The 138,721-nt window shown below is 41.9% G+C and overlaps 2 protein-coding genes and 1 non-coding gene across 5 annotated transcripts in view; 1 reads left to right on the forward strand and 2 right to left on the reverse strand.

Moving 5' to 3' along the window:
• Positions 1-51,334, forward strand: part of LRRC63 (leucine rich repeat containing 63) — a 63,264-nt gene extending 11,930 nt beyond the window's left edge. The window contains exons 5-10 of the mRNA XM_029209953.1: positions 5,629-5,727; positions 10,479-10,615; positions 16,915-16,998; positions 18,548-18,787; positions 29,234-29,428; positions 50,998-51,334. Of these exons, the coding sequence (XP_029065786.1) occupies positions 5,629-5,727; positions 10,479-10,615; positions 16,915-16,998; positions 18,548-18,787; positions 29,234-29,428; positions 50,998-51,334 (1,092 nt within the window). The remainder of the gene's footprint in view (positions 1-5,628; positions 5,728-10,478; positions 10,616-16,914; positions 16,999-18,547; positions 18,788-29,233; positions 29,429-50,997) is intronic.
• On the reverse strand, positions 19,434-19,505 carry TRNAE-CUC. The gene has a single exon. It is a non-coding gene; the product is annotated as a tRNA-Glu (tRNA).
• Positions 51,335-58,933: 7,599 nt separating the features above from the next.
• RUBCNL (rubicon like autophagy enhancer) lies at positions 58,934-97,741 on the reverse strand. 3 transcript variants are annotated; one of them, XM_029210348.1, is made up of 14 exons: positions 97,560-97,741; positions 83,517-84,147; positions 80,021-80,103; positions 79,351-79,561; positions 75,364-75,465; positions 74,847-74,907; positions 73,913-74,042; positions 71,793-71,938; positions 70,260-70,324; positions 64,872-65,110; positions 63,748-63,797; positions 61,976-62,129; positions 60,922-61,012; positions 58,934-59,741 (listed from the first exon to the last, which is right to left on the reverse strand). In XM_029210348.1, the coding sequence occupies exons 2-14, from the start codon at positions 84,052-84,054 to the stop codon at positions 59,620-59,622; spliced, it is 1,992 nt and encodes a 663-aa protein (XP_029066181.1). In that variant the 5' UTR covers positions 84,055-84,147; positions 97,560-97,741; the 3' UTR covers positions 58,934-59,619. The 3 variants fall into 3 exon arrangements, with proteins under 3 accessions (XP_029066181.1, XP_029066178.1, XP_029066179.1); XM_029210345.1 differs by having other exon boundaries at positions 63,736-63,797; XM_029210346.1 differs by lacking the exon at positions 97,560-97,741 and adding an exon at positions 96,873-96,886 and having other exon boundaries at positions 63,736-63,797.
• Positions 97,742-138,721: the final 40,980 nt, after the last annotated feature.

Raw genomic sequence — 138,721 nt, forward strand, 5'->3', positions numbered from 1 at the left:
ACAGAGGATAGAAAAGCAATAGAGAGAATCAATGAAACCAAAAGTTAGTTCTTTGAAAAGACTGACAAAGTTGACCTTTGGCTAGACTAAGAAAAAATAGAGAGAAGGTCCAAATAAATAAAATCAGAAATGAAAATGGAAACATTTCTACTGGCTTCACAGAAGCAGAAAGGATTATAAGAGAATAGTATGAACAACTGCATGCCTGCAAATTAAATATCCTAGATGAAATGAAACATTTTCTAGAAAAACATAAATTACCAAAACTGACTCAACAACAAACAGAAATTTGAGCAGACCTATAAAAAGTAAAGAGATTGAAAAAATAATCAAAACCTCCCAACAAAGAACAGTGCAGGTCCAGATAGCTTTATGGGTGAATTCTGCTAATCGTTTAAAGAAAAAGGAACATATATACTTCTCTAAATCTTCCAGAAAATAAAAGAGGAAGGAACACCACCCAATTCCACTGTTGTGCTGGTGGAGGGGGCGGGAATCCCACATCACCCAACAGTTCTTGGACACCAGCTGGGTGTCCTACAATTCAACTCAATTCTGACACTATCTACCCAGAGATAACATCAGATTCCACAGGTAAAGTGCTCAGTCCCATAAGACTGCTCTACACTTCAGACGCCAATCACAAGCCCAGGTGGTTACCTGTGATTCTGACCAACCACCTACAGACTGGAGGTTCCAAGGACCCCCTCCAACTCAGGATGCCAATCACAAGTTGTTACCTATAGTTCTGATCGACTGGCTATAAATCAGAAATTCCCACGACCCCTCCTGATTAATTCGCTAGAGTGGCTCACAGAACTCAGGAAAGCTACTTACTTACTTGATTACTGGTTTATTACAAAGGATATTAAGGGATGTGAATCAACAGTTATATGAAGAAAAACATAGGACATGGTATGAGGAAAGGGTGTGGAGACCCTACACCCTCTCCAGGTGCTACTCTCCCCAAATCTCCACGTGTTCACAGACATGGAAGCTCTCCAAATCCTGTCCTTCTGGTTTTTATGGAGGTTTCATTAATAGTATAATTGATTAAATCATTGGCCACTGCTGATTGAGCTCAGTCTTCAATCCCTTTCCCTCTTCAGAGGTGAGGGGATTGAAAGTTCCAACCTTCTAATCACATGGTTGGTTCTTCTGACACCCAGCCCCTTTCAAAAGTCACCTCACCAACATAAATCCAGTTGTGGTGGAAAGGGGTTTGTTATGAATAACAAGACACCCATTTCGCCTTTATGGTTCTGAAGCAATTTCAGGAGCTGAAGATAAGAGAATAAGTATTATGACAAAAGATGCTCCCATTGCTCTTATTGTTCAGGAAATTCCAAGGGTTTTGGGAGCTGGTAGCGAGGAACCATGGATAAAGTCCAGCTATATATGAAAAATATATTTTGGTCATTCAGATGACCAAATATATTTTTTAACAAGTAAAAATATCAACAACATATAACACATTTTATGCTATCAGTATAACCCAGATATCAAGGGAAGATAAAGACACCACAAGAAAACTACAGATCAATATCCTTTGTTAATTAATTAATAAAATTGCTAAATCCATGATAGGATTAAGAAAAAAAGAAACACTAAATACCAAATTCAAAATTTAAAAAGGGGAAATCACCACATTTCCTACAGACATTAAAATAGAAAATAATGAAATAATAAGAACAACATTTTCCCAATAAATGCAACAACTGTGATGAAATGGAAAAATTTTTTGAAAAACACAACTTGCTGAAACAGGCACAACAAGGACTAGAACATCAGAATAGTCTTGCACCTGTAAAAACCTAATTGAAATTTTAATTAAGAGCCTTCACACAGAGAAAGCTCCAGGCACAAACAGCCTCACTGGTGATTCTATCAGACAATGAAGAAGGAAATAATATCAGTTTAGGCTAACTCCTTCAGAAATCAGACGAGGAAGAACACTTGCTAACTCATTGTTTGATGCCTGTGTAACTCTCCTACTATCTCTTCAGATATTGCTCCTGTCTCATTCCTTTTGTCCTCTTCTTATCAGACTCCAGCTACATGTATCTTAGGCCTTTTCATCTTGTCCCATATATCCCTTACTCTCTTCCTGTATCCCTTTTACTCTCTGTGCTTTATTCTGAGCATTTTCTTCTTACCTAAATTCTGGTTCATTCATTCTCTTTTCAGCTTTGCGAAATCTGCTGTTAAACCTTTTATCAAGTTCTTAATTTTGGTTGGTTTCCTTTATAATCTAATTTCTTTGAACTTTAAATTCTTTATCTTATAATTTGATTTTTCAAGGTTATTAATCACAGTTAACTTTTTTTTTGTTTAACACACCTGATGTATCCAAAACATGGACCTTCCATGGGCCTATTTCTATCATTTCTCTTGATTTTTGTCCAAGTATTATCTTTTTGCATGTCTTTTTATTTTTGATTGCATGATAGACGTTGTGTAGAAATAATTTGAGGCCCTAGATAATGTTACATTCTTCCAAAATTTTTTTATTGTTGCTTCTGACAGGCAAAGAGGCTAGGGGATGTTCATCTTAATCTAATCAAAATCAGCTGGTTTAATGCTGGACTTTAATTTTTGTAGAGATTTCCTGTTAAACTTCTTTCCTAAGGCTGTAGCCTTTTAGCCACCTCATATCAAGTCTGAAGTCCCTTCTCCTTGGGAAGCCCTGAATTCCAATTTTTGTCTCCCTAGCCCTGTGAGACTGGCTGTAGTTCGCCACCACAGCTTTGGATTAGGCAAATGACTTTTGGAGAAAAATAGTGTTGAGTGCTGTGTTTAACACCCTGAGATTCCCTTCTTTCTGGAATTTTGGCTTCTTAAGACCTAGCTACTTTAGTCATTCTCCAAGTCTTTGTTGTGTTGTGTTTGTTTCCCTTTTTGGTTTTAGTTGAAGGGCTGGTTTGAAACAAGGCTGTTGCCCATTAGTATAAGTGAAAAAATCAGATTATCTGGTTTTGAAGTGAATTACTTTATTTCTTTTTAAATAAATTTATTTATTTTTGGCTGCGTTGGGTCTTCACTGCTGCACACAGGCTTTCTCTAGTTGTGGCGAGCGGGGCCTACTCTTCATTGCAGTGCATGGGCTTCCCATTATGGTGGCTTCTCTTGTTTCGGAACACGGGCTCTAGGCTCACGGGCTTCAGTAGTTGTGGTGCATGGGCTTAGTTGCTCTGCGGCATGTGGGATCTTCCCGGTCCAGGGCTTGTACCTGTGTCCCCTGCACTGGCAGGTGGATTCTTAGCCACTGTGCCACCAGGGAAGTCCCAAAGTGAATTACTTTAAATCAGAGGTTGGCAAGGTTTTTCTGTAATGGGACAGAGAAGACTTTGAAGTCTACATGGTCTCTGTCACAACTAATCAACTCTGTTGTGTAGTATAAGAACAGCCATATTGCAACACCCAAACTTAGAGTGTGGCTGTGTTCCAATAAAACTTTATTTATAGAAACAGGTGGCAGACTGTAGCTCACTGATTCCTGCTTTAAATCGAGGAAGAGTATATCTTCTAAAGAGTTAAATGGAGCTAGTCAAGAGAAACATCTACTTACACAGTCATCAATATTATTTTAAAAGAATATTTGACTCCAGAGTAGAATCCTGAGCTCTGTGGGGGTGATATAAAAGAATTAAAAGTAATAATTTCTAATCTATCTCATGGACTTATTAAGGAAACAGATTTTACATGAATAGAATTTACACAAAACAAATGTACTGATTAATTTAATACAGACTCAGTGCATCAATGCTTAAATGTTGCTAGAGCAATTCAAGAGATTGAGAAAGCCTCCACTTTCTTGGTGTTGTTTAATTCTTCACATCCTTATCATGGTAACTGCAGCAAACAGGTTTTATGATGGGATGGTAAAAGAGAGATCCAGCATACCTATGCTGGGCAGACCTCATAGTATATCCACAGTGAAGGTTCCTGGGATTCCATGAGGCAATGAGAAGGTCCTGGATAGTCACTCATTCAGCCAATATTTATTAATAACCCACTATGTACCCAGTGGTAAACTATGTGTCTCATTATGTATCAGTGTGCAAAACAGAAAAAAAAATACCTATTTCATGGAGCTTATACTTTAGTGGGATGAGATCATACATACATACATACATACATACATTTATATATAGTCTGTCCTCTGGTGATAAGAGTTATGAAGAAAAATAAAGCAAGTGGAGGGGACAGAGAGCCATCAATGGGGCACTGGTTTGAGAGGTTGCTATTTGTGATAGGATGTGATGACTTATGAGCAGACAGCTGCCTATGAGCAACCTGTGAATGAAGTGAGAAGATACTTCATGAGAATAGATGGGGGAAGAGCTTTCCAGGCAGAAGAAAATGTAAAGGCACTAGTTATCTGAGCACACTTAGTGGAATGATTACAGACTCTGACAGACAATTTCCTGCTACATAATTTAGTGTACTACTAGTTATGTCGAGAAGAGATGAATGTTTGGTGACAGGAAGAAAGAACACGTACTCTTCTATAGGTGTATATGTCTACCAACATCTAGACATTTACAAATATTGATACTTTAATAAGAGGTCAGTCTTGAAACCAGTACTGTCAATTCGAAGATTCTTTAGCCATGAACCTCATCTCTCTCATACAGTGCATGCCATAACCCAATGCATTGGTAGCAATGCCTCCCTTCACTATAAGCTGAGGTTTGATCCTTCAGCATTAGAGTTCCTTGGTTCATTCAGTTGAACACTACTGATTCTATGATACTTAAGAAACAAACGTACCAACTTTACTGGAATATTAAAGATACTGGGGGCACTAAGCATGTCTTGGTCAATTTGGGCTGCTACGACAAAATGCCATAGAGTGGCTTAAACAAGGGACATTTACTTCTCACAGTTCTGGTGGCTGGGAAGTCTGACACTGAGGTGTCAGCCAATTTGGTTCCTGGTGAGCGCTCTCTTTTTCACAGCTGACTTTTTGCTGTATCCTCACATGCAGAGAGAAAGAGATCTCTGGTCCACTGTTCTTCTTATAAGGACACCGATTCCATCGTGAGGGCTCCATCCTTAAGACCTCATCTAACCCAAATTACTTCCCAAAGACTTCACTTCTAAATGCCATCATGTTGGGGATTAGAGATTCAACAAATGAATTTTGGGGGAACACGAACATTTAGTCCATAACAAAGGCATATGTTTTCCTCAATCAGAAATTGGCATATTTAAGCAAGAAACTTTAAGAAGATGTTAGATTAATAGAAAGATAACAGAGAACTAGAAGTATAAACATGAAAAAAAGAGGGGGTAAAGAGAATTAAATATAAAATATATTTAATGACTTATTTCAGCATGTAGTGGACAGTTAATAAATGTTTGCTTGTTATTAACTGAAATAATGCCTTTCACACATGTAACACTATATTTATTACATATGTAAATACTTAGTTTTTCTATTTTGTTTCTTTACATATTTAAGAAATTATTACCATGAAAGACTAAAATAAATGAATGGAAGATTATTATAGACTTGTTATTAGGTCACACATTTAGATTATGTGCTCATTTTTTTAAACACTTGTATAAAATATTTTGTGCATGGTAAATAATTAATTCTTATCTTTTGTCACTTTCTTTTAGGGCTTTTTTCTCCTGAATTGTCCAGACCTAACACCTTTGGCTTTCCAATTGATATATCTTAATTTATCATATAATAACATCTGTTACTTTCCCACAGAAGTGAGTCCATTTTTATTATTGTATATATTGTCATAATTTCTTATTATTAATAATAATTTAAAAATAGACACTTATGATACCCTGAAGTTACTATAAATAAATATATTTTGGATTGTATCCTAAAAGGCTTATTTTTAGAAGTACCAAAAGTATAGTACATTTTTCTTAGCAAGTCCCATGACACAATCCTCAAAGACTGTGTTATGGTCAGGCTCTCAAATATGTTCTCATAATTGTACAACGTGTATAAAATTATTTATTTTTCTGATTCTGAATAAAACCTAAGATATACTTTATCCATGTTAATTGGAAGCTTTAAAGGCAATGTTTAGTGACAAGGTAATATGATGTTGTAACAAGTTTTAATTACAATAGGCTGAAATAGGATATTCTGCTTAATAAAACATACCAAGGATAATCAGATATGGGATGAGATGATTCAATGTCATTATATAAACAAGTCATTATAAGTAATTAGGACAGATTATGTTTTCAGTGTCTTTAGTCATTGTTTCATTGGTCATGGGGTGTTTTGTTGCTTTGTGAATTGATTTCCAGAGTATTAACTTTTAGTGAATTGATTTCTAGCAAATTGACTTGCTTTCTATTTCAAACATGTAGTATTGGAAACATATATTTTCCATAATTTCTATGATATTGTGTTTTTATTTTCACTAGAAGAGTTATTTGTTCTTTTCTAGTATATCACACTAGTTTTATTAATTTGACTAAGACAAGTTGACAAGAATTCCCAAGGAATATAGGGATCTTAGTTCTTCACATTAATTTTAACCTTTCTTCTAAACAGTCATATATGAGACTTGTGCATCTGCCAAAGAATACTCTAACCACTCAAGCAGAATGTATAACCATATGGGAGATTTTCAGGTGTAAAATATAAAACGCTCATTTTTAAAGTGATAGAAATAAGTAGAACTTGCCATTAAAATGCAGATCAGTGTTGTACAGCTATAGACAAAATGTTCCAATGAAAATGGCAATATCCAGGCTTGGAAGGGCCGTACTAGGGGTAGGCAAATGATGCCAAGCTATTAGCATAGTGTAAGTGAAATGAATAGAAGACTAGAGGCTGGCATACATGTGGTGATTGGACAAGTTTCATGGAAAATTCAAGATGGTAGGCTCTGGCAGAGACAGAGCCTACTGAAATAGTTTAGGATAGGAAAAGGTAGAAGCAGAAATGGTAAATATAACAAACCATATAAATATAGACTTGGTCTCCTTTCTTCTCTTAGCTTCTTTAAAAGACACAAAATCACATACAATAGTAATTAATTATAATAATGTATTGTTACGTTTGTAACATATATAGATATAATATGTATAACAATTATAGTACAAAAAAGGAAGAGGGAATAGAGCTATCTAGGAACAACATCTCCATATCTCACTGGAATTAAGTTAGTGTAAATCTGAAGTAGATTCTGGTAAGTCAAGGTGTATATTACAACCCCTAAAGCAATCACTAAGAAAATAACTGAAGAGAATACAGTGGGGAAAAAAATCATTAAAGTAATTAAAATGTTATACTAGAAAATATCCAGTTGATGCAAAAGAAGCCAGTAAAGGAGGAACAAAAATGACATGACATTTAGAAAACTATAAGTGACATTGTGATATAAATCCAACCATGTCAATAACATTAAATGTTAATACATGAAACAATCCAATAAAAAAATACAGTTTGTCAGCCCCAGTGGTGGTCTGTCTAAAGGAGATACACTTAAGAGTGAAAGATCCAAAGAGGTTAAAAGTAAAAGTATAGGAAAAGATATATCATGCAAATAGCAATCATAAGAAAGCTGGAGTGACTATACTAATATCAGACAAAATAAATTTTAAAACAAAAAATGTCACTAGAGATAAAGAGGGACATTTTGTCAATCTTTCAGGATGCTGTAACAACTATAAACATTTAGGTACTTAACAACAGAGCCCCAGAATACATGAAGCAAAAACTGAAAGAACTGAGGGAAGAAATAGAGAATTCAAAAATAATAGTTGGACACTTCAATACCCCACTTTCAATAACACACAGATCAACTAGACAGAAGATGAAAGTGAAATGGAAGACATGAACAACATTACAAACCAATAAGACCTAACAGACATTTATGGGACACTCCAACCAAAAGTAGCAGAATACATAACACTCAAATTCACATGGAACATTTTCCAGAAGAGACCATAGGTTAGTCTACAAAAAATTTTAAAAAAAATTGAAAGTCACAGAAAGTATATTTTGGGGCCACAATGAAATGTAATTAGAAATCAGTAGTTGAAAGAAATTTGGAAATAAATGGAAATTAAGCAACACACTCTTAAATAACCAATGAGTCAATGAAGAAATCAAAAGGGAAATTAAAAATTACTTTGAAATAAATAAAAATCAAAACACAACAATCCAAAATTTATGGGATGCATCTACATCAGTGCTCAGAGGGAAATTTACAGCTATCAGTTACTATATTAAAAAGGAAAAAATCGAAACCTAACATTCCATCTTAAGCCACAAGAGAAAAAGAGCTAAATAAATCTAAAGAAAGAATAAGGAAGGACATAATAAAAATTAGTGAAACAGGGAACAGAAAAACAATGTCAGCAAAATCTAATACCGTTACTTTGAAAAGATCAACAAAATTGACTAACCTGACATAAAGTGACCAAGAAAAAATGAAGATTCAAGTTACTAATATTAGGAGTGAAGGATGGGATATCATACCAACCTTACAGAAAATTTTTAAAAAGATTTTAAGAGAATACTACAAATAACTGTATACCAGCCAACTAGATAATGTAGATGAAGTGGACACATATTTAGGAAGACACAAGAATGGACTCAAGAATAAATAGAAAACCTGAATGGTTCTATAAAAAAAGAAAGAGTTTCAGTAGTAATTTTTAAACTTTCCTCAAAGGAAAGTCCAGGATCAGATAGCTCCATTGGCGAATTCTGCCAGATGTCTTAAAAAGAATTAACACCAATCCTTTACAAACTCTTATGAAAAATCGGAGAAAATGTTCTCATTCAAACTATGAAACCAGTAATACCCTGATACCAAAACTAGACAAAGATATAGAAAGAAAAGCAAACTACAGAACAATAGCTCATGAATATAGATGCAATAATCCTCAACAAAATGCTAGTAAACCAAATTCAGCAACATATAAAGAGGATTTTCCACCATAACCAAGTGAGATCTATTCCAGGAATGCAAGGGTGGTTAAACATACAAAAATCAATCAATGTGATTCCACATTAATATAGTGAAGGGTTAAAAATAACTATACAATTATATCAACAGAGACAGAAAAATCATTTTACAAAATCCAACATACTTTCATGACAAAAGCATTCAACATGTATGCATAGAAGGGGGGCATCCTCAACTTGATAAAGGGTGTCTACAAAAAACCCATAGCCAATACCATACTTAATGGTGCAAAACTGAAAATTTTCTTCCTAAGATCAGGAACAAGATGAAGATGTCTACTCGTGTCACTGTGTATTGTACTGGAGTTTCTAGCCAAGACAATTAGACAAGAAAAAGAAGTAAAAGGCATTCACGCTAAAAAGGAAGGAGTTTAAACTATCTTTTGTTGTAGCTGATACAGTCTTATATATAGAAATCCTAAGGCATTCACCAAAAACTATTAGAACTAATGAGTGAGTTAATCAAGGGTGCAGTGTACAAGATCAATATACAAAAATCAATTGTATTTCTACATACTGGCAACAAACAATTCTGACAATAAAATTAATAAAGCAAATCTAATTACACGAAAAAGAAGAAAATACTTAGAAGTTTAACAAAAGCACAAAACTTATACTGTGAAAACTACAGATCATTGTTAAAAGAAATTAAAGAAGACATAATTATATGACAAGACATCCCATGTTCATGGATCTGAAAACATTGTTAAGATGGCAATACTTGCAAATTGATCTACAGATTCATTGCACTCTCTATGAAAATTACAACTTGCCTTTTTTTCAGAAGTTGACAGGCTGATCCTAAAGTTCATATGGAATTGCAAGGGATTCCAAATAGCCAAAACAATCTTGAAAAGAAAAAACAAACTTGGAGGACTTAAACTTTCTGATGGCAAGAATAAGCATGCTCTACTCCACCAATTTTAAATCTTCATGATATAAAAAGTTTTAATTTAATGTTAAAGAGAGCTAATGTAAAAGCTTGTTAAGATTCACTAGAAAAGAAGAAATATATAAATCAAGCAAAGATTGTGGATTTAAATGGCATACTCTATTTTTAAATTTCATATGAAAAATCAGTTATTTACAAATTACTGTGATATCAGAGTGAATCGAGCTGGGTATGATATCAGACACCCCATGATTGCTACGGTTAATTCCACTTATTTTCTTGATTCTGCAGGTATCTCCTACATTCCTCATTTTTGACATGGTTGCCTCTTATGAAACCGTGAGCTTGATCAAACAGCATGATTTTCCCATTTAGAAAAGGAACATTCTTGAGTCAAGGGTATATGAGTACAGTAGCTGCACTATCTTACCATATCATACATATGAATGCTGGTTAGTTATTTTCAGGGCTTACCAAAGGTATTTATTGAGATATATGACACAGCCAATTAGTGTTACCATACTGATTTGACTGCATTAGTTCAAAGGGTTTATAAAATGTAAAAAATAAGGATTCGCACACTTTAGTATTCTACTCATGCTATTTCTCTTTTCCATTTTTCAGATATTCTGTCTTAAAAATTTACAAATACTGAATCTGAGAAATAATCCTATCAAAGAAATCCCTTCTACAATTCAACAACTTAAGTTCCTTAGAACTTTCAACATCGCCTTTAATTTGATTACTACGCTTCCACCTGGGTAAGGTTGATAGTCTGAGATTCTAAACACAGAAAATAAAGAGCATGTAATTTAGAAAAGGATCAATTTCCCTTCTGAAAGCAGCTAGCTACTTTTTAGCCATTTGATAATTTTTATTCAGTTCCAGTTAGCTGATTTGCTTCTAATTACTGTGTTAAAAAAAAAAAAAAAACCTACCAGCTACATAGATGGCAATTAATCTGGGGCTAGTAAATACATATCTAGACATCCATTATCTGAGTATGGATTAAGTCATATAAAGAAGCTCAGGTGAGAAACTTACACCTATCCCTTGGTAGCCTTTTTGGATATCGAAAGAACTCTGAACTTGGAATTAAGAATTCTAGCCTTGGGACTTGCCTGGTGGCGCAGTGGTTAAGAATCCGCCTGCCAATGCAGGGGACATGGGTTTGGGCCCTGTTCTGGGAAGATCCCACATGCAGTGGAGCAACTAAGCCTGTGCACCACAACTACTGAGCCTGTGCTCTAGAGCCCGCGAGCCACAACTACTGAAGCACATGTGCCTAGAGCCCATGCTCGACAACAAGACAAGCCACTGCAACGAGAAGCCCACACACCACAACAAAGAGTAGCCCCTGCTTAACACAACTAGTGAAAGCCTGCACGCAGCAGTGAAGACCCAATGCAGCCAAAAATAAATAAATAAATAATAAATAAATTTATTAAAAAAAAAAAAGATCGAGAATAAAAAAAGAATTCTAGACTTTTAACTTCAAAGTTGAGAATTATCTATTTGATCTGGAGAAAGACACAAGTCCATTCTAGGCCTCAATCTCCTAATCTATGAACTAAGAAATTACCTGTATGATGTCTAAGATCCTTTAAACTCTAATAGGAATGTTGATATCCAGGTATAAAAGAGATGGATTTTTTCCCCACATATGGACTGGTAATTATTTAAGTCTTAATGAAAGTTTTGAACCAAAACCTTAACCAAATGCCAAAACAAGATATCTCTTCCAGTTAGATTTTAACAAATTGAATGTAGGTTAAGGGCAAAAAGTTAAGAGCACAGGGACTCTTAAATAGTTGAATAACATTTTGCAAAAGAAGGTTCTTATAGTAATTAAGAAAGTGCATCAAAATTCATTTATAAAACTGTTCATCCAGCATTGTTTGTAATTAACAATCCAAGATCTACATTAAAACACTGTAAAACTATTCATTTTGAAAAATTAAAAAGTATATAAAAATTATATCATTTCTGTGTAAAAACGCTTATATACACATCACACATTACACATAAAGTGTATTTAAAAAGAAAGAATAAATACTAAGTAAAGATATTGCATTATGAGTTTTATTTTTGTTTGACTCATCTATCTTTCCACAGTAACATAAACTGTACTGCCTTGATTCCCTGCCTTGATACTAGAATCAGCCATTTCTCTTAGGAAACCCTATTTCCTTTTTATTGGAGGATGGTATTTAAAAAACAAGACCTGGGTGCTGGATATTCCCACTGCTATTGGGATGATATTGCTTCTAGACACTCTCAGTGGACAGAGATAGATAACTTATGTATGTATACTAATCTGTGTACACACATTTGTTTCTGTGTATACACACACACACGTACATCTATGTACACACACCTCACTCCCTGAAGTTATGAAGCCATAACTGTAACAAAAGTTTTTTAAAAAATGCTCTTATCTTTTTCTCAGTGGATACCAGGAGGAAAATGACATAGAAAATTACTACTTTTAACTAATAGAATCAAAGTTTTGCCTTGTTTTGGTTCAGTTTAATTAGCCAGCATGTTCTCTGGGAAAGAGAAGCTGTTTGGAATAAAGAATTTAAGAACATACTTGTGAACCCTGAAGTAAGAGCTGATTCTAAAAATGCACAAATTTATTTTCCCATATTGGTATTGATTAAAGATAGGGATTGAATTACTTTGTATCCATATACCTGAAGAATAGGGAGTACTAATTTGATTTCATACTGACTTGGATAAACTACTTAACTTCTTATAGCCTCCTTTTTGTTTTTTTACAGTTCTTTTTTTAAAAAATATCTTCATTGGAGTATAATTGCTTTACAATGTTGTGTTAGTTTCTGTTGTACAACAAAGTGAATCAGCTATAAGTATACATATATCCCCACAGCCCTTCCCTCTTGAGCCTCCCTCCCATCCTCCCTATCCCACTCCTCTAGGTCATCACAAAGCATGGAGCTGATCTCCCTGTGCTATGCAGCAGCTTCCCACTAGCCATCCATTCTACATTTGGTAGTGTATATATGTCAATGCTACTCTCTCACTTTGTCCCAGCTTCCCCTTCCCCCCACCACCCCCCCATTTTCTAAGACTGTGTCTTTACCCCTGCCCTGCCACTAGGTTCATCAGTACCATTTTTTTTAGATTCCATACACCTGTGTTAGCATACGGTATTTGTTTTTCTCTTTCTGACTTACTTCACTCTGTATGACAGACTCTAGGTCCATCCACCTCACTACAAATAACTCAATTTCGTTCCTTTTTATGGCTGCGTAATATTCCATTAATATGTGTGCCACATCTTCTTTATCCATTCATCTGTCGATGGACACTTAGGTTGCTTCCATGTCCTGGTTACTGTAAATAGAGCTGCAATGAACATTGTGGTACATGTCTCTTTTTGAATTATGGTTTTCTCAGGGTATATGCCCAGTAGTGGGATTGCTGGGTCATATGGTAGTTCTATTTTTAGTTTTTTAAGGAACCTCCATACTGTTCTCCATAGTGGCTGTATCAATTTACATTCCCACCAACAGTGCAAGAGGGTTCCCTTTTCTCCACATCCTCTCCAGCATTTATTGTTTGTAGATTTTTTTGATGATGGCCATTCTGACTGGTGTGAGGTGATACTTCATTGTGGTTTTGATTTGCATTTCTCTAATAATTAGTGATGTTGAGCATCTTTTCATGTGTTTGTTGGTAATCTGTATGTCTTTGGAGAAATGTCTATTTAGGTCTTCCACCCGTTTTTGGATTGGGTTGTTTGTTTTTTTGATATTGAGCTGCATGTGCTATTTGTATATTTTGGAGATTAATCCTTTGTCAGTTGCTTCATTTGCAAATATTTTCTCCCATTCTGAGGGTGTATTTTCATCTTGTTTATGGTTTCCTTTGCTGTGCAAAAGCTTTTAAGTTTCATTAGGTCCCATTTGTTTATTTTAAATTTTATTTCCATTACTCTAGGAGGTGGGTCAAAAAAGATCTTGCTGTGGGCTTCCCTGGTGGCGCAGTAGTTGAGGGTCTGCCTGCTGATGCAGGGGACACGGGTTCGTGCCCCGGACCGGGAGGATCCCACGTGCCGTGGAGCGGCTGGGCCCGTGAGCCATGGCTGCTGGGCCTGCATGTCCGGAGCCTGTGCTCCACAGCGGGAGAGGCCACAGCGGTGAGAGGCCCGCGTACCGCAAAAAAAAAAAAAAAAAAAATCTTGCTGTGATTTATGTCAGAGTGTTCTGCCTATGTTTTCCTCTAAGAGTTTTAGAGTGTCTGGCCTTATATTTAGGTCTTTAATCCATTTTGAGTTTATTTTTGTGTATGGTGTTAAGAAGTGTTCTAATTTCATTCTTTTACATGTAGCTGTCCAGTTTTCCCAACTCCTGTTATTGAAGAGGCTATCTTTCCCCCATTGTATATTCTTGCCTCCTTTGTCAAAGATAAGGTGACCGTATGTGTGTGGGTTTATCTCTGGGCTTTCTATCCTGTTCCATTGATCTATATTTCTGTTTTTGTGCCAGTACCATACTGTCTTGATTACTGTAGCTTTGTAGTATAGTCTGAAGTCAGGGAGCCTGATTCCTCCAGCTGTTTTTCTTTCTCAAGTTTGCTTTGGCTAGTTGTGGTCTCTTGTGTTTCCATACAAACTGTAAAATTTTTTGTTCTAGTTCTGTGAAAAATTCCATTGGCAATTTGACAGGGATTGCACTGAATCTGTAAATTGCTTTGGGTAGTAGTCATTTTCACAGTGTTGATTCTTCCAGTCCAAGGACATGGTATATCTTTCCATCTGTTTGTATCATCTTTGATTTCTTTCATCAGTGTCTTATAGTTTTCTGCATACAGGTCTTTTCCCTCCTTAGGTAGGTTTATTCCTAGGTATTTTATTCTTTTTGAACACTCTCATTTACCACTGCAAGGAATCAAGGTAGCTTCCATTTTTTAAATCTGTAAATAATATTAACAATATTGCTGTGGTCCAATGAAAGACCATTCTAAACTGCCACAAACACATAGTAGGCTCTCAATAAATAATATTTATGTTGCTGTGGTGGTGATTAATGTTATGACATGCAAATATTAATGCTAGCACAATCTTCCAAGCCAACAGCAAGCGTCTAGTTTAAGCATCTCATTGCTCAATGATATGCTGATAAATAAAACAATGAAATAAATGTAAAACCTTCTATACACCCTGAAAATTGTGATAGATTTGTTGCTAGTGCGGTATAGAGTATCAAACGAAACTAAGGCTGTCTAAACAAATGTGCTCTCTAAAATCATATATAGATGAGATAAATTTCAACTCTAGAGCCTATGAAATTTCTTAATTAGCTTTCTCAGTGCTGTCTACAAGCCCAATTAAACATCACAATCAACAGGAATTTATCATCAACAGTGAAAGCCTAGAACCAGACTAGTTTGCTTGTACTGAAGTAATAAGGGAATACAAAATGACTCTAGAAACTGCCTAAGGCAAGAAAATGAAATAACATAATTTTGAATTAAAAAATGGAACAGATGGTACTAATATTTTCTTTACAGAGGTGGAAAAAAAGTCTGAGATGAACACTGAACTGAAAAGTTTTTTTTTTTTTTTTTTTGCTTTTCTATTCAATCTCATTACTTTCCCAGAGCAAATGATTTTATATTAACTGGGGTCACCATATCTTTTATTCAATTGTGATTTCGTAAGCACTTTTGATGTGCTAGGCACTGGCCAAAGCACTGGATATACAGAAACGTAAAATAGAATCCTTGGCCTCCAGAATGTCATAGTTTAGGAGACATTTATTACACAGTGTGATAAATTCTATGATAGTGGTAAGCACAGAAGTACAGAAGAGGCAGCTCACCTATTCTGAAAGATGCAGGAAGAGTTCCTTGGAAGAGGTAACATCTAAGCCAAGACTTAAAAAATGAAAGACACTGATCAAATTTGGGGGAACTGGAGATATGTGAGAACTGGGCTAATTCAGGGAAATTCAGCAAATAAATTCTGGGCCTGAGGTGAATGTCGGGTAGTGTGAGAGGTGAGTTGAAAGAGTAGTCTGGGGACAGATCATGAGGACCATTATAATCCACACTAAAGTAGTACGAAGTTAATGAAATATTGTGCTCATGATGCCTTAGTTAATAATCATGCAAGTAATTTTTCATCCTTTAAGGAAAACAGGAAGGTATTTGAGAAGAGCATTCACAAAGAGGGGAATATTTACTAGGGATTTTGGTAAATGTCATACTTCAATTCCAGTCTCCAAGAAGCAACTCCCACTCCCACCCCCCAGGAGACAGGACTCTCTGCGTTAGCCTTTGTGTTCTTTGGTTCTTACTTTTAAGTACTTTGCTTAATAGAAAGAAAGACCAAAGATATTTCACCAGGAAAATCTTAATGCAACTGCACTGGGTTGAATGGTGCCCTTCAAAAATTCATGTCCATGCAGAACCTTAGAATGTGATCTTATTTGGAAATAGGATCTTTGCAGATGTAACTAGTTAACATGAGGTCATACTGGATTAGGGTGGGATTAGGGTGGGTTCTAAATCCAATAAATGGTGTCCTTATAAGAAGGCCATGTGAAGACAAAGGTGGAGATTGGAGTTATGCTGCCACAAACCAAGGAACACCAAGGATGGCTGGCAACCACCAGAAGCTAGGAGAGGGGCAAGGGACAGTTTCTCCCTCAGAGCCTCCAGAGGAACCAACTCTGCCGACCCCTTTATTTCAGACTTCTGGCCTCCTGTATTGTGAGAAAATAAATTTCTGTTGCTTTAAGCCACCCAGATTGTGATATTTGTTATGTCAGCCCTAGGGAACTAATAGAGGTGGTTTTTTCTAGATGGGGATTTACCAACTCTAAACATTTCAAACCAGTCTTAAGGGATAGATGAATCATTTTTAGGAAATTTCATTGTAATTATACCATCTATAATTTAAAAAGAAGTCTATAAGTTGAAAAATCTTAGAAAAATACAGTTTCCCTATGCTTCTATTTACTGAAGAATTAAATTCTTTATTAATGCCCAGTAACTGTAAACATATAATCATTTTCTCTTTCTATTTAAGGTTATTTTGCTTGTTTAATCTTGAGGAACTTGATATTTCCTACAATAGTATTGCTTTTATTCCAAATGAAATCCAGAAACTCAGGTATTTTGGAAGTAGTAAGTACCCATAAGACATATGTCCCTTAAGGATATATTAGGTGATGACTGTGATGGATAAAATTGAGTCCTTTCATTTATTCAACAGCCATAAAACATAATATGTGAAGCATAAGGTTTACCAAAATGTAAATTGAATGACTGGTGTTTAGTATTTTTAAGACATAACATTTTCAGTAATTATTTAAAAGCTAGTATTGATGACCACCTTAACAGAATGACAAGCTGCTTTTGTCCATTCATCCATGTGTGCACGTGGAATTCTTATCAGTTGATTTCTTTGTAAGGAAATACATATACACAAAATGCTAGTAATACACAGTGCTTTAATACTAAGATCTGATTCTTTCTTGTGCTAATTTCTAAAAAGTCTCTGAAGTTGATCTCTGACCTTCTAGGTCAGTACCATACTATTTTGATTATGACTTTAGAATAATTTTAATAAGTAGTATGGAGATTGTTTTTCAATAATAGTCTCAACTAGTCTCTTTAGATTATGATCTTTAAAATCATTTAATATCATTCTAAGCCCCTCCTCCCCCCAAAAACATACAATTGTGTTGCTACTATGAATGTAATATTTTCTGTAATTTCCATTTCTAGTTGACTATCGCCAGTGAGAATAGAGAAATAAAGAATACAACAGAATAGAGAAAAGCTATTTACTTCTTTACATTTTAAAATCAAACTATGTAAAAAATTATCTTAGTTCTGATTGAGTTTTACTAGATTTTATTTGGTTTCTAGGAGCATTATCTTATCTTCAGTAAAATGAGTTCATTTTGTTTCTGCTTTCTAATATTTATACCAATTATTTAATTTCCTGTGTAACAATCTTTGTACTTTAATAGAATGCAGCCTGTTCATATTTGTTATAATTTTTTACCTTCTGTTTTACTTTGTATTTACTATTTATTCACTTTCTCCTTTTCATATTTCTTTTTTTTGGGGGGGGGAGATTTTTTTCAGGATTCTATCTGTTCTCTTTTTTTCTCCCTTGTTAATTTTGGAACTCCACTGAACTTTCTGAGTCTATTGCAGACTATCTTTCCTTCCCCAAAATTCACAAACACATTTTTCTTTAATATTTTATAAAAGCAAGATAAAAGCTTCCCCCAGTATGATGGTCTGTTTCCCCACTGCTGCCTTCCACCAATAGTTGAGACCTTTACCTGAATGAAAAAAAGTACGTGTTAATGTTTAATTTGTCTATGAAAATAAATTCTTTCTTTGTATCACTGTACTACACTATATTATATTTTATGTAGTGTAACATTCATTCTTCTGTTTGTGATTATTTCTTTTTCCATAGCAATGACTTGTTGCAAAGACCCAAAATATGTGCTTTAACTCTACTATTTACACAAATGCACTTATTTCCATGATAATATATTGGTTTGGTTGCTTTTTAGTTAATTCTCTTGATTTTAAGGAAATACTTAACACATATTACTACTAAGTTTTATACCAATTTTTGGGAACACTGGGACAGATTTCTTCTTCTACTTTTAAAATATGGTTTCCTTTATTTGCAGATCACTTGAAACACTGATCGCTGATGGAAATGAACTGAGTAGTTTTCCACATGCAATTTTGAAGCTTAACCTGAAAAAAATCCTATTTGAGAATAATTTCACTCATCCTAGTTTTTGGAAAGAGAATTCTATGAATAGTCCACAACGTCTTACTCAACTCACTTCTTTGTTCTTTTTAAAGAATAATCTACATAAATATTATAATGTGATCCCAGTGGAAATTCAAAAGTTACTAAAATGGTGAGCAAATTCTGAAGCTCTTTTTACCAAGACACACTTTTAGGGTTTAAAATATTCTTTATTACAGGGCCAGATGATAGTTTTACTGTACACACACACACACACACACACCACCACACACCAAAACATCCATGCAATCTTTCAGACTGCTCCTTCTGGCTCTTCAGGCATAATGCTGTAGTCTGAATTCAGCCCACCTTCTCAAGTTATTACTTAAATCCAATGTGAGGTACAGATTGCTGGGGTATAGTGGCAATATCTATACAGTTGTAGTATAAGTCTTTTCTATGAACCCCTAAGGACAAAGAAGGGGATTCTTCCAGAAAAAGATTCTTTAGTGCCAGGCACACTATGAAGGGAAATGCTTTATTCTACTCTAACTTCACAGAGACGAGGAATAGAGCAGACACACACAGGGCAACTTCTCTTCCTCAGGGGTCGAAAGCCAGTGTGGGAATTATTGCCTCTCTCAGGACTAGGATTCTCAAAGCCCACACACTATGAGTCCACTCAGGCTCACCTCTTATTTCCTTTCAGACGGTGTAAAACTATTTTTTACTGCACTACCGATGATCAGTGCTTGTATTACTGATGTAACTTTTTTTTTTTTTTTTTTGGCTGTGCTGCATGGCTTGCGGGATCTTAGTTCTCTGACCAGGAATTGAACCCAGGCCACAGCAGTGAGAGTGCTGAGTCCTAACCACTGGACCACCAGGGAATTCCCTGATATAACAAATATTTGTTGTATGTCTAAGTAAAATGGTTTTCCAGGAGTATATTAGTCAACAATATTGATTGAATAAAAGAAAACCTGAACAGACTAGTAACCATTGGAGAAACTGAAAAAGTAATTAAAAATCTATCAATAAAAAAAAGGAACCAGGTGCCAAAGTTTTCAATTTTAATGCACTATGTCAACGTTTATGAGTTTGAATGCACATGAGAAAGTAACAAAATCACCAAGGACAAAAACATTTAAAAAGAATTAAAACCTAACTAGTGACTGTAAACATATATGGGACCAAGAGATTTGAATTCACCACAAAGTAGGGAAGCTGAAAATGGTATTCCTGAGTGAAATCTGTACCGCCAAAGGGGCTGGTGGCCCCAGAGCAGTGAATACTTCTCTTTCAGCAGAACAAATGTTTTTGAGAGAAACATCCTCAATTTAGACATTAAAGATTCCAGAAAAGTAATTTCAAATGAATATTATCTCAAAATTAAAACTTTCAAATACATGAGGAAATAAACCACCAAGAGTAAAAATTAGCACAATCAACAGATATGAATCTCCAAGGATCCAAGATACTAGAATTGTTGACAGAATATGAATTACCTTCTTTAAGAGTTTAAAGAAGTAAGATATAATTTTTTAAATGGTTAAGGAATAAAAGACCATCAAATATGACCAGGCAAATAAGAGAAAGAAATTTTAAACACAATTAAATTCTAGAGGCTAAAAGTGTAATAGTTGAAATTGGTGCATGGGTTTAACAGACAATTATCCACATATGAAGAGAAATCTGGAGAAATTATTGTGTGTATGTGGACAGGAGGCAAAGAGACACGGACAGTAAAAGGAGAAAATTTAACATATCCTTAGAGTCCCAGAGAATGTTGGGAGTCATTGTTCAATGAGGTAGTGACTGTAAATTCTCAGAAGTGATGAAAGGAGTGAATTCACAGAGATTGAACACTCTACACAAGCCAAGTAAAACACCTTGTGGTGAAAGTGAAGAACACCAAAGACAAAGACTTAGAAATCAGCTGGAAAAAAAGTCACTTACAAAGAACAACAAATAAACTGCTAGCAACAATGGAACAATAACTGAAGAAATGTTATTTAGCCCAGCAAAACTAATTTTCAAGAACAAGGGAGAAAAATGGATTTTCATATAATAAAACAGAGAATTTATTCCCCACAGATTTTCACTTTAGTGAAATGAAACTTGCAACGAATGTGCATCAGAAAGAAGGAAGATAACTCCAGAAGTATGTTCTGAGATGTAAGAAGGGATGGAGGGAAAAGAAATTAAACAAATATGATCTCTACGACCTATAAAGTAATAGTAACAACAAAGTCTATGGTGTGGTGTTAAAAAGAAGATGTAACTAAAATCAGACATCAAACAGTTAGAAATGTGATTTTTAAAAAGATACCTTTTATGATAGCAATAAAAAACATAATGTACCTAGGAATACATCAAGTGAAGTATGTCCAAGATATTTATGGAGAAAAAGATTACAACTTTACAAAAAGGTAAAGAAGGCTGAATTAAATGGGAGAGATACACACACTCAGGTATAATAAGATTTAATACCAAAAATATATCAGTTCTGGGCTTCCCTGGTGGCGCAGTGGTTGAGAGCCCGCCTGCCGATGCAGGGGACACGGGTTCATGCCCCGGTCCGGGAAGATCCCACATGCCGCGGAGCGGCTGGGCCCGTGAGCCATGGCCAATGAGTCTGCGCATCCGGACCCTGTGCTCCGCAACGGGAGAGGCCACAACAGCCAGAGGCCCGCGTACAGCAAAAAAAAAAAAAAAAAAAAATATATATATATATATATATATATACACACATATAGATATATAGAGATATAGAGATATATAGAGAGAGATATATAGAGAGAGATATAGATATATATATCAGTTCTCCCCAAATAGAGCTATAGATTCAATACAATTCTGGTCAAAATCTGAACAGAATTTTCTGAGAAACTTGATAAGCTGATTATAAAATGTGTATGGAAAAGCAGAGACTCCAAAATAGCCAAAGCAAGCCTGAAAAAGGAGCCTAACATTAGGCACTTGCCTATCAGATATAAAGACTTATAGAATTAGAGAAATACAGTTGATATTACATGCAAGGAAAGACAATCTAACCAATGAAGAATACATAGCTCAGTTATGTTCTCATGTACATGTGAAACTTGACGTTGGACAAAAATACCACTGTGGATCAGTAGGGAAAGGAGAGACTTTTCAATAAATGACACTGAAACATCTGATAATCTATAAGTAAGAAGTATATAATTATGTTTCTGCTATGTATATGTTACCATCATTTACAAAATCATTTCCAGTTGGATTAATGACTTAAATATGAAAAGCAAAATTTTAAAGCCTTAACAAGCAAGTATAGGAGACTATCTGTATGACTTCAAGGTACAGAAAGATACCTTAAACAAACCTCAAAAATATAAACAGTAAAGCAAAGTTTCATAAATTTGACAAAAGATGTTTCTACATAATATTATAACCATCAATAATATTAAGAGGCAAGCTATTAACTGAAAGAAGATATTGCAATGCTTATAACTGTTTAAACATATATCTCCCACAAATCAATAAGATATAACCCATACGAAAGTGGTTAAATGATAGGAATATGCAATTCATGGAAGACAATACATAGATAGATGATAAACATAAAGAATGTTACATCTCTCTAGTAACCAAGGAACTGCAATGTAAAATAGCAACAATAGGGCTTTTTACCTGTTTTATCAAAATTAAAAAGACTGATATTAAGTGTTGCCCTTGCATGCCCAGAAACAAGATTATCACACACCATTGGTGGCACTGTCAGGTTGGTGGAAGTTTTGTGGAAGGTTAATTTGACAGTATCTTACATATTCCTTAAAACAGAAATTTAAATTTTAGTAATATGTCTTATAGAAACAGGTATATGTGAACACACAGTTAGGCAGAGGGATGATAACTGCAGACTAAGTGTGCATCAATAAAAAAGTGGTAAGATAAAATGGTGTATTCGTATTTTGGAACATTATGGTGCTGTTAATAAGAATGAAGTAAAACAAAATGTATTGACACAGAAAGCTGTCCAGAGCATCTTGTTAAATCAGAAAAGCAAGCTGTATGTACAGACACATACAGAGAGAACACATACACAAGAGAGATTCCATTTATGTAGAGAAGAGTCATGTGTCTGGGAGCTAGAGGGAACACCACCAATATGAGCTTTAGTTATTCTGCAAAGGGGAGTTAGAATGATTTAAAGGAGGAATAAAGGGGAAATTCTGTGCTTTTTTTCCTGTATGTGTCTATATTTTTTTGGAAATTTTACAAGGATGGGTTTTCATGTAAATAAAAAGTGACAAATGAATTACAAATAAAAGGGGCTAGGGAAGGAAAGATTACAACTACAGCTGGGAAAATAGGGAAAAGATTTAGGAATGAAACGGTGTTTGGAAAGAGTCTTAGAAGAACAGGTAAAATTTATATATTTGGAAATATGTGTTGTATTGAAGAGACATTCCAGGGAGAGGGAACCAAGTGGGGAAATGAACCGAAGTTGAGTAAAAATAGGAACGTGGGCAAAGAGAAAAGTGAATGTCCAGCCAGAACAAAACATCTATGAAGAGTAGCAAAAAGTAAGTTTAAAAAGGAAGGTTAGAGCTAGCTTATGGAGACCACTGATGGGGTCTCTTCTTTAGGCCATGGGAGCCATTGCAGGTGATAGCAAGACCTGGCAGTAGTGTCGAAGATGGGCTAGAGTAGCGGAAGGCTGGGTGGAGCTCACTTAAAGCGCTCTTGTAACTGGTAAGGGGAGATTAAACCAAAGTAATAGGCATAGGAGTAAATGGGTAGGAAATGACACAAGACAAATTATGAAGGTAAAATGAACTCAATGGCTGCCTGAGTATGTGAGGCAAGTAAAAGAAGGAGGAGTAAAAACGATGAGGGGTTCAATCTCATCAAGGACAACTGTCATATTAATAAAGAAACAACGAAGGAGGCATTTGTCACCCAACCCCACCCTCATCCTCTAACGTCTACTCTTGGCTTTGATCCTTAATTTCCAACCTCCGTCCCAAGTACTATGTTTGCTGAGTCTGGATGGTGGCTCAGCTCTGGGCTCTGTACAACGTCTGCTCCTAGGCTGCTCCAAGCCCAGCTTCTGCCGCTACCCCAGTGATTTGGGCCCTACCCATTAGCAGCTGTGAGCTTCTTTTTTGACCCCTACAACTTCTCTTTGCATTTTGCCTCCCTGTGTCTCTACCTGCATTCTATCACCTCAATCAGACAGAGAATCTGCCTTTGTTGAGAGCTGGGTCAGAAGACTCACATTCCATGGGATTTTACCTTAACTCCCTTGCGCACGAGAATGATAGAAATGTTTACTTAGAGATATAGACTAAAGTTTCAAAAGTATTTTTCAGTTTCACTAAACTATAAAGCCTTGATCATACTTAATACTTGGAAGTCATCTTTACTAGAGATAGCTCAGTATGTTTTTTTTTAACATCTTTATAGCCTTCCATTTTTCATTATTGTGCAAAAGTCTTTGAATTTTTTGATAAAATTATATTAAATATTGCAATTTAATTTTCCATGTGATTTTATTAGTACCAGCGTATTTTCTCAAGTATATATCACTTACCTGGGGACAGTAATAGAACTATTTAGTTAGAGGAAATAAGGAAATAACAACTCAGGCCACTAAACTCCCTTATTCTGAAGATGACATTCCTCAAGAGTTTAGGTGACCTGCTCAACCAAATTTTCTTCTCTTTAAAATAATTTTATCTTTTATCAACACAAGTATTTAGTTTAAAAGATCAAATGTTTACTCCAGGTCTTTCCATGAAAATCACCCCTGCCTGCATCTCTATCCCCCTTCACTCTTTACCTCCAGAGTCACCTATTGCCAAACTCTTTTTGCAATTCTCCTCTGGGTGTTCGCTCTCATATTTTTTTTAATTTTATTTTCAATTGTGGTAAAATACACATAACACAGAATTTAGCATCTTGGTCATTTTAAAGAGTACTGTTTAGCAATCAGCACATTTTTATTTCTGTGCATCCAATCTCCAGAAGTCTTTTCAACTTGCAAAACTGGAATTGGTCTTTATACCCATAAAAGAACAACTCCCCACTTCTCCCTCCCCCTAGCCCATGGAAAACAGCCTTCTACTTTCTGTCTCTCTGAGTTTGACGACTCCAGAAACACCCCATATAAGTGGAATCATGCGATATTAGTGTGTTTTTGTGATGAGCTTATTTCACTTAACATGATGTCCTCAAGGTTCATCCATGCTGTAGCATGTGTCAGAATTTCCTTCCTTTTAAAAGTTGAATAATATTCCATTGTATGGATACACCACGTTTTGTTTATCCATTCATCTGTTGAAGGACATTTGCATTGCTGCCACCTTTTGGCTATTGTGAATACTGCTATGAACATGGTTGTACAAACACGTGCTTTCCATTTTTCTATTTCCAGAAGTGAAATTACTGTAATTGAATTTTTAATTTTCTGAGGAACAGCAACACTGCTTTTTATAGAGGCTGCACCATTCTACATTCCCACCAGCAGTGCACAGTGTTCCAATTTCTTCACATCCTCTCCAACACTTATGTTCTGTTTTGCTTCTGTTTTTGTTTTTTATATTGGCCATCCTAATGGGTGTGAGGTGGGATCTCACCGTGGTTCTCACTGCATTTCTCTAATTATCAGTGATGCTGAGTATCCTTTCATGTGCTTTTTGGCCATCTGTGTATCTTCTTTGAAGAAATGTCTATTCAGGTCCTTTGCCTATTTTTAAATTGGATTGTTTGTGTTTTCTCTTGTCAAGTTGTAGTTGCTTATATATTTTGGATATTAACCCCCTTTAAAATACAATTTACAAATATTTTCCCCCATTCAGTCAGTTGTCTTTTCCCACTGTTGATGATGTCCTTTAATGAACAAAAGTTTTTAATTTTGCTGAAGTACAACTTAATCTATTTTTTCTTTTGTTTCCTGTGCTTTTGGTGTCATTTACAAGAAGTTATTACCAAATCTAATGTCATGAAGCTTTTCCCCATATATATATATATTTTTTAATTAATTAATTTATTTTTGGCTGCTTTGGTTCTTTGTTGCTGTGCGCAGGCTTTCTCTAGTTGCGGCGAGCGGGGGCTACTCTTTGTTGCGGTGCATGGGTTTCTCATTGCAGTGGCTTCTCTTGTTGCAGAGCACGGGCTCTAGGCACGCAGGCTTCAGTAGTTGTGGCTGGCGGGCTCTAGAGCGCAGGCTCAGTAGTTGTGGCGCACAGGCTTAGCTGCTCCGTGGCATGTGGGAGCCTCCCGGACCAGGGCTCAAACCCGTGTCCCCTGCATTGGCAGTTAGATTCTTAACCACTGCCCCACCTGGAAGTCCCTCCCCTATATTTTTTTCTAAGAGTTTCATAGTTTTAGCTCTTACAGTTAGGTTTTTGATCCAGTTTGAGTAAATTTTTGGATATGGTGTAAGGGTCCAACTTCATTTTTTTTATGTGTGGATATTCAGTTTTCCCAAGACCATTTGTTGAAAAGACTGTCCTTTCCCCACTGAATTGTCTTGGCACCCTTACTGAAAGTCATTTGACCATATATATGAGGATTTATTTTGGAGCTGCCTCTATGTTTTTAAATAGCATCCTTGAGTCATTCTTCTTGTGTTTTCAATTTTAGCTATTATCTCTAAATTTCCTACTAAGCAAGATAGGTATTAGGACTTTTATCAGCCCTCATATATACCTGTCTTCTTCCTCCAACCTCACAATATAGTTATTTACAGAATGTTTAAAAGTTCAAGCATCCTATGCCTCACATTACTGGCACTCCTTATTCCTCCCCCTTCATTGCTTTAATTTTTCTCTGTAGCACTTACCATCACCTCATTTTATATCTTACCTAATTATTTTATTTAATATCAGGCTGGTCCTCTAGTATGTAAACTCCATGAAGAGAAGAATACATGACAGTTTTGTTCATTAATGTTATCTCCAGTACCTAGGATAGTTCTGGTGACATAATAAATGATTAATACTTCTCAAGTAAAATAATGATTTTAAGTTAAATCAATAATTATTATTTAAATTATTATAAAATCTAAGTAATGCATAGTTAGGCTACACAGTGTACTATGAATATACTTCTTTTACTGTACAACTTTTTGTTTTTCCTAGAAAGAGTAATTGACTTTTATTCATTTACTTTGCTTTATGTGTTTATCATTAATTCTGCCATGAAAATTCTAATAGAATTATTTAAATCTTTATCAGTATGAATGTATCAGATATGGCTATCAGTCCTATTAATTTTTTTTAATACATCCTGGAGCCCTGTGTCTTTCTGCCCTAATCTAGAAATGTTGCTGTCTAGATCTGGTGCACAACTGTTATTCCAAGACTTCCCTTCACTATTATCTTGGAATTTCCTTTACTATAGTCACATCAGATACCTTGTTCTTTGTTTACCTCCACATTTTGGTGAAGCCAGCCCTCCAGTGTCTCCCTGCAAAAGAATGCATGGAAATAAAAATTTAACACCATGCATATTTGAATATGTCTTTATTCTGCACTCAGACTTGATTGATAATTTGGCTGGGTATAAAACTCTGGGTTCAATCATTTTCTTCAGGATTTTGGAGACATTGCTTCATCATGAACTTTTCTATTTTTTATTTGATATCTACAGCTTTCTTATTCCTTATCCTTTATATATAACCTATACCTTTTTTTTTTGGAAGGGGAAGCTTTTTGAATCTTCTCTTTTTTTTGCTAGTTGTTTAAAATTTTCAAGATGATGTGCCGTTGTGAGTGTTTTTTTTTTTAACTCAATGTGTTCAGTACTTGATGTATCCTTTCAATCTGGAAACTCATGTATTTTAATTCTGAGAAATTTTCTTACACTATTACTTCGAAAATTCTATCTTCTATTTTTCTGTGCTCTTTCTGGGACTATAGCAAATATTGGACCTTCTGAATTTTTCCACTTTCTTAAGGCTACCAGAATTATGCCACCCCAAAATATGCTTCTTTGACATAGGTATTATTTTGAGCTTAAGGCAACTGAGATCTAGCAGATGCAGGAAAAGCTCTTTACCTCCCAGTAACTACCTTAAAATAGAACATAAATTTCCCCTTTTGGAAATTTCCACTTGTAAAATGTTTTCACACCAGGAAGAGAACTACTTCAGGAGACAACTCTTATCACCTGAAAGACTCTTAGCTGTATAACAAGACAACCCTGATTTACCATATATTTCCACCCTTTGCCTTCCCATAACTGGGCTTCTCAGCCCAGAAGCCCAAATCCCCTTTTCCTTTGTTTAGCCTAAGATGGTATATAAGCCTCAATCATTTGGCTGCTTCTTTGAGTCTCATTTCTTTGAGAAAGTCCCATGTATGTGTACATAATTAAACCGTTTTTTTCTCTTGGTAATCTGTTTGACAAGTTTAAACTGACAAATTTAATTTCCAGGGCCCCAGCCAATGAACCTAAGATGTATAGAGGAAAAGATATTTTTCCTCTCTAACAATTCCTGGCCAGAGGAGGCTTGTTTTTTGTCTTTTTTTTTTTTTTTTTTACAATATTGTATATATTTAAATTGTACAATAGGATTATTTGATATACATACACATCATGAAATGATTACAAAGATAATGTTAATTAACACATCCATTGCCTCATATAGTTAACTCTTGCTTTATGAGGTGAGAACATTCAAGGTTTACTTTTAGCAAATTTCAAGTATATAATACCACATTAACTATAGTCACCATGTTGTACATTAGATCCTTAGAATGTATTCATCTTATAACTGAAAGTCTGTACCCTTTGACCTACATGTCTCCATTTCCCTCTTCCCCCAGCCCCTGGCAACCATCACTCTACTCTTTCTATGAGTATGTACATCTTCAACCTAAGTAGAAATTGCCAAGTTGCTCCAAAGTGATTACACCAATTCATACTCCACCAATTTATATGTATCCTCACCAAACTTTGCACTATCAGACTTTTACATTTTGCCCATCTGATGATTTATGAAATGGTATTCTTTTGTTATTTTGTTTTGTATTCCCTGATTACTAATGAAATTGAGAAGCTTTACTTTTCAATGTTCTCTGGATGTTCAAGTTTCATCTTCTGTGAATAGTCCATTCATGTGCTACTCTTAATATACTAATGGGCTGATGTCTTTTTTTAACTGATTTGTGAGCATTTAAAAATATACATGGACACTAATCCTACACTAGGTTACAGCAGTCCCTTTATTTTTAAAATGATATATTTATTTTGAGTTATAAAAATAATATGTATTTATTATAGAAAATTTGGGAAATACAGAAAAACATTATGAAGAAATTTAAAATTCCCTGTGATCACATAGGAGAATAGGTCCAAGGATAATTACTGTCTTCCATTTGGGGTTTATCCTTAGGGTGTTTTCTTACTATGAATCTATACTTTTTTTGTTTTAGAGAACTAGGATTATTTTATACACATATATTTATTTTTTAGCATTTAGTTTTTCACTTGCATATGTCTTAGCTCCTCAAGGAGATGGTAAGATCGATAATGAGAAAGGCCCTATTTTATACTACTTTGAGTCTTACATAGCATCAAGCAAAATGTCTTTCCTTTAGTAGATCTGATGTTTCCTTCATTGCAGCACATCCCGATGTGAATGGTGTCATGGTCCAATGTTCGGTGAAGGTTTTCGCATCATCCGATCCTGCAATATTTTTGGAGTAACACAGTTTCCTGTTATATTTTATGTCTGTTCCTCTTCCTGCTACAGAAAAGTAAAGGAAAGCAATTTTGTTTTCGATAATGTTCCTGGTAAAAGAATATCTCTAAATCCCGAGTTGATGAATCATACAGTGATTTATGAGTCCCACTTTAAAAGCCATTAAAGTTTACGTATATAATCATTCATGTCTTTGAGAGCACAGGTTCTGTGTGGAAGATAAGTGTCTTCTCATGTGAATCCTCTTTGTAATCCTAGCTCCTAATGAAAGTCTGTGATTGTTAGGGAATCTTTGCAGAATATTTCCTTAAGAATGATTAGTAAAAAGGTCTTCAGGGATTTCAAAGAAGATCTAGAAAATTTCTTTCAGAGCATGTTTACTATAAAAAGAAAAATGTTAGAATCCTTTGCAAAAAGTGTTTATCTTACAGTTGGCCTTTTTATGCAACCATTCTCAGGGATAAGATAGTAATCAAAGTCATCAGTGAGGTTTGGGCCTCATATGGATTCAAAGTCATGTACCCAAGTTCTCAATATTTGTGCATTTCTGTGGAAATTTGTCCAGTGCCAACCATCTCAACTGTGGACTGCTTTGGGGAATAAAAGATTAATTCCAGGACTATATTTAGTTGTTTGAATTCATTACCCAGGCTTTAAGAAAACTGGTACAATTTTTCAGTTATCCTGACTGCCATCTCATAAAGCCTGATTCCACAGGCTAGTGCCAGCATTCAGCAGGCTTTCAGTGACAGCCTGGAAAGAAAATAAAGTAAAACGTACAAAATTACATTGCAAAGCAACATATGGATACAGTAGAACTTGAGGCTTTAAGAATTAGTATTTAGTAAGAAGAAGGTAAAAGAGCATTTTGAGATAACAAACAATTTTAGAAAGGCATAGAATTGTTTCATATACGGCGTATCTTTTATGTGCAGGTAACTTAAATCTAAAATGTCACTGCTAATGAAACCTGATGAAATGAAACGACTTAAATTTATACAACTATTGTATCATTAGAGAATGTCAGAAAATACATTTTATGTCAGTTTGTGCATATCATGTAGTAATATCATTTAAATAAAAAAAATAGGCCAGGCAAAATAATTTTTCTGACTAATGAATTCAATAAATTGGGATGCCTGTATTCTTCTCCTTGAGAATTAATTCAATTTTAAGCAGAAATAGGAAAACCTTGCCTGAGAAGTATACAAGGTATTGTCCAGCAAAAGAATAAAATTATTAATGTAGGAGAAGTAACTACCATATCACACATGTAATACAGAAGGGGATATTTACAGCATGATAATAAATTCATTAAAAATGTAATATACCCATAATTGTGAAACAAGATTTAAAAAAATAAATCCTAATTCGCTAAATCCTAGTGGCATATAGCCTATTAATGCTTACACTTGTCCATGAAATATTTCTTGGAGGAAAAGTATATTTATTTTTTATTTAAAATAATGTTGTTTCTTGGTTTGAGTAACTGGGTGGTGTCATACTGAAATAAGAATAAACAGGAAAGAATAGGGTTCATGGGAAATTACAATATCTTAGAGACATTGCAGAGAAACAAATATACCTAGACATTTGGACAAACATGAAACATACCTAGAGCTCAATCTCGCTATTTCTTCATGTTCAGTACAAACCCAGAATCTAAGTGATCTCTTATAGATCTTTAAAAAAATAACTTACAGTGTGTTTCTTAAATATGAAAGTAAGACGTACATTATAGAGGGGTTTCCCTGGTGGCGCAGTGGCTAAGAATCCACCTGCCAATGCAGGGGGCATGGGTTCGAGCCCTGGTCCGGGAAGATCCCACATGCCTCGGAGCAACTAAGCCCGTGTGCCACAACTACTGAGCCTGCCCTCTAGAGCCCGCGAGCCACAACTACTGAGCCTGTGCACCCAACTACTGAAGCCCGCGCGCCCTAGAGCCCATGCTCTGCAACAAGAGAAGCCACTGCTCACTGTAACTAGAGAAAGCTCGCATGCAGCAACAAAGACCCAATGTAGCCTAAAATAAATAATTTTTTTTAAAAAGGCATACATTACAGAAATATTTGAAAATAGAACTAAACCTAGGGAAAACAAAATCTCTGGTGTAATGCCACCACACAATGAACAAGAGATAATCATTCTAACAGGTATATGTGTATATGTGCACACTGAAATAATGTATTACTCTACTTAAAAAAATGGGATCTGTATCTGCCTCACACCACACATAACAATTAATTTCCAGATTCCTAAAGGTCAAAATTGAAAATATAAAGAGATAAATAGGGTATTAATAAAAATTCAGAATGAGAAGGATCTTTTTAAGTAGGAAATGAAACCCAAGAGAAAAGATGAACAGATTCACTGTGTAAAATTTTTTAAAATTCCTGTACAGCCAAAACCACCACAAATAAAGTCAAAAGACAAAGCAGCATACTGGAGAAAACATCTGTAATACATACGACTGACAGAGAACTAGACTATTCACCCAGGAATCTTGATTGTAAATGACAGAAACCCACTAGAACCAGTGGAAGCAACAAAAGGAAATGTATTAGTAGTCATTTGTGCATGAGTCTTCAGGCAAGCAAATTCAGTTCAAACCGTGTCATCAAGGCATTATCTATTTTCCTATCTATCTATCTATCTATCTATCTATCATCTACCTCTTAGTAACACCTTTCTGTCAGTCTGTCTCATTTCTAGGTAGCAAGGATGACCACTGATGATTCCAGGTTCGTGTATTGGAATGTCAGGAACCTCAGAGAAAAGGGCACTATCTATCTCCACTGTTACTGTAAAACACATTAGGGATGATTTTCACTGGTTCAACATGGTTCTCACATGTCCATATATGAACAAATCATTCTAGATGCATGAATGGAATACTCTGATTGGCTGAGTCACATGCCCATTTCTGTAACTGGGAAAAGGGAAATTAGCCCCTCCCCAAACACATGAAATAGATTCTTTACAAGGAAGAAGAGTTCTGGGACTGAAAACTGGGGAAAGGAAAAATGTTTTGGGCAGCTAAAATCTAGAGCTATCAGAGACTTTTTACAAATAACAACAAAAAGATGAACTAAATATTTAAATAGCTATAACAATCAAAATTTAATATGTGTATTTTTTATCCTAATAACTGTAAGAATTTATTGCTCAAAAATACTTGCACAGAACTTCCCTAGTGACGCAGTGGTTAAGAATCCACCTGCCAATCCAGGAGACACGGGTTCGAGCTCTGGTCTGGGAAGATCCCACATGCCACGGAGCAACTAAGCCTGTGCGTGTGCCACAACTATTGAGCCTGCACTCTAGAGCCCATGCTCCGCAACAGGAGAAGCCACCGCAATGAGAAGCCCGTGCACCACAACGAAGAGTAGGCCCTGCTCACTGCGACTAGAGAAAGCCCGTGCCCAGCAACGAAGACCCAACACAGCCAAAAATTAAAAAATAATTTAAAAAAGAAAACTTGTACATGTATGCAAAAATATATCCAAAGACATTCACTGCAATGATATTTACAATAGTGAAAAATTAGAAACATTCTAAGTTTTCATCAGTGGAGAGTTGGTTAAATATGGTAAATCCAACAAGGTAGTATCATTCAGCCACTTAAAAAATTAGACAGCTTTGTTTTGCCTGACATGAAAAGATATCTACCAAGTATTGTTAGAGAAATATTTACCAGGTATTAAAATCACGTAACTCAAAATTTAAAAGATACAAAAGAGTATATCTTAAAAATTCTTTAACCCCAGTGCCCTGTCATCCATTTCCCTTCTCAGAGACAACCAATGATATCAAGCCTTTTATATTCTTCCAGGATACTTTATGTACATGTAAGCTAATAAATATATACATTTCCTACTATTTATAAAATATTAAAATAATACATGCTCCTTTCTGTACCCTTCCATTTAATATTATGTCACAGAGATAGTTTCACATCAGCATATTATTAGCTTATATTATTTTTTATGATTGCATATTATTCCGCTGAGCACTGTATATAGTTTATTTTACCAGTTCACTTTAGTAGTGAACTTTCAAATTTTTGTAAACTCTTGCTATGAAAAGAAAATGTTGCAGTGAATAACCTTGTCATTTGCACATGCTTAGATATAGCTGTGGGATATATCCCTAGAAGTGGAAGTGCTGGTTCAAAAGGTATGTGTGTTTATATTTAATAGGGAATATATATTTGTTTTATTTACTTTTGAATGAATAACAGTAGCACATAATACCCAGTTCAAAAAAGATTTAGGTGAGAGTGAAAAGTAAGTCTGCCTCATATGAATTTTTTTCAGAAACCAGTTTTCAGAGGCAAACAATGCTACCAGCTCCAGAGAAATTACAAGCACATATAAGCATGCATTTGTATACAGAAGAACCTCCCCTATTCCAGTAGGCTTAAAAAACAGTTTTTTGCATTATATTCTATATTAGCATCATTTGTAAGCTTCTTGGAAATGCAGATTCTCAGATCCACCCCAAACCTACTAGATCAGAATCTCTGGGGATGGTATCCAGGAATCTTCATAACTACTATCTCTCCAGGTTGTTCGAAGGCTCACTGAAGCTGGAATCATTGGTCTCCAGAGGCCAGAAGGCTCACAGACAGATGCTGATTAAATAAGAGATGCAGATTTTGGTGTAAAATACTTTATTGTCTTCTCATTCCATCTCAGCCATACACTGTCATCCTTGAGATTCCATCTATAAAGATCATCCCAGGAATGCAGGACTGGTTTAACCTTCAAAAACCAATCAGTATAGGGGCTTCCCTACTGGCGTAGTGGTTAAGAATCTGCCTGCCAGGCTCCCTGACTTCAGACTACACTACAAAGCTACAGTAATCAAGACAGTATGGTACTGGCACAAAAACAGAAATATAGATCAATGGAAAAGGATAGAAAGCCCAGAGATAAACCCACGCACATATGGACACCTTATCTTTGATAAAGGAGGCAGGAATGTACAGTGGAGAAAGGACAGCCTCTTCAATAAGTGGTGCTGGGAAAACTGGACAGGTACATGTAAAAGTATGAGATTAGAACACTCCCTAACACCATACACAAAAATAAGCTCAAAATGGATTAAAGACCTAAATGTAAGGCCAGACACTATCAAACTCTTAGAGGAAAACATAGGCAGAACACTCTATGACATAAATCACAGCAAGATCCTTTTTGACCCACCTCCTAGAGAAATGGAAATAAAAATAAACAAATGGGACCTAATGAAACTTAAAAGCTTTTTCACAGCAAAGGAAACCATGAACAAGACCAAAAGACAACCCTCAGAATGGGAGAAAATATTTGCAAATGAAGCAACTGACAAAGGATTAATCTCCAAAATTTACAAGCAGCTCATGCAGCTCAACATCAAAAAAACAAACCACCCAATCCAAAAATGGGCAGAAGACCTAAACAGACATTTCTTTAAAGAAGATGTACAGATTGCCAACAAACACATGAAAGAATGCTCAACATCATTAATCATTAGAGAAATGCAAATCAAAACTACAATGAGATATCATCTCACACCGGTCAGAATGGCCATGATCAAAAAATCTAGAAACAATAAATGCTAGAGAGGGTGTGGAGAAAAGGGAACACTCTTGCACTGCTGGTGGGAATGTGAATTGGTACAGCCACTATGGAGAACAGTATGGAGGTTCCTTAAAAAACTACAAATAGAACTACCATATGACCCAGTAATCCCACTACTGGGCACATACCCTGAGAAAAACCATAATTCAAAAAGAGTCGTGTACCAAAATGTTCACTGCAGCTCTATTTACAATAGCCCGGAGATGGAAACAACCTAAGTGTCCATCATCGGATGAATGGATAAAGAAGATGTGGCACATATATACAATGGAATATTACTCAGCCATAAAAAGAAGCTTAACTGAGCAATTTGTAATGAGGTGAATAGACCTAGAGTCTGTCATACAGAGTGAAGTAAGTCAGATAGAGAAAGACAAATACCGTATGCTAACACATATATATGGAATTAAAGAAAAAAAATGTCATGAAGAACCTAGGGGTAAGACAGGAATAAAAACACAGACCTACTAGAGAACAGACTTGAGGATATGGGGAGGGGGAAGGGTAAGCTGTGACAAAGCGAGAGAGAGGCATGGACATATACACACTACCATACGTAAGGTAGATAGCTAGTGGGAAGCAGCCGCATAGCACAGGGAGATCAGCTGGGTGCTTTGTGACTGCCTGGAGGGGTGGGATAGGGAGGGTGGGAGGGAGGGAGATGCAAGAGGGAAGAGATATGGGAACATATGTATACGTATGGCTGATTCACTTTGTTATAAAGCAGAAACTAACACACCATTGTAAAGCAATTATACTCCAATAAAGATGTAAAAAAAAAGAAATACTTAGAATACAAAATATAAAAAATATAAGTATAAATAAAATATAAATAAATATTAATATGAATAAATATATAAATATAAAATAAAAAATATTTTAAAAATATAAAATTAGTAGATGTTGAACATGATGGAGGGAGGGAAGTCTCTAGAATGATTCCCTTGTTTTATACTTCATAGGAGGACAAAGTATGAAAAAAATCTTTATTTCATTCATTAATTCACCAAGACTATAACTTTGTCATAGGAAAAAATTAGTTTTATAGAGCTGATATGATATTTAAAAACTATGTTAGTTTTAAGTCATATTCTGTTCTCTTCTGGGCACTGAAGTGGAGTTGAGGCCACTTTATGCAAGTGTCACATATTAAAAAAATCTAGGTTTGTCAAACAAACAAAGTAAGGGTGATTATTCTCTTAATAAAAGCATTCTTTGAAAATCTTTATATGGCATCTTTAAATTATTAGCTCTAAGTATGATTTAATATACCACTCCTCAGAAACATATTTATAAAACCATACATATATAAGGACTTCCCTGGCAGTCCAGTGGTTAAGACTCCATGCTCCCAATGCAGAGGGCATGGGTTCGATCCCTGGTTGGGGAACTAGGGTCCCGCATGACGTGGCCTAAAAAAAATAAAGAAAAACATACATATATATATACTTTCAAGTTGATTTATGTTTTGTTATTTTAGAGTAGGAGGCAGGTCAATATTTTCTAGGATGCATTCAGTCATTCACTCAATTAACAAATATTTATTGGGTTCCTACTGTATGCCAGACACTGTCCTAGACCGTTCAGTTATAGCAGTGAATGAAAGTGACAAAAGTTCCTCTCCTCATGAAATTCACATTCTAACGGATTGGCCATTTTTTTTTTCCTTTTTAAAAATAGGGTATGCCATTTTCCCTTTTGCTAGTTTTTCAGGTATTTTCTACTACAATGCCTTACACATAGCAGGCACCTTCTATGTTTTTATTCAATTCAATAAATTTTCAACAGAACAGAAAGTGAGTCTAATAACATATTGTAAAATGACTTCACAATATTCTGATCTATTGCCTGACTCAGATGAGATGCCAGACTATACATTCTCATTTAAAAAAAAAAATTCAGATATATGGTCACAATGTTTAAGTTATTTATCAGGAGAAAAAGACACTACGATTTGAATACTCCTAATTTGCTCATTTAACCTCTCACCAAATAGTGCCCTGTCTTTGCATCACTTCAAACTCTTACAACCCATTAGAAACCAGATTACATTGCCTAAATATTTTATAATTTGCAAAGCATTTTCATATACCAAAAGAATGGAGGGATTTTAAAGCCATTGCTTTTCTAGTATTACCTGTGTGGCACAGAAGACTGATAACCCACAGCATTTCCTTTCTCCTTTTCCTCGTTAGGACCAGAATCTTGATTTTTAGCTAGGCACATTGCCTCCCAGTATAAGATACTGAATTTCCCAGACTCCCTTGAGGCTAGATTTGATGACGAAATTATGGCCAATGAGACATGAAAGTTTCCACAGGGCTCCAGGAAGTCTGTTTAAAGGGATCAGATTGATCCAAGAGAAGATCCTTTCTGCCCTTTCCTCCTTCCTCCAGCCTAGGATGAAAACCAGACAACTGGAGCCATTTTGGGCCATGAGGTGACCTCGAGAATAGAAAGAAGGATCCCAGGTACCTCATGACACCATAAACCACAATGTCAGACCTGGTACTGCATATCTTGTATATGAGAGAGGAATTAATTTCTAGCTTGGTTTAGCCACTGATATTTTGCATTTGCTGTTATCTCCAGCCAGACCTAACCCTAACAAATATAGCTTGTCGTGTGACTCCAATCAACCATACCAGCAAAGAGTAATATGCCCCCTGCTAAAGTCATCTGTCTTGAGCTCACTTATTTTTCCCTTGAAGCTGCTCTTTTAAACCTGATTTCACTTAGGTTTATAATGTTAGGCTGGGAACAAGGTTAAGCAAACTGATTTGCTGTGATCCCACTTGTGGGGTGGGGCAGGGGGCCCGTGTCTTTCACCTCACCAGACACTGGTCTATCTAGCCTACTGGCAAGGAAGAAAGCAACCACTCCTGGTCCAATTACTTTCCTTTTTGTACCTCTGTACACCTCTTCAAAGAAAAAAAAATCTTCTAAAGAGCAAACCAAGATAGCCTGGGAACAGCATGTAAGATCTGCTTTGTTATTGAGCCCCCAACATCTTCTGGGACCGGCAGACACCTAGCCCCGCATCATCATATTCCCCAGCTCCCTGCAGGCATTACTAATCAATCCTAACACTCACACCTGCTAGGTCCTGACCTACCTCTGAATCCTTGTCAGTATAACTTGTCAGACTAAGCTTTTCTTTGTTTACATGTTAGCACCTTATAAATGCATTTGATATCACTTCTTGGGTTCTAAGCTATTGTTTGATACTGGTTAGCAACTGTAACAGGATGCTAAAGTGGGACTCTTGGTGTTTGTTTTGCGGGGGCCTGAATGCTTAAAATAAGTTTCCAAATTGAGGTGTTACACATAACATTTCAAGTCAAAACGTTATATAGAGCTTGGAAATAAGGTGGACAAAACTAGATTTGTGACCGTCACAGACAAGCAGACAGACAGGTATCCTCCAGCTACCCAAAAGAAATCGTGGAGGTAGCTTCCCCCTTGCCTTAAGGCACCTGGGAGAGGTTTCTAGGGCCTGCTTGATGAGTTGTATGTTCACTGGAACTTCACGAACACAAGGCACTGGTGAAGGACACGCACAAAGAATTCTAAAGGAAAGAGGCTGTGGCTACAGGCCTGAGGTGGCCAAGCAAAGATAAAAGAGGACAGCTTGGGCACGAGCGGCAGGACCACACTCAGGCGCAAGGATGCAGGAGTTTCCCTTTGAGTCAGGTGACCAGAGGGAACATCAGGCCTGGAGTCATTGTGAAAGGGTTCTCTCTGGGAGCTCTACTGGGGTGTGGAGTCAAATGATTCTGCAGGGGGATCTACTGCTGTAGGTACAGGGCTTGAGGGAGACGGAAGCGGCAACTGAAGGAAGCATTGCCTGACTAGTGGGAGCTGCAACGGGGGATTCCTGGGCATGGCGGACTCTCCAAGAACCCCCCAAAACTGCCAGAAAGAGAGGGCTTCGAGCATCCACCAAGCCCACATGGCACAGTGCCAGATCATGAGAGCGACACGAGACTGTGTCCTTTTCTCCTCATCCCCTCCCCCACGGGGCACCTCTCTGAAAGGTCAGAAACTGTAGCTAAGCAATCAGAGAGCAAGGTGGGGGAGGGTAGTGAGGGGTGACAGATGCAGTGGATCACAGCCCCTCCCCTCCATGGGTTCCAGGCCTGACTCAATATGTTCTTACTTGCTGAAGAGCTCAGAGTGTGATTATCCCACTGGACTGGTTGCTCTGGTACTGAAAGGATACTGCCTAGGACACAGAGGGCAGGAGGACTTTGGGATCTAGCAGAAATTCCATGCAGGGGCAGGGAAAGAACCAGCCCTTGGACGTGGATAAACGGCTGTGCTGAGAAAGGGTCAAGTTACTCGGTGCCGCCCCCTTCCCGACAACGGCCTCCGCCCTCACTGGGTCCCACTCGCTCAAAAAGGGCAGCTGCAGCCCCCTCGCCATCGGGCCCTCGTGGCCCAAGGACAATGCACGAGTGCAGGACGCTGGGACCACCTGTCCCTTTTGAGAGAATTTCTACCCCGGCTGCTTCTGAAAATTGGAAAGGATGTTTCCTGGCGCCTGGAGCGTGAGAAGAATAAGGCTCAGCCTCCTCACAGTGTCAGTTTTGAAATGCTGTCTGACCCGCCTTAACAGCATTTCCACAGCAATTTGCTGAGTATGTTTGATCCCTGGGAAAACCTGAACCAACTAAATTTTCACTGGGTTTCAAATACAGGAATTTCATGTTAGAAAATTCTGCAGAAGCCAGAGTTGAAACTTTATGGGGACAAGTGGCATATTCCTTGGCAACTCAGCTAAGCCACTTACCAATAATTTTAAAAAATTCAGTGAGAACCATGGGCTTACTTGAAACTGTACAAATGACAGTCATCTTGATTTTCTTCCTTTACTTTTTCTTAGCTCAATTTCACACAGCTTTTAAACGGTAGGTGTTTTCTGTACTAAAAAGAGATGCACACCAATTGCATTTTTTGATCCCTGAGTCACTCTTGCTTTGGTCATACACTTTTCACTTAAGGAGCGAGGCACTAAAAAGTAAGAATTACCCCAGTAATTTATAGTAATGCAAAACTTGGCTCAGCTCACAGATCAATAGTCTCCATAAGGCCTAGGACAGATACAGAGACAATTACAAAAAGTCATTATCTATTTGGGAAATATCTGCTCAGCCACCAGATTTCCAATTGACCTTAACTGAAGACGCTCTTGGCCCAGAAAGCACGATAATAGACAGTCCTTGAAACAGCGTCCAGGAAAAGGGCGCTGTTTTGTAACATCATGTGTCATAGAAAGAACTGCCTTAACTGGAACTTTCCAATTTCATTTTCCCTGTCCACTTGGCAATACACCAAGAAAGAGACCCAAAATGATGTACAGTATTCCTTTTGGTGATTTCTCAAAGAACCCCCAAACGTCCCTGAATTTAGATTGCAGCTGTCTTCATTCCATTATGATAACAGAGGGTGTTTGTTATCATGACTACTGGATCTATCTCCTTGACCTCCTTTTTACAGAGCAAATGGAATTACCACTATTTATAGTTCACAATGGACACAAGCAGATAGCATGTCCTGTGTAAAAGACAAACAGGTTTTTAAAAAATAGGAAAACAATATTACCTTATAATGGTAATGGGGATGCCATTAAGCACTGTCCCAGCCTGAGGGTCTCTCTTTCAGCTGACAAAACACAGGACAGGTGGAGCCCAGGTTTACCCTATATGCAGCTCAGCGGTGGAGGGGACGGAGGTCTCTACATGTGTGAACGCTTGTGGGTCAGTGATGGAGACACCATTCAAGGCGGCTCCAAATGCATGAGAAGGACCTAGAACAGGTCTATCAGTCTACTCCCCTCCCCAATTCCCCCTCTCCCTCCCTGGGCAGCCCCTCCGCATTCTGAGCATCCCCTCTAAAGTCCCAGGTAACTAGCTCTCCATCCCATAGACACTACTTGCAGCGTTCTCTTCTCTGTTTTCTGTGAGTTCCTGTTGCACACTCCCTTTATTGTCTTCCCAAACAGCCGAATTCTCCTCTTTCCTTTCACAACAGACTTTGATTTGCTCATCCAAACTACAGCCCAATCATTACCAGCCAAAGCAATCTGAATTCCTGTTCCTTAGGGGCCAGGAAGGCTCGTCATCAAAGACCTTTGAAAACATTCAAATAGACCCAGACCCTAATCCTACACACCTGCTGCTTATAAAGTTCAATCAGCCCACATGAAACGCACAATTCCAGGCACTGAGTGCTCACTAGAATGTTCCCTCAGAAAACGAAGTTTAGGGACTTCCCTGGCAGTCCAGTGGTTAGGACTTCACCTTCCAATGCAGGGGATGTTGCTTCGATCCCTGGTTGGGAAGCTAAGATCCCACATGCCTCATGGCGAAAAAAACCAAAACATAAAACAGAAGCAATATTGTAACAAATGCAATAAAGACTTTAAAAATGGTTCACATCAAAAAAATCTTAAAAAAAACAAAGTTTACCCTAAAAGCAATCCATAAAAATTATATGTGTAGTTTTCTTACGTCAAAGAAGTCCTGGGCTTCCCTGGTGGCGCAGTGGTTGAGGGTCCGCCTGCCGATGCAGGGGACACGGGTTCGTGCCCCGGTCTGGGAGGATCCCACATGCCGCGGAGCGGCCGGGCCCGTGAGCCATGGCCGCTGAGCCTGCGCGTCCGGAGCCTGTGCTCCGCAACGGGAGAGGCCACAACAGTGAGAGGTCGCGTACCGCAAAAAAAAAAAAAAAAGAAGTCCTTAACCCTTTTTATGACAATATGTCTGAATTAAATCAAAAGCTCCAGTTTACGTAACTTTGAGACATCTTAAGAGATCTATTTCCAGAGCTGAATGAGCAGTGGGTGGACCAAAGCTCTCTTCCTAAAATATTTTTTTAGGTTTGTTCAAGCACACAGGGTACCAATATCTGAAAGTTCTATGCCACCATGTTGTAATAATTTTTATCTGGAAAGATTCTTATTTTTTTCATCAATAATTATGCCTAACATTTGTCTAGCACACATTGTGTGCCAGTTTTCCATTATTTAATTCTCAAATCACCCTATGAAATAGTCTCTATTAATATCTCTATTTTAGAGATAAGGAAACTGAAAGGGTGAGTTTAAAAAGGATGAATTCTGAACAGTATCATTTCAGGGTTACATATATAAACACGCTGAAGGCTCTTGACACAGAAAGCCAGTTTGCTTTCTGGAAAATGTGTGTGCTCACTCATGTAAGCAATCACACACAGCAATCTACATCACCTTTTCCACCACACACTCACCAAAACACTGAGGACTGTCATTTAAAATTTTTAATCATTTGATAGGGGAAACTGGTATCTTATTGTGGTTATTTGAATTGTCTTTTTAAAATTTCCTATTTTCTACTAGTTTAATTTTGTAATAAAATTAAATAAATTTGATTGCCATAAATCTTAAGGAAATAGATTAAATGCTTCACTATTTTACCTGGAGCCAGATTTAGCTATTTTATTCTAAAAAAATTAGAAAAGGGGGAAGCTAAAAGTATCCCACACTTCTACAGCTTGTTTCAGAAACAGAAACAGCTTCTTTACTCTGAGGAACCACTAAAAAGTTTGTTCCTCTTCTCAACAGCCAGCGGGTCCCCACCAGCATCAGTATCACCAGAGAAGCTGAGGGCGACACACCCATGTGATTGGAAGCAAGCGGACAAGAATGTGTCCAAACTAGGTTGAGCCTCACGCTGCATTTTCTCCTTTTTTTATATAAACTCATCACTGGCAACGGTCATATTATGGTGTCTCCACACGCTGAGAATTTTATGCAACGTAATGAATACCCAGTTACGAAACATGCAAATCCCAATACCTGTGCTCGAGTATAAGGAAGTGGGTCAAACAGAGCAGGTCGCTGCCCTTTCACACTGCATCAAAGGGTTGCATCAAACAGGATGATGGGTGTTGCAAGGGGCAGAGACCACAAACCGTCTGCGGCCACCACTGCCAGGCACCACGGAACCTCATTGCTGCTGCTCCCTTAACCCTTTCCTGGCAAACAGCGCCTGACACATTGCAAGAAGGCAGCTCTAACTAAAATGTACAATCAGGCAAGAGAAAAACAAAATCAGATTATTAGCTATTTTAGAATACATTTGAATTCCCAAGTGTGATGACTCCCAAATGAAATCACTGTTTCTAACCCACATAGCTAAAGGCAACTGAGCAACAGCAGGAGAGAAGCTACACCCTCAAAAGAAGCTGGCTTTCTGCCCTGGCTGGCTTTGTTAGAGCATATTCTGCCCCAAAATACCACTATGAGATATGTCCTCCAAAGAGCTATGTCTTCCAGGAGATAAGTAAAGGCTGCTCTAGGAAAGCAGGAATCACGCTCAGATGAAAGGTATATTCGTTTCCTAGAGCTACTGTAACAAATTACCACAAATCAGTGGCTTAAAACAACACAATTTCGTTATCGTATAGTTCTGGAGGATTTATGTCTGAAATGGGTCTCACTGGGTTTAGGGTTTAAGTCACAGTGTCGGCAAGGCTGCGTTTCTTCCGGAGGCTCTAGGGGAGAATCCATTTTCTTGCCTTTTCCAGATTCTAGAGGCTGCCTTCATTCCTTTGCTCATGACACCCTTCTATCTTCAAAGCCAGCGATGATTCTGTCTCTCGCTGTCATCTCTAATATTTCCTCTTCTTTCTCCGTCTTTTGAGGATTCTTAGCCTCTTGACAATGGTCCCACCCAGATGATCCAGGATAATCTCTCCATCTCAAGATCATCTGATTAACATACCTTAACTCCACCTGCCAACCTAAATTCTCCCATTGCCATGTGACATGACACAGTCACAGGTTCCAAGGATTAGGACTGAGACATCTTCGGGGGACCATTATTCTGCCTACCACAAGAGGGAACACCAGAGACGTTAGTTTTGTATCTCTAATCCACACAGCAAACGTCAAGGTGGGACGTTTACGATATAAGAAACTGAGGTTTTGAGAATTTAAGTAATTTTCCCAAAGATATTCTTCTAGTAAGAGACAGCTGGAACATGACCCCTTTCATCCTCCACATCATGCCCCCATCCAGGAGGGCAACCCTGGCCCTTCTACTAAATCCCATGTCAGATGGAGCCTGAAGACTATTCAACAGGAATCTCAGAGGAAATTCATCTTCCTTTGGGAATTTCAGGGGGTGCTGGTGAGGAGATTTAGGACACTTGGCCTTGACTTCATATGGAATTGCACCCACTGTGTGACTCTGGGCAATTTACTAAAACTTCAGGTTCTCAGTATCCTACACTGTAAAACCAAGGATTTGGACTGGATGGGGTCTAGCATTCCTTCCAGCTCTAAAATTCTAAAATCGAATAATCCTCTGGGTGAAGCCACTGTGTTGCAGGACAGTGCTACATGATGCATGTTTTGTGGATCCCTGTCAGTCCACAGACTATTTGTTACCTACCTGGTAGTCCGTTCAGGCTGCTACGACAACACAACACCGACTGGGTAGCTTGTAAACAACAGAAGTTTATTATTCACAGTTCTGGAGCTGGAAGTCCAAGATCAATGATTTTTGTCTTCAACTTGTTTGGTAAACTTGGCGTTTTTTCCTCTGCTTTTTTGTTCCGCCCAGGGAATTGAATCAACAGTAGTAACATTTATAAAGTGTATTATGAGAAACACTAATTTTTAGAAACAAATATATATTTTAAATACAGGAAGAATTTCTACAGGAAGACTTTCTGTTACATGGTAGGCATGGATGTACAAAACGCCTTTATTTCACTTCACTCTCATATAATAATTTAGGCGAGTACAGAGTTCCAGGCTGATGACTATTTCACTTCAGCACTGTGACATTTATCTTTTGTACCTATTGTTGATAAGTCTGTTCTCTGCATGACTACTATTCTTTTGTAGGTAACCTATGGATCCTCTCATTGTGTTTAGTATTTCCTTGTTGTCTTTGATATTCTGAAGTTTGACCCTAATATATTTAGTGTGGACTTGGTTTTATTTTTTATGCTTGGGAATTCAGAATGCTTCTTCAAACTGAGACTGCATACTGCTCCTCTCTAGAAAATTCTTAGCCATTGGCTTTTCACTGGCCTCTCCCTCCTTCCCTCCATGCTTTCCTTCTAGATGTAATTTTTTAAAATCTCTTATTTAGTTCCCCATGTCTTTGAACTTTTCTCATTTATATTTCCATCTCTTTATTTTGGTGTACTGCATTCAAGACGATTTCTTCAAATTTATCTTCCAGTGTTTCAGCTGTTCCTAACATGCTGTTTAATTCATACAAGTTTTTTTCAATGACTTATTTCTAGAAATTCGATTTGATTCTTTCTTAACTCTCTTTTTCATAGAACGTAGGCTGTTATTATGATTTCTAAGCTTATTAAAAATTTGGTCACTATAAATATGTTTATTTCATTTGTTTTGGCCGTGACTCTAGACCTTTCGATGCCTCTGGATCAGTTTGTACGTTCATTTCTTGGCTTGAGTTTCACAATCCATACAAGCAGGATACATTGATAAGTCATGCCTGTTTGTGGTTCATGCCCAGAGTTTTCATTTTTTATGGGTGACTTTTTCCCCCACGTGCCCATAGATATGATTAATTTTCCCACAACTTCCTCAAGCAAGTGGCCAACATTTTTCTAATATTGTATTTATTTCCAGAACTGCTCCAGGGCTTTGCCCACAGCCCTTCAAATTCCATTTTTAGCAGGAGTGTCCTTGCTCCAAACCTGCCAACTCCCCCACCTTTAGCAGTAGTTACCATAAATCTTTTTCTTTTTTAAAATTTTATTATTTTTTATTATTAATAATGTATCATTGATGTGGGAGTTACACTCTTTTTTTCTTCTGGTTTTTTTTTCTTTTCTTTCTTTCTTTATTTTTTAACATCTTTATTAGAGTATACCATAAATCTTTAAGTTAAAGGGTCCAGCGATAGGAAGCTACAAACAGACAAAACCAGACGGGACCAGCTGGGACCAAGATGCTGAGGAATCTGACCTCCAACAGACCCTGAGTCTCATTATACGCTGATTTTACTACATTAGCACATAAAATAACACACCCTCCTGCAGCCAAAACCTAAGAATAAGGACCCAAAAAGGATAAAAAGGGGGTAGCACCCCTCTCCCTCTGAAAAAGCCCTGCCCCTTTTCCAGCGGACTAATGCATATGCCTCCCCTCGCTCCTCCTCCCTTTGCCTTTAGTGTTTAAAATTAAACCACTCTCCCCAGGTAGGTGAGAAGCTGATCTGTGAACCTAGTTCCCGCTTCTCCATTCTTTGGCCACTGAATAAAGCTTGTGCTGTGTTGCTATCTCAGCTTCGGTTTCCTTATTCACCTACTGAACCCAAGTGGAAAAAGAACCCTCCCCTGCAGAGACAGTGGGCCTCTGTGGGGCTAGGACCCGGAAGAGGGTCCCTACGACTCAGTTAGGTAACATATTGGATCACCCCCGACTCCGTTGGCCAACTCTGCCCCCCCCCCCAACCCCGCCCTTTTCCTGTCCAGGGCAAAGTCCAGCTTCAACTCTTCTTGGGGTTTGGAAAGTTCTCATCCCCTGAGCTTCATCATTGGAATTGGCATCCTCCAGCCACTCCCTTCACAGTTCTGAGATTTTGTTAAAACCAAACATTTTCCAAACTCAAAATTCGCCATCTTAGTTTGCTACTTTAGAAAATCCCTGGGGAAACTTAGAATACTAGTGGCATACCTCTGGTGGTTCCAGGTGTCAACTTGGCTAAGCTAAACGGCATTTTCCAGCATCTCCTTCCCGGTAGGTGTCCAGGTAGAGAGAAACCACAGGAGATACATTTGCACGCGGCACCAGCCCTCTCTTCCCGCTGGAGACTGAGGGCGAGCGGAGCCTGACGCAGCGCATGCGCATTGTCATGGCTCTGCCGGCTTCTCTTGCTCCAACTCCCGCGAGATCAGCAATACAGAAGGAGAACACCAACGGTGCACCGTTTACTTGTCCGGGAAGATCAATACTTTTAGTACTTTTAGTGCCTTGTTTGTACCAGCATAATTATTGCATATGCATTTGTATTTACTCTCCTCTTGCATTTGCATGAAACTCATGCCAAAACTTTCTTTTGTGAACATCGAAACAACGAAGTCTCAGCGGCGTATTTCATGTTTCTTCTGGTGAGACTCATTTGGTTGCAAGCAACACAAGACTTAAAGCTAACTCAAATAAAGGGACTTCATATAGGACACGAATAAAGTAATAGGGAAGGTGGGCTGTCTTTCAAACTTGAAAGCACGTCCTCTTACCGGGACTGGATCTGGAGAGGGTTTCTGGATCCACAGACACCCTAGGGGTCTGAGTAGCAGCTGTGGCATTCTTTCACTCTTGGGCTGTGGTTTTAATACGACTTATCTATACTCTGTGGGTCCCTTTATTCTTGTCCTACGGACAAGAGTTTTTTTTTTTTTTCTCTTTAACTTTTCTCATTGCTTTACCTTCACTTCTGTTGTTTTTTTTTTTTTTTTTTTTTTGCGGGCCTCTCACTGTTGTGGCCTCTCTCGCTGCGGAGCACAGGTTCCAGACGCGCAGGCTCGGCGGCCGTGGCTCACGGGCCCAGCCGCTCCGCGTCATGTGGGATCTTCCCGGACCAGGGCACGAACCCGTGTCCCCTGCATCGGCAGGCCGACTCTCAACCACTGCGCCACCAGGGAAGCCCCACTTCTGTTTTATGTGAGACTTTTTCAGTATTATTTTTCAGCCCTTTACTTTTTTGGAACTATCATTTTTAACCTCAAAGAAATTTGTCTTCTTTTGATTATTTTTATAGTATCTTATTCTTGTTTGGGATGCAATACCTTCTCTTAACACACTGAGGATATTCGTTTTTTAACTTTTTATTTTGAAATAATTATAGATGGTTGGGAAGTTGCAAAGATGTATAAAGATGTAACACCAGGAGGTCCCAAGTACCCTTTACCTAGTTTCCCCAAATGGTTATATCTTACGTTTACTTACTTGTAACACAATATCAAAACCAGGAAACTGACATTGGTACAATGTGTGTGTATAATTCTATGTTATTTTATCACATAAGATACGTCACCACCAAGATCAGCCTGTGCTATCCCTTTAAAATCTTACCTTCCCTCCTCCACCATAGAATGTTAATTTAATTTTTTCTGTTTTCAGCATGATCTGTTTCCTCTGTATTTGTTCTTTCCTTCCTCCCTCCCTCCCTCCCTCCCTCCCTTTCTTCCTTCCTTTTTCTTTCTCTTTCTCTCTCTCTCTCTCTTCCATTTTGTAGCTACCCACAAAATGTCTGGTGATCTTGCCTACTCTTTCATATTTAAGCACGAAGCTAATTGCAAGTTCAGTTGTGAGTATTTGTGGGGCGTCACCCCAGGGAGATCAATTGGCAAGTTCCCGTTTTCATTTGAGGGGAGGGAGGTCCTCCAGTGTTGGTGCCTGGGATCTTTTTTCTTGGTTTATTCACAGGCTTCAGAGAAGAATCCTCGGAGTGTGGGGTGGGGGATGAGAGCCTACTGTTCAATGGGCAGATTTTCACTTAAGTCCCTTGTTTTAAACTTGTATCCCATCTCTCCCCACCCCACTTCACTATGATTCTCCCAAGTTTCTTAAGGTCAGTTTCTCTAGAGAATAAGCCTCCAGACTCTGAGGGGTGGGGAGGGCAGTTACCAGACTTCACGAGGATGGGAAGGACAGCAAACTGCTCCATAGACAGACTTCCAGAAAATCCCCATTCTCAGCGTGTTGCCTTGTGGGACTGCATACCTTGGGAAGCCTTTCTGTGGGTCCGAAGAGGAACCCTCGGCTTCCCATCCTGCCGCCTTCTTTGCAAATCCTCCATCACCCAGAACTGTGTTGAAATCTCTCTCATCTGATGCTGTTTCGTATCCAATTCACTTTGTCCTCTTGGATTTTTTAATTTATTTATATTTTACTACCTTTGCAGTCATTTTAATAAGATTCTAGGAGGGAGGGTGGGAAGGAGCATGTAGTTAATCTGCCATGCTTATACAGCACACAACAATCATTTTTTTAAAAAACAATATTTGAAATATACGATGAAAACCAAATTTTTCTCTGAGTGCATTTTCAATATAGATGTAACATGGGAGTTTAGTTCAGACAAGGCATTACAAAAAAAGATTGATTCCTTCCACAGCTTCAGGACAGAAGTAATATTTTTACCTCACTTGCCTTTAAAACTTTGTTGCGTGATATACGGCTCTATCTTCCACATATATTTACCCCCCTTTGCTGCTATTGCATTATCAGTGTTGTGAAATTTGCCAGGATATGTGAGGAGGGCTAAGTTTAAATGAGCTCCAGACAGTAGGAACCTTTTGTCTCTGGAGTTAATTACCTCTAACGAAAGACATGGACCCACAGGGCTCTTTCTTTGTGTTCTTGGCAGATGACCTGAATGAATGATGATTTTGTCTGCTCTTCTTTGTCTTATAGAATCCACACTGCTTCTGACTGACCATGGCCCAAGGGGATGTCAAACAGGGTGGGAGGGGGCTGAGTACAGGGGTTATTCATTGAAAAGTTGGCTTTGAAAGATATGAGTAAGGTCTCCTGAAGGTTGGAGACTGGCAACAAGCATGGAAGCATGAGAGAGACCCCATCAAGAAGAAAGAAGTTAGTAAGAATGAGAACAAAGAGATAAGTGGACAGTAATGGAGAGAAAGACAGTGGAGAATATATAAAACTGAAAGCAATATGAAAGACAAGACACATACCAAACAAGAAGAAAGCTAGGACCATGAACCAACAAATACTGACCTGAACAGAATTGAAGTCAGCACACTCATTCACTTAACAAAATTCATTAAATCTCTATTGAGCAGCTACTATGTACAAGCCCTGTATAGGACAGAATAAAATAGACCATAAACGTATTTTTTTTAAGTGAGAAAGGAAAATATCAGATAGTGAGGATTAAAATAAGGTGAAGTAGTTAAGAGTGACAGGTGTCTCAAAGTGGTGATGTTTAAGCTCAAATTTTAATGACCAAAGGGAACCAGCCCTGTAGCTATCAGGGCAGGTGATCAGCAAAATGCAACTTTCTGTAATTTGGAAACTATTTCAAAATAAAAACGTTTAAAAAATTAAGGTATTAGAGCTAAGGAAGAGAAAGAGAAGTAGGGAGAGAAAGAGAAAGTGAAGGGAGAAGAGGAGGAGACCTTGGAGGAGAAGGAGGAGGGGGAGGGGGAGAAGGAGGGAGAGAGGGAGGACTATTCCGTCTGAGCACATACATACCCACAGGCTCTCCTGCAGTATGATTCCTCTCCATAAACACACACCATCAATGTTGCCTTTGCCATGAGGTCTGTAGTCTGACACCGCCTTCAAAACTTTATCTTCATTAAGCAATTTAGTTGTAGGAAACTAGAGACCCAAACAAATTGCTTTGAAAAAAAAGTGGGGGACAGGCTGCTGCAGAAACCCTCCATCTCCTTCAGCCCTTCCCTGGCACGCGGTCCCATCCCGCTCATGGCCCTTGCGCCTCCTGCGGTGTGTGTGCTCCTCTGTGACACCTCAGCCCCGTCCCCTCACCTGCTGGCTCGGAGTGGTCACCCAGGCCTCCCTTGCCCCTTTCTGCCTCATGATTTGTCAGCTGAACCCCCACTGCTCATCACGTCTGTCTTTTGATAACTTAGATCTCAGGGAACAGGGGACCCAGCCAGTTGAAGGACTGGACACCCTGGGCTCAGATGTGACTGGAGAGGAGGGAGGAGGACAAAATATGGGTGTCTGAGCCCCAGGGACTGTGGGTGGAGCAGGTTCCCTTAAAGGGGCCCTGGGTGTGAAAAATGCTCTCAGGCTCAGCCTGTCAAATGCCATCTTGAATACGTCAGTCCTCCGAGCTCGTCCGGAGGAAAGGACCAGTACAGAATCCAGTGTTTCCCTTTTTTTTTTCAATCCCTCTCTCTCTCTCTCTCTCTCTCTCTCTCTCTCTCTCTCTCTCTCTCTCTCACACACACACACACACACACACACACACACACCAGCAGCTGCCTCTCATTTCAGCTCGGCACTGCTGTTAACTCATTTGATGCCGTTCTTCCTTCCAGAAAGATTGTTTCCGTCCTGCCGTCCAACTCCACAGAGAATGTTCCTGGAGTAGATTTCCTGCCACTATGTTGGTTTTGTAAGTCATGCTCACCAGCTCCACAGTTAGCCTCCTGTGGCTATAACTGCAAAATCCGGTTGTCGGATTCCGCCATCTGCAGGGTCTCTATCGGTTCTCACATCTGTGGTTCAGCAGCTCAGGAGAAATCCGACGGAGGAGGCGGGCAAAACTGCCTGCAGGGCTTTCCAACCGGATTTGAAAATGCTTGGAGGCAAAACTGTGTGGCTGGCGCCCTCTTGTGGGCACATCTGACACCTCGAACAACTACAGAGCCTTGAGGAAATCACAAAATCAGAGCACCAACAAAACACTTAGATGATAATGGTTAACGTTGAGTTGAGGGCTTAGTAAATGTGCCTGCTGGCCGTTATCTCCATTAACCCTGGGGCACCCCTGCCTGGTGGTGATGCTACTACTTCCACTTTAGATGAAACTTAGGAACCCCAGGCTGAAGCCACCTGTCCAAAGTCACAGCTCACAGAGCGATCCCACTCAAGAAGCAGGATTCCAAGCTATATTTCAGAACTCGACGTTACGCTGTCTCATCAGAGGAAAATGCCTCTAAATGTTTTTTAAAATGCAAAAACCACGTTGGAGATCATCTTGCCAGCATCTCCCCAAATGGCCCACAGTCTGGAGGTCGTTGTGCATGAGGAAAATAAAGTTATGGGTCTGTGATGGTGGGGACAGGGTGGCAGAGTGTTCCATGATCAAACGAGGCTGAGAAACGCTGGGTCAAAGAGCACTTACGGTGATGCTTCTGTCTTCATCATGCTAATGTGTGTGGAGAAAGAAGGTGATGGGATACGCTCCGTAAATCTCAAGCTCATTAGACCAGGGGTTCTCATTAAATCTTAGTTCCTCAAACTTATAACACTCTGGGAGGGATAATTCTTTGTCTTGCGGACTGTCCTATGCATTGTAGGGTAGTTAGCAGCATCCCTGGCTTCCACCCACTAGAAGCCAGGGCCGTCCCCCTTTCCTAATCTGTGACAAAAATGTCTCCAGACATGGCCAGATGTCCCCTGAGGGGCAAGATCAAAACGACTGCTTTAGACCACAGAACCCTTTTCTTCATGGAGCAACTCAAAGGACTAATGTTCCAGGGAACTCACTGCTGGAAACACTGATTTAGTTCAGTTCTGCTCAGTTTAAAGGCAAGGAGATGAAGGCCCAGAGAGGTGAGGTGACTTGTGTATGTCAGTCGTATAACTTAAGCGATGCAGGGAAGACCTATGTTTCCAAATAAACCCTGGCCCTTTGGGCTTCAGGCCTATCCTAGCCTCTCTTAGGTGACACTGACAATGTGGGCTGGGGGTGGGATCAGGAGACAGCCCTCACTCAGCTCTGTGAAGCCCTATCTTTGTCACTGGTGATGCTTCAGAGATATTCAAATACTGTACACATTTTTTTTTCTTCTCTTATTGATGCAGCTCATGGACCCAGGGCACTTAGACACTCACTGAAGGACAGACCAGCTCATGGCTGACCCTGTGGTCCTACTGTAATGAATTTCTGGTTTTCAACCAAAAGGAAGAAAAAGGCTAAGTTCAGAAAGAGTCCCTTTTCCATACTGGATTCTCCAGTAGTCACTTTTCTTTGTGGATTTCCTAACAGTGGTAGTGTTGGGGCCAACGTTGGCATCTCACACCTTCTTTCCCTCAAGATCCTTTGGAATGGGGGCAGATTTCCATTTATTGAGGCTGATTTGAATGTGGAATTAGGATCGGGGTGTAAATGACAGGGGGTCAGTTGACTTTGGGAGAGCACACGCTGTGCTTTCTGAGGCCAGGACGCCACAGGAGCGGGAGGTTGGACCAGGTGCAAATTTAGGTTCCATTCTGCCTCTCCATGGGCTTGACGTGTAGCCCATTCTAGAAGCAGGGACACACCTTATGCCTCTCTGTCCACTTCAACTTGGGGTTTTGACCACCTGGATTCTATCCTTGAGAAAATAAGGAGGTATTCTGTGACCAGTTGCTCCTGGCTTGGGGTGATGAGTGCTTGGTGCTCTGCAAAGCTGTTCTCACCCTTAAAACGCACACACGCAATAGCGACAATATTCACCATCAATTGTATCGTGCTTCCCAATGCAGCCAGTACTGCTCTGATGCTTTACACTTACAACCCATTTAATCTTCACAACAACCCCATATGACAGACGCTGGCTGTTATGTACATTTTACAGATGAGGAAACTGAGACACAAGCATTACATAACTTGCACAAGGTCATAGAACTAGTAAGTATGAGACAGCTTTGAAACTCAAGTGGTCTGGATCCTGAGGCTCTTAAGCTTTGCTCTGCCCATCGCCCCTTCTCCACCCCCCCCCCACCCCAGCCCCAGGTCTAAGAACAGCCCTGGGAGTTCCACCTTTAAAGAGGTAAAGACACTGTAGATTTAACCAGGAAATCACTCCTGGTGCAGTGTGGTGCTTTGTAATGGCTGGAAAGATAGGCTAAACCAACTCTTCCTTATAAAAAGTGATATGTTGTCCTTATGGGGAAATGACATGTTTAAATTACAATCTGATCGACCACCTTCCTAAAGGGTGATTTTCTAGATGATGATAATGATTGATTCGCTGCTTCTTTGCCTGTGGAGACACCAAAGTGAGCTTGAAATGCTGTTGATTTTGGTAGCTTTGATGTGCACGCTTCACTGCTTGAGGCTCAAACTCAAAGCCGTGCTGCCACCTGCTGTAGAGATGGATGATATTTTTTCTTCTTTTTTTCTCTTTCCTCAACCACGTTAACAGTCATAGAAACAAAGGAGGGAGAGAGGAGATGATCAGTCTCAACCGATCTCCCCAAGTGCTGAGTGGGGTGCCTAGTGGGTCATGGCCAAAGATGTAATTTTGCTACTGCATTTCTTCTCACAATGGAGCCTAAGTATACTCACAACATTGATGCCTGGACCACAGACCATCAACTTCTCTCAACTCCACTGCTGCCATTGCAGTTTTCGGCACCATTAGCTCTTGCCTGGACTTGGGTTGCCTCCAGCTCAGCCACCACTTCTTCCCCTAAACATGCCCTTCTCCGGGGTGATCACTTTATTTATTTATTTAACTTTTTATTTTATACTGGAGCATAGCCGATTAACAATGCTGTGATAGTTTCAGAAGCAAAGCAAAGGGACTCAGCCATACATGTACATGTACCCATTCTCCCCCAGGCTCCCCTCCCATCCAGGTTGCCACGTAACATCGATGATCACTTTTTTTTTTTTTTTTTGCGGTACGCGGGCCTCTCACTGTCGTGGCCTCTCCCGTTGCGGAGCACAGGCTCCGGACGCGCAGGCTCAGCGGCCATGGCTCACGGGCCCAGCCGCTCCGCGGCATGTGGGATCTTCCCGGACCGGGGCACGAACCCGCGTCCCCTGCATCGGCAGGCGGACTCTCAACCACTGCACCACCAGGGAAGCCCACGATGATCACTTTTAAATGTAGAGCAGACCATGCTACTCCCCTTCACGCAATCCTCCAATGGGCTTCTGCTTCACACAGAACGAAATCCAGACTCCTTCCCATGGCCTCGGCAGCCTCACGTGCTCCAGCTCCTGCCTGCTCTCTGATTGCTGCCTGGGTTGCTTTAGCCATGATCTTCTGGCTTTTGGACACAGCAGGCTCCTCGGCACTTTGGGTCTTCAGCCTTTGCCATTTTTCCTGCCAAAGAATGCTCAGGCCACGGATCTTTGCATGTCCTTCTGCTCTTTGCTATTTAAGGCTCAGAATCAACGTCATTGCCCCAGAGAGAATTTCTCCGGCCATTTATTTTTAAGATAGAAAACCTCAGTCTCTACCACATAACAGATGCACAGTAAATATTCATTTTCTCCCTTTTTCCAGACATCCCAGGCTCTGGTGCTGTTAACACAGACAAAGCTGGGGGCAAAAGATTTATCGTTTGAAGTCCTTACCTGCCCCCAGCTCTGAAGTTGGTACAAAACTGGGAGAACCCAATAACCTGTTAGCATAAGTTAGTGTAGCTGGGAAGGCTGAGGGGATAGTCATAAGTAGGTGAGTTTGGCTTGTGTCGATGTGAGGCTGAGGCCCTCGGGACACGGAGGTCTAGTTGGAGCATCAGAGGACCTCGTTAAAGGAACTGGACTACACTAAGGGAAGGCCGGGGTCCATAGCCATCCTCCCCCTACACACCTGCCTGTTCACCCTTATAGTTACCCACACCCTGGGTCCCCTACTGCTACCACCAATCCACGTTTATAAAAACAAACACCTCCAGATTAGGTCTCTCCTCTCAGGCTGAATATCAGAGAGGGGTCTTGGGACAGAGAGAAACGAGAGAGTGGAAGGAAAGAGGATGTTTCAAGGCCAGACCGGAAGTAATGGGCACCATCTCCACTTGAATTTCACTGGTCCCTCTTTTGCTACATTGGCTGAGCCAGATGCATGGGGCTAGGACCATGTGCCCAGGAAGAGAAGAGCAATACTGATGGACATGCTACAAGCTGGAGACACATCTTTCTTTCTGTTTTTTTTTAATAGACTCATGGTTCACGGGAGCCACTGTCCATTAACTTGATGTAATAAAGATTGCCCACCAGCTACTAATAAGCCATCTTCTGTTCAATATTAATAGAGAAGCTGTCCCCAGAGGCCTCCCCCTTCAGTGGGAAGGCACGGTGCTCTTGTCTGCCACTTGTGGAGTCCATAATGAGAAGAGTTCAGGGGAAGGAATTCAGATCCTGGTAACTAGAGTCTGGGCTCTAGCCCTTTCCCAAAGGTACCTTTATGTGCCTGGCAAATGCACCCCCCAACAAATGGCCTATGGAATAGCATCGTTAATTTGTTTTCAATGTTGAAATTTGTTTAAAGTGAATGGGACCGAGGGCAAAAACAACAGAGTGGGGATAGGGCGGTGGCAGAAGGGGACACTTCCCAAATGAGCAAGTAGAAGCTTCTCTGCCTCTGCCTAGCTGTGGCAGGAGGGCTCTGTGGGCGGAAGGCTACTTTGCGGGCTCATGGCTCTGGACGCCAAGACCGGACCTAGTGCATCCTGGCGGCCTCCCTGCAGCCGCCTTCCTCTTCTCGCTGAAAGGAACAGTGTAGACATGTGAGCGAGGTGTTGGGAACCTCAGTCCCTGCCGCCACGGCTCAGCTGGTTTCATGCCAACCAGATATCACATACACGAAGCCTCCGTCACGAGACTTCTCAAGGTCATTTCCGAAGGGGGACGTGGGAGAGAATCTCACTGTCTCATTGTCAACATCCTTTATAAGGTGCTTCCTTATAAGGATCTCTATCTTTAAATAATCCCCCAACTGGTTTGGAAAGAGGAATCAGAGTTCTCTTTTTCACTTCACCAGAAACTAAAATAGTGCTTTCATGAGTGATGTCACAGATGGCAGACTGCAAACACAACTGGAAAACCTCAGCCTAAAACTGAGAAAACACGCTTCTCCGCTTCCTCACACACGTAGGGCCAGCTCTCCTGGCCGACAGGACTAAGGATGTGAGAGATTAACCCCAGAGTTGAGGCAAATCCTGTGCTTCTCTCTGCATTTTGTCAGGCTCCTGCCTGCACCTCCAGGCATCTCTCCTCCCAGGGCCCCTCCTGACCTTCATCTTGCTGCGTTCCTGCCTCCATGCTCCTTGCCTCTGCTGGATGCTTCATTTTCATGTCAAATCCTCATATCCACTACAGATCGTTATTATCCCCCAGTTTTCAAACAGAAGCTCAGGTACTGATAATTTAAGTAGCGTGGTCAGAGTCACACAGGTAGGAAGTGGCAGATCTGGGATTCGGTCCATAGTTCTGGCCAAAGATTCTTACCCAAGTCATCACACCAGGACGACTTTGGGATGGCTCAGCCTCCTTGCCCCATGTCCCCTGGTATAACTCCCTACTTGCAGCTGAGAATCACGACTGTAAAGGACATGTTATTGGGATTTTCCCAGTAAAGAGTATAAAGGCAGAAGATTGATCCCTGAGATCCTGGGACTGAACCCCAGTGCCTCACGGTGGGCGATGGCCTGATGAGAAATGCTAGGTCTTCGTCTACCTTCCAGCAGCCATGGGAAAACCAGGCAAGGAGTAAATCCCATTAAAGAGCAAAATATGTCACAACTAATTACTTCCCTCCGGGGTGGGCTGAGGCCACTTCTCTGTTCCAACAGGTACCTTACTGGGAAGGAGCCTCTGTTACCAGGGCAGGGAGGAACCACAGCCCAGTCAAACCTGTAGACTGGTGATTTAAATGGCCTCATTCTTCCTCAAAATAAAGAACCAAAAGCATCACTTCCTGGTAGCTCCTGTGCACTCTTCCTCAACATCAAAAATGTGTCTCACACCCATACACACATGCACACACACACAAACACACACACACACACACACTCACCAGTGCCTTACAGACCTGGCAGCCTGAACACAAAGCCCTTCAAGCAATGCATAAGCCACAGCAACTCCCTCAAATCAACGCAAGGGAAGAATGTGAGAAAATACTCAGCCAATGCCACCAGCTGAGGTTTGACCAGCACTTAGAAGTTAAAGTGTTTTTTTTGTATAATCTAAGAAAGATGCCACGGAAGAAGTGGGAGTTGGAACATGGTCTTTGGAGGCAGGCAGCATGCATAACTTGTGGGAACCTAGGTAAGTTACTTCTCTTCTCTAAGCCTCAGTGCCCTTACCTGTAAAATGGAGATATTGACATGAACCTCGTAGGACTGTTATAAGGAATATCAACATGCCCCTCGGATCCTAGATTCCTAAGACAGAATATAAGCTATGGGTAAAAATGAAACAGTGTCTTAAATTTCATCTCATTTATCTTATCCTATGTGCCTGAATTTCTATTTAAAAGAGACCTAGCTTGGACTTCCCCAGTACCCAGTGGTTAAGACTCCCCGCTCCCAATACAGGGGTGCCCGGTTTGATGCCTGGTCGGGGAACTAGATCCCGCATGCATGCCACAACTAAGAGCCCGCATGCCACAACTAAAGACCCCACACGTGGCAACAAAGATCCCGCGTGCTGCAACTAAGACCCAGCACAGCCAAATTAATTAATTAATTAATTAAAACACACTGAGATTTTTTTTAATTAAAAAATAAATAAATAAAAGAGACCTAGCTTAAATAATGAATGGGGGCACAGCTCCAGCAGGGGCATCTGGGACGGGAAAACAATTGATAGGATGAGAAGATGCCAGATTTATAGTAGACACTCATTTCTTGCAAGTACCCAATATCATCCCACTGAATGAAACACACACACATACACACACACACACACACAACACTGGATGAGGTGAGGGAACGACCTGTCCCACTTTATTGCTTGCCTGTGCTGTTTGACAAGTTCATTCTGAGTAGGTTTCCTTAGGGAGTGAGAATCCTGGGGACATGACACCACGTTCCAGACTAAAGATGTGCCGAGAAGGGACCCAGCCCCAGGGCCCTTTCTGAAGCAGGAGAAAGTATATAGGAGGTGGAAGAAAAGCATGTAAATATAAGAAATATTAGGAAAAAGAAATTTATAAAGGTTTTGTGATTCACTTAACCTTGTTAATGGAATGTCTATGATTTTAAAGTTATTACTATAATCACATTGTGTTCATTAACAGCATTTCCCCACAGCATATTTAAGTCTTCAAATATCTTATGGTCAATTTTATGTCTATGAGACAAAACACTGAAAGTTCTACCCACCCATGCGTCCCTTGACTTTGTGGAACAAAGGTGACAAATACAGGTTTGATTTGTGCCACCTGAAAGAGCGCCATCTAGAGGCAACTACTTCAAACGGCACCTGCGTACACCGCTAAGCATAAACTCATCTTGACACAGATGTAACTGCAAAAGTAATACGTACCCTCTGTACAAACCCTGGAATAAGTAAATCTGTAAGACTGATACAATTACAAAATGGAATTTAAGTTGGAAAAAAATGCCTGAGCAAACAGATTTTTGGTTGCCTTTTTGTTCCTTGGAAGTACCAATCCCTTTCACAAAACAAGCTTCACGGGAAGAGGAACTGAGTCATTTGCCTTGTCAGTTACAATTCATAAAAAATAGGCTCCACCATTAGCTAAATACAACTATTCAAATACAATTTAAGAAGTATCAAAAGAAAAAAAAACCTTAAAAAACCAGTAGCAGCAAAAACATTGAACATCTGTAAACAAAATCACCAGTAACAACCCTAGGCTTAATAACAAAGGATCTGCATTCTTGTAAAATATTAAATATACATAACGAAGAGAATATTGGCCATCTTTTTTCTTAATAGACAGCACTCAATAATAAAACAATCTTGGGCTTCCCTGGTGGCGCAGTGGTTGAGAGTCCGCGTGCCGATGCAGGGGACGCGGGTTCGTGCCCCAGTCTGGGAAGATCCCGCATGCCGCGGAGCGGCTGGGTCCGTGAGCCATGGCCGCTGAGCCTGCGCGTCCGGAGCCTGTGCTCCGCAACGGGAGAGGCCACAGCGGTGAGAGGCCCGCGTACCGCAAAAATAAAATAAAATAAAATAAAATAATAAAACAATCTTATCAACAGGAGACGTGATCATAACAAGTGTTTCACAGTCTTTCTCACGACAGTCAAGGGCATGATGTCGCCACAGAGGGCAAACTTTCCAAAAGTCTTCTCCTCGCTGCGATCCTCGCACACCGGGGGCACTCGGAGGCCTGGAAGCACTGCTTGTGAAAGCAAGCCCTGCATGCTGCAAGCAAGGAGGACAGCCGTCAGCTAACGGGTAGCTGGTTTTCTCAAATATGTACAGACGCTTATCCCCATCCCGGGGAGAGAGGGGATCTGAACCCAGAAACCAGAGTCTTCCAAAGAGAAGTCAGGCAGGTTGAAACTCAGAGGGACTATAAAGTCCCCAGTAGGTCATGAGGGCCAGTAGAACATGAGGCTCAGACAGCTTGATGTCGTGGATGCTGCAGTGCCTCCCAGATCTGTCCAAAGACCACCCCCAGGGTGCAAAGAGTGCATCACCACATCAATGGCTGATGGCTCAGGAGGAAGCAGCCCTTCTCTGGAAATGGCCCTGACTAAAGAGAGCTGGATTGATCAAGGTCATGCCCCCTCGCTGGCCCCAGCCCGCATCTAGAGACTGGTCAATATGAGGTTTAAAGACCTGGCTGGCTCTCTTGTCTCCAGTTTGGCAAAATGCTGCAAAACCATCCCAGCTCCCCTGAGATGCACTGAGTCTTCATGGCTACCCCACCACAGTTCAACTTCTCCCTCTGCCCAACCCTGCTGCCTTCATACTCTCGCAGGTGTTGAACCTGAGAAGTGCCCTAGTGAACTTGGGATTGACTGTGATTCAATTACAAAACAGGGGGGCAGCTGGGGCTTCCCTGGTGGCGCAGTGGTTGGGAGTCCTCCTGCCGAGGCAGGGGACGCGGGTTCGTGCCCCGGTCCGGGAAGATCCCACATGCTGTGGAGCGGCTGGGCCCGTGAGTCATTGCTGCTGAGCCTGTGCGTCCGGAGCCTGTGCTCCGCAACGGGAGAGGCCACAACAGTGAGAGGCCCGCGTACCACAACAAAACAAAACAAAACAAAACAGGGGCAGCTGTAACTTGCCCTGATGTAGAAGAACTGGGGGACAGGCCAAACAGGGACCACCTCCTCTCTCCAAACCCTGTTCCATAAGACATCATCCTTTAGCTCTGCCCCACTCAAATTCTCCCCCCTGTGCACCCAAACCTTTATAGGCTCCAATTCAACACAGAAGCACACACCAGCATTATTATACTTTAAAGAAATAACACAGTGCTTTAGTTATTAAGCTGTTTTTAAGCTTAAGTTAATTTTGTGCTTAAGTCATCAAACTTAACTTTGCACTTAAGTTATTAAGCCACTATAAAGCTTAAGGTATTATCGCGTTATGATACCTGAACATCTTCTACACGTTGCGGTCTGAAATGGGAAGATGACAGCTGTACTCCGGCAAAATTCACAAATGAAACCCTTTCCTTGACACAGCTGTAAGAATAGGAGTCAAAAAGTGAGAGTCCTCATTGGTAATGTTTCTCCTGACGCAGAAGCTGCGTTACCACTTTCACAGAACTTTATAAACACCAGCTTTTTCCCCAGGTATTGAAATCTTTTATTCTAGCATCCCCCAGATTGACTGTGGAAGTAACAAGTTTCTGCACTTAAAACGTTTATATAAATTCATGAATTGCAATTTTCATAGAAGTCAAATGAAACATTCTGCATAGGACAAAAGATATGCCTACGCAACGTATCATATTTGCACAAGGCCACTGAATGCCGTGGACATACGTAACAATTAAAAAGCTTGTCCATGGCGGATGATGTAAAGATTTCAGTTTGGTATTCTATAAGCCAAGACTGTACACTGCTCTTACTATACAAGAGTTCTAATGACATACAGAGCTCTGTAAACACCAATGTTTAAATGTCTATGATTCTAGCCTCTAGAAGGAACGGGATGCTATAACCTGCCACAAAGGAAGAATCAGAACAATAAATGTGCATTTGTTTTGTCTGGAGAAATTGCACATCAGGGCAGTTTGAGGCACCAGAGAAAGATCATGATTTTAAGTAGGATCTCATTTTGTTTCTGATAGCTCCCCTGCAACTTGTCAGGCTCTGAAGACACAGAGGTCCTGATCCACTGGATCCTGAGTCTACACAGCTGCATTTGGCACGTCAGGGCAGATGGGAGTCGAGGGAGGCCCCCACACAGTGCTGGGCGCCCAGACGACAAGTCGCTTGGCCCAGGCTTGCATCCCAGTAAGATGCTCTTGGTCTGGTACTTAACAGCTCTGAACCTCATTTTTTCTCATCTGCAAATAGTGTTGCTGGTGCTTTCCTCAGAGTTTGTGAGGGTTAAACGAGGCAAGTGCAGAACACCCTGCCCAGGCCTGGCCACAGAAGGGACAGTTCAGGGATGCACCCACCAGGGCAGACAAACCTCACCTCACAGCTGGCCACGTGCGCGAGGGAAACTTTCAGAATGTCCTTGAGCAAGGGCGCCAGCAGCCCTTTCTTGACCCGGACCAGGTCCTCCAGGGAGAACAGGTTAAGCTCATCAGTCAAGTGTCCTGGCACCTGTTCAAACTCCTTTAACGTGCTGCCGGAAAGGAAACCAAGGGGAAATCAAACCCACCTGACACAGGCAAGGGCAGAAACAGGGGGGTGCTTTTTCCTGGCACTCACACTGAATATTTTGAATTCAACTTTTTAAAAAATTGCCCCAGGAACAAGTTAACTTTACTCCCCACTTTACATTTTGCCAATCTGCTTGGAAGCCAGGAAGTTAAAATTCCATAAACGCCGAATTTCAAAAAGCTGAACAAGAAAAGTGTCTCTGGCAGCCTGCCCATGTGCACGTTGAGCAAAAGAAAACTGAAAATTTGTTTTTCCAGTCCTGAAAACGTGTACTGAGATAAAAATTACCACTTAATTCATTTCCACTAAATTTCAAGTCCATCAGCATCACTGAGTGATGCCTCAGGAGGGTTACTATGACTCCCAAACCACTGGTCCAGCACTGAGATTAAGAGGCAGGCATCCAGTGCTTCCCTGGTGGCGCAGCGGTTGAGAATCCGCCTGCCGATGCAGGGGACGCGGGTTCGTGTCCCGGTCCGGGAGGATCCCACATGCCGCGGAGCAGCTGGGCCCGTGAGCCATGGCCGCTGAGCCTGCGCGTCCGGAGCCTGTGCTCCGCAACGGGAGAGGCCACAACAGTGAGAGGCCCGCGTACTGCAAAAATCTCTGCTAAATTCATGCCTGTGCCTTTATGGACATGGCCTTCAGAAGTTCATCCTCAGGCTATACCTATGGATGTGGTCAGAGATTCAGCTAAAGCTTAGTGCTTTTTTTTTTTTTAATAACAAAAGATATTTAAAATGTATGAGGTGTTCAGTAATAGGACAATACTTAATACCACATCATAGTACAGACTATAACACAGCCAATAAAAGTTGACATGCCTCTCTATCAGCATAGCAACACTCGTCACAACAAGCAAAAGAAAGCAACCCAAGAAGGGTGGATGGGTCCACAACAGGTGGAATATACATACAATGCAGTGTCATTCAGCCTTACAAAAGAAGGACATCCTGACACAGGCCACAGCGTGGGGTGAAGCTCAAAGACATGATACTACATGAAATAAGCCAGTCACAAAATGAGAAAAACTGTTTGATTCCACTCATATGAGGTACTTGGAATAGTCAAAATCATAGAGGCAGAAGAGAGAAGGGTGGTTCCCACGGGCTGGGGGAATGGAGGCTGGGGAGATGGTGTTGAATGGGTACAGAGCTTCAGTTTTACAAGATGAAAAGAGTTCTGTGGATGGATGGTGGTGATGGTTGGCCAGCAATGTGAACGTACTTAACCCCTTAACTGGACACTTACAAAGGGTTAGGATGGTAAATTTTATGTTATGTGTATTTTATCGCAATTTAAAATAATGATAATAATAATAATAGCCCACTTGTTAGAGCTATTTCATCCTTATACTGGTCCATTCTTCTTAACATGTTAAATTCCCTGCTAGTGAGTTAGAAGGCTTAGCAACACTCAAGAGGGGCTCCGCATCCCCAAGGAGAGTCACAAGGTGACTGCTATGTACTGGAGGAGCTGGGCCTGGAGGCACAAAGGATCAGCAAGTGCGTAGGGTTATCAGACCTCCCATTCACAGGCCCGCCCGCCCGCCCAGCCAGCAGTAGCACCTTTCAGCAAACCTGCAGGTCTTCAACAGCTTCCTGATATGAAATAGCTGCTCCTGGATTTCCTGATGTGAGGAACCAAACGGGGGGAAAAGTAAATGTGATAAAATAACACTGGAGGATGTATGTACACGTGTAGCTGATTCACTTTGTGATACAGCAGAAACTAACACACCATTGTAAAGCAATTCTACTCCATTAAAGATGTTTAAAAATAAAACACTGGAAATGTACAAGTCAAAATTAAATGTTATTTCTAACCTTGAAATGCTACAACTCTAGAAAATAAGCTTTTGAAATACACAGTCTTTATAACAGAGGTTCATTACTGAGTCCAGAGATCTACAGAGGGTCCAGGAGGGACCCAAGTCTCGGGGAACCTGAAGCTTATACAATGTTGGGGGACTTCTTTAAGAAAAACACCAAACTATATACAAAAGGAGGAGGTCCTGCGATTTGAGACACCATGGATGAACCTGGAGGACATTATGCTAAGTGAGATAAACCAGACACAGAAAGACGAAAACTGCATGATCTCACTTATATGTGGAATCTAAAAAAGTCAGGTACATAAAAGCAGAGACTAGAAGGGTGGTTCCTAAGGCGGAAGAAGTGAGGGAAATGGGGAGATGCTGCTCCAGGGTACAGAGTTGCAGTTACGTAGGAAAAGTCTAGAGACCTCATGTATAGCATGATGACTACAGTTCGCGAGACTATATTAAATACTGGAAATCTGCTGAGAGAGTAAATTTCAGGTGTTCTTACCACACACACCCAACAGGTAACTGTGTGTGGGGATGGATATGTTCATTAGCTTGACTAGCAATCATTTCACCACGTATACGTATACCAAATCGTCATGTTGTACACCTTAAACACATACAATTTTTATTCAAAAGAGAATAAAATTCAAAAGCTAGGTATAAATGAAAACTACGCATAAATGTGAAATTTGGTTTGGGACCACGGAAAGAGCCCAAGCAGGCGAGGGTCTCTGAAGCATAAGCTCCATCCGCTGGATGGTAAATCCGCCCCTTTGAGGGTCTGTCTGGATGCCCTGAGCTGGGGGAGATGTCCATTTACTGCCACAGGACCCTTTCAGCCACTGGACTCCCTTCCCCGGAAAGGCAGTTGCTCACCCTCACTCTGTCCAGCTCCTTGGCCTTCGTATACAGGCCGTGGCCGACGTGCAGCAAGTTGAAGATAGGCTGGTGCCATATGCTATCCAGCAGCCGTTTGGAGAAATTGCTGACATAGTACCTCCTGAAGTCCCACATCCTGAGGATGCGGGCAGGGATGCACGACTCCGCGTACGAGTGGCAGCAGTCACAGAAATACTTGCCCAGGTATTCGCAGTACCGGAGCCGCTTCACAAATTCTGCAGGACACACGGAAGGATGAGCACTGATCACCTGACGCTGGAAACCCACCCTTGCCTGTCCCCACCTCCAATTCCCTCCCAAGGGCAAGACTCAGCTCGCTGTTTTCACGACGCTGAAGCCGTGCTGGGGAAGCTCTGGCAGACACCGGAGGCCTTGAGTCATGGCCATTCATGAGCTTTGCTTTTGTGTAACAGATGTTGGGAAATAGAACCCTCCCGAAACACTCTTGGATTTGGAAGATGGGCCTTTTAAACTGACGTGTGGTCAAAAGAATATGAGATTCAGGGTCTGGGGATTTGGTGGGAGTCCAGTCTCAACCCCTTACTGGCAGGAAGACTCTCATAAGCCCGAATCTCTTCGGGCTAACTGTCCTGAAGCCACGAAAACAACTCAGAACTGGATTCCGCGATATCACACATATGAAAAATGCTTTGGAAATGATAACGCACTCTATGTAGACTGTTAGGAAGTAGCACCCCAAAGAGTTCCTGAGTAAATCAGTGAGGAAAAATATAAAAACACGCACAAAGGCTGGGAATACATAGGAAGAGGAAACACAGCCAGTAAAGATGTAAAAAACACTCAGTGTACAAAGACATGCATATAAAATGAGTGAAATACTTGGCTTTGCCTCAGACTGTCACACATTTAAGAGATCCAGAGCTGGTGAGGTGTAGAGTGGTGGGCACTCACTCACAGGGCTGACAGGAGAGGCTACCTTTTAGGACATTTCCGTGATACAGTTCAATTCTTAAACATGAGGCAGTAATCTTAATTCTGCAGCATTAGACAGAAATGCTAACTTGCACGTGTGGCAATAGAGAAAAGCGTTCATTACAGCACATTTATAATAGATGGGGGGGGCGATCTAAATATCCATTAAGAAGCAACTGGTTAGATAAGCATGGCGCACTCAACAGTGAGATGCCCGGGGGTCTATGAAATACAGGGAAGAGTGTGGGCAGTGGCCGTGCAGGTTTAGGTGTGTATTATGTGATCTGTATTTTGTTTTTAAAAATAACCATACAAAGTCCGAAAAAGTGCCCACCAAAAAGCCATCACTGAATACATCTAGAGGGTGGGGGAAAGAAAGGAGTTTTGCTCTTTGCACTTTTTAATTTGCTAAAATGAACATGCATTGCTTTTGGAAATATTGTTAATAGAACATATTGACAAACAAAAGGTATAGAAATTAATGCAACCAATACCTGGGTGCCCACCCCCTGGCTTAAGAAAGAAAATGGCAGTTCAGTTAAGCCTCCTGTGCGCTCCTCCCTCAAGACTAGGGTCTAAGATGAGCCGAGGCTGACATTTATCATTCATGAAGGAAGCTGATTTTCTCCTTAAGGCACATCACAGCCTTCCTGTGCTTAGGAACACTGGACAGCATTTCAGCACTATGCTTGGGGGCCACTTTAAACAGCTGAAACCACCCCAAAATGCAAAAATGTAAAAACACATGGCACTAAATAAACTGTGAAAAGGACTTGTTTACAGTATGAGAGCTGAAACAAGGAGGCAGAGCTGCCTTGTTCAATTTCAGCTGAGAGCAAGTGCATCGGGCAACTCACATTTCAGGCGATAAATTTTTCGGTGCTTTGCACATACCTGTGAATGCCTGTGCAAACACCGTGAGCACTGATTTTGGAGTCACAAGTAAATTTTAGGGAGTAGGCAAATTTGCAAATACGGAATTCGTGAGTGATGGGTCAACAGTAAGTACATATGTATACACGCTATTATCAAACTCTAAATTAACATGTGACACTTCCCTAGGGTTGACAAATTATTTGTGAAGAACTTATTAAGTGCTTAATGATTCATGTCTGAGCTCTCAAATTTGAAACTTTGAAAAGTCTACTGTACTGTGTCTATTTCCCACCTTGGATTAAGAGCTCTGATATGAAGAATAATGAGTATTATTTTGCGTATGATAGGGCCTCAACACGTTTTATATTAAACGGGAAAAACACAGGGATATCCTGGCCCCTGAACTCTATTTTCCTGATCGAACTTAGCAAGATGTGAAGACAGAGGAGGACAGAAGGGGCCAGTGCATTTTCCTGTCAGAGTGCATCTTTCTCTAACATCTAAAATCCTAACGTTTCAACATCCAGCCACTCATTCACCAAATTTCATTGAATACATACTAAGCATTACACTATCAATACAGAATGAATTACGTCCATCTCTTTTGGTTTCCTCAGTCCTTGAATTAAAACAGAACAAAACAAAGCACCCTAAACCAGCGGTTCTCGACCAGGAGTGATTTTCCCCCTAAGGGACATTTGGAAATGTCTAGACAACTTTGGTTGTCACCACTGGGGAGCTGCTAGAGGCATCTAGGGATGCTGCCCAACTTCCTACAACTCACGGGGTAGTCTCCCCCATGCCCCTCCCAACAACGCACAGCATAGTCTCTCCCACCCCATCCCCCACACATAACAAAGTCAGCAGCACTGAGGTTGAGAAACTCTGCTCTGAACCACAGTCGTCCTCATCTCAGGAAAAGTCAGTGTCATAGAAAAAAAATAAGAGGGAAAAATTCTAGAACAGCGCTGTCCAACAGAGCTCTCTGTGAGGACAGAAACGTTCTTGATCTGTGCTGTCCGATACAGTCACTACTGGCCAGAGGTGGCTGCTAGGCACTTGAAATGTGACCCGTGTGCTTGAGAAACTGGATTTTTTATTTTAATTAATTTTAATTTTCAGTAGCCGCAGGGGCTAGTGGCTACCATACTGGACAGTGCAGTTCTAGAATAAAGCTGACTAAAGAGAAATAATGACGAAATGCAATGTATGAAACTTGGTTGGAAACTGGGTGGACAATTAGCTATAAACATCATCTTGAGGACCACGAATGAATCTGGACTAGTATTAGACAATATTAGAGAATCGTTATTAATTTTCTTTGGTGGGATAACTGTTCATCATCCTTATTTTTAGGACCTGCTAAAGGGTAAAATACCATCCTTTCTGCTGCTTACGTTTCAAATGATTCAGTTTGTGTGAGATTGGAGGAGAGTAAGAAGACACGACAACTAAATTGAGTGTGGAATTCTGGATTGGACCCTGGAACGGATAGCGGTCATTAGTGAAACCCAAATAAACACTGTAGGTTAGTTACTAGGATTGTATCAATGCTAATGTATCAGTTTTAATAATTATACTATGATTATTATAAGGTGAAGGGTGGGTGAAGGGTATATGGCTTGTGCCTGTACTATTTTTGCAACTCCTTTGTAAGTCTAAAAATATCTCAAAATGAAAAGTTAAAATTATCCTAAGAACTATAGGAAGTTCACGGGAAAAGTCCAAAATGATTTCCACGGTTGCTAACGCTCCTGCCGTCTGTGCTCTGCCTACCTCTGTGGCATGTTGTCTGATCTTGTTCCTACTCTCCAGTCATACAGGACTTCTTTGCAGTAGCCTTGGGCCCTTTACATATCGTGACCCCCCCCAACCCGTATACACACACACACACACACACACACACGCACACTATCTCTCCCCCTCCCCTCCCCCTCCCCCTCCTTCTCTCTCTCTCTCTCTCCTTTGGGGACAATCACTTCCTTATGAAACCTTTCACTCCCAGCCCCCTGAGCCCAGATTAAGTTCCCTGGCTTAAGTTCCCATAGCACTCTTCCCTTTCTCTTTTGTCGCAGGCATCACCCTGTTATTTACTTGGCTGATGACTTCCTGTCAGCAAGCTCCATGAGGGAAGGACCATGCTATTATCAGTGGTGCAGGCCTACGTCTCCACATGTGAAAAAACTCTGGGAAGTACTTTAAAAGTTGGTGGAATCATAGGCACGCATTCACACTTTCTGAGTCATGCATTCAATATTTACTGAGGCACCAGGATACAGTGGTTAACCAAAGAGACATGGTCCCCACTAGACGAGCGGGGAAGAGGGTCATTCAAAGAAAATTAGTTACAACTGTGATGCATGGCAGGCATTATCATTCAGCATGGCAGAAGGAAGTTCAGATAGATTTCTGCTTTCTATTTTTATTTCTTAAAGTGGAGATGCTCAAAGTCTTTTTCCTTCCAAGATTGCCTATCAAAGGAATGCTTTCCCACAAAGCTCCTTTCCCAGCCTTCTCAGGTTAGACCTATGGACGCCTTCACAGCAAAACAAGTGATTCCCAGTCTCAAGAGAGCAACTCACCTTTCTGACGGGGTGAAACCTAATTTTCTAGGCCCTGGGGCCACTCCCTGAAACCCTCTTAGAGGAGTCTGGCTAGCTCCTGCATAAGCCATTCAGTCATTCAACAAATATCTTCTGAGTCCCAACTGTGTGCCAGGTACGCTTGTAGGAGCAACAGATAAAGCAATGGATAAAACAGACCACATATCTGTCCTCACGGAACTAGAGTCTTCTGACGGAGACAGACAATAATAAGAAAAATCAGTAAAATAGGAAAGAATATTTTAGGGAGATAAGTGGTTGAATAAAAAATAGAAAGGAAGGGGAATATAAAGTGTGTATGTGTGTGTTTGTGGCCAGGAGGGTGGTGAGGTGGACAGTTTCGATAGGGTAGCCAGGGAAGATCTGTGAATGAAGATGGGATGGAAGGAAGAGAACCAGTCAGGGGGACGCTGTAGGGAGGGCATTCCAGGGAGAGAGAAGCACAAATGCAAATCCCGGAGTCAGGAGAGAGCCTGCCGCCTTCAAGGACCAACAGGGAGGCCTTGTGGCTGGAGCTCAATGCCCGACGGGGAGAAAGTTAGGAGATAAGAGTCGGAGAGGTAATGGGCAGTCACAGAGCCTTGTACGTCACGGTGGCCTCTTCATGAAAGAGAGGGCAGCATCATGAAGCGCCTATAACTTCTCATCAAAGGCATCTCTGACAAAAACAATGCACCGCCCAACTCTGATGTATAGAGGGATAAACAGGAAATATAAGAATTGGTTATTTGGGGGTGCTTTTTAACTTACAGTATTTAAAAATGCAAGGGTATGGATACGAAATTATGTAAATTTCATTCACATGCTTATGAATCAAATCATTGTTGAACAGAAGATTTGTTGCTGTGTAATTATTGCTTGTATGCATTTGAGAGAAAAATATACCCATACTTATGTTTTAAGAAAACAATGTTATCACCTAATAAGCAGGCAACCCATTCTCCATACTTACTAGGTTCTATCGGAGTTCCACAGCCAGCACAGAAAAAATTTTGGGCCGCTACCATGAGATCCCTCCTGAGGGCAGAAAATGATAAGAGTTACATTTCAGAAAAGGCCAAGGGGGCATTTTTCACTGATTGGAAGAGAAATTGACATCATCATACTTTTCTTGGCATGGGGGCTTAATTTTATCATTTTTCATTTGGGAAAGAAATAGAATTATTCAGTAGAGTTTTCTAGTTGAAATCTCTCGGTCTTTTAAAAGCCCCTGCTACCACCAAAGCAGAAGTCGGTATCACGAGTAACTATTCCACCGAGGGGTCTTTAGAGACTTCTCACTGGGCATACACAGAATTCTCTCTCCACGGAGAACTAGAGGCACGTAATACACAGGAGAACGTTCAGGGGTACGAGACACCAAGAGATGATGCACTCGGGCAGTTTACAGATGGACCCAAAGACATTTAGGTGAATAAGAGGTAATATAAGACAATGCTATCAAACATTTTTGGTGAAAGATAGTCTACTGAAGTGTTTGCTATTGAACTGTTAGTGTCACAGTTCCACATGGGATTTGGAAATATGGAGAAAGTTGTAAATTTTTAATACAGTTTAGGGTCAGCAAAAGTGGCCACGGTAAAAATATGTGGAACCCTACTCATGTGTCTTTGAGAGGACCCAGTGAAATCCCAGAGGAAAGACATCCCACACCAAGGGAAATGACCCCTCAACAAGGCTTGGAGAGGGGGCTTTTCTGCCCAAGCAGCCCCAGAGAACTTCCTGGCATTCTCTTGAAAGAAAAAAATAAAGTCAGTCTATAAGGCACCTCCACAGGGAAGGCAATGACCCTTACCAGTCCCTTCATAACACTGCAGTTTGTACACTGTATTAAATACCAACCAAGAGGAATGAAAAAAACTGTATTTCGTTACAATGTCCCTTTGTCTACAATGTCATCTAGTCTCAGAATAAACACTACTTTAAATTATTATATATATTTATATACAATGTATTTATTTCCTTTTTTTGCACCATCTTGGTTTTTTTGTCTTTTAGGATTTTGTTACTTCATAGAGAACAAAGATGTTTTTATTTGCATTCTGTTATGTTTCTTAACTATAGGTGCGCTTTTCAAGATTAAATTTTCCTTTAAAAAAAGTAATTCATTGATTTTTACTTCACATTGCACTGGAAAATAGTGGGCTAGTCTTCAAATTATTGTATGTAATTTTTAAGGCTCACTATTAGCCACTTAATACGAGCCTATTTACTTTTCAATTGTTATGTAATGTTCATAATTAAGGACACATAGTTAAATTCTCAAGTTGTCAAAACTTACAGAACCCAAAAGCCCATGATAAACAGGGTGCCAAGAAAGCTAACTCAGAAAAATATACCCAACTCTACTCTTCCTAAAACAAATTTTTCTTTGTCCCTTGGTATATTATTTTTTGCCTTCACCTATTTTCAGAACGAGTCAGGTGGGACCCATAACAACTTGTTTTAACTGGACTGGAGGGTCCAAGCAGCAACCCAGACTTACTTGAGCGGTGGATGAACATTAAATATGATTTGAAACCTAGGGGGCACCCAGTCTCCAGTCCCTCTGATCCTCGACTTCAATTTAATTTCCTGTACTATATCCGTGCTGGATTCAAAGTCTTTCTGGACACATTCTTCATTTACAACCTGCATAAATAACCCAGAAGAGGATTTAGGAGCAACAGGCATATTTCAGGAACTGAAATAAAAGAACATTCAGGGCTTCCCTGGTGGGGCAGTGGTTGAGAGTCTGCCTGCTGATGCAGGGGACACGGGTTCGTGCCCCGGTCCGGGAAGATCCCGCATGCCGCGGAGCGGCTGGGCCCGTGAGCCATGGCCGCCGAGCCTGCGCGTCCGGAGCCTGTGCTCCGCAACGGGAGAGGCCACAATGGTGAGAGGCCCGCGTACCGCAAAAAAGAAAAAGAAAAAAAAAAAAAAAAGAACATTCAAATGTGTTCCCAACATTAAAATTTACCTTGAGAAATGAAAAGTGCTTTCATCTGAACTAAAGGGCCTGGGCAGAGCCTTCCCTGTATCTGAAACCCTCTGCAGGAGAATTGCTTAAGACATCACACAGCTGAGATCACTTCGCTTGGTATTTTCAGTTAGTTCTTTTGTTTCCAGACTTCAAATTGCTGTAAGTAGGTCAGTGTGACCTGGAATGCTTTCCTGCACAGCAGAACCTTACCCTGCTTAGTCAATAGGCTGACAAAGGGTGCGGATCAGAATCCCCTGCTGTAGTCAGACTTTTCCAGAAGCAGCTCTCTGCAGACACTTCCCGGCTTATACAGGTGCAGAGGCACCTCTCCCTACCATTATCCTTTCCTCTTAGCATCTAAAATCCAAACTCCTGAACTTAGCATCTATGCCCTCCATAGTTTGGTCGTTTTTGAGCTTAATTTCCAAGGAAGATTAAGATTAACTGTCCCCAAAACACACCCAGCTACACACAAACACACGTTTTCCAACCACACCGAATCACTCTGCTCAAGAAGCACACCATGTGGACTTCCCTGGTGGAGCAGCAGTTAAGAATCCGCCTGCCAATGTGGGGGACACAGGTTCAATGCCTGGTCCGGGAAGGTCCCACATGCCGCGGAGCAACTAAGCCTGTGCGCCACAACTACTGAGCCTGCGCTCTAGAGCCCGCGAGTCACAACTACTGAGCCCACGAGTCACAACTACTGAGCCCACGTGTCACAACTACTGAAGCCCGTGCCCCTAGAGCCTGTGCTCTGCAACAAGAGAAGCCACCGCAGTGAGAAGCCCACACACCGCAACAAAGAGCAGCCCCCACTCACTGCAACTAGAGAAAAGCCCGCCAGAAGAAACAAAGACCCAATGCAGCCAAAGATAACTAAACTAATTAATTTTAAAAAATATTAAGAAAAAAAAGAAACACACCACGCGGACTTCCCTGGCGGTCCAGTGGTTAAGACTCTGAGCTTCCACGGCAGGGGGCGCAGGTTTGATCCCTGGTCGGGGAACTAAGATCTCGCATGCCCTGTGGCATGGCCAAAAAAAAAAAAAAAAAAAAAAGGGAAACACACCCGGCACCTCCCTGTCACTTTTGCTGCAGCTGCCCTTTGCCAAGAGTGCCCTTCACGTACCCCTACCTGCTACAATTCGGCCTGGCCTGACGATTACCTTGAATTCTGAGATCGCCTATCAGCCTTCCCAAGTTCCCCTGATGAAATGGAACACTGCCTTCCCTGCACTTCCAGAGTACTTTTCTCCCACCCCGACTTTAGCCTCTGCCACAGAGTCCTCTGCCGCGGTGGGTGGCCTGCTCGGCAGGCAGTGTGGAAGGGAACCAGCCTGGGCTTTCAAACGAGGCAGCCTGGGGCTCGACTCCCGCCGCTGTACCACTGACCAGCCCCACTGAGGGTCTGGAACTAACACTTTAAAATTAAAATAACAGTAGCATCTACCTAATAGGAGACTTGTGAGGATTAAAACATGAATTGCTGAGCACAGACCCTGGCGCATCACGAGGGCTCAATAAACATCAGATCCATCGGCACCCAGCAACAAAGAAAGACAGAAACATCTGAGGTGAACAGCAGGCAAAATGAGAATTCAGGAACCTTTGATTCGAGGTCAACTTCTGTTGATACTTACTATGGAGCCAGCTGCATTCAGGGAGCCTGCCAGCTGATAATTAACTTCTGACATCCAGCACTTCTTGAAGAGGTGGTATAACTCTTTGGCTATTAGCTCAGCCGAATTGAAGTTTGACTCATAAACGACACTAAAATGTAAGAGATGCAAAAATGGAACACTATATTCATGAGGAGTGTTTTACGGTCTTGTGCTTCAGGTTTTCAACTATCCTTCCCTCACCAAAAACCAGAGGAGGTGTCATACAACAGACCGTGCATCTTACCGTGCCCACCGACGGTTATCTTACTCGACTCAATGCCTCCACGCTCAACAGGGCAGCTTGTGTTTGTTGAGGGTACCAAGGGGAGGGGTGGTGAAAAGAGCACCAGATGTAGAGTCAGAAGACCTGAGCGCAAAGCCCTACCTCTGCTCTTTAACAGCACGGCGTCCTGAGGCACATCTCGTCCGAACCTCAGTTTCTGCATCCATAAAATGGGGTTTAAGAAAACCCGCCCATCCCACCCATGAGGATTAATGAGAATGTGTACAAGAGTCTTTGAAAGGGGCTTCCCTGGTGGCGCAGTGGTTGAGAGTCCGCCTGCCGATGCAGGGGACGCGGGTTCGTGCCCCGGTCCGGGAACATCCCACATGCCGCGGAGGGGCTGGACCCGTGAGCCATGGCCGCTGAGCCTGCGCGTCCGGAGCCTGTGCTCCGCAACGGGAGAGGCCACAACAGTGAGAGGCCCGCGTACCGCCAAAAAAAAAAAACACTTAAAAAAAAAAAGTATTTGAAACACTCTAAAAACACTGTAGGAACTTTAGTAGTGATGGCTTCATTTCTAAGCAGTAATCCTTGTTATTGGAACTGGCTGAATTTGGCCCAAGATGTCAGAGGCCTGGGGTCTACGGTGCCTCAGAGGTGATGGCCCGGGGGTCTGTGTGTAGATGGTACCTCTTAGAGGAGCTGCAGGAACATCCACAGGCCTCTGTGGTATTGCTGAAATCTCCAAGTTCTGCGGGAAAATCAAAGAAAGGGTAGTGAGGTCTTTTAATCTGTTTCACCTCATCGTAGTCAAGTTTATGAGAACACAGAAAGAGCTGCCTGCATCTCAGAAGGGACCAATTATTCAGCATCTCCATACTTCACATTCTTTTGTGTTTCTACCATGAGACTACAGCTAATGACCAAAGATGGGATTTCAAAATATGCCCATCTGAAATTTCATCAAAATATAATTGAGGCGCCAAACAGATATCAGACCATAACGAGCACCTGCTTTTCCATTCAAATCTACAAATGAGATGAGAGATTAATATCGAGACATCTTATTTTTTATATCAGGGACATTGTCTGATCTTGGGAGGAGCTTCTCTGAATGCCACGTAAGGTGGTACTGTGTGTGAAGAGTGTCAATATGTATGTGGGGAGGAGGGTACCTAGTCACAGATCATGAGTTTCCGAATCTTACCTACGATAACGAATTCATCCAAGTCACATCTGCAGTCCTCTTTCATCACATCACAGTAAGTAGGTGTTTCAACCACTGGGCTGACCTGTAACACAGCACAACCTAGAAGAAGAAAGGAAGGAGATTTCACCAACAAGAAGAAAAAGGACTGCCCAACCTGCAACACCCAGCTAAATCGAAATTGGGGAATGAAAGGGCTAGTTGATTTTTTTTTTAATTTTAAAATTTAGCTGTAAGAATTAAAAAGTACAGGGAGCTCTTTTTGTGGGGTCCATAGGAGTATTCTGCCTACTTTTATGTAAGTTTGAAAATGTCCATAATACAAAGTTTTACAAAATGAAAGAGGGGGAAAAACACTTTTTTTTTCACAGTGAGGCAAAGAGTATAGGTGACAAACATTGTACTGGGTTGAACATGTCCCCCAAAATCGTGTCTACCCAGAACCTGTGAATGTGACGTGATTTGGAAATAGGGTCATTGAATTGTAATCAAGTTAAGCTGAGGTCGTACTGGATCAGGGCAAGCCCTAGATCCAATACGACTGGTGTCATAAAAAGAGGGAGATTTGGACACAGACACAGATATTTGGAGAAAGAACATCCTGTGAAGATGGAGGCAGAGACTGGAGGGATGTGTCTACACACCAAGGAACATCAAGGATCCCCAGCAACTGCTAGAAGCCAGGAGACAGGCGTGGACCAGAGCCTCTGGAAGGAACCAACCTTTCCAACAACTTCATGGCTGACCTCTGGCCTCCACGACTGTGAGAGGATAAATTTCTGTTGTCTTACGTCACCCAGTTTGTCATATTTGGCTACAGGAGTCCCAGGAAACGAATACAAATACGTTTATGCTTTTCTATCCCTAATACCAGTTAGGGGAATTATCCTAAGAATGTCATTAAACAGAGGAAAAAAAGTGAAAGAGGAAGGTTTTGATCACAAAGGAGCTATCTGCAGTCCTTTTAAAGTGTTAAAATATTGAAAGCTACCTAAATGCCAAAGAATTGGGAAATGATTTTGCAAATCACGCCATTACCTCAAGAAACACCCTCACTGAAAAATGTGATCATTGAAAAACCATTCTAGCTGGGGGACAATCAACTTCTCAGCTTGCTTTCCTCATGGGTTAAATGGGGACAATTTCACCCACCTCTGTGTTTCTCACACTCTTTCGATCATGGTCAGCAGTAACATACAATTTACATAGCAACCTAGTACAGGCACAAAAATAGACTTAACTGATAAAGTTCCAGGAAGCATCGCTCACCCTATGTGAAGTGCATGCTGATACTGTCTAGTTTTTTGTTTTTTGTTTTTAATACTCTCTTGATCAACCTGCAATTTGTTGAACACCTGCCTTACCTCATGGAGTAACCTCTATGACCATAAATGTCACAAGAGTGATAAAAGATAAATATTTTTATCTGTGTGGTAGAAATATTTTAAAATTTCATTTCACATATTCATATTTTTAAAAAATTTCAGCTAAGGGCTTCCCTGGTGGCGCAGTGGTTGAGAGTCCGCCTGCCGATGCAGGGGACACGGGTTCGTGCCCCGGTCCGGGAAGATCCCACATGCCGCGGAGCGGCTGGGCCCGTGAGCCATGGCCGCTGAGCCTGCGCGTCCGGAGCCTGTGCTCCGCAACGGGAGAGGCCACAGCAGTGAGAGGCCCGCTTACTGCAAAAACAAAAACAACAAAAACAAAATTTCAGCTAAGCATGAGCTTCCAGTCAACCATTCAACAAATATTTATAAAATATTTCAGGCCAGGCACTATATTGAATGCAAATATAAATAAGACAAATTCTAATCTCTCAAAGAGCTTAAGACCTCATGAGGGGGCTGAGACACCGACACATTTAACCACAAGAAAGCAAGGTGTGTATCGTAGGCCTTCAGAAGTTCAGTGGTCGGGGGAGCCCTGCACACAGATAATCACAGAGCATCCTGGAGCACAGATTATGATTCATTTCCCATGAATGGTACCTCTGCCCTGTGATACAAATCAGGGAGCATGCCACAGAGCTCGTACTGGGAGATTGCTTTTGAAGAATGAGAAGGAGGAAGGAACTAGTGTGCTGTTCCTGGGGAACCGGCAATCCAGGGGAGCCCAGGGAAGCAAAGGGAGGGATGCAGGGGCTTATGAAAAATGTCTGCCAGTGAGTAGAACAGGCTAGTAAAACTGGAGCCCATGGTACAGCACAGGGAAGCAAATGGCGGGAGATGCCTGTTGGAGAGGCAGGGAGCAGGTGGACCCCAAAGGCTGAAATCCCAGGGTAAAATGTGGAACAAACGCAGCAGGCCATTTTAGAGGATTAGAAGCTGTGTTCTAGGAGAACAGATGTGTGTAGAATAAACGAGGGGAAAGAGGCTGAAAGTAAAGAGAGAAAATCAAAGACAGCAAACATACACAGAGGACCTAGATGCAGCTGTTACAGAATGACTGGCCAGAGGCTGCTGTGATGGTCCAGGTGAAAGGTGGGACTGGGGCACAGGTGGCAGGATGTTGTATTACTGTTAAGTCAGGACTGATTTTTTTCCCTTGTAGAAACAGGACGGAGCATGGGCATGAGGAAGAAGAGGCACAGGTAGAGCCCCGTGTACAGGAATACGAATCCCTTCTTTTCTCCCCACGGGTGGCCTCAAGGGGGACAATGGTCCATATCACATTCCCCGGCTCCCCTGGCCACCGCTGGCTGACCAGTTGTGGACACCCAGTCAAAGCAGGCCCAGCCAGGTGCCGTTCCCTGGGAATGTGGACTTGGGGTCCTGAAAGGCTAGGTTGAGCTGTGAGACCCTGACTGAGCCATCAGGGGGACTGCCGAGCTGAAACCAGATGCTAGGGGGAGGGTAGAAGTCTAGCCGCAGGAAAAGGAGAATGAAACAACTGCACGAAGAGAAGTAATGAGAAGCCACAAAACCCCAGAAAAGACAGATACCAGAGCTGCCTCTCTACTGGTCAGTTCTGTACTGGCCACCACTGGGTTCGATGAGGATGCTTTGTATCCTTTTTTTAAAAAATCCCTGTAAATTTGAGTGAGGTAGTATATTTGACATCTATTGATCGCGCACCTGTTTTGTGCCAGGCGTTGTGCTACACACAGAGCCGGTGCCTCCCTCGTCACTGGAAGGTTCCTGATTAAGATGCTAAGTAAAGGCAGTCCCAGCGAAAAGGAGGCTTTAGTTTTCATCTTTTTTTTTGAAAGGAGGGGGGTTGTAAGGGAGTGATAGATGACTAGCTTAGACAAGTTAAGTTAGTTACCTGCCCACCAGGTAAACGTGTTCAACAGCTCCCAGGCTTGTGAAGCAAGCCCTTAGAAGAGAGGTGAAGGGCTGGGAAGAAACTGGGGAGATATCAAGGGAGAAGGAATAATGGAAAAGCATTGCAGCGGATGGAATCTCCCAGGAAGTAAATATAGAGAAAGAATCTAGGACTGAAGCAGGACTCAGACTTAGGAAATGGGAAGAAAATGGTTAAGTCCTAACTTCAGTTCTCAGCTTAGGTCCCCTCCAGTCCAGGAAGGCTCCCTGGATCCCAGAATAAAGAGAGATGCCCTGAGCCCGTGACTCGCCACGCTGGGCCCTTGCTTCTGTTAGCCCAGTGATCACGCATCCCTTTCTCAGCCTCTGCTCCGGCGTGACAGCTCCCTGGGGAAAGGAGCACATCCTGTTGCCTGCGGATTCCCAGCACCCAGCGCATCATGGGCTCCTTGTTATCGGGATGAATGAAAGAGGTCTACGGGGTGGTGGGGGGAAGGAAGGCTGTGTAAGAGGGATGCTGAATGACAAGACAGAGGAAGAGGGAAAGCAGGATGGCGTCCAAGAAAAAAGCACATCGATTTCATAACTGAATGGAGCACAGTGACCAATCCCAAGGCAAGCGGCAGAAATGGTGGGTACTGTACAGGTTACTCCAGAAGCTTTAGACAGAGGGGATGCACGTGGCAAATACAGCAGGAAGCTTTCTCATATTTGCCCCACTTGCCTTCAGAGCCACTGTCGGACGAAGTGGAAGAGCCGGATTCCTGCTTTATGTGGCTATAAAACATCACTTCCAAGTCTGCCGGCTCATTCCCGAGCGACCCGCTGGCCCCTCCTGTACTCCAGGTCTCTGTGTGCTGTTGACTCAGAATACTACACTTCATATTCTCCATGACTGAGATAATCATATCTGCGATGTAAAAGTGGGCATTTTCCTGCAGAAGAAAAGATGATCAGTTAAAATTCTCACAAGCATAATCGACTTTTTTTTTCCACTGAGGGTGTATTAGATTGAAAAATCAAGAAGTCGTATTTAAGCGGAGTTAATGCGTAGACATATAAATGTTTATTTAACTGCGTTATCATAGGTCATTACATCAAGTACAGCCCATATCTTCCAGAGACAGAAGATTTAGCCCACTCCAACCAAAAGATGACCCAAGTTGAATTTCTTGTGATATGAAACCCTAGACTGGTGGTGCCTCAGTGGGAGACATCATTCATCAATCGTGGAAAACTTCCCAGCTGAGTGCACACACTACCAATCGAATGCTGAAATGAAACTTATTTGCTATGTCTCATCCAGTGAAGCTTCCAGACTGAAATCAGAACAGCACATTCTAAGGGATTAACACTCTCGGTGGTTTTAAAAAGAAAAAAGAAGCTGTGTTCACCTTTTCTACATCCACAGGGAGCACGAATGCCTCTGGTGAGAAGGAATTTGAAGAAACGGTTCTTCCACCGACTTGAATAGCACCTGCCAATACAGCAAGTTATTAAAAATAGAGAAAAAGAAGTTCAAAGGTTATCTAAGAACAATTCTAGGGAGTGGTTTTTAAATGCTGTTTTAAAAATCAGCACAGGGTCTTCCCTGGTGGTCCAGTGGTAAAGAATCTGCCTTGCAATGCAGGGGACGCAGGTTCGATCCCTGGTCAGGGAACTAACATCCCACATGCCGCGGGGCAACTAAGCCCGAGCACCACAACTACTGAGCTCGCGCACTTCAACGAGAGAGCCCGCGTGCCGCAAACTACGGGGCCCACATGCTCTGGAGCCTGTGCGCCATGCGCCACCACTAGAGAGAGAAAACCCACACGCCACAACTAGAGAGAAGCCCTCGCGCTGCAACAAAGAGCCTGTGTACCGCAAGGAAAGATCCTGCATGCCACAACTAAGACCCGATGCAGCCAAATAAATAAAACAAAAAGTAAAATAAATAAATATAAAAAATAAAAATCAGCACAATTCTAGAATAAATTAGGACGACAGAAGAAGAAAGAGCCTTCTGATGGTAGACCTTGCAGATGGCAGAGGGTCATCATTTCTGCAAGAAGCTTCTGGAGTAACTTGGGAGGAATCCTCAGAGAAGGATTCCCAGAGAGCCATGGGAATGGAGGAGACCAATGAGGAAAGAGGGTAGAAAGAGAAGAGGATCACGGAATCTACCTACAGGAGATGGAGGGTGAGAAGGAACAGTCTAGAAGCAGGGCCTTAAGAATTGTGGGCTCATTCCTCCAACTCACTGCATTTGACCTAAAACTTCCTGTTTACAGAAACAAAATCTATCTGAAAAAGGTCAGCACTGCTTCTCTAAAACGTTCTTCCTCCAGTCAAAAACAAGAAGAAGCTGCAGAGGATAAATTCGGCTGACTCATCCATTCTGCGTCCTTATTAAGCCACTCCATTACTGGCAATGAACACCACCAAGACAAAAATGAGGCCTTTCATGTGACATCTTATTGCAGTTTGTAAGGCAAAACATTTCTGTGAGAGCCATAAGCGCTGTTGTCCCAACCTGGTGAATCAGAACTGAATGCTACAGATGTTTTGAAGGCTTTACAGCTCTCGGGGTGGCAAACAGAGTCAAGCAGGATCCCTCCAACCCTTCTGCCTCGTCTTCAAGAACTCCACTCTTGCATGAAAACTTTGGACCTCTTAGTTTCAGAAGCTATCTGGGGTGGGCAAACTTTTCCTGAAAAGGACTAGGTAGTAAATATTGTAGGATCTGAGGGCCACACAGCATTCGTTGCAATTACTACTCAGTTCTGCCACTGTCCTGAGAAAGCAGCTACAGACAAAACAAACACAACGGTATTTGTAAAATCAGGAGTCTGGCGGGGTTTGGCTACAGGTCATAGTTTGGGGACCCTGAGGATAGAGGAAAAAGCACAGAGCAAAACCAGACAGTGGATTCCGGTTCCAGGCCCCCCCACCCCCACCCCACCCGCGTTCACCAGCTATGCCTCTGCAGTAAAATTTCCTCATCCCTGGAATTGGGATAATTATTATTATTGGCATATTTACCTTATTAGGAAACTGAAGGAGATAAGGAATGTGAAACCACTTTGTAAACGTGTAGATCCTATGCAGACAAAAGGAATTGTTTCTTACAGCCCCAGGAAATGCTGACAGGCTCAGGTGTCTTTCCCTCCCAAATAATCTAAAAAAGGAAAACCCTGCTGCTGCCCTTTGAGAGGCAGCAGATCCAGGAAAATCCCAGGCCTTGTGGCAAACGCCTGCTCTCCCCACTGTTGCCCCCATATCAAAGAAAGAAAGAACCATCTCACTCGGGACTTCTTTTTCTTAAGCCCATGGAATGAATCCCCTTACCAAGTTTAAGAGATACTCTCAAAAGACAGAGTGGTTTTTAAAGGTACTTAGATTGCTGGGAATCACTGTTTTTGGACAAAGCGGCTGGGGTGCCTGTTTTCTTTCTTGGAGAAAGGATAACTTGAAATTGCAGAACCACTTCCTGTAGAGGAATACAAAAAATGATTTGGGGCAGGGGTACACTAGGCCCTACAGGTCATCTTCCGTCACTTTATAAGTTGTCGTGGTGGTGGCCTGCGGGAGAGAGGCCTTTCAATTTTCTCTGTTTTTTCCTCACTCTCCCCTGAGACAACCTAGTAGGAAACTAATTTCTCACTTTTCAACCAGTGGATTTACAAGTCACTCTTTTCCTGAGAGCTATCCGGCCAGGTGAGCGAAAAGAGAAAAAAGGCCTATAGTCAGACTGTGCCATTTTGCTCAAATTTGGTTCTGAACTCAAACTTAGCCCACGGAGATTGTCCAAAATCTGCTCCTCTTAAACTATTAATAATATGTTAAAGATGGTCACCATCTTTGACTTTTCAAAAGTTTCAATAGAACAAATAAACCCCGTATTTTAGGAAAGGGGGAGGACTGGTTCCTGCTAGTGAGAAATAAATACACACACACAGACACACACACATTTACAAAGGCAGGCAGCTTTTAAAACTGTTTTGAAAGAAAAAACTTCATTGACTATTTGAACTAGGATTCCAACAGAAATACACGTTAATGCAAAGTGTGAATAAAGGGCTTCCCTAGTGGCGCAGTGGTTGAGAGTCCGCCTGCCGATGCAGGGGACACGGGTTCGTGCCCCGGTCCGGGAGGATCCCACATGCCGCAGAGCGGCTGGGCCCGTGAGCCATGGCCGCTGAGCCTGCGCGTCCGGAGCCTGTGCTCCGCAGCGGGAGGGGCCCCGACAGTGAGAAGTGTGAATATAGCATAATGAGTATTTAAAAATAAACTAAGCATGCCACAAATTTTAACAAGAATTGCTAATTTATTGACTCTTGAGTGGCGTTTGGTATGGATTATCCCATTTTAGGAATTTCAGTATTTTAGGAATATGTGTGTCACCTCATAGCCCTGGTTTTAACAGGAAAAGGTTTTCTCCAGTTTGGAGGAATTGTGGTTACTGTGTTTAAGTCTTACTTTTTTTCTAGCCACACCCTATCCAGGTAAATCTAACAGGGGAGGCGAGTTCCTCTCCTACATCAGCACTGGTGTGAACCGGAGCCCACTCTGTCCGGACCACCTTCCATCACCACACTGAACGCAGAGCACTTCTGGTGCTCTCCTGCAGGGCACATACCTGCTCCAAGATGGCAGGTGACACTGATTATCAACTAAGTTGAGCTAAGATGACAGTTCCCTGCAGTCTAAGGAGAAGGGGTATCCTTGACTCTGCCCATCGTGACCCATGGTGCTGGGCCAAAGACAGCATGAACTGAGCCCATGCCCTGGATCGTGGGCACAGTGGAAACCCAGGAGCTTTTCCCTCGCGAGGAACACCTGGCCTCAGCCCCGGGCAGAGCTGGTGTGAGAACAGACAGGAAGGAGGGCAGTCCCCACCAGAGTTACCTGCATCAGTGGAAGGTGTCAGCTGGGAAGGCTTGAAAAAAGTATTGTCAGCCTCACGACACGGGGAGGCAGCCAAGTCAATCTTGGAGCTTGTGAACAGAGGCGTCCAAGGACAGCGTCCTGGGAGCACTGCCCGTTCTTCCTTTGAAGTAAGAGAGAAGTCACCGCCTATTTCAGCTGAGCCCCGGGCAGAGGAGCTGCCCATGGAGTCCACAGTGCCCTTCGACAATGATGTCTCCGCCACGGAGTCCCCAAGAGATAACGGTGAAGGGCCCAAGGGAGAGGCAGTGTCCCAGGCAACACGGCTCTCTCTGTTCCCCACTGCTGGCACCTGGGGGGGCAAGTCCTGCAGCTGTTGCTGCTCACACTGGGGGTTAATCCAGGCAGCTCTGTGCCTCGTAAACCTGATGTTTGATGCGCAAGAGAGGTGGTCCGTGTCCAGGAGGCTGGGCGAACCATCAATGTCGCCAGGGTCATTGCTGATTCCTTCCCAGGGGTCCACAGGAGAGTCCTGCCGGCCCGCCGACTGTGACACCATCTTCGAGGCTCAGGGCTGGTGTGAATTCCCTTGTGCTGTTAGATTAGGACCTTGAACTCACCACCTGGTCAGCTAGAGGGCTGGGGAGCTTACCTGCAATGAGCAAGAATCATTCACGATAAACAAGGGCTTGATCATATTTTTAACTCCAAATTCTTTTAAGGAAGCAAAGAAACAAGAAATAAAGTTTGTACTTCGTCCTATACAACACAGTAAATTCTGCTTGGATTTAAAAGGAAAAAATTAATAAATGAATCAGCCATAAAACTAGAAGCAAATGTAAGGGATATGACATTGGGATAGGAAAGGGATTTCAAAGCATAAAAATATTATTTTTATACAAGGATAAAGTCGTATAAGGATACTGCTGATAAAAAAACAGGTAAAAATGTAAAACATCCATGCATTAAATGTCAAACTCAAAATGGGAATGCCATCTGGAAGTAAAGATACATGTTCATAGTTTCTTATTTCTATTTAGTTTGTGTTTGTATTTCAACAAAGTAGGCATGTGAAACTGAGAACAACCAATAGCACCAAAAACTTTTGCTTTGTATAACTTTACATAAGCCTGTAATACTTACTTAGATTATAACAGCAATACAAATTTACGATTAGCTTACAATATCTAAAGACCACACTACAAACCTAGACTCTGTCTTTAAAATGGTCCGCTCACTTTTCAGCCCTGTCTTTAGCTTTAGTAAATTAGGCAGTGATTACAATGTTGAGAGCCACACAAATGAGAAGCGCTCTCATCACTAATTACAGGCCCAGCACATGTGTCTTCCTAATGTTCTCCCACTGTCCTTCACGTTGTCAAGCTCCAAACAGCCTTCAACAGCCAAAGCAAGGTTGGCAGGGGGAAGGTTTAGAGATGGAGGTGTCTCCTTGGGCAGTGACCCTAAAGGAAGGGTGAAATCCATGGGCACACTGCAGTGAGCCTCCGACTTTGGTCCTCATAAAGTTCCAGGGCTTTGGGCTTCCCTGGTGGCGCAGTGGTTGAGAGTCCGCCTGCCGATGCAGGGGACACGGGTTCATGCCCCGGTCTGGGAAGATCCCACATGCAGTGGAGCGGCTGGGCCCGTGAGCCATGGCCGCTAAGCCTGCGTGTCCGGAGCCTGTGCTCCGCAGCGGGAGAGGCCACAACAGTGAGAGGCCCGCGTATCACAAAAAAAAAAAAAAAAAAGTTCCAGGGCTTTAAACACCATCATTATGTATAGGCAGCTCCCACATGGATCTCTATTCCTGACCTCCCCTGAACTCTGGGCTAGCGTATCTTACTGCTTATTTGACGTTTGTCAAGAAGGCATCACAACCTGATATATTCAAAAGAGACACTGATTTTTCCCCCCCAAATCTGCTCCTGCCTGGTTTTCCCCATCTCAGCAACCCCCTAGTTGCTGAAGCCCCGAATGTAGGAGTCAGTACTGACCCTACCTTCCCAGGCTCTCCATCTTTAACCTACCAGCAAGCTTATATCTACAGCCACCACCCTAGGGTAAGTCAGCATCTTCTCCCACTGGATCTCCCACCATCTTCCCAATGGCCTCTGTGCTTCCGCTCTCACCTATTTATAATCAAGTTATTCAGAGATATCTTTTATAAACCTAAATCATTCCCCTAATCGACCCCCCCCCCCATAGCTTCCCATCAAATCTGGAATAAAATCCAAAATCCTTACCTTGTCCTCCAGGCATGACATGATCTTGTCCTGCAGACCTCTCTCGCCTGGCTAACCTCCAGAAGTCCCAACCACGCAGCAAACTCGAGTCCCACACGCCCTTGCCCACTCTCTGGGCCCCGTTGTAATCTCTCTGCTTGGACCACTCTTCCCTCAAATGATCACACATCTGGCTCCTTCCTGTCTTATGAGTGCCTGGGTTTATGAATGACTTCCTCAAAGAAGTCTTTCCTAACTACCTCTCTTAACGTAGTTCCCTGGTTACGCCTTCTCATATCACTTTGCTCAATTTTCATCACAGTAGTTCTCACTTCCTGATACTTCCTGTCATCTCTGCCCAGCCCCCTGACTAGAAGTTCCAGGAGAGCAGGGGCCTTGTCTAAGAGTGGCAGATGGGGGCTCAATAAAAGTTACAGACTGAATGAATAAATCCAACAAAGTGGAAATAAAGTCATGGGTAGAGGAAAGACGTCTGTGGTCGATACAACTGCTCTATTATGGTAGCAGATTTACTCATCAGGGATGAGAGTGAATCAATGTTTCCTAAAGATACAAAATTTTTCTCACCCAATGCTTACAAATAGACCAAAAGAAGGTAATGTGGAAACTGGGTTTTCTTGATTTGTGGGTCCTCCATTGTAGGTCATAGTTTTTGGAGTGATGTAGGACATCTATGTATATATATCATCCTGAGAACACAGCACAAGCTCCAACTCACCAGTCACAAAATATCACAGGATTTGGTGAGAACGGCCAGCGCTCACCGCCTGAAGTGTTTCATCTTCCTTCTTCCGACCTCAAATCTCACTTTGTGCACCAATTTCTCTTTGTCGCACATATTTTCCTCTCCAGTAATTTCGAGTGTTATAATTACCAAAAACCCCACTCATGACTATGGTTTTATAAAATGCCCAAAACACAGAAGCCTGGAGTAAAAAGTGAAGCAGTGTCACTGCACCAAGCCCCCACCAATCCTACTTCTTTCCCAGAAATAACATCGTCAACCATTTTATTCCATCCAGACCTTTTTCTATGAATTAACATACATATGTCAGATCAGAAGATATGTCTTATTTTCTTTTTTATATACACACGAGATCATACTAAACGTACTCTAAACATACCTTCTTTTTCTCTCATCAACATGTCTTGAGGGTATATATTCTTTTTTTAAATTATTTATGGCTGTGTTGGGTCTTCATTGCTGCATGAGGGCTTTCTCTATTTGTAGCAAGCGGAGGCTACTCTTCGTTGTGGTGCGCGGGAGGTGGCTTCTCTTGTTGCGGAGCACGGGCTCTAGGCACGCAGGCTTCAGTAGTTGCAGCACACGGGCTCAGTAGTTGTGGCTCGTGGGCTCTAGAGTGCAGGCTCAGTAGTTGTGGCTCATGGGCTCTAGAGCACAGGCTCAGTAGTTGTGGCGCATGGGCTTAGTTGCTCTGCGGCATGTGGGATCTTCGCGGACCAGGACCCATGTCCCCTGCACTGGCAGGCAGATTCTTAACCACTGCGCCACCAGGGAAGTCCCATTGAGGGCGTATATTCTTCACCTTAACTATTTTACCACTTTTTATGGTACAAATATATCATAAGTTCTTAGCCAGACTCCTATTGATGAAACTTTTCAGTTTTTCACTATTATAAAATATACAGCAATGAACATCTTCAATCATGTTGCTTTTGATTGACTTTCTTTTACTAGATCTTTTCTTTCACTAGTGCCAATTTTAGTTCTGAGTCCATAGCCCATGATAATTTCACTATTTCCAAGAGAATGAAGCTATGTCAGTCATGTTTTATTCTCAATTTTCTGCACATCATATCTGGTTTTGTGTGTGAGAGATGATTACAGATATGAAATCATATGAAAAACACACAACCTCAAACAAATGGTAAGCAGTAGTGATACCTGTGTTTTTATAAACAGTTTTAAAGTTAACAATTCAAAGAGAATGACGTTATTTATGAGCCTCCCAGATATGGAATCAACAGCACTGAGCAAAAACAGACTTCCTTATAAAGAGTAATTTTCATAAGCAGGTGTTTGTTCTACTTCCTTCTAGAAAGATGTTCTTGCTTCACACAAATAGCCGGCAGGTGCTGGCTTTGCCAGGTTACAGAATAAGAACATTTTAGAGCTGCAATAGGCCCACAGAAAGTCAAAGCCATATCTAAGGTCACAGCTGGGTAGTGGCAGAGAAAGGATGACAAGCCAGGTTGGACACTCATTAGGAAGCGTGTGTTTCTCTGACATGCAGACTGACACAGAGGAGAGAGCAATGACTGGAGATAAAGTCCAGACCCTGGAGATGAGAGATCATCTCCATTTCTTGATCTTTGGGGCAACAGATAATTCAGGAGATACCAAGATATTGTTGCTGGTTGTGTTGCTTATTGTCACATTGCTTGTAGTCTGTTATTCAATTAAACCAATATTCATTGAGCGTCTACTACACGACTGGCAGTGTTTTTGCTCTGGTAGCACTGGCGTAACAGTGGTGACTGAAGTAAGTTTCCTGCCCTCCAGTAGCTTACATTCTGGTGGAGGGGAGACAGGGACTAAACACATTCATAAATTTCAGGCACTGACTGACAGCAGGTAACATGGATCTAAGGAATGCTTGGCATCTTCTCAAAGTCCTTCCCGCTGTCACAAATGAGCTCCCTTGAATCAGAGATGCTGAGGCGCAAAGATAAAATCAATTTCCAAACACATTTCAAAGGAAGAGAAAGCCAGTTGCAAAGCTTACTGTCGGTTCTATTGAGATTTTCCTACTGAACGTAAACACAGATTACTAGTTAACACATGTGCCGCAGCAAAGGCCCTAGACAAAGGAAAGACTCCAGGACTCGACCCGCAACACCCCAAGTCATTCTGGAAGGTCCCTGAGCACTGGAGTCATTGGTCCCATTGAGAATGACTGCATTACTAGGGCCACTGCTGAGGTACAGTGGCCGCTGCAAAGATGCAACCTTTGCAAGAGGGGCGGATGACTCACCGTGAACCTCTATAGAGACCTGCAAGACAAAAGTCTTGCAGACCTTAAGCAGCCAGCGTTTTGATGGTAGCGAGAAGATGGCTTTAGCTCCTAATACCCCTAAGAATCTTAAAGATCCTCCAGGGCTAGGAGCAAGCATGTCAGGTTTAGGATTTAGGATTTTCTCTGCCTCAGCACTAGTACCTGAATACATAACTGGGAGCATCAAAGACTCATCTTAAATGTGACCTTCTCTGTGAGGCCTCCCTGGTCACCCTATAAATAATGGCAACTGCCCCTCCCCCGTAGTTCCTCTCCCCCTTCGCAACTATCTTTCTCTCCTTACTCCTCAGAGCTACCCCTCATTTCATTTAACCTCAGTGACTAACACCCACTAGAATGTAAAATCTTTGAGGGCATTTTAAAAACTTTTAATTTTCTTCAATGATCTGTCCCTAGTATCTAGAACAGGGGCATATCATAGGTACTCAATAAATATATTGAGTATATGAATAAAAGAATGAACAAACTAACCAACAGTACCTAAGTATGGTTATACTGGTTATTTCTGTTGCCCAAGAAAGGAAGCCAAGAACAGACGTCACCCTGTAGAAGAAACTGGAGATCACGACCTAAAATACCTGCCAACCATTTCCTTAGAATAAAGGGTATTAGAGAAATCACAAACGAGAGTTGAGGGTGAAAGGTCAAATTCATTTCTCTCAGTTTCATGGTGTTTTGCTGAGCATATGCCAGGTGAGAGACAAAAGCAAGCAGAGAATGAAATGACCTTTAACCACAGCATGTGAGCTCTTTGGTTAACACAGTTCCCAGGACCTCTTCCCATCTTTCTGTATCTACTTCCCTTCGTGCTTTGACTTTAAGCAAAGGCTAATATCCCCCAAGGATGTCTACAGACTCAAGCGATCACAGATCACACAGAAACCTTTAAGATGCCCAATAATGCAACTCCATAGCTTCCATGACAGTGGCCAGGAATCAGAGTAAACTGCAGTTTTGAGACAGCTGCACCTTCACTGCACATGTGCTGAATGCTGTGTTCTCATACGAAAAGCACCAGGAAGGAAACAGTGCCACACCGCAATGGTGGCTGGTGACATCACAGGACTCCTCTCCGTCCAAGTCAACCTTTGGCAATGACCCTTCATTTTGAAGGTCTGTTGTCAGAAGAACACAGAGGAAGGACAGAAAGCAGGGTGGGGTGGGAAGGGGAAGACCCAGCCAGGGAAAAGGTCAAGGAAACCCAGATATTTGCCTAAGAAAACTGCAGGGTTGCACAAGATGCACAGATGACTAACTTTCTGTGGCCACTGCATCCGTCTACTCACCACTCTCGTTCTGCACAATGAAAATTTATGATATTTCGCGTGTTATTAGGCCAATTTGGGAGCTGAAATGCAGACCTTTAGGGGACTTGCCCAAAGCCTCACCATTAGTAATCAGCAGAAGTAGAATAAAAATAAAAGTCCAACACCTGATCCAAAGCTCCTTCCACTGGTATTTACATGTTCCATTTGGGCTGAAATTAGCAGGATATTTTCAATTTCTTTAGCAAAGTAATTTTAAGAATTTCCCCATCAAAATTGTCACAAAGCATGGGATTAATGACCACACAGCTACATATGTTTGATCCCATGCCTTTAGAACAGTTGTCCCCAGAATTTTATATGACTTCCTACTTGTAAAAAAAAAAAAAACCTTTGCATTTACATCTCCAATATAGGACTATTTACTTATAAACCTTACATATACACAGATATTCTAATACATTGTATAATTATAAAGCATCATTGAAAAGATGCAAGAACATAGCATTTTGTTCTTGTTTTCCAATGAATCATCTTGTACCCTAAAGGTACATAACTTCCACTTTGGGGACCACTGCTCAAGTAATGCTTTACTCAAAAATCAATAACAGGGGCTTCCCTGGTGGCGCAGTGGTTAAGAATCCTCCCACCAATGCAGGGGACACGCAGTCAAGCCGTGGTCCAGGAAGATCCCATGTGCCACTGAGCAACTGAGGCCACGCACCACAACTACTGAGCCTGTGCTCTAGAGTCCGCAAGCCACAACTACTGAACCCGTGCGCCACAACTACTGAAGCCCGCGCACCTAGAGCCCGTGCTCTGCAACAAGAGAAGCCACCACATTGAGAAGCCCACGCATTGTAACAAAGAGTAGCCCCTTCTCGCCGCAACTAGAGAAAGCACGCGCATAGCAGCGAAGACCCAACGCAGCCAAAATATAATTTAAAAAAAAAGAAACAACAAAAAACATCAATAACAAAAAGGCTTCTACATGAATATAATTAGATAACTAAATAAGACTTAGAAAAATATGAATACAAAAATTTACCCAAAGTAAGGGTGGGTACCTGCACTTGAAAGATAGCTAGATTCCCATATTTGGGCAAAATAAACTGGGGAGCTATATTATTGAAAGAAAACAGTCTGACAGTTCCTCAGATGGTTCAACATCCAGTTACCATTTGAACAAGCAATTCCACTCCTGGCTATATACCCAAGAGAAATGAAAGTATATGTTACCACAAAAATTTACACATGAATTTTAAAAATCAAGATGTAACTGACACACAGCCGCGTATAAGTTTAAGGTTTACAGCATAATGATTTGATTTACATACACTGTGAAGCAATGATCACAGTATGTTTAGGGAACATCCATCCTCTCGTATAGGTACAAAATCAAAGAAATAGAAAAAAACGTTTTTTCTTCTGATGAGAACTCTTCGAATTTCCTCTCTTAACAATTTTCATATATAACATACAGACGTGTTAATTCTATTATAATCATGTTGTACATTACATCACTAGCACTTATTTGTGTTATAGCTGGAAGTTTGTACCTTTTGACTATCTTCATCCAATCCCCCTCCCCTCCCCCTCCAACCTCATCACTGGCAACCACAAGTCTGATCTCTTTCTCTATAAATTTGTTTGTTTTTGAAGTATAATTGACCTACAACACTATGTTAGTTCCCGTTACAAAACAGTGATTTGATGTTTCTATACCTACGTGAATGTTAATGGCAGTATTATTCATAATAGCTAAAAAGTGGAAACAACCCAAATGTTCATCGACTGAAAAATGGATAAACAAAGTACACTACAGCCATATAATGTAATATTATTCAGCCATCCTAAGAAGGGAAGTACTAATGCATGCTACAACATGGATGAGCCCTGAAAACATCCTACGAAGTGAAAGAAGCCAGTGACAAAAATATTTCTTATGTATTTATTTATTTATGAATGAATGAAATGTCCAGATAGGCAAATCCATAGGACAGAAAGCGGATTAGCAGTTGCTTTGGGGGATGGGAAGATAGGGAGTAACAGGTCAAAGGTATCTTTTTGAGGTTCTAAATGTTCTCAAACCAACTGTGGGAATCCTGGCACATACCTGTGAAGACACTAAAACCACTGGATTGTACACTTTAATTGGGTGAATTCTATGTTATGTCAATTCTATCTCAATCTCAATAATGCTGTTGAAAAAATGAAATGGGCCAAGTACGCATCTCCCTTCAAAAAGGTCTGAGAAGACTATAGAGCACTGGTATTCCGTGTGCCACAGGGATCAAAGGAGCACAAGCTGTAAGTCAGGCTGAGAAAAAAAGCACTGAAAGCTAAAAGGGGAAAAAGAGAGTAGATAAAGGGAGTACGGAATAAATGTGCCTAAAGTAGGCATGGAGAAGGGAGAGAGTAAGTAGAAGTGAAAATGCCATGACTGAACTATGTAGGAAAAAAAAAAACCCAAGGGAGAGTAAGGACAATACCATCAGCATGATGGCTGAATAATGGGGAAACGATTGTCTACACTGAGGGCTCCAAGCATCCACCCTTATCTTTACACAAGCACTGCAGGGGAGGTTCTGCTGGTCCCAATTTAGAGATGGGAAAACAAAGTCAAAGAGATTACGTATCATGGTCATGTTTGGTTAAGTGCCTACCTTTTAGAAATATATACAGAAGGATTTAGAAATAATTGATAGAATTTCTTGAATTTGCTTTAAAATAAAACAGTGCCGGGGAGGTGGATATGGATGAAACACAATTGGCCATTTTGATCATTGTTGAAGGTGGGAGAAGGGCACATAGACTGTTCTCTCTACTTAATGGTTGAAATTTTCCATAAGAAAATTCCCAAGTTAAAAAAAAAAACCTTCAACATGTGCTATATCTGTCTGTGTCCCTAAGTTACCTCTCTGACCCCCTTATTTACCTCTGTACCCCTACACCTCTATACCCCTCTGCAACCCTACACCACTATACCCCTTTACACCCCTACACCCTCCTACCCCCCCGGTCTTACTCAAATTTACCTTTGGGTTGAGAATTTCCCTATCACCCTGTTAAAAACTGCATCCCTACAAGTATACCCTATCCCCATTTACTGCCTTTTTTTTTTTTTTCCACACTGCACAGCATGTGGGATCTTAGTTCCCTGACCAGGGATTGAACCCGTGCTCCATGCAGTGGAAGCGTGGAGTCTTAACCACTGGACCACCAGGGAAGTACCTGCGCTGTTTCTTTTTCCATAGCACTCATTATCCGTTCATTACTAACACTTAGATGGCGTTTACTATGTGCCTGACGCTGTTCCAAGCTTTCTACACACACACACACACATACACACCCCTGATCCTCCTAACAACCTATGAGGTAGATATGACAACACTGTCTTTATCTTACAGATGAGAAATTGAGGCATGGTTAGTCAATGGAGCCAGTTTCCCAGCCAGGCAGTCTCGCTCCAAATCCACATTCTAACCTACAACAGCACAGGGGTGAAGGGAAGACCTTTAAATAGCACGGATCCAAACATCACTCCAGATCATCAAAATTCACCAAGCGCGGACGGGCTGCTGTGAGCCTGGCCACATCAGTAACACTGACACGGTTACCTCCCTCAGCCCAAATCTCCATCGAGACCACACTCTAAATTAAGAGTGAGAACCTCCCCCCAAAAAAGATTTTACGTAGGTCACAGGACAGTTCAAATGATTTGACAACTGAACCGTATTGTTTAAAATACCCTTAATATAAGCATATATGGAAATTCAAGTTTCCTCACCCACCAGATTTAAACTGGCTGTCCCAAAAGCTGTCTTCTAAGAACAATTTCCAAACAAAGAAAGAGAGGATAGGGAAGTAACTTACATATATTTTCAGGACTCGGTTGTTCTCTGACCCACTATAGCTTGTTGGAATAAAAGGATGTAGAATGTAAGGATTAAAAAACAAACAAACAAACCCTCCACCCTCCAATTTTCATCACCTGAACTCAACCAGAGAAAAGCACGTGCTGGCTGTGAGTGTTATTCAATGTTACTTGCCAGAAAAACTCTGAGGTCTAATTTGCATTTATCTCTTTTAATAAACATAATGCTAAGGATCCAAGAACAGAACTCAAGAATTTTTTAAAACAAATTTCAAACCTAATTGTTGGGTAAATCACATTGTGTGTAGTCTCCTCCAGCTTTTACTCATTTGCCACCTGCCAGCCTACTGTTAACCGATGACAAAAACACTTTGACTCTGAAACTTCCCTTTACATGCTGAGAAGTATTTCTTTCACAGTTCACACTCCATGTTCACGTTGAGAAATAAAGCATTCGCTCAATTTGGAATTATTATCACTATTTTGTGGATGAGAAAACCGAGGCTCAGAAAAAAGAAGTAAAGACCACACAGCAACTTGGCAGCAAGCTCAGGGTCCTGAATCCCTGCTCCAGAGCCCTTAGTCTCACTCCTGACCACCTGTATGTGTGGGAGAAAACCCAGCGCAGAAGTTAAGAAACAAACACAAGAGTACCAATCAAATGTAATTGTTATGCCAACCTGAGAGAAATTCTCCACTACTAGCTGTGTGACCTTGGGCAAGGCACTCAACGTCTCTGTGCTTCAGTTTCTTTACAGACTTTTGTGAGAACTAAATGGATTGTAACATGCATATCAGAGTCTGGCACACAATAGTCTATAAAAGTTAGCTTTATTATCACCCTTTGTGTTATTTTATAAAGTATTAGACAATCTAGTTTTTTTATAAACTTATTTATTTATTCATTTATTTAATTTTTGGCTGCATTGGGTCTTCGCTGCTGCACGCGGGCTTTACTCTAGTTGCGGTGAGCGGGGGCTACTCTTTGTTGCGGGGCGCAGGCTCCTCATTGCGGTGGCTTCTCTTGTTGCGGAGCACAGGCTCTAGGCGCGCGGGCTTCAGTAGTTGTGGCACACGGGCTTCAGTAGTTGTGGCTCGCGGGCTCTAGAGCGCAGGCTCAGTAGTTGTGGCGCACGGGCTTAGTTGCTCCGCGGCATGTGGGATCCTCCCGGACCAGGGCTCGAACCCGTGTCCCCTGCATTGGCAGGCGGATTCTTAACCACTGCGCCACCAGGGAAGCCCCTAGACAATCTAGTTTTATTTCCCAATCTCTTAAATGAGTCATCTTTCAACTCCTTTTAGTTAAAATGGAAAAGCCAGTCAGAGGTCTTGTTTGGTATCATGAAAAGATACAATATGACATACAGGCTCTAGCATTGCTCACTTTTATAGCCTCTGGAAGGGCTGGACACGCTTATCTCAAATGGACTGCTTAAATTTTAACAGTAACACAACCAACCATGCGAATCTCTCCTTTCAGTATTAGATATATGAATCTAAATTTGGTAATAAGAGAAACTCTTCTAACTTGTCCTTGCTAATATGTGCTATGATTTGTGTGGGAAACATTTCCGGAGCTCTTTACCTAGCTTCCTCTAAAAGCATTCGAATTAAAATGCTTATTCTTGGATGTCTATCCTTGGCTCTGACAGAATTTTCCCCGCGTCAGAAAACAACAACTCCAACTTCAGAAAGCCAACAATGTTTTCGGAGCTAAACCTGTTCTCCTGAAGAACACGTGCAATCAAATCTAACCCCCCAGCCGCTCCAACAAAGACTTTCAACTTTCGTGCACTCTCCGAGCACCTCCCCCGCTTTGTACCCGCCCTAAAGAAGCTGATGAACAAGACAAAGTTCCTGTCCCCTGATGTCACACTGTGCTGGGCAGTTTCACGACGGCTGTGCCGTGAAGAGGAACTGCAACAAGAGATTGAGAAACAGACGCATCTCGCCCCTCTGACAGGTAACCAGGAAAAGGCCCTCACTGCCGCGAAGTTCCTGCCTTAACTCGGCTATGAGCAAGGTTCCGTCGGTGTCCAGGAAAAAGGTGTGGGCAGCAATGCTTAATTTGTACAAACCACACTTTATACTTTTCAAAATACCACCCTCCCTCCAATTCTCTTCCAAACCACCCAGTGAGGTGGGGCAGGAACCATCCCCACGCTTCTCACACTGAAGTTCAAAGAGGTTTCCTGACTTGCTGAGACCTCTGCTATTCGGCCTCAGGACAGGGTCTAAGAAACCCAAGTCTGCCGACCCTCAGTCCTTTGCACTTTGCCTGCACATCTTCAATTTAAAGATCCTTCCAAATTGCACTGGCATAACACAGGGAAGCTCTTGAATATCCCCTTTCCTTTGAGTCTTCGTTCCCATTAAGGCTAAAGGACCCCTCTTCTGAAGGTGCTCTACCTTCTCCAAGCCGACAGCATCAATTTCGCAGGAGGTCGGTAGCAAACCTCCCGCGCGGCCACGGGCAGGCGGGGTGAGGGTGAAACGCAGCATCCGCTATCCCCGCTGCAATCTCAGCAGGTGGATGTCACACCTGGCGCCCGGACGAAACCTTGCGCGGCGCTTTCGCACTCTAACGTAGTTCAGTTAAGCAGCCAAAAGTTGCTTGCCACCAGGTTTGGGCGTGTTAGGCGGGTGCTCCTCCGCAGACCTTCGCCTGCTGTGTGGGCGCTTTTTGTGGAACCGGGAAAAGCCACCGAGTCCGGAGCCCAGCGTCCGGGACCACGCAGGGCGCAGGATTCGCGCTTACTGAGAGTCGCCCCGCGCAAAAGTGCCTGGTGATCCGGCTCCTGCGCCCCTCGGACCCAAGCCGAGCACAGGGTCGTCCCGACCCCCGCCCCCTGCAAGGCAACTCCACAAAAATCCGCCACCCTTACCCAGATGCCCCCTCCTACCTTCTCCCGGGGGCGGGGGGGGAGGCGGGACTCGGCACTTCCCTGACCTACCTTGGGGTCCCTCGAGTCTCCGCTCTGTGCTCGCCTATCTGGCGTCCCTCCCCCTCTCCCCGCACCTCCCGCAGCTCTCGCGTCCCCGGCCCCGCCTGGCTCAACCAAGCGGCGGAAAACCATGTGGGCGCCGCGCGGCGTCTCGTCTCTGGCGCGGCTCCGAGCCGCCTTGCGCGGTCACTGCGCCCCCAAGCGGCCGAGAGAGGGAACGAGGAGGGGGAAGCGGCGCCCTGACGCCGCCACCCCCATCTCCCCGCGCCAACCAAAAAATCCGGGGCTCCGGCAGCAATCCGAGAAGCCCCCCAGGGAAGCGAAGCGCCACTCCCCGGCCTGCTGCTCGCGGGAAGACGCCAAAGAGGCGAGCTGGAAGCCACTCGGGCCCCCTGCGCTCCCCCCGACACCGGGCCCTGGGTGATGCGGGCTGGGGACCGCCGGAGCAGCTGTGCTCCCTTCTCCCTCGGTTCCCTCCGGAAATCCCACCCTACCCCTCGCTGGGGGCCCAGATGGAACCGCGCTTTCCGGGGTCGAAACGAGATAATCACACACCTGGCGGACTTAGATGTCCAACCCCAAAGCTCAAAGCATTCATCTTCAGCGTCAGTGCTATGGCCTGAAATGATCTTCCTTAGTAATTTGGATTCAAGTCTGCACTGCAATCAATGGGCCCAGCGGGGACCTGCAACTTACCCGGAGCGCGAGCCGCGTCTTTCTGACCTCAGCGGGCTGCTCCCCGCGGAACCCCACTCCGAGGACGCCACCGCCAGCTTTCGTTCAACCTAATCGTCCTTGACCGCCTGCAGCGAGGGTTTGGAAACCCATCACAGCTGTGCCGCGCAGAGCACGCAGATCGCGGTGGAGGCTGGCGAGAAGCAGCCAACCAATACAGAAAGTTTTCACAAATAGAAACCTAAGCCCTGACAGTACGGCTGAGTGCACGGCGTCCCTCGGCCCCTAGGGAGCTTCAGCGCGCTCCAGCAGCGCCCTAACGTCTCTAGGGGAAAGAATCTCCCAGTTACCTGCTCCGGTAACAACACGCAGGTGAGCCAGTCCTGGCCCTTCTGCTCGGTAGAACCAAACCCGCACCGCAATCCTTTTGGTTCCTTGGCTTTGTCCTTTGTCACTTCCAGGAACATGGAAGTGACATTGTGGAACCATGTCAGAGGTATTTTTGGCTTTATTTGCCGGGGGTCTCTCTGAAACATCCCCCTCCTTGGCGCAGCCTGGCGTGGAGTTAGTTAAGGGGCGGCGCCGCGTAGACGCTGCTTCTTCTGATGAAGACCTAAGGGAGAATCAAGATCAAAAGCCCGGTGAACGCTAGCTGTCAGTCACCCGCTTCCATTGAGGGCAGCCGTTGTGGAGCCTAGTTTGGCTTAGACCTGGAAGAGCTCTAGACATTTGGGGTTCTGTCTCAGGAATTCACGTCTGCTGAAGGCCGACTGGGAAGGGCTTACACTAAACTAGATCAAGAAAGGAAAGGGCATGGGATGTGTGCTAACGTTTGCCAAGTCTCTGCTATGTGCCAGGTACTTTTCCTGATTATTTTCAACATCCCCGAGAATAACAAATCATTTATTCCCATTTCACAGAGGAGGGATCTGTGGCTTAGAGAGGTTAAGTCACTTGCCCAAGGTCACACAGCCAGGAAGTAGCACAGTCAGGCTTTGAAAGCAGATGTATCTAACACAAAACCCCATGTCCAATTGCCACTGTGCCACTAGCAAGACACAGAGGAAGAATGAAATGACACAGAAGGGGCCAAGCCAGAGCCTTTCTAAGGAATATTTAAAGGAGGAATCAGGAGGAAGCTGAGAGAAAGAATCTTAAAACAAGGGCAAATGTCATGCAAAGTAAATCAGAGAGTCTACTAGTCAAAATCAAACAAACAAACAAAAAACAACAACAGCAAGAAAAACTGAGTAGGTACTAGACTGCACAGAGTCTCAGGCAAGAAAAGTATTCTTGTAGAGAGACCAGGAGATTTTGCACCAAGACGATAAGGTTTGGTCAGTTCCCTCTGAAGCCACTTTGAAATCATCTTTACTAACAGGTAAAGAGGTAAATAGCCCGGCCTATGCACTGTTGTGTGGGGCATTCTATAAATTTGAATGTACACATTCCACATCTAATCACAGATAAAGGAAGCCCATGTTCTGGAGGAGTATCTCTAGAATTAAGAAAATTCGAGGACAGATTTTTCAAATTAGGAATACTCACTGGAAATCTGCCCTGGCCCCTCAGGGATCTGGAAGTAGAATTTTCCAGTCGCTAAATGCTGAGGGATAGGCTTTCCAAGACTGCCTTATTGATTGGTCAGTCCTGAAAAAGTCACAGATAATTACAAACCAAGAACCATGCAGGAGAAGCAGAGGCAAGTTTTATTTTTCATGGGGAAGGTCATCTGCCAGGTCATAGTGCCCTCCAGGCCCCAGGTCTCAAGGGCAGTGAGAACAAGTACCAGGAACAACTTAGCGCTTCAGCCAGCAGGGTTCCCCCCCAGCACCCGTTGGTCACACACAAAGCTCCTTTGTGACCGGGACAGCCTTGTAGGAGACTAGAAGCCTGGCAGCTGCCCGTCCAAACCCAGCCGGGCTGCACAAGGAGTTATTTGTGCCGGGAGCAGAGACGCGACCCTGCTTTTGAGCTCAGCTGACAGAGCCAGCAAAGGGGAAATCAGCTTCTGTACAGAGCAGGGAGGAACTGAGCTGAAACGAACAGCAGGAGGAGCTTCAGGAAGGCACCTAATGGTATGGTCACCATGCAGACGTGCAGGGATGAAGAGGCCATCCTGTGTGGGAGGGAAGCCGGGACACGCGCCAGGGGATCTGAGAGATACCCACTTTTTTTTAACCCACAAAACCCCAAATCTGTATGATTCCATTTACATGAGGAAGCTAGAATAGGCAAATTCATGCAGACAGAAAATAGAATAGAGGGTACCAGGTCCTGGAGGAGGGAAAATGGGGAGTTGTTTCATGCGTACAGAGTACCTGTTTAGGATGCTGAGAAAGTTCTGGATATGGATAGCGGTGATGGTTGCACATTACTGCAAAAGTACTAAATGCCACTGAATTATATTCTTAAAAAATGTTTAAAATAGTGTCATGTATATTTACCATAATGAAATATATATGTATTTTATTATAATAAATACATACGTACGTATTGAAAATCTACTATCACGATGTGACACTTCTTTGGAGTAAAAGCCCAAGTGAAAGCACGATGCTAAGAGAGGGGCCCCGACCTCTGGGGATTAGTTTCTTAAATTTTAATAAATCTTGCTCTCTTTTGCTTTCCTTCAGGGGTGTCAGAGACCAGCTTTGGGGAAGGAAGAAGAGTCCCGCCATTTTACTATTTGCTTCTGCTGTGATAGGTAGCCTGGGGTTTGTTAGTGGCATACTCAGAGATACCACGCCCTGAAAGAGCCTCTTTACCTGTAAGAGACAGAGACAGCTAAAACAAAAGGATTGTGGCCCCAGGTGAAAATACTCTTTGCTTCAAGGAATACCAGGCACCGACAGTCCCACAGCTTCAGGCAAACCCCGATGCCCAGGGTCAGCCTGTTCCACGGAGATGTCAGGATGAGGGGCCTGTGCCCTTGGCCTGGCAGATAATGAGTAAATATTGCCCTCTATTCCTCCTCCTCCTCTCTCTCTTTATCACGCAATTCCTGCTTTTCCTTTCTGAAGATGCTCTCAGCTGGACGAGTAGAACCGGAAGCTGCACCTGTTCTCTGGTCCCTTTTCGTGATGAAAAATGTGGTATGCACAAAACTCTGAGGTCTCGCATGAGTGCATTGGTAAACGGTTATCTGCGTTAGAACTAAAAATATTAAGTTGTTTGCATTCTGTCTTGCCCACTAGATTGTGGACCCAGAGGACCTTACTTATTTCTGAATTCCTTCCCCCACGATGCCTCCTCCCCAGGACCCAGTCCTGTACTTCATATGTTTTAGGTGTTTCATTAAAATTCCAACTGTTCATGTGGCTTGTGGGGTATAATTTGAATGCCATCCTACAAAAGAGGAAGACATTCAGCTAAGATTATCTCATGTTTGGGGACAGTTAGTGTGTCCAAAGTTCAGTGTCTTAGTCAACATTTAAAGTGTTCTTTACTGTGGTCTCAACCCAAATTTCAGTCTCTTCTTTCACCCCTGCCTCAATTACTCTGAGATCCACAATGGCCCACCAACTGCTCTGGGAGAATTCTTCATATTTTCCTACCTTTTGTAACTCAAGCCATTAACCACGTCTTATATTTTTCACACCTGCTTCCCAGAGCTGACCCTTCAGTGTTTCATGCCTGACATTTCATTAGTTTCTGTGGGAGCCTTCTTTTCCACATGGACGGTTTGATAAGGAAAGGCCGAAACACCTAAATAAAATCCTGTATGGCTGGTATTGAATTTTTCTCCAAAATTCTGTTACCATAACAAAGTTACCTTATTTTTCTAAATTTTTTTTCTAAATTAAATTAAGTTTAACTTGGTATCTCTACCTGAATAAGTGGCAAGAAAAATCTGTCGTGTGTTAGAGAGCCTTGCCGCCTCCCTAGATTTTCTCAAGAGCCCAGATGCTTACGTAATGTCCGAGGAAAGATGGACGTTTCTAGTCTTTGTTCCATCATGGTCACTGCATGATTCTCATTGTTGAAGTCTATTAATTTGGGAAGTTCCATCACTCTGTACCAAACGTGGGTGCAAGGATGCTTCACCAAGCTCTTAGGGGTGCACTTACTCAGCATCCAAACGTCCCTTCAGAGAGTCTGACCCTCTCTCACAGGTCCTCTCTGTCCTTCCCATCAAAAATAAAAAAATAAAAGTCAAAAGTAAATAAAAAGAATCTCTTTTCCTTAGCTCCTACTTGAAGAAGCTACTTCCCACTCAGGCAACTCCTGCCTTTTTGCTTATCGTATGACAAAACCACAATTACACCAAATACAAAAATCTCTTATCTCTGACCCGGGGGATTCAAAGCCCTGCTGGCCCTTTCCAGGGAGGTAAGAGAAAAGTGGTCTCATTCATTCAGATTTTTCTGCAAAGCAGTAAGAACAGAAAAACTGAGTTTCTTAAGAAATTATTTTGCCACATGAAATTTAAAAATTAAAAACATTTAACGTGCCAGTACAATGAATACCAATGGATGAACGGAAGTTACGTCTCTATAACATAGATGGATCCAACCAACAGCTTCTCTCTCACTGATTCATTTCAGCAGCCATTAAAATCATTCAGCTTTATTTGATGTTCTGATTTCATGCTCTCCAAGCTATCTTCTATTTAAAAATTGATTTTCTGTGTCAATTTGCCTACAGGGAAGTGAGATGCTGACCAGCCAATATGGGCATTCCCACCTACTCCATTTCCCCAGAGTTACATTTCTCACAGTAAATAGTAATAAATTATCGTTCTTGCTTATATATAAATCTCCAGTGAGTTTCATCAGATCCTGTGATAGGGAGAGCAGTGGCCCCCCAAAGATGTCCACATCCTAATGCCCAGAACCTGTAGTTATGTTATGTTGCATAGCGAGGGGGAGTTTAGGTTGCAGATAGAAATAAGGCTGCTGGGGCTTCCCTGGTGGCGCAGTGGTTGAGAGTCCGCCTGCCGATGCAGGGGACACGGGTTCGTGCCCCGGTCCGGGAACATCCCACATGCCGCGGAGCGGCTGGGCCCGTGAGCCATGGCCGCTGAGCCTGCGCGTCTGGAGCCTGGGCTCCGCAACGGGAGAGGCCAAGGGAGGGAGAGGCCCGCGTACCGAAAAAAAAAAAAAAAAAAAAAAAAAGAAATAAGGCTGCTGATCAGCTGACTTGGATGATTCCCCATGGGCCCATTGTAATCACGAGCGTCCTTATAAGTAAAAAAGGGAGGCAGGAGAGTCAAAGTGATGCAAGCGACAAAGATTCAACCAGCCATCGCAGGCTTTGAAGATGAAAGGAGGCCATGAGCCAAAGAGAGCCTCTCTGTCTAGGAGAGACAGGAAATGGATTCTTCCCTGGAGCCTCCAGAAGGAATGTAGCCCAGCTGACACCTTGATTTTAACCCCGTGAGACCCATTTTAGACTTCTGACCCCCAAAACTGTGCAATAACAAGTTTGTATTGTTTTAAGCCACTAAATTCTTAATACTGTGAATCGGCAATAGAAGACTGCTACCGCTCTACGATAGGGAATTGTTACTGCTATAGTACAGACCGCAAGAGACTGAGTGATTTATTTATTTATTTATTTTTAAATTTATTTATTTATCTATGGCGGTGTTGGGTCTTCGTTTCTGTGCGAGGGCTTTCTCTAGTTGCGGCGAGCGGGGGCCACTCTTCATCGCGGTGCGCGGGCCTCTCACTATCGCGGCCTCTCTTGTTGCAGAGCACAGGCTCCAGACGCACAGGCTCAGTAGTTGTGGCACACGGGCCTAGTTGCTCCGCGGCATGTGGGATCTTCCCAGACCAGGGCTCGAACCCGTGTCCCCTGCATTGGCAGGCAGATTCTCAACCACTGCACCACCAGGGAAGCCCGAGACTAAGTGATTTTGATTGCATTGATGAAATGCAGTTCCTGGAGCTGCAGTCTCGTATCCGTGCCAAATGGGTTCCTGCACTCCCCTGAAAATATCTCAATATTTTTCCCTCTCTCTGATCAACAAAGTGCTCTGAACATAATATAGGCCCTTAAAAATATTTGTTGAATCAATGAGTTTTTGGCAAAATATAGAGACGGTGAGCCATAACTGGTGTGTTATTGATAGTCTGAAAAATTTAAGGCTTAACCATCTCTCTCTGTAACTAGTTGTGAGTGAATGCCTCTATTATCAGGAAATTGGTAGTTAAATTATACGGACTTGAAGTAACAGAGAATTTGGGATGAGAATACCCAGCTCTCTTTTCCACTTACAGGGAAAATGTGAATTCAATTTAAAAATCAAAGCTTAGTCTTAGCCTCAGGTAGTAACTTCCCTCCTGCAAGAGGAAGCTTCATTTCTATTCTGAGGCACGTGGAAGCTCTTCAGGCTGGCTGGTGAAAGAGCTGGTGACATTCTTGTCAACACAGCTGACACCCGTATCATGTCCAACACTAAACACTAGGCCTATTTGAAGAAGGAAAGGCAAGTACAGCATGTCAATGAGTCATGACAACCTTTGGTGGGCTAAGAAGAGCTCCGGAGCATCCTGTTGTCATTCTCCGGTATTGGAGCTGCTGCCAGAGAGTCAAACCAAGGGTAAATAAAAAGGTCCCTTGGAAAATGCCATCAGTTGAAAGTTGCTGACTCAAGAACCCTTCTGGGAAGAGAAGTGCTTCTCACATTGAGCTGTGTGCGGAGCTGATACCCTGACTTGGCCACAGTCACACTCGCCAGGCTCCTACGGGCCGGGAGAGCTTTTTTGTGTGTTCATTGTTCCTAAGCGGTACTATATTTCTTTGGCTTTAGAACGCTCCTATTTCAGTTTGCAGAAATATATGCAGCACATAGAGTGAAAAGAAAGCCTGGCTGGTTCGCACAGCTGCTCTAAGTTGAGTCTGGGGAGAATATAAGAGGGAAGAGAAGGGAGAGGCGCCTAGAGACTGAGCCTAAAACCCCATTAAGGAGTTGGAGCCTTATCCTCATGGCAGTCGGAGCTACTAAAGGGTTCTGAATGATGGGACTGATGTTTGCATTTTCCTTCCTTGGTGATCTAATATGTCTCAAGTTCTCAGACTTTAATGTGCATAGGAATTACCTTGAATCTTCATAAAATGCAGATTTGGATCCAGTAGCTCTCAGGTGGGGCCCCAGATGCTGCAACAAGCTCGTGGGTGATGCCAGAGCTGCTGAGCCATGGACCACGCTTTCGGTAGCAAAGGCCTAAACAGAATTTCTTGTCTGCATCCACCAATGATTTTTTTCAGAGCCTGCAGGAAGACGAAGGAGCAGCTGGAGGGCACACACAAAGCTCTTTTCCACCCTCAAAATGCCTGTGTGTTTTCCTGGGGTGACCTAATAGCCCGGGCAGAGAACATTGTGGAAATCTCCTTGGTCATTCATTCTGAGTGCTTCGCTTGTTCTGGACCATTGCTTCGACTCTCTGCACTTTTAGCTCAGAACTCTCTGTCTCGTCTTGCCATCTGTATGCATAGTTACCAAATAGGCATTGAAATTCCTTTTTCCTGATGTCTTTAGCAGGATAGGTTTCTCAAATTCTTGAGGATGACACCAAGCCAAGAACATCACATTCTTCAAAAATGACCACCGTGCTGTGGTTTGGATAATTGAGGGATGTGAAGGAAGGTTGAAGATAAATAAATTAGGTTCCTTTAAATTGACATTACAGAGAGAAATACAGGACTCTTAGAGCCTTTGCTTGGTCAATATAGTATATATACACACCATTGTACACTATAAATGAAATGATAAATGTAAAGTATTTCAACACAGTGTCTATCTAGCACAAAGGAAGCATCCAATATATGGTAGCTATTATTATTATTTTTACACAATGACATACTAGTTTATTCAATGTTTTGCAACAATAGATTAACACCACCTTTTTGAAACAAATCACATCCAGTCTTATCGAATTTGTTTCCTCAACCGTAAAATAAGCATAATACTACTTGCATCTTCAGGTTCACATAACTTCGTGGGTTCGAATTCTGGCTCTGCTACTTTTAGCTCTGTGACCTTGGACAAGAAACTTAGTGTCTCTGTGCCTCAGTTTCCTCATATGTGAAATGGGGCTAATAAGAATAGGTATCTCATAGAGTTGTTTTAAGAATTCAGTGAATGAATAGATGTGAAGTGCTACAGCAGAGACTGAAACAAAGTCAGGCTCTGTAAATGTTGACTATCATTATTATTAGGGGAGGATTAGCTATGATAACACCCGTGAAAATGAGTTGTCACATTGCACAAATGTAGGAGAAGCTTCAGGTGTATACGTGTGGGTGTGTGCATTTTTATCCTCGCCACAGCAATGAATAGTGCTTAAAGGTGTGGGCTCTGTAGCTATACTGTTCAGAATCAGATTCTGGATCCACATGTACCAGCTGTGTTTATTGGCAAATTACTCAACCTCTCTTTTCCTAAATATTGTCACTCATCTTAAAAGTGAGAATAATAATAATAATAATAGTAATAATACCTCCTTTATTGTATAGTTTTGTGGCATACATGCTCTTATTTGTGACGGATCCAACGTCACTGAGGCCTTAACGTACCAACGCCATTAACTCTCCCAGTTTTACAGCACAGTCTGACCTTGTGTGTCCATTTTGGCGAGTAAAGCGGATGGTGAGAGGCTGAATATTAAGTCCCAGCCTTGGATTTAGCTTATTCTGCCTTATGACATGCAAACACTTAATACAAATCTGGATTTTTCCCACCCTGGCTAATCATTACTTCTCAAAAATGCTGACCAAATCTGAAAATAATCTTCAGATCTGTCATTCATTTAAGACGTAATGCTTTCCAGCGTGGCTAGCTTTCTCAAGCCACTCTCCCGCTGAATTACATTCATTACTGTGGTGGGTATTCAGTTTTGCTAAATTAATCTTTTAAGAGTGAGTAGTGACCATAAGAGTTGGAGTATTTTTCTTCTCTGAGTGGGGGATGGAGCTTGTTTATTTTTTTTTATTAATTTTTATTGGTGCGTGGTTGCTTTACAATGTTGTGTTGGCCTCCACTGCACAACAAGGTGAGACATACACACACAGATATCCCCTCCCTTTTGGACTTCCCACCCATTTAGGTTGCCACAGTGCATTAGGTAGAGTTCCCTGTTATGGTAGCTATTATTATCAAAATATATACTTGAGAGACAGGTCGTGAGAGTTAAGTAAAGTAACGCGTGAAAAGCGCTTAGAACGGCACAAGGCAGATGTCGATCACGCTATAGCAATCGTGATGATGAGGAAGATAACGAGAAGGAAGAGGATATGATGATGACGGGCTTCTGTCCCCTCTTCTGTCAGTAGAATTCCCTCCCTAGGATGAGATTTTGGGAGGATTAAGGAAGTAAGGTAATTTGCTTAAACACATTTCAACAACCAACAGTAATCACAACATGACCGAAACCCTTTCTTGGCATTTCTTGAGCATCATCAAAGGTGATCCAACTCATAACTCTCCACCCCCACTTCATTGCCTTCCTTTTCCCCCTCGCCTCCGATTCATTTACACCCAGAATCTACTCCCAAGCATCCCTCTCTCTCTCCAAAGGCCACTTTTTGCGTCGAGTTACTCAACTCACTGTGGCTTCCTTCGTTTGACACAGAGCACACCATGTAGTGAGGGCTCAGCAAACAATTGCAAAATTGAATGGAGTTTTATCAGAATACAGAGTTCTTACTCCAAAAGTACTAGAGTAAATGGCTATTTCTTACCAAAAAAATAAAAAATAAACCCTTCAACTTCAGTCACCTCTCTCACCCATCCAAGACAGAAAAGAGCACGAGGAACAGGACGTGGGTGTCTCCCTGACAAAATGACACATCAGTCCTTCCCCATCCTATCATCCTACTGGATTAATTCAATAAGACAGTGACCAGGGAGTGACCTCAGTGAAAGTCAGCGTGCTGTGTGCTCTCCGGCTCTGGAGTTCTCCTAACTCCTTAGGACGGAATGAGATGTTCTTCCCCAAAAGTGCACGACCTAGTTTTCCCCTAGTTTTTACCAAGGGGAATTGAATCCCACCGTGCAAATTAACCTCTCCTCTTCACCTCTATCAACCCAGATACACATATACACCTACTCTCGCTATTCTGGTGAGAGAAGGCTCCTGTCGCTGCTTCCGCGGATCGCATTACAACAGCAGAATCCTCAGAGGCATTTGTCTCTAAGGCAAATATAGTAGGCTATTAGATAACACTTCTGAAAAAAAAAAAGAAGAAAAAAGCTTATTCGGAAGTTCAAGAGAGGTTTACAATCCCTTTAAATATGATGGTAACAAAAATCAAGTTACAGTCTGATAAACGACATTTTCTGATTTGTAATCATAGAATTCATAAAGTTATAAAAATTGAGCTAAACTTGCTTAAACACATACTAATTTGCTTTTATTGTAAAGAAAACAATAGAATTTAATCGCACTTGTCTGGAATATCCATGAAACAAGGCTACCTTGCCCGTGTGGGTTTCGTTGAAGTGCCAATGGGCATAATTCTAAAAGCAGCTCAAATTCCCTAAATCAGCTTGTATGCTTGTGACTCTGTTTTTTTCTTTCTTATAAAATTTAAATGGCTTCAAATTTACTTCAACACATTTCAACAACCAGCAAAAGTTGTAATGCAACCAAAACCCTTTCTTTGCATTTCTTGAGGGTCATCAAAGGTGATCCACCCCCTTCATTGCTTTCCTTCACCACCCGCAATTCATTTACACCCAGAATCTACTCCCAAGCAGCCCGCTCTCTCTCCAAAGGTCACCTAAACTCTCTCTCAACACACTAGCCAAACAACTTTTGGCTTCTCTCTTTTATATTATATAAACCTTTTTAGACACTTTCCAAACAAGCAAGACTCTTTGTATAAGTGACAAAGTGGGAGAAACTAAACAGGCAAATACAGGATTTGTTTTACAGGGTGCATATGGTGAGGAAAGACCAGAATACTTACATGCTGATAATTTTTTGGTCCATCAGATATTATTGTATTCAATATACGTTTTCACCTCCCAGGAACTTTTCTTAAAATTTTATGTGGCTTTATAATTTAGTTACTATATTAAACTGTGTTAAACTTAGGTCTTCTTTTCCTTCCAACCTCAGAAAAACAGTATAACTCACTAGTGAATGCTAAAGGCTTTCATTGACTAATTGATCAAGGGAACAAAAGAGAAAGTCCAAACACAAACTCAGAGATCTATGGTCACTTGATTGACAGCAAAGGTGCCACTGCAGTTCAGTGGGGCAAGTACGGTCCTTTCAGATAAATATAGGTGGTGCCTGGGCAATTTGATTGCATGTGGAATAAAACTGAACGTTGACCTCCACCTCACACAATACACAAAAAATTAGCTTGAGGTGGATCACAGACCTTAATGGGAAAGGTAGAACAATAAGCCTTCTTTTAAAAAACACATGAACAAAGATTACATAATCAGGACACAAGAGGCACTAATCATAAAAGATATGATTGGCATTTGAAATAATATATTCAGTAATACCTACAATTTAGCTGTCTTTTATATTAGCTATGGTTTGTATTTATTAGAGATTCACAATGTATTGTGAACAACTACTCAGATGGACCCAGATGCTCACACACACAAAGCCTTACGTTTCACATTGATTTTGTGGCTGCATTACAGTTGCAAAATACCAGACCCTTTCCCAACTCATGATTTACAAGAGAGAACATACAAGAGGAATCGGTTGTGCTTTTAGAATCCCCTTAAAAAGACCACAGGATAGGAAGAAAACAGGCTCTCAGTGCATAGAGCTCTTGATGAAAGTGTCAGCATAACTTGAGTCATGGGACCCTCCCAGCTACTGGAGTGATGATCTTGTTTTTCTCAAACTTTTTTCAGCAGGTGACTCACCATCAGATGTAAGGATGAACTTATTGACCTTAAAGGTTGGTAGTTCTGGGGACATCTTTAAATAAAATGCGAGACCATCATCTGTGCAATGTACTTTGGATTCCTCTATCAGAAAAAGAGGATAATAAGGTAGATAATTTCGGAAAGCCCTGTGACTTTTTCTTTTTTGGCCATACCACACGGCATATGGAACTTCCCCACCAGGGATCAGACCTGTGCCCCCTGCAGTGTAATCATGGAGTCTTAACCACTGGACCACCAGGGAAGTCCGATTCTTTATTACTTTAACTGCTTTTTTCCAAGCTAAAAATTTATGTCACACATTTGGTTCATTGACTTCAGCTACCATCTTATCCATTTTATTTTCTTCCATAAATCCTCATCTTCCTCTTATGGTTTTTGTTTCCTGACTCAAATCTTTTCGAAGGTAACAATGAGAAGAAGCTGAAACAGGATTGGTATAGAAACGCAGCCCCTCTTCCTCGGCCAGCAGCCTTCCCCTCAGTTCAGTTTCTGAAATGCTAAGCTGGGTGTTTAGTGCTGGGGCTCAGAGACAGACATCTACAGGTTCCCATCCTCTTTGCCACTTACCAGCTGCGTGCCTTGAGCAAGATACTTCTCTCTGAGCCTTACTTCCCTTCTTTGCAAAATGAACATAATACTAATACCATCTAGCACGTAGCATTAGACATCCAGACCGTAGCACAGGGTCCAGCAAGGGGGAGTTAACTATTCGTATGATGATCATACCTCTTTTGTGCACCAGAGCTATGTTTCTATTTTTGCCCTACACTCATACTCCTTAAGATTCAACCCCCCCCAAATGCTTCATGTTTAATCAGGCTCTCCTTAACGCCTAGAATCTATGCTTCCCAGTGTCCCAAACAATAGTGTATGTCGCATTATTATGGAAACTAAAGAAAAATGGGCAGCCTTAATAGACTGAGATGCAAGTTTGAAGACATGGGATCCTCTTTAACCCAGCCTTTCACTGATTATCAAGAATGGAAAAGTAACTTGCCCAAATTTATCTATCTGGTATTGGAATGTATATCTCAGAGATAGGCTTAGGACTAATGGAGACTAAATTTTTTATGTCAAGGACAGAGCAATAAATAGTAAAAATGATGTATGTTTATTTGACATTGGGCATGACATTTAAGGTCTCTAAGCCTCCATTTTCTTATTTGTAAACCGTACTACATGAGAAGAGTATCTACTTCAATAGGGTGATTATGAAAATTAAAATAGGTATATGGATATTTAGTATAGCCTATCATATAATAAACATTCAAAACATTATTGATTCCTAATGATGATAATTTCATTATAACTTAATTTCCCCAACTGTAAAAGAGGATAATAATACCTATTATATAGGTTTTTATGAATATTAGATGAGATACTATTTTAAAATATGCATGGTACAGTTTCTGATACACTGTAAGAACTTAATAAATGTTAGCTTTTTAAAGTAAATTTTTGTTAGTTGTTTGCTTCACTAGCCATGTAGACACACACACACACACACACACACACACACACACACACACACACGCACATTTCCCCTGGTCAGCATTGATACTGTTGAGCAAGGAGGAAAAATCTGCACGTTGTTTCATGAACCTGTGTAATGCTTGAGGTCTTTGGAAAGGCTCAGGTCCAGTCATAGTGATTTGTGCCATCAAACTTATTGGATAGATAAAAATGAGTATTCTTTTTAATGTATTCTTTTCCTTGAATAAAATTATACTTGGGGGTTTTGTAATAACCTATAAGGGAAAAGAATCTGAAAAAGAATATATATATATATGTATATATATATAACTGAATCACTTTGCTGTGCACCTGAAACTAACACAACATTGTAAATCAACTCTACTTCAACACAAATTAATTAATTAATTCCTGGAACCAACAAAAATATTATACTTGGTGGCGGAAGGGCAGTTTCATCTTTTTTTTTTTACATTTTTGCAATTGTTTCTTTCACTTTATGGTTTCTCTTTTTTTTATTATGTGTATTTATTTATTTATTTTCTTATTAGTCATCCATTTTATACACATCAGTGTAAACATGTCAATCCCAATCTCCCAATTCATCACACCACCACCCCCAACCCCCAGCCACTTTCCCCCCTTGGTGTCCATATGTTTGTTCTCTACATCTGTGTCTCAACTTCTGCCCTGCAAACTGCTTCATCTGTACCATTTTTCTAGGTTCCACATATATGAGTTAATATATGATATTCGTTTTTCTCTTTCTGACTTACTTCATTCTGTATGATAGTCTCTAGATCCCTTCATGTCACTACAAATGACCCAATTTCATTCCTTTTCATGACTGAGTAATATTCCATTGTATATATGTACCACATCTTCTTTATCAATTCATCTGTCAGTGGGCATTTAGGTTGCTTCCAATACCTGGCTATTGTAAACAGTGCTGCAATGAACGTTGGGGTGCATGTGTCTTTTTGAATTATGGTTTTCTCTGGGTATATGCCCAGTAGTGGGATTGCTGTCATATGGTAATTCTAATTTTAGTTCTTTAAGGAACCTCCATACTGTTCTCCATAGTGGCTAGATCAATTTACATTCCCACCAACAGTGCAAGAGGGTCCCCTTCTCTCCACACCCTCTCCAGCATTTGTTGTTTGTAGATTTTCTGATGATGCCCATTCTAACTGGTGTGAGGTGATATCTCATTGTAGTTTTGATTTGCATTTCTCTGATAATTAGTGATGTTGAGCAACTTTTCACATGCTTCTTGGCCATCTGTATGTCTTCTTTGGAGAAATGTCTATTTAGATCTTCTGCCCATTTTTGGATTGGGTTGTTTGTTTTTCTAATATTGAACTGCATGAGCTTTTTATATATTTTGGAGATTAATCGTTTGTCCGATGATTCATTTGCAAGTATTTTCTCCCATTCTGAGGGTTGTCTTTTTGTCTTGTTTATGGTTTCCTTTGCTGTGCAAAACTTTGAAGTTTCATTAGGTCCCATTTGTTTATTTTTATTTCTATGACTCTAGGAGGTGGATCAGAAAAGATCTTGCTGTGATTTATGTCAAAGAGCGTTCATCCTATGTTTTCCTCTAAGAGTTTTATAGTGCATGGTCTTACATTTAGGTCTCTAATCCATTTTGAGTTTATTTTTGTGTATGGTGTTAGGGAGTATTCTAATTCCATTCTTTTACATGTAGCTGTCCAGTTTTCCCAGCACCACTTATTGAAGAGACTGTCTTTTCTCCATTGTATATCCTTGCCTCCTTTGTCATAGATTAGTTGACCATAGGTGCGTGGGTTTATCTCTGGGCTTTCTATCCTGTTCCATTGATCCATATTTCTGTTTCTGTGCCAGTACCATATTGTCTTGATTACTGTAGCTTTGGAGTGTAGTCTGAAGTCAGGGAGTCTGATTCCTCCATCTCCGTTTTTTTCCCTCAAGATTACTTTGGCTATTCGGGGTCTTTTGTGTCTCCATACAAATTTTAAGATTTTTTGTTCTAGTTCTGTAAAAAATGCCATTGGTGATTTGATAGGGATTGCATTGAATCTGAAGATTGCTTTGGGTAGTATAGTCATTTTCACAATATTGATTCTTCTAATCCAGGAACATGGTATATCTCTCCATCTGTTGGTATCATCTTTAATTTCTTTCATCAGTGTCATAGTTTTCTGCATACAGGTCTTTTGTCTCCCTAGGTAGGTTTATTCCTAGGTATTTTATTCTTTTTGTTGCAATGGTAACTGGGAGTGTTTCCTTAATTTCTCTTTCAGATTTTTCATCATTAATGTATAGGAATGCAAGAGATTTCTGTGCGTTAATTTTGTATCCTGCAACTTTACCAAATTCATTGATTAGCTCTAGTAGTTTTCTGGTGGCATCTTTAGGATTCTCTATGTATAGTATCATATCATCTGTGAACAGTGACAGTTTTACTTCTTCTCTTCCAATTTGTATTCCTTTTATTTCTTTTTCTTCCCTGATTTCCATGGCTAGGATTTCCAAAACTATGTTGAATAATAGTGGTGAGAGTGGACATCCTTGTCTCGTTCCTGATCTTAGAGGAAATGCTTTCAGATTTTCACCATTGAGAATGATGTTTGCTGTGGGTTTGTCGTATATGGCCTTTATTATGTTGAGGTAGTTTCCCTCTATGCCCACATTCTGGAGAGTTTTTATCATAAATGGGTGCCGAATTTTGTCAAAAGCTTTTTCTGCATCTATTGAGATGATCATATGGTTTTTATTCTTCAATTTGTTAATATGGTGTAGCACATCGATTGATTTGCATATATTGAAGAATCCTTGCATCCCTGGGATAAATCCCACTTGATCATGGTGTATGATCCTTTTAATGTGCTGTTGGATTCTGTTTGCTAGTATTTTGTTGAGGATTTCTGCATCTATATTCATCAGTGATATTGGTCTGTAATTTTCCTTTTTTGTAGTATCTTTGTCTGGTTTTGGTATCTTTGGTATCTGGTTTGTAGTATCTTTGTCTGATGGCCTCATAGGATGAGTTTGGGAGTGTTCCTTCCTCTGCAATTTTTTGGAAGAGTTTGAGAAGGATGGGTGTTAGCTCTTCTCTAAATGTTTGATAGAATTCACCTGTGAAGCCATCTGGTCCTGGACTTTTGTTTGTTGGAAGATTTTTAATCACAGTTTCAATTTCATTACTTGTGATTGGTCTGTTCATATTTTCTGTTTCTTCCTGGTTCAGTCTTGGAAGTTTATACCTTTCTAAGAATTTGTCCATTTCTTCCAGGTTGTCCATTTTATTGGCATAGAGTTGCTTATGGTAGTCTCTTAGGATGCTTTGTATTTCTGCGGTGTCTGTTGTGTCTTCTCCTTTTTCACTTCTAATTTTATTGATTTGAGTCCTCTCCCTCTTTTCCTTGATGAGTCTGGCTAAGGGTTTATCGATTTTGTTTATCTTCTCAAAGAACCAGCTTTTAGTTTTATTGATCTTTGCTATTGTTTTCTTTGTTTCTATTTCATGTATTTCTGCTCTGATCTTTATGATTTCTTTCCTTCTGCTAACTTTGAGCTTTCTTTGTTGTTCTTTCTCTAGTTCCTTTAGGTGTAACGTTAGATTGTTTACTTGAGATTTTTCTTGTTTCTTGAGGTAGGCTTGTATAGCTATAAACTTCCCTCTTAGAACTGCTTTTGCTGCATCCTATAGGTTTTGGATCATCGTGTTTTCATTGTAATTTGTCTGTAGGTATTTTTTGATTTCCTGTTTGATTTCTTCAGTGATCTCTTGGTTATTTAGTAACATATTGTTTAACCTCATGTGTTTGTGTTTTTTATGGGTTTTTTCCCTGTAATTGATTTCTAATCTCATAGCATTGTGGTCAGAAAAGATGCTTGATATGATTTCAATTTTCTTAAATTTACTGAGGCTTGATTTGTGACCCAAATGATTATGTGATCTATCCTGGAGAATGTTCCATATGCACTTGAGAAGAAAGTGTAATCTGCTCTTTTTGGATGGAATGTCCTATAAATATCAATTAAATCTATGTGGTCCGTTGTGTCATTTACATCTTGTGTTTCCTTATTAATTTTTTGTTTGGATGATCTGTCCATTGGTTTAAGTGAGGTGTTAAAGTCCCCAGTATTATTGTGTTACTGTTGATTTCCTCTTTTAGAGCTATTTATCCTGTGTCCATTGATTTTTTTCCCTAATCCAAATGGAAATCATAAACCACATAATCTGTTTGAAACACACATTTCCCTGTAGTACTGTTCTCTCTCCTCAAGCCATTGTCATAAAAAGCCAGTCACTTCCCATCTAACTTCTCATAAAGCCCAACTGGTGTGGTCTTTGTCCCAGTCCATCAGACCTCAGGTCATTTCCCTCTAAGGGAATCAACATCATCCTTTTTCGTAGACTTTTATATTTACATTTATGAGTAACTTGGTAATGTGTCCCAATAAATGTCTTTTTTTTTAAACAAAGAAGTATTTGTTTAAGCAGCTAAGTAGAGTAATTACTCAATACATTTTTTGCCCCCTCCACATACTTTTAGGAAAGGAACTGTGTTTTTTGTCAATGACACAAAGCAACGGAGTACAAATGATGTCTTTGTTTGATCTTGGGCGAGATGGTTCAGGTCTCTAAACCTCAGTTTGAAAGTTAAAATAGATAGTATGAATATTTAGTACAGTCCTGTTTTTCTTTAGATGACTAATTATCTATTAAAGGCATCTAAATCATAGGAAAAAAAGTCTTCCTATTTCCCATAGAGTTAACACACATTTATCCCTGTGGTCTCCATTTCCAGCACTCTGCAATCCTTTGTGTAGATCCAGGTAGAGTTGAAGTAGAGCATAGGGCCACCAGGTCCCTGCAGTTCCTGTCTAAGCCCACTCTGTCAGTGCAAGTCTGAGATCTCTAGGCTTCCTGGCAGGAACCCCCTCAATGCCAGCACATGGCGGTTCACCAGTTACAGAGGGTGTTCAATGGAGTTGTAAGCAAGTGAGCACCTTCAGGTTATTCTTGGGCATCAGTTACCTCCTGGCAGTGATAATGCCACTGACCAACTAAAGGAAAAAGACTTCGAGCTGCTTCTCCAGCACTTTTCAGTAGCTTTTTGTTTAGAGACAACTCTGCAGATTTGGGGTAGCATGTGGCTGAGAAACCAAAGGGAATAGTTTGAAAAATGATCAAGTTTATCTTCCTGGCCTTATCAACATCTACTTTAATCACCTTCACTAGTGTTCCAGAAAATAGATTAGACAGTTTGGGATTTACAGTTCTTTGAAATGTTCAAAACATGAATTTTCCCCCCTAATTTTAAGTAAAATATATCCATTGTAGGATAGCTGGAATGGAAAAATATTCTAAATTTTTAAATCATACATAATCTTACAACTTATAGACAGCCACTCTAAGTATTTTGTCATATTCCTTTTATATTTTTGCATCTATATGTACGTATGTTATATTACATATGTATATGTATACACACACATTACAAAATGGGAACTTATCTTGTATATACAGTATTATCCAGTTTTTAAAAATAATATTATAGCATCAGCGTTTTTACAATTCATGAAAAATATCTTTTTAAAAACCTGATTTTGAGTGACTGGTTAATAGTCCATCACATGACTGATCCACAATTTATTTAACCAACACTCACTGCTTCAGCTGATAAAATTATCATTCTACCACAGGGAATCTTATAGAAAGAATGAAATGTATCTCAGGTACTGCCTAATATATATTCTCTTTCTGGGGATATAATTTGCTCTTTTAATGCAAAGGGTGGGTCAAGCTCTATTTGTATAGTTAGAGACCAAAGGATACCTTAATGGTTTAAATATCTGAAGTGGAAGATGTACAAGAAATGACAGCAAATAAGTACTTTGACTGGGTCTTCATTCTTTCACAACCCCAAAACTTTGCCTTGAAGGGGGTCACACGATGAACGATGTGTGCGTCTATGGAGATAAACACTTGGTAAGTTTTTACATTGATTCCCATATTTAGTTTTTCACTCACATATTCCCAGAGGATCCCAAAGAATAAAAGCCCTGATGGTGAATGAATTATTTGTTCATTTGATAAACTAACTCCTACCATGTGTTGCTATTCCTCTTGGCCATGCCGAGTTGTAGATGAATGAATTCTAATGTGAGAGGAGATTTGTATTTACAGTTGAAAGAAAGGGATATTCAAACTAAGTGAAATGTATATTTTAGACTCCACATACAAGTGATATCATACAGTATTTGTCTTTCTCTGACTTATTTCACTGAGCATAATTCTCTCCAAATTCATCCATGCTACTGCAAATGGCAAAATTTCATTCTTTTTTTATGGCTGACTGGTATTCTTTTGTGTATATATACCACATCTTCTCAAACTAATAGGTACCGATGGGGAGCAGGGGAGGGGGGGAGTAGGGGGTACAAGCTACTGAATGTAAGAGAAGCTCAGTGATGTATTATACAACTAGGGGAATATAGCCAATATTTTGGAATAGCTGTAAATGGAAAGTAACCTTGAGAAATTGTATAAAAATTTTAAAATATCTTTTAAAAAAGCAATGCAAAACTTTAAAAAAACTAAGTTAAATGTAAACTCCTCCCATAAATCCTAAATATATCTAGCTCTTCCTTTTATTTTCAAAAGGTGAGGTGTGGACTGATTTTCTTCCATAAAAACTCTTTTTCTGGCATTGCCCCACTTTGCCGCTGAGCCAGCCCCACTCTCTGGCCCATGCCAGCCCCGTATACCTGCCACCCTCAGCTGTGAGCTCTGCCTGGCCCTCTGGGGATGGGTTTATGAGGAGCCCTCTGCTCACTGCTGTTCTCATTTTAATAATCGTGTCTTATTCACAGAGCAGCTGAGGATGAGAATTGACCCTAAAACCGTAATAACTGCAAACATCTCAGTATCCTATATCCAAAACACTAAAAGGAAGTCATATACCAAGCTGACTACTTTCGAAACTTGTAAAGCACTGCAGAATTTAAGGAATCTTTCATTAAGAAAAAAAAAAAAATGCTGCACTACATTCTGGTGGAACGGGGATGTATAATACATGGACTAGATTTTATCCAGGGCAAACGGAAATAAAATGAGACTTTGTTTGGGAGAGGGGTGAGAAGGCGGTAGGCGGAGGCAAGGAAGGACGTCTAATCACTTAACTTTGTGCTGGGATTTTTTTTTTTTTGGCCTAGACGCGCAGCATGTGGGATCTTAGTTCCCGCCCCACCCCTGGCATTGGGAGCGTGGTGTCCTAACCACTGGAGCACCAGGGAAGTCCGGGATTTGTCTTTTTTTAATCTGTTGGCTGCAAATGAGAGAACAGAGAAAACATACCTCCCAGCCCCACCTGGGTATGTTCCCGGGTTGCAGAGGTAAAATCAGCTCCGAAGTTGAACTCCCAGCATCGACTCTTTGAAGGGTATTTTTTACGCTAAACTCTGCCGCGTGCAGTCTCCAGAAGCCATGGCACCCTGACCTGTGGCTGCCGGAGACAGCCTTCAGCTGCTTTTTGCAGTCACCCAATCTCCCTCCGCATGGAGCTACCCAACTGCCTTCGCTCCAGGAAGGAGAGGTCTTGACAGGAAGTTTGGCTGAGCACCTTGTGGTCGTCTAAACTTCGTGTTTCATTTCCTCCTTTTTCCTGTATTTGGTACCCTGCAAATGGTTATGTGAGAGCTAATCTCGCCCATTCCATAACTCGTTGGTAGGAGAACGTTTGGCTGTGCGAGGGGTAGAAACACGAAGGCAACTGGGCTGTGCGAGTCTGCCTGAGGATAAGAGTAGTTCGCTAAGACTGCATAAATCCAACTCTTCAGCAGCTGGGAGCCTGGGTAAGAAACAGAACCTGCTGATGCAGCCCTTTGTAACCACCGCACACTGGCCAGACTACCCGAGTGCAGAGCATGAATGAGCTCAGAGCAGTGGGTGGATTTATGCAACAATTTCTTGGAAACACAATGGAAGCGTCTGACTTGGTTGCCAACATAAGAGGGTTTTATTCATTCATTCATTCATTCATTCATTCTTTGCCTCAGAATGATCACACTCAGAGTTTAAGTCAGTTCTGGGTGACACCACTGATACAGAAAGCCACGTTTGGAACAAGGTCAAGAGGCGTGACTTTCGTTACTCATGGCAACCCAGAGAATACACTCAGGCCCTATTTATAAGATTGTGTGACATAAATACAACTGCACAAACAGGCTTCCCAAAAGATTTAGCTTGAATCAAAAAACTCACTAACATCACTACTTTTAAAAAATTGTTATAGGGGCTTCCCTGGTGGCGCAGTGGTTGAGAGTCCGCCTACCGATGCAGGGGACAGGGGTTCGTGCCCTGGTCCGGGAAGATCCCACATGCCGCGGAGCGGCTGGGCCCGTGAGCCGTGGCCGCTGAGCCTGCGCGTCCGGAGCCTGTGCTCCGCAACGGGAGAGGCCACGGCAGTGAGACGCCCGCGCACCGCAAAAAAAAAAAAAAAATTGTTATAGTCTAGAATTAGATGATCTCAATTCTAAGAGATATGAATGTGCTCTAGAATTGGGGTACTTCAAAATGCATTAGTGTGTTCCCTTTGAAAGCCCTAGAGAAAAGCTTCTCTTTATAAGAGATGAATTGTTAGCTGCTCCACGTTGAGTGTTTTTATCCAAGATTGGCTAACTCTTCAATATTCTTTTCCTACCTCAGGACAATGGCCTCAGGAATTCTCTTTCTTTGTCCACAGAATAAGAGCTTGTATATTTACATACTAGGTGCCAATGCAAGTCATTGAGCATTTGGATCTCTATTACAAATGTGCAGATGTAGAGATAAGAGAGCGTCTTATGTTCTTTGTTTGGTTGAAGGGGTGAGTAGTAGGCAGCTGGGAGGGAGTTAGAGTCTGTGCTGCAGAACTGGGTTTACTATTACCAAGCAATCTGGAGAGCGTAGCAATAAACCCCGCCTGGAAACTGCAGGTCACATTCCAAGGAAGCCTGGACTGAGAAAAGGGTGAACGTAGCAATAGTGATTCTTGCTAGATTCTGCTAGTACAGGCAGAATGGCAAAAAAGGAAAATGTGTTTTAAGAATAACTTTCTCAGAAAAAATTGTGACCATCAAAGAAGTAGACATAAAAAATACATATGTTTTGTTTCCATTCATATAAAGTTCCGAATAGACAAAACTCAACTTTATTTTTTAGGGATGTATACATAAGTGGTACAGCTACAAAGGAAAATGAAGAAATAGACCTAGTGTGGTGGTTCCCACTAGGACTTGGGGTGGGGACAGGTTGCAACTGGGTAGAAGCATCAGAGGGTTGCTTGATTGCTGGTCATGTTCTATTTTTTAATCTAGGTGGTAACCATATAGGTGTTTGCTATATAATTATTATTAAATGACACGTGTGCTTTATACATTTTTTTCTGAGTGTGTGTTTTACTTCACAATTTTAAAAAAGAATACGAAACAGATGGATGCTTTAATCATCCCTAGGAAGGTAAACACTCTCTTAAGGATGAGACCATTGACTATTCAGTGACTGACATACTCTGGGTTGTACCAGAGAGAAGCTCTCACTTGGAGATCTCTGAAAGCCCTTCATACTTAGGACTCGAGGCTGAGACTGACACTGACCTTGATGTCGTCTTCTCCATGGCCATCCTGGGACCCCAGGCAGCAAGGGCAGGAGCTGGAATGAGGAGGGTTGGCAGAAAGGTGAGGGAGTGAATGAGGCAGAAAGCACAGTGCAGCCAAGGAGACCAGAGGTCACGATGGGGGCTGAAGGTCCACTGGGCAGAGCTATTGCTGGTAAGAACAAGTCTACGCAGGCAAGCAGAGGTCCAGACATCTATGAATATTGGCAAGTTGTCAGAATGGAAACTTAGTGCTCAGGAGATGTGACGCTGAGCCTCCTGGCATGGGGCCAACTGAGCTGGGGAGGGAGAGAGAGGTGGGAACTGGAAATTACACACCTACTGTCATGGCAGCAGCACTTGGGGTCGCAGACAGACTCTGTAAGAGCGACAGGTAGTTTAGCCTAAGGATTCATTAAAATACTTATATATATATTTTTTGGCCACTCAGCTTGTGAGATCTTAGTTCCCCAACCAGGGATTGAATCCAGGCCACCACAGTGAAAGCGCGGAGTCCTATAACCACTGGACCACCAGGGAATTCCCTCATTAACATGCTTATCTAGAAATCTAGTGTAAACAAAGTAATCTGTGCATTCCTGGAACTTATATTCTAGGATGTAGTGAAGTAGCAAGACAGACCGTTGATAAGTAAGTAATTCTACAACTAAGCAGGTAATTCCACAGAGTACCATCAAGAAAATAAGACAGGATGATAGAGAGTGGCTTGGGGAGGGGGCAGTACTCAAGACTGATGAGAAATACTCACCTAGAACAAGAGCAAGTAGAAAGACCACGAGATAAGACGTTACCCGTGTTCTGAAAGGAGTTGTCAAGTGCAGAAAAGAAGCAGAGATGAGGCCTGTTGAGTGAGGTTCAGCTGTTGAACTTGGCTCAGGGTCAGGACTCTAAGCACCTGGGAAAATTGGAAAGATGAGGAACAGCCTGGTCCTAAAAGGGCTGAGACTACCGGACCCATGATCAAGGCAGGGGGCCAGGCTTGGCCAAGCCCAGCAGAGAACATGACTTCAAGGGGGGTCGACCTGGAGCTTGATCCCAGGGACGTGTCAGAAGTCAGAGCCAGTCCACACAACCAGAAAATTCTCCACTGAAGTCACACGATTCTGTTTCCTGAGCCCATTGCCTTTTCCCCAATGAAACCTCAGATCTCTGATTTGGAGCGTTCACTGTGATGTATCACATACTGCTTGAAGCACATCAAAGCACGTGAAAGTTGGAGGATGCTACCGGATTCTCTCTTCTTCGCTTAGGATGGCTGCCATATTCCACTTGTCCTGAGCACACAGAGACAGACAAGAGCAGAGTAGAGCCCCTGAGCCTCCAGAGAAGTCCAGACACATTTTGTCAGCGGTCTGCTTTCAGAGTCTCTTGATAAGACATTTTTAGAACACTGATCTTGGAAAGCCATGGAACCGAACAGGGTAGGGTTGGTGATCTCTTACAGCCTTGTCTACCTCATGGCCTGCTTCTTTACATATTCAAAATGAGCCCTTAGCCATTCAAATATGCATTCTGGGAGGGTCACTTAGCCTCCCTGCTAGGTTATAAACTCATTTTCCGGTAGAATTAAGTTACTTAAGGAACAACTGTTGGTGTGCTAATGGCGGCTACAAGCACCAGCAGTGTTTTGGCAATGGAGTTACTGGGATCAAGAAGGCTAGATGCCTGCCCCCAAGGAGTTTGTGATCCAGTACAATAATTCTCCAGATTGGCTGCAAATTGCGGTCACCTGGGGAGATTCTGATTCAGTTGGTCTGGGATTGGTCAGGCACATGGGGAATCTTAACTTTCTAGTTGGCTTGATTGTGCAGCCCAAGTTGAGAAATGTTCTTCTAGTAGATGAAAAGAAGCACATCATTGCAATATAATGTGGAGGGTGCTATGGCTGAAGCAGTCCTGGGGTTCTGTGAAAGCCCAGAGGTGAAGCACCCTTCCAGAGAGTCTCAACCTTGTATGTTAGAAGCACTTGTGGAATTTACAAAATGCCCTGGCTCTCTCCCAAGCTCAGGGACTCAGAATCTCAGCTCTCAGGGCATGAGTGTGTTTTAAAAGCTCCCCAGGTGATTCTGATACCCAGAGATGCTTGAAAACCATTGGAACGCACCTAGGGAGATATAATGGGGGAATCGCTTTCTAGCAGAGGTAACAGCTGCATGGAGACTAGGAAAGTACACGTGATAATTCAGGCAAAGGAGGAGGGTAGGCCTTGGTATTCTACTTTGCTCCTTCCGTAATGCCCACATGGACCCTGGAACATGGTAGTTACTCAATTAAACCACTGTTAAATAAATGTTCAGGACATAAATGATCACTGGGGTTCATATGTGGAAGCACATCTATATTGATTTCCTAAGGCTACCACAACAAAGTACTCAGAACTGGGAGGCTTAACACAACAGAAAGTTATTCTCACAGTTCTAGACGCCAGAAATTCGAAATCCAGGTGTTGGGCAGGGCTGCTTCCTTTTTGGAAAGTCTGAGGGAGAATCGACTCCATGCCTCTTTCCTAACTTCTGGTGGCTGCCAGCAATCCTTGGCATTCCTTAGCTTATAGATGCATCACTCCAATCCCTGCCATTATTGTCACGCGAACTTCTCCCCTTGTGTGTGTTTCTGTGTCCAAATTTCTCTCTTTCTATAAGGACACCAGTCATTGGATTTGGGCCCACCCTAATCAGTATGACCTCATCTTAACTTGATTACATCAGTGAAGACCCCATCTTGAAATAAGGTCATATTCACAGGTAACTGGGGTTAGGACTTGGACATATTTGGAGGTGGGGGAAGGACACAGTTCAACCCACAATGACATCCCAAAGGGCAGGAGAAGCTGGTGGTCACAAAATGGAGGGAGGTGGGCGGGGGAGCAGCCCTGAACTCAGCCTGTCCCTGCTCCCACTACGTCTATTCACTTGAGTGACCGGTTTGAAACCTTTTCCACCTTATGAACCCCTAGCTTTTGTATGACTTCCACACATAGCACATTGGTGATTTGTGAAAGTGACGTTTCTCATTTTTAGGGAGCAATGAGAAATATTCTCTAAACCAGTTTGAGATTGTGTGACATCTCCTTTCCTCCATTCAAGCCCTCAGGCTGTATTGATTTGATACTCACTTTAGCTCTGACTAAAGTGGAACACACACTCACAGACTCAAGACATCCTGTGCTAAAACTGGGACAGTCCCCACAAACTGGGACAGATGGTCAGTCACCCTGTTTCTCATTCTGTCTTTGTCTCTCCTTTCCAGCCTCCCTGTTTGTCTTCTGTTTGGGTGTGCCCTGTTGAAAAGAATAAAGACACATGTGACATTTATAGCTTGGTTAAAGGGCTGTGAGGACCTCCAGCTGATTTTTATCCAACCTTAATACTTAGATACTGTTCAAGAAGCAGCGTGGCCTTATGATTTGGTAACATTTAAAAAGAAATATTTTATCCTCTAAGGCCCCACCTAACTGCCCACACTGTGAACTGGCAAATAATAAACCTTAAAATGTTGTAATTCAGATGTAGAGTGGATCAGTTTTGAGTATATAACCATGACTTTCACATGAACTTGGAGCCTTCCCTTGTAACAAGAAGTCTCTGAAAATTGCCTGTATTCATTGTCTCCTCCTTCCATTGCTGTCTGGTTTGTGGACCCACAGCCATAATGCAGATGGTTTCATCTTTTAAAAATATGTATTTATTATTTATTTTTGGCTGCACCAGGTCTTAGCTGTGGCACGCAGACTCTTAGTTGTGGCACGCGGACTCTTAGTTGTGGCATGCACGCGGGATCTGGTTCCCCGACTAGGGATCGAACCCAGGCCCCCTGCATTGAAAGCACGGAGTCTTACCCACTGGACCACTAGGGAAGTCCCACAATGCAGATGCTTCTGAAGATTATCAGAACGTTCGATCGTCAGAGTTCATGGACAACATATATTAGAATGGCTGAAGTTAAAAAGCCTGCTGTACCAAGTGCTGGGAAGGGCATGGAGGAATTGGAATTCCCAAACACTGCCGGCGGGAAGGTAAAATGGTACAACCGCTTTGAAAAACAGTACAACCATTTCTTAAAAATGTTAAATATACACATACCCATATGAGCCAGCCTAGGTATTTACCCAAGAGAAAAGAAAGCATATGTTCACACAAAGACGTGAACATGAATATTCAAACCAGCTTTATTTGTAGTAACTGAAAATGGGAAACAACCCAAATGTCCACCAACAGGAGAATGGATAAACAAATAGAGATATACCCATATATCCATGGTATATTCACAATGGAAAACTACTCAGCAAAAAGAAAGAGAGGAAGGGGCGGGGGAGGGGAGAGAGAGAGAGAGGGAGAGACTATGTGATATATGCTCCAACATGGATGAGTCTTAATCTCAAAATAATCAGGCCAATTCTCAAAATAAGGAAACCAGATTAAAAAAGAGTACATACTGTATGATTTCAATTATATAAAATTCTAGAAAATGCAAACTAGTGGTTTCCTGGGGAGGATGGATAGGGGAGGGTGGGGTGCAGGGGTTACAAAGAAGCAGAGGGAAGCTTAGGGGTGATGGATGTGCTCATTAGTTTGATTGGGGTGATGGTTTTAGGGTGTGTACATATACGAAAACCTATCAAACTATGTGCTTTAAATGTGTGCAGCTTATTGTATGCCAGTTAAACTTCAAAAGAGTGGTTTTGAAAAAGCCCCACGCACACATTTCAGTCCTATATTTACTGATTTATCTGCGGTATTTGGGAAATCTGACAATACCCTCCTCTTTGAAATACTTCCCTTCCCAGGCTCCCCTGATCTCTTTCTGCCGAACCACACATACAGGAAGCGGCCACAGCAGTAGCTGTACAGATGAGACTAGAGTCTGGCTTGTTGACTTTAAACATATATACGTATCTTTCTCTCATCATCTGGAGCAGCCACGGCAATCACAGAAAAGCAGAGAAACTTCGAATCAACCCGAAAATCCAAATGTCTCAATAAGCACTTTTCTATTTCCCGGCTGCCATGACACCAGAAAGGGGGATGGGTTAGTGTGTTTGGGAGATATTCGGTATTTTTCATCCTATGTAAATGACTACCCTTGTAAAATAATGAATTCAGGAAAGACGAGAGATTCAAGAACCGGCTCCCAATTAATCCAACAGCCTTCCAGTGTGCCCCTCAAAGCTGCAGAGGGGGGCTTCCCTGGTGGCGCAGTGGTTGGGAGTCCGCCTGCCAATGCAGGGCACGCGGGTTCGTGCCCCGGTCCGGGAGGATCCCACATGCCGCGGAACGGCTGGGCCCGTGAGCCATGGCCGCTGGGCCTGCGCGTCCGGAGCCTGTGCTCCGCAACGGGAGAGGGCACAAAAGTGAGAGGCCCGCGCACTCCAAAAAAAAAAAAAGCTGCAGAGGGAAGGAGTTGAGGCCCGGTTGCCTGGATGAGCTGTCTGGCTTTTCACCCTTCGCTCCAACATATCTGGTGCAGAGGGTGGGACTTGGCTGGGCTTCATTCTTCTTAGATGCAGTGCAGACACATATCCCTAGCTTGACCCCAGGCCCCATCTTCACCCGCTCAGGAAAGAAGAGCAGCTTTTTCAGTCCTCATCCATCCTGCAGCTGCTCACATCAAGGGCTTAAAGAAATGGCAAGTGGCCGGGCTTTCAAAAGCCGCCTTGCCTTACCAGACAATTGAGTAACTTTCTTAAGATCTGTTGCCAACTTTTCAGTTTTCCCTATAGTTACCCAAATATGTTATGACATATGCTTATTTAATATCTCTACATGTGGTTTGAATTTAAGAGAAGTCTACCAGACAGTGGATCTGCAGTTTTACCAGGACGCTGCAGTGCAAAGTCAGAAGATATCAGCCCAAGTTTCTGTCTACACGCCCGGGTCACAGTTGCTAGTCCTTGTAGGAGTCACATGCTTAGGTATTGACAGGCGCCTGTTCTGAGATTCTTCTGTTTTACTAAACTCAGGGTTGTCCTGGGTAACAGTCAAATTTGTTTAGCAGCACACAATTTTTCATTTGCTTTTTTCTAGGAAACTTTCAGCTGAGTTTCACTTTCAAATGGTGTCTTAAGGGTGGATGTTCTTAAGACTTAGTTCAAAGATCTCACTACCAATCTATTTGTTGACTTCTTCCAGATAAAGGTTTAATCCCTTGCTCTGGGAGAGAGACATTCTTTTCGCCTTCTGGGGAGAAAGCAAACACTTTCTGATGGAACCACTGTCTAAGGCCCAGGCAAATCCCACTGGACTAGGAGAATGTGTGTGTTAAGATAAAGGAGAAGTACCACTGCATCCAACAGTGAAAAGTAAAATCCAGGAGCCGAGGGAGCTGTGATTGCTATTGGCTCTTTTTGGATACAGAAGCTAGTTGGCCGGAAGGCACTATTAGCTCTCTGATCCATCAAGGGGTATTTGTATCATGAGTCAGTATTAAAGGAGACAAGAGGTCACAGGGATGGAGCCCTTTGCAGGGAAGTAAAAGTTATCAAAGCCAAATAATGCCCCAAGACCCAGCTTCCCTTTGGGGTGAGTCCATTTAGAGAACCTCTGAGAAGCAAATAGGCAGGGCTTCCTTTTTCGGTATTGACAAGTCTTAGCCAGTTCTTTAAAGAGTTTCTTACCTTGAGCCTCTGAACCTCAGAAATGGGACATGTGGAAGGGCTTAGCCTACGTGGAATGATGGTATTGAAACTGTTTTTTAACTTTGAAATCAAAAGAGAGAGAGACAGAGACAGAGAAAGAGAGGGACCAGACAGTTTTGCTGCTGTATATAACATAGTAGGTGAAATAAGCTTTACTTTAAAGAAATCACCTATCAAAGATTATAACTAATGCAAAGAAACATTTTAATTGTGCAGTGAATTTCACCAACGTAGACAGTCCCATCTGGATAACTGAAATAATTCTTCAAATAATAACAATAATAGATAAAATTAATCAAATCCTTGACTACATACCAGAACTCATCGAATTCTCTCAACACACGTAATTTTTCATTTATTTTGTATATGAAGAAGTGAAGGCAGAGGGGAATCAATTTCCAAGGGCCATAAACAGATAAATGGCAGAGTACGGATCCAAATGCAACCCCTAGACTCTAGATTCCTCCATAATATTCCTGATACCCTGCTGATCCTATGGGAGTGTGGTTGATGGTTTTGTTCATTCGTTTTCATTGGTGGGTTTGTTTTGTTTAGTTTACTTTAGTTGGGGGTGGGGACACCTGGTCAGTGAGAGTTGCTTGTAGTATCTAAATACTATCTTATTGTTTACTGAAATATCGTGTGTATGTGGTACACAGACAGCCGAAATATCAAGGACAGGAGTCGAGCTCCCTGCCAAGGGGAAGAACTGCGCGATGCAGTGAATGGAGTGTGGAACTGGGAGTCATGGGCCCACGTTCTAGTCCTGGCTCCATCACTCATAAGCCATGTGACTTAGGGCAAGCCTAACCTCTGAGCCCATGCTCTTTATCAGTGCCTTGAGTTCTACCCTCCTCACATATCCGTATCAGAGGGAAAAGGCAGTGCTTACAGCTCTCTTTAACTCTTAATTGCATCAAGGGTTTGGTTTGACTCATCACTTTCCAAAGTGCAGAAAGAGGCTATGGAAAATGTACCTTTTCCTCCTGACACTTAGGCAGCTTTGCAAGATGAGCTGCTGGTCTTCTGAGGGTCAAGAGGCATGAGGATGGACTTGACCTGTCAATATTTTGGAATTATCTTATTAAGTACATTCTCTTTCTTTAGAGAAACTCCATAGGACCTCAAAGTACCTGCCCTGGCTACTAACAGAAAAATCACATTGAGCCTGACTACATCTTTGGTGGGGTGGGCTCTTCCAATTTGAAGTTGTTGAGAGACATGGCTAGCGGAAGAAGCGATGATTCTCAAGGAAGCAGTCTTCCACCACAGAGAAGCTCTTTGCAAGTTAGTGGAATAAAAATTTCCCAGGACAACAAAGTAAAAGACCACAAGAGGGCACCAGACTTCACTTTTCTGGATTAAGAAAACGTGGGCAACGCAAGGTACAAATGCAGAGGAATAAAGACAGACCTACTAGAGAACGGACTTGAGGATATGGGGAGGGGGAAGGGTAAGCTGTGACAGGGCGGGAGAGTGGCATGGACATATATGCACTACCAAGCGTGAAATGGATAGCTAGTGGGAAGCAGCCTCATGGCGCAGGGAGATCAGCTCGGTGCTTTGTGACCACCTGGAGGGGTAGGATAGGGAGGGTGGGAGGGAGGGAGACGCAGGAGGGAGGAGATGTGGGAACGTGTGTGTATGTATGGCTGATTCGCTTTGTTGTAAAGCAGAAACTGACACACCATTGTGGGGCAGTTATACTCCAATAAAGATGTAAAAAAAAAAAAAGGTTGGGGAGCCCTAAAAAAAAACAATGCAGAGGTCACAATGGAAGGGATTTATCTCTTACTGTTTAACGTGTATTTTTGTCCTCTAATAAAATGAGAAATATAAATATTCATAATATTTTGCATAAATGTGAATATGGCCTGAGTGGCTTATAAACAACAGAAATTTATTTCTGACTGCTCTGGAGGCTGGAAATCCGGGATCAGGGTGCCACGCATAGTTGGGTGTGTTCTGGTGAGGACCTTCTTCCAGGTTGCAGATGGCTACTTTTGCCTTGCGTCCTCACTTTGCAGAAAGAGAGAGAGAGAGGGCTCTTCTGGGGTCTTTTCTTATAAGGGCACTAATTCCATTCATGAGGGTGGAGCCCTCATGACCTAATCACTTCCCAAAGACCCCACCTCCTAATGCCCTCACATTGGGGGTTAGGATTTCAACAGAGGAATTTGGAGGGGACACAAACATTCAGTTCACAACACCTCCTTTACCTGAGAGATCAGCAATGTGAGAGGCCAGGAGTAAAACAGGCTGTGTGTCCAGGGAGTTTAGAACTTGAATACTCCATTCATGCCATTTATCAGAGACCAGAAAGCCAAGTATGGGAAACGTGATCTTAATTACAACCACGTGAAATTGCTCAGTGATGTGGTCGCAAGGAATTAGATTTCTGAAAGAAGGAGAAAATCATAGCCGGTTTGTTCGTAGAATTTTATTTCTCACTCAGAGGTGGACTAGAGGCCCGTAGGTGACCACTGGCAAAAAGCATTGCTGTTGGAAACCAGACAAGGAATATATTGACTTTGTGAGAATTTGCCAAACCTACAATAAAATAATATGGTTCTATTTTCAAAGTGCCTCAGCTGTGAGACTCTCCTGGAGGGTCACAATTGCTTAAATCCCTGCCCTGCTGGAAAACTTTCTGGAGGTAAAGAGTGAAAAGGCAGAACTGGGGTCTGGGCACAGTTCACTGCGAGGCTAAAAGAATTTTACATTAAAAATAAAGGACATCATTGATACAAAACTCCCCTTTTCCCCTAACTGAAATAGACTACTAGCATAGGATTTCATATTAGCACACTTTCAATGCCTCAAGCCTAAAGTAAATCAGGTTGGTTGAATAGAAAACAGATGGCAAGTCTTTTGCCCTCATTCCTTGAAGCCTGGTTTTTTTTTTTTTTTTTTTTTTTTTTTTTTCGGTTGTGGGCCTCTCACTGTCGTAGCCTCTCCCGCTGCGGAGCACAGGCTCCAGACGCGCAGGCTCAGCGGCCATGGCTCACGGGCCCAGCCGCTCCGCGGCATGTGGGATGTTCCCGGACCGGGGCACGAACCCGTGTCCCCTGCATCGGCAGGCGGACTCTCAACCACTGCGCCACCAGGGAAGCCCTGAAGCCTGGTTTTGTGGGGAAGCCGCGGGAATAGGGTGGTGGTTAGGTGTGCAGGCTCTGGAATCAGACTGCCTGGTTTAAACCCTGGTCCAGCCTTTCTTAGATATGCAGCCTTGGGCAAGCTAGTTCAAGTCCCAAGGTTCCGTTTTCTGTAAGATGGGGGATCGATCGTAATGGTATCATAGGGTTATGAGAATTAAATTAGATGGTAAATGTAAACCCCCAGCACAGGGGTATTGTTGGTATTATTATTATTAAATGGCTTTGTGATTGGATCTGTTTTCTCTTAGCCTACCGACCTCAAGCAGGGTCACCGTGTGATAGAAAAAAACCAACGGCCTCTGCCGTTGCATGACCTTGGAGAAATCACTATATCACTGATCTCAAAACTTAGTGTGATCGTCTGTCTAATGATGATGAAGCAGATACGAACTTTACTCCACAACCTTGGGTGCACTAGATACTATTATATTCTTTTGTTTTTCTAAAGCCAAGTTTACTCTGACCTTGACCCTATCTGGGAGGCAGAAAAATTAGTCTTAGTCTTGTGAATAGGCTACTCTCTCCCCAACCAACATCTGAGAAAGGGCCCTCTGTCTTTAGTCCAAGAGCTGCATTGACACTCCATCCTTTGTCCAAGCCTTTCGAAGGTGGGTCACTCTGATCCTTCTCTGCCAACCAAGCATAAGGTGCTGGTCGGGCATGGGAGCCCCCATGTAGGGTGCCCACCCACCATTGGTGTTCCAACCCTTTTAAAGCCTGGTCACCCCCTCACAGTGCTGCAAAGGACGGAGGCTCAGGTCACCACTGCTTCACCCCGTCCATGTTCCAGGCTTGGGAGAAGCCTTCTCCTCACTCTATTATCACAGCTTCTACCACTTCCTGCCACAAAGACATTCACTCCTCCCCAGTCCCCCTAGGAAGATACTTTAGGCTTTTAAGGGTAGATGCCAGAGGACTTCCCTGATGGTCCAGTGGGTAAGACTCCGGGCTCCCAATGCAGGGGACCCAGGTTCGATCCCTGGTCGGGGAACTAGATCCCACATGCCACAACAAAGATCCCGCGTGCCACAACTAAGACTTGGCACAGCCAAATAAATAAATAAGAAAAAAAAAAGTAAATGCCAGGAAGGTAGCAGTATTAGTGAGGTTATGTCCAAGAAACCTCTGTTTTGGGCCTTGAAATAAAGGGATATAAAGCCCCAACCATCTTCCAGAATCAAAAAAGAAGTTAAGAATCCAAGGAAAATAGGACATAAATTAACTTCTCAATGACTAACACCACTTCAAGTGGGTTGAACTAGGTGATGATTCTCAATTTTGTCGCTCCAAGAATTTCTTCCATTATTTTATTCTGTCCCCAAATATCAATTAGTAAATGCTTCTATGCACACTTTCATGAATATCATGTATATCAATATTTAAAGTTTTTAATATGACAAATGTATTTGTTTATTTTTTTGTTAACTAAGTTGCAAATAATAACACCATCCACAGAGGACAATGTACATCTAAAGCATTTCTATGTTCTATTTTAATAGCACACCTAGTAGAGAAGCTAATCTCAAAGAGATATATAGATAGGAATGGAAGAAGAGATTTCAAAGGAATTTCAGCAAGAAAATAAGCAAACAATGCTGTACTTTCAAAAGTTATCTCTAACCTTTCAGTACCCAGTTTCAACAAATTTATCCTATGAAAGTAACTGTAACTTATCTCTCAGGGAAAGAAGTGGATCCCAGATTTTACACATTTTACACATTACCGTTGGCAAACTAACCTTAAAATATCACATGGTAAATGGGGACCTCTCCAATGAGACGCACCTCCAGCTCACACTGCATCCTGCCCGCGACAGGAGTTTGACAACATCCAAACTGATCCACGCCCTGTTCATGAGACGAACCTCCAGCTCACACTGCATCCTGCCCGCGACAGGAGTTTGACAACTTCCAAACTGATCCACGCCCTGTTCAGTAAGATGAGTCCGCTGACCAAACATTTGCATTTCACAGCAAGAGTAAAGCACTACAAGTTTCTAAATACTTACTGTAAATTTCTGTAGGTATCTTGGGTGGGCTGCTGACAGTTCTGTCAGTGTGGGAACCACACTTTGAGTAACACTGCTCTATAGTACTTTGCCAAGGCTCTCTGTGGCTCTCTATAAGCTAACAGAAAAGGGTGTGAGCTCCTCTGACCTTTTTCTCCTCCTCATAAGAATTCTGTATTGTCATGCATAGGCAACTTTTTCCTTCCGTAGTTATTCAATAGGGAAATAGTTATTCTCTCTTACCTTGCCTACATTATTAATCCCATCTTTCCTGATATTCTCGGGACCATCTCTACAGCAGACATTTTTGGTTGCCTACTCAGCTTTCTTCCTCGCTTCTAGGGTCCCAAATTTCAGGATGAAACCTATCCCTCAGGAAAGGTGACTCTTGTTAAAGAATTTTTTTGAAGGTAAAATCATGTCTCATTCAAATGTAAAATAAACGTGTCAAAATGTTAACCCAATCAATAATGAGAGAACCAGTAAGATGTTATAACCAGTTCAGAGAAGAATTCAAATAATCATACATAGACAGGAAGAAGAGGACTGCCGAGATGAATTTACAAACAGATGCACAGAATCACAAGGCAATGACCAACTGCATTCCACTGCACATAATTTGTTTGCATTTCTCACGATAAGAATTTAGGAACTTAGGAACCCAAGCAGGGCCAGCCACGTGGGGTTTGCTCTCATCCATTGTGGGGAGGCAGTTTGAACTCTAGAGATCTGAGTTCTTTTAAGATGAATTTATACTAAAAAATAAATCTTTGCAAACAGGTATTCTGAACTAGTTTTTCTTTGGGGGCTAGGTCTCAAACGTGAATTAAGGTATCATTTAAGTCAATCTTTATTCCTCCGTCTAGCAGAAAGCCACAACATCCTTTAGAGCAGCAGTCCCTAAACGTTTTTTTTTTTTTAAATTGCTTACAACCATTAATAATAAGCTTTTGAGCACCTTCATTTACATTAATTTCTCCATGTATAAGTAATATGTGTGTACAATTTTCCTAAAATATTAAGTATATTAAAAAACAAAAACAGGGTCTTCCCTGGTGGCACAGTGATTAAGAATCCACCTGCCAATGTAGGGGACACGGGTTCGAACCCTGGTCTGGGAAGATCCCACATGCTGCAGAGCAACTAAGCCCGTGCACCACAACTACTGAGCCCGCGTGCCACAACTACTGAGCCCGTGCGCCACAACTACTGAAGCCCACGCGCCTAGAGCTCCGCAACAAGAGAAGCCTCTGCAATGAGAAGCCCGTGCACCACAACGAAGAGTAGCCCTGCCGCAACTAGAGAAAGCCAGCACGCAGCAACGAAGACGCAACGCAGCCGAAAATATTAAAAATAAATAATTTGAAAAGATAGAAACTTAAAAAAGATTAAATAAAGAATGCATAGAAATTCTAATATGATGCTGTTGTACCCCAGTAGATTGGCCCCCTTTGGGGTGGGCACCTTCCATTTTGGAGATCTCTCCTTAGGAATATTAATGGTGAATTACATGGTCTGAATGGCATAACTGAGTTTTCAAACTACTCTCGCCAGGTCTGGAAACATGGTTTTTATTCCTCCCATTCATTAACCTGACAGTGTAGGCCTTACAGAGCCCTATCTCGGTTATTCTGAATTATTCTGATTAATGGCAGACAGTGTTGGCCTCACATGGCCATGTTGCTCTACCCTGATCATCACAGCAAAGATAGAGTGAACTGATCCATTTTCTGCACAAATAATATTAGGCTCCAGCTGCTGAGGTCAAGGGCCAAATGAAACGTCACCTGGGGCTCAGGTTCAGAGCCAGAATCTATCTATTCCCTGGAGATCTGGGGCCCTGGGATCAAAGGACAAGCACAACTGGACACTACAATGCTGCTAAAGCAACGCTAGAGGTGCCTCATGGGACTGCGGTGTCGTGGCTGTTAGCACACCCCAGATCCTTCAACCTGTGAGCCTGAGCCTTGAACCCTAGCAGAGTCTCCGCAGAACCCCCAAACTTGCTGAGGAGTTTACAAAATCATCTCGTTACCCACTTTCACAGATTTTCTAAATAACAGCTTTACTGAGATATAATTCACATTTCATAAAATTCACCCATGTAAACCAATTCAACGGTTTTTAATATAGTCACAGATACGTGCAACCATCACCGTAGTCAATTTTAGAACATTTTCATCATTCCAGAAAGAAACTCATTAGTAAGCACTCCCCAGTTTTCCCCAACAACCCTTCCCTCCTCCCTCCAGCCCAGGGCAATCTATTCCCTGTCTCTATAGATTTGCTTACTCTGGACATTAGACATAAATTGAACCGTATAATATGAGGTCTTTTGTGACTGGCTTCTTTTACTTAGCATAATGTTACCAGAGTTTTCAGGAATGCTTCTAATTGAAGCCCAGGAAGAAATTAACAATCAATAAATTATGCTCTAACTATGTAATGGAATGTTATGAAACCATTAAAAAGCATTAAGAAGTTCTGTATTAACTGACGTGGAAAGACAACCACAATATATTTTTTGATTCAAAGCAAAACCAAAAAACTCTGACCCAGGTTATAAAACAGTATATGGCCCCCATATATGTATATACTTCTATATGTTTTTATAAAGTCTAATTTTATAAATAATGGACAGAATGTATATATGGGGGTGTTCTCGAGAGGACTTGGTCTACAGCAGCTTGAAGCAGGATTTCGATTCCTGGCCAGAGATGGAAGTTGGACCATGGCAGTGAGAGCCCTGAATCCCAGACAGTAGGCCAGTGGTCAGTGGCAAGGCCCTGGCCCATCAGCTCTGTAGAAATGAATTTCCACAAAGAGACAGAAAGTAGTGAAGCAAGTAAAGTGTTTATTAGGAGGGAAACGAGTACGTGTGGATAGACATATGGGCGGGCTCAGAGAGAGTCACGCCCTCGTTGTAGTTTGAATCACTTTTACAGGGCATTTCTTCCGGTTTTCCTTTGGCCAATCATCTTGCTTGGCCTGGTTCTGAGTCTGTATTTGGTATCTCTCAGGGTCCTCCCATGTGTGGGCATGTACTTCTTAGCCAAGATGGATTCTAGCAAAGAGGCCTATGGGTAGGTTGACATAACTTACTATGAAGTGACGCCCCCTCCCTTTTGACCTCTGAGGAGCCTTTCTGCGCATGTGTGGTCGGGGAGGTCTCCTTGACTTTGAGAAGGAGGAATGGGTGGTCTTTTATCTCTCATCTGGGCAGGGCTCAGCTCCTCTCTCCTGCCGTTTTGGAGTATTTGTCCACAGGGGAGAAACTGTCCAGCCTGGGGCCCATCTATCTCCTGCCTCAGGAGGAGGATTTACTTTGTAATTTATTTTTTTCATTTTAATGTTTGCGATGAAATAAATATATTAAAATTGAAATTTAGAAAGAAATTAACAATCAAGCCTCCAGAAGGCAGAAAGCAAGACAGCACCCAAAATCTCAGCAGCATTGTTCCTGAGTTCTGCCATCAGCTGATTCAGTCCTGAATCAGCTCAAAGGATCCCAATTTTTTTTTTTTTCGGTATGCGGGCCTCTCAGTGTTGTGGCCTCCCCCGTTGCGGAGCACAGGCTCCGGACGCATAGGCTCAGCGGCCATGGCTCACGGGCCCAGCCGCTCCGCGGCATGTGGGATCTTCCCGGACCGGGGCACGAACCCGTGTCCCCTGCATCGGCAGGCGGACTCTCAACCACTGCGCCACCAGGGAAGACCAGGGTCCCAATTTTTGTGACTCTTTTCCAAGTTTCAAATTCTCAGGTGAGAGAATCTGATTGGTGTATTTGGGTGAGATATCTTCCCTTAAAGCAGTCCGTTATGGCTGGGAACATAGTTGCAGAGCACAGACATTGTTACTGTGTTACGGGGCCCATCTTTCTGTTGGGAACCATCCAACTCCTGGACCACTGCAGTACCATCTGAACTTTTCTCCCTGTCTCCAGTCTTTCTTTTTTTTGGCCGTGACACGCAGCAAGCGGGATCTTAGTTCCCTGACCAGGGATCAAACCCAGACCCCCTGCAGTGGAAGCACGGAGTCAACCACTGGACCGCCAGAGAAGTCCCTCTCCAGGTTTTCTTAACTGGAAGGGTGTGAAGTACTAAGCCCTACAGAAAGTGATTTGAGTGACTGTTTTCTCAGTTCTCCCAAGTCCACAGCTAGTTCCATTCTAGATACGTAAGAGAGAAGTTGATCTATCAAAAATATATCAGATGCCTTAAGGCATTAAGGATTAATGTTATGGAGGAACGCCAGTTGAGAAGGGCGGGTAGACATTGAGGAAGTTAGATGTGTAGGCATGTGCTCTTGGCTGGTAGGTGTCCAGGGGTATCATCCTCATCCCCCATCCCCACCCCTGCTCACATACGTACACCCACATGCAAGCATGTGGGTGTTCTTTGCATACGTAAACAAAAAGGGAGACCTGGAACTAGATAGGACCAGACCTTTACATCCCAAGAGTAAGCAACATTTTATAAATTGTATAATCCTACTCTGTTTATTTCTGTAGCGCCAGAGCTCCAGAGTGTGAAAATAGAGCATCTGGGTGTTTTTCCGAAAATAAAAGAAAGCAGCAGTTACCTGATTAAAACTCTTACAGCAGCTCATCACTACCTGTAGGATAACATCTAAACTTCCTGACCCAGTCCACCTGACAGTCACAATCAGGTCCTTGCCCTCCTTTTCCTTCCCTCCCATACACCTCATATCCTAAACACACATATACCTTAAACCCATGGCCTTCTCACTCTGCTCCCTTTGCCCATGCTACCTGACCTTCTCTTGCTGATTCTTCAAGACCCTGCTTTAATGTTACCTCTACTATGACGCTTCCCGATTCATCCTCTCTCCTTCCCACAAAATTAGAACGTCTCTATTCCACGCTCCCTTGGCCCTTTCTACATCATTCTATCACATCACTCTCACATTGTCTTCATCACTACCTATCTATCTCCTGCCAAGAACATGTATTTCCCCAGAGCAGGAATCTCTTCACACCAAGCATAATCTGTGTTCACCGTAGATGTCAAGGAATGTTATTGAGTGAATGTGTGTAAAGAAATCGCACTGATTATTTTTGCTGTTAGGCAAAGTCCGCCAGTTATCTCTAGCAATCAAATATAAAGGATGATGTTTATCTCCGATTTGAAAAATCCAAAGGATTTTCCCAGAAGCCTTTCCAAGAAACTATGATCACCTTACAACAATTATTCTGGTAAATCAGGAGAAATGACTTTCACCTGAGCTACTTCGAGTAACTGCGGGTGAAGGATGGCCAAGTGAGAGGAACTATTCAGATTAGTGTTTTTATTACTTAATTTCACTTTAAAAATGCCAGCACTACTTCATGCTGCACAAAATCTTCGAAGGAAGGCTAAAAGGTTGATGGTCCAGTTTTTTTTCTTTCCTTGTCAAAAAGAGGAGAAAATGAATATAGTTATCATTTGAGAGAAAAGTGGAGAAACCACAAGCCACTTGCCTGGTTAGTGACATTATTTCTCAGCACGAAATGTCACATAAATCCTATATCCTGTTTAGTGCAAGGAATTGTTATTCATCACGCACAGGGCAGCATTTGAAATTCGTTTATCTGAGTTCCGTAGCCTTGTGTTAATACCTATAGTTGGAGGCTCTGATTTCATTCTCTGGAGCAACGAGGACCTCACAGACAGCGATCTGCATGCATGAGATTTTGTACAAGAGTCAAGATTTGGTCCCAAGAGAAGGGCAAATAAGAATAGAGGAGAAAACAAAACAAAGCTAAGAGAAAGAGAAAAAAGAAACAATAAAACACAGAGAGCAACCTATTAATCCGGGAAGAAAATGCATTCCATCATTTTCATTATTAGAACTCCCTTTGTTTTTACTCTCAGTCAAGTCAGTCAACATAAGTTTCCTTTCCCATTTAATTCCCGAGGGGCACCTTTGATGTCCAGGAAAAGTACCAAGCTGAATGGCTCCGGAAATCTATTTACTCCTGGTAGAAATACTACACAGGAGACCAATTTTGTTCTTGCTCAGATATTTCTCCTCCTCTTGTTTCCTATAGGGATTGGTGTGAAAAACCCCAAACCGAAGGCTTACGTGCCACGTCCAGGAACTACAAAGAATGGGGTCCGGGGCAGCCACATCCGACTCCTCATCCTGACGTGGGGTGAGGAGCCTCGAGAGCGGCTGTGGAGGGAGGATGTGCTCTAGCGAAATGGGAAGAAGCCGAGTGCCCGGCCCTGTTCCCAGGAGAAAAAACAGTGCAGAGTGGACCTGACCACCACTCAAGCGTACAGGTTGTCAGGAGGGCGTTGTCCTTTATTTTATTCTCAAATTTAGAGGAATAAGCCACTTATCCCCACTCTGTAGCTCCAGGTCAATCATATGTTTCCTGGTTAGTTCTTCT

Source organism: Monodon monoceros, unplaced genomic scaffold (genome assembly GCF_005190385.1).
Source record: "Monodon monoceros isolate NGI ecotype Baffin Bay Population unplaced genomic scaffold, NGI_Narwhal_1 Super_Scaffold_8, whole genome shotgun sequence".
Classification (NCBI taxonomy): Eukaryota; Metazoa; Chordata; class Mammalia; order Artiodactyla; family Monodontidae; genus Monodon; species Monodon monoceros.

Coding starts and splice junctions, on each gene's coding strand:
- RUBCNL (XM_029210345.1), bottom strand. CDS start 84,054: ATGGTGTCACAGTCGGCGGGCCGGCAGGACTCTCCTGTGGACCCCTGG. Junction 79,562..80,020: donor TCCCTGTGGATGTAGAAAAG/GTGAACACAGCT, acceptor TTTCTTCTGCAG/GAAAATGCCCACTTTTACAT. Junction 70,325..71,792: donor AATGTTCATCCACCGCTCAA/GTAAGTCTGGGT, acceptor TTCTGCCCTCAG/GAGGGATCTCATGGTAGCGG.